Consider the following 144,179-nt stretch of genomic DNA (forward strand, 5'->3'; position numbering starts at 1 on the left):
TGGTGAGTATATCCTATTCATATTGTTATCTCATTTTGGACTTTCCATTCTTTCACAACATTATTATTTCAGTATGCAACACAAATGACTGTACTGATCTTGGACTGTCAATACACTTATCATCTTATCACATCAACAGCAACAGTAGCAATCACCTGACAATTGAGCTTGAGAATAAGGCATATAACACAGTTTGTCATAAGCAGTCATATCAAGTACAGCTTGATAATGATAGCATTTCAAGTTACTAAACTGTATATTTTTATTCTTAATTGTTTCTTGTGATCACCAATATGCACAAAGAAGGAACCTGTTATGAATTTTACATATATTCATAAAATGTCATCCTTTTGGAAGAAACAGACGATTTAATGTCCAACTGTTCTTACACAGTTCCTCCAAAAGAACAATACATAATGCTCTTTGATGCCAAAAGCTCTGAATGAATCTAATTAACAAGCCTCTCCTGAAGTGGAATAGCATATCTTGAGTTTTCACTGTCATTGTAGATTCAATTACACAGCTATAAAATTGGTTTATTTATATAAAAATTTTCATGTGAAAATGATGGTTTCATAGGAGTGCACATCAGCTTTGCACACAGACACACGAAAAATCACAAAGACAGGTCACTGTTGGGATACGCGTCATACCTTCTGCTTACACCTTTGCTAAATGTAAGGCCAGATTCTGAATAAAACAAGGAACAATTCTCAAGTATACAGGACAATTTTTAAAAGTAAATACAAAATTTGTTACCTATCTGTCATCCCCCCTTATTTACAGGTCCTTACCAGGCTCAAATTAGTGGACAATGTCCACATACTTATACGTCTGTGTGTGACGAACAGTCTTCTTAATACTCTGTTGAATCCTCAGTAGTCCAGAGCCCATTCATTTTCTTGCAAAAATCCATCAACAACTTCTTTCATGGCAAAATTTGGGATCAGCTGGTCTTGGGTCAATTTTACCCTTGTAACTGGGTCAAAATGGCCAACTCTCTGCAAAAGATATACTAACTATGAGACTGAGATCATGTGATATGAGAAACTTAAGATACCAGCAATAACACAAAAGCAGTGATGAGTCTGTCTGCTTCTACAGAGAAATGGAAATGTGTAACTGGAAGTAGAGATCAAAGCATTCGAAAAGTAAGCCTTGACAACATTACACATATAAACCTGAGAAAGTTGTAACATTAAGGAATTACCAGAAAAGCACAACCATACCCCATATATAATGGGTACTAGGAAAAAATCTGCAATACACCCTACTTTATTTAATCTCTTCAAAATAATCAGTTAAGTCAATACATCTTTTTAAAGTGATTTTTAGAACTCACTAGACTGCTAAGTAATATTCTGGATGAGATGAAAAGGGAATGGCATATGAACACAGTCTGTTAAAACCGAAGTGCAATTATAGAGTTCATTATGAAAGATACATGATAGAATGAAAAAACAACCTTTGTGTGTGGTATACTAAGTGTGTTCTCAAAAAAGAATATTGGTACTTAAAATATCAAGTTAGTAAAAGTCCGCCCGAAAACCTATGGCTGTCATACATGTAATAATATTCGAAAGGAGTACAAAGACTACCTAGTAGTAAAGGAATAATACAATATTCAGGTTTATATAATAAATTAAATATGTAAATAATGTTTTATGTGTAGCAACCACTATACATATCAATTGTCGTAGTTGCGCATGTGAACATTTGCACCATCCAGCGAAACTATTGCAGTGAAGTGCTACAATCCTCTTTCTGTATGTTCTTTTGTTGACATGTTTTAGAGTCGCCCTTAGCAGCAAAACTTGTCTAGCTTTCCAACTGATCAGTATTACAATAAAGCTGCATTCAGTGTATTTTCAGTATGCATACCTGAACATTATCTCAAGTATGGGAGCTTTAGGTACAATTATCCCATCAGTGGTGACCCCAATGTGATATACGCAAAAATACGGGTTCTGCAGAATTGTGAGATGGGCCAACCCTCAGTGTCATGACTGGCCATTCGTCTATCCCCGTTGTGGCCACATAATCCGGTACCATTGCTCAGGTGGAGGACAGTTTTTGTTACGCTGGTATCACAGCAGACGCATCAAATTTGTACTTGTAGTGAGTCAATTAGACCAACGTTACTCTATGCGTTATAAGTGCAAGAGATTATTACAGATCCAATTTTATGCATCAGGCAAGTACTGACACAGTAGGACACTGGCTACTGGAAACCATCACAGTACCTGCAGCATCTCATGGGCAAGGTGGACACCGGGACCAAGCCCAACAATCTTCTAGGCACTTTATGGAGCAGCTGGCTGTCGTTGTAAGTAAAGGAGATCATCACTTCGTGAGCAGTGATGCCCTGGAATATGGTGGACCGCATGCAAGAAGCCATCACTCCGTGCCAGATCAGCGCTGTGTCAGTGACAGCCCGTAAAGCAACCACACATTCTACAGTCTCAAGTTGTGATTTTGATGCTCTGTCAAGAAAGGTTGATATGCTGAGCACTCAGACTGGCACATTACTGTAACAAGGTGATCCCACACAGTACGAGGAAAGTAACCGCAGACGATCTAGGAGCCGTTATGATACCAGACTGTCAATATGTTGGTACCTCAGAAGATTAGGTGGGCAGGCTAAGAAATGCACTAGCCCCTGGGCACATTCAAAAGCTAATGGCGGTTGGTCACAGGTGCCTCCGATCATCCAAATGCGTTAAGAGACCTGTTTACAACTGACAGAGTATCTACCTGGAAGTATTTACCAGATTCAGGCTCTGACCTCAGTAGTCTGCCCAGGATGTCTGTGCATTGTTTTGGCCACCAACATCATTTCATCTGTCAGTGGCAAACAATTCTGACATTGTGATGTATGGCATGCAACGAGAAGAATTTAACATAGTGCAGCACTGGCAATTTTCATGGTATTTCACAGTAGCGGACATCGTCAAGGTGATCACTGGAGCAGAGTTTTGGCACATTACCAACTCTTGCCAGACATGACCAACGCTTGGTTAGTGGACACTGTTACTTGGGGCCATCAGGTACCACCATAATGCAGGAGACCACCATGTCAAGGTATTACAGGTCGGCAACGAAGAGTTTCTGATCTGGTGCACCACAACAAATCTTACATGACACTGTACACAGCATAGACACCACGATGGACCACCTGTGTTTTGTAGACCTCAAATGTTGCGAAGATGTGAGGGGGTATTGTCAGACCTTCAAATAGCGCATGGGAATCTGCCCTGCATTTAATTCCAAAGAAGGGAGGAGCCTGGCACTCACAGGCAATTATTGTGTACTGAATGCCCAATGCCCAATCTGTACCTGATCGCTACCCAGTGCTGTTATTGAGGGCCTACAACTACGCACTCCACAGGGTGAAAATGTTCAGTGTACTCGACTGTGCCAAATCCTGAACTCAGATTCCTGTAGCAGGAGGATATACCAAAGACTATAATCATCACACAATTTGGGTTATTTGACAGCAAATATGTGACATTTGGACTACACAATCCGTGCAAACCTGGCAGCAAATTATCGACTCTGTCTTGTGTGGGCTGCTGTTTTGCTTGCAGAGTTAGATGAAGTGCTTGTGTTTTCATCATGCAAAGACCACCACTGTCAACATCTCATGGAGGCTTTCCAGTGTTTAGAACGTTATGGTGTGGTGTCGAACATGGCCAAATGCATGTTTGGACAGCCAGAAGATGAATTTATAGGATACCAAATTCTTCTGCAGGCTGGTCGCCACTGAAGTGTAAAGTCAAAGCCATTTTGCAGCTGTCGGCCAGCTACAATTAAACAACAGTGAAGGTACTTAGGTATGCTGAATTTCTATTCATGGCATTTACCACAGGCAGCAGAACAACAGGAACCACTGACAGCAGCACTGGTTTGGCTGAAAGCCCAGAGCAGTTACCCAGTGCAGTGGACCGAGGTGATGATTCAGCATTTGATGCAGCAAAACACAGCTTGGCAAAAGCAGCACTGCTGGCACACCCCAAACTCAATGCTGGTGGTCATAAGTCAGTCAGCTACTGGCGTGGCTGTTTCCACAATGGGTGAACAATGCACGGCAGGCAGTCGTGAATTTTTCTCACAAATTATCACCACCACAACAGAGATGGAGTACCTATGATTGAGAGCTCTTGGCTGTTTATGAAACAATCAAACATTTCAGACCACAGATCAAAGCAAGGGAGTTCATTGTATACACCAATTAGAAACTGATAACTTACGCTTCAAGAGGAACAGTACCACCTGCTTTCCACATCTGTGCAATCACTTGGAATTTATTACCCATTTCAGCACCTACACCCATCACATTTTGGGCATTAATAACGTTGTGGTGGACTCTTTGTCTCGAGTAACCAGCATATCACAACCTGTGCACACTACAGTACTTGTCAAGGCTCAAGAGGAGGTTCTGGAGTTACACGCCCTGCTGCACGATGACACCAAAGTCTTGAAGTTGCAACTAGTTTATGCTCCTGGAGAAGGCACTCAGCTATACTGTGAAGTGGCACACAAATGATCTCACCCCTTCGTACCAGCCATGTTCCAGAGATTAGGGTTCAACAGTTTTCACAATCTCTGTCATCCCAGAGTTCTACCAACATTCCAGAGTTCTACCAACATTCCAGTTGGTGTCACAGTGTTTTCTGTGGCCAGGAATGGAATAGACTGCCTTGAATGTACATGAACATGCCAACTCTAAATTTCCAGCCAACTGCAGGCACTGGTAGGTTATTTTCCAGATGCATCCTCACATTTTGCTCACGTTCACCTCAATGTGGTGGGACTGCTTCCCATTTCAGACGGCCAGTGGTATTTGCTAACTGTGACAGACATGTACACACAGTGGCCAGAATCAGTTCTGACTGATGACATATTGGCAGAAACCATAGTCTCTGTGTTTACATCAGCATGGCTAGCAAGGTTTGGCCTCCCATTGCACATAACTGCCTATAGGGGCCAACAGTCTGAATCAGGCTCGATTCCCCAGCTCGTGAAATTCTGTAGCCACATACAATATAAAACAACAATTTACCATTCAGCCAGCAATGGCACAATTGAGCAACAGCATAAAACACTGAAGTCAGTCCTCATGTGTCACTGAAGTTCATGGACATCTGCACCTCTGCTTGTTTACGGTGATACACTGTGTCTGCTCAGAGAGTTTGTTGAGTCCGACCCCCTTACAAATGAAACACAGGATCAATCAGAGTTGCTGCATTGTTTGAGGGAGCATATCAACCTGATCAATCCTTCCAAGGCCTCCAGGCACGGTTCTTTGTCAACTTCTGTGCACGATGATCATGAGGACTGCTCGCATGTAATCCTAAGGACAGACTGAGTCAAACTGCCACTCCCACCTCCGTATACTGTACCATATTGAGTTCTATGCACACAGATTCTGGACACAGCAGGTGAACAGGAAACCAACCACTGAGCCACTTTACCATGTGCAACCTGCTTGTGGCTTCCAAGAGATGTCACCTATCATGATGCCATTAAGAGTAGTCTGTTGTTGTTTTTGTCCATGAAAATTTTACTAACACTACAGCCTTTGGTAGTGCACTCTTCTGTGGGCAGAATAATATGTCGGTTTTACTATCTTGACCTGTTCTTTCGTATTTTTCCATTAGTCTTTTATTGTATTTGTCAGTTACCTTCAAATTTAATCTTGCATCCCAGGAAACCCCGCTGGGCGACAAAATCTACAAGAGCAGCACTCATCTTGCACAAAGCCTTCTCGTTGGAAGTAAAATAAGCCATATTCTTTCTATGGTGCGAATGACTTCAAACAAACAATACTGTATATTTTACTGAGCTTTTCAATTATTGCTGCAGTTTTGTTATTTTCCTCAGATGGATCAATTTTCAGAGAAGTTCAGCAGCATCTCCAGCTACCATAGGTTTCTTAACTGTTAATAATACAGAAGTACACTCCTAACAAGCTTTTGATGAATTTCTGTTGGTAATCAATCCTCACAAACAAAGAATATTATGATATTTCAGGTTCATCACAGACCAAATTGAAACTTGAACCATTTCACTGCAAGTGTACCATCAAAAGAAAATGCTGATGATTTCAGCATCTCTGTGCCAGGCTGAGAACTTTTCACCTTACCCTTACAAACACCCACTCTGTGAACAAAGGGAACATAATATTCGTCAGGCTTATTTCTAAAATTTTATTGGGCCATTTGTAAGGTGCCTCTTACGTGAGGAAGACATTTTTACCACTTTTAATAAACTACTGTGTCTTATTCATGTATTAACGATAGTTAGGAAGTGCTGTAGTCCGTAGCCGACCACGAATCGGTGAACATTTCCCACGCTGGCTGGCTAGATGATGAAGCGACCATACGTCGCGCGTAGTGGGGTGGGGCTCGGCGCTGGACCGTAGCAACAAGCGTTAGCCTGGGAAATATACATGATGGGAAGTACCGCCATCTTGGCGCCAAAGTCACCGATTTTGTTTATTTATATTTAATAATTAAAGTCAATTATGACAACATGAATACTAGGAGGAACCTCTGGATGTTTAAAACTATTTATTATAATTCTGCCTCGTTAAAATTCACACCCATTCATTAACAAATGCATATCTTAGTAAGTACAAACTTGATTGGAAATCCACGAACTATTACGAAACTAGTAAGAGATACGGACTGTGTGCCAAAGTCGGCAGTCGGCATTAAGATCTCTTCCTGTCTTGTTCGATGGTAGCCATGCTCTCGGTTACGCGTAGTTTGTGACATGGGCGTTTCATTATTGATGTAATAAGAATAAAAGTGATATTACGGCATTCTGAATGTTAATTTCGAGTAAATAGATACCCCAAAGTTGATCGACGGCAATTTCAGATAATTAGCTTCCACCAACAGAGACAGCCAATGCGCCAATGATGAATCTCCATGGGACGACATTTATGAGAGCTGCACCGCGCACAGGTAGGAGGAAATCCGACGACACGACTCACCAAGGCGGATCAAGGAAGGTCCGACTCACACTCACAAATTCCAGGTGGAAATGCTGACCAGTTATACTGTATGTCACATATACCACCCTCTACGGACTCGTGGCTAAGCTGAGTAATAACAGTATCAGTTTAGAAGCAAGGGGATCTTGCACATTCCACACCAAGTGGTTTAATTTCAGAGAAGATTCCTTCCTGCATGACCACCAAGGATATTGTTGAAATTTTGTTTGAACATTCACACATTCCCAATGAACACAGCGAAAGTTTTACTTTCACCAATATAATTCTTTCAGAGATTTAAGCATTTGTTTAACCTTGTTATGTAGCTATCGACAGTGCACTAGTGAGTTTTTGGCAACTTTGAAACGTAGTATATTCAAAAATATTTTCTCGCAAGAAACAAAACTTTGTCACTTGTACAACTTTTTGGGCTCTGTCTTAAGCGAATTAATAAAAAACATGGATTCCTGTGTGATTTGCATGTGGGTAATTAGAAGCAAAGACAACTGACAAAATAGACGCATGAAATAAATGTGAAGTTTAGCTTTTTATATCTCTGAAAGTAACTGTGGGATAAACCTGAAACAAAATTCTTTTTATAAAAAAAAAATTAATGGAACAAAGAATCCAATAAAAATCATTATCTCTCTCTCTTTTGCGGCTCTAATAATTTGAGGAAATCACTTTTGAATGTGTAATTTGTTGGGTTCTGTCCCATCAAAATTCCTTTCCAAACAATCCCATCAGTGACAACATCTAGATGGTAGTATAGTTTTCCTCAGGAAAGTTACAGCATATTAATAAACGTCTAAAAACTTCAAGTAGCTTGAATTAGACATAAGCTTAGGGCTCTGAAAGAGATCTTTTCTACCTGTGGCCTCTGATGCTTGTAGAAATGTAACACCTGCTTGGGATCCTGAGTAAAGAAACCCTTAGGTTGTTGCACAGCAATTGGGTGTAGCCCCTATGGTGATGGGGATGCTAATTTTCTCACTTTAAAAGGAACCAACAGTGGTTAAGCCACCATGAACCATAGCAACACATTTATACAATTTTTTGTGTGTATACTTATGTTCCACATTAATTGTAAACTATGCTAATGAAAAGTACGGTATTCCATAAACCAGAATTAAAGTAGCGCTTCAGTCACATTACACAGTAAAAAGACATACTAGTAATTCTCTATAACACAAAAAGGGTCAGGAACACTGCTGTGAACTTCACCATACGGGCTATTTATACAATGTGTGCCACAAGTGTTATGTAATAATTGTACTGTCATCATCTCCATAGCCTTGGTAATGCACAGCTGAACTGTGGGTTTTACAACCAGTTTGATTCTGTAGCTACAACAGAAAAAGACAATGTCACGATGAGCAGTGGCAAAAGTTTTGAAGTTTTCTTAAATTATTAGGATTTTATCTCATTTCCTACTCATCAAGGCTTTTGATATTGTCTTCCCAAGAGAGTACAAAACAACTGTACAACATAATGATAAATGTCAGATATAATGTGAGTACCAGTCAAATATGGGCTCATTTTCAGTGCACCTCCATCTTGTCGTTTTTTACGGCCTTATATGGTTGCATTGCAAAACCAAATCTAGTTTTTCAGGTGGTTAAGAACATGGTCTTTCTAATGAAAATACACTACTGGCCATCAAAAATGCTACACCACGAAGATGACGTGCTACAGACGTGAAATTTAACCGACAGGAAGAAGATGCTGTGATGTGCATATGATTAGCTTTTCAGAGTATTCACACAAGGTTGGCGCCGGTGGCGACACCTACAACGTGCTGACATGAGGAAAGTCTCCAATCGATTTCTCATACACAAACAGCAGTTCACCATTGTTGTGATGCCTTGTGTAAGGAGGAGAAATGCGTACCATCATGTTTCCGACTTTGATTAAGGTCGGATTGTAGCCTATCGCGGCTGCGGGTTATCGTATCGTGACATTGCTGCTCGTGTTGGCCGAGATCTAATGCCTCGTAAGAATAATATGGAATCGGTGGGTTCAGGAGGGTAATACGGAACTCCGTGCTGGATCCCAACAGCCTCGTATCACTAGCAGTCGAGATGACAGGCATCTTATCCACATGGCTGTAACGGATCGTGCAGCCAGGTCTCGATCCCTGAGTCAACAGATGGGGACGTTTGCAACACAACAACCATCTGCACGAACGGTTCGACGACGTTTGCAGCAGCATGGGCTATCGACTCGGAGACCGTGGCTGCGGTTACCCTTGGCGCTGCATCACAGACAGAAGCGCCTGCGATGGTGTACTCAACGACGATCCTGGGTGCACGAATGACTAAACGTCATTTTTCCGGATGAATCCAGATTCTGTTTACAGCATCATGATGGTTGCATTCGTGTTTCGCGACATCGCGGTGAACGCACATTGGAAGCGTGTATTCGTCATCGCCATACTGGCGTATCACCCGGCGCGATGGTATGGGGTGCCATTGGTTACTCATCTCGGTCACCTCTTGTTCGCATTGACGGCGCTTTGAACAGTGGACGCTACATTTCAGATGTGTTGCGACCCGTGGCTCTACCCTTCATTCAATCCCTGCGAAACCCTACACTTCAGCAGGATAATGCACGACCGCATATTGCAGGTCCTGTACGGCCTTTCTGGATACAGAAAATGTTCGACTGCTGCCCCAGCCAGCACATTCTCCAGATCTCTCACCAATTGAAAACATCTGGTCAATGGTGGCCGAGCAACTGGCTCGTCTCAATACGCCAGTCACTACTCTTGATGAACTGTGGTATCATGTTGAAGCTGCATAGGCAGCTGTACCTGTACACGGCATCCAAGCTGTGTTTGACTCAATGCCCAGGCGTATCAAGGCCGTTATTGCAGCCAGAGGTGGTTGCTCTGGGTACTTATTTCTCAGGATCTATGCACCCAAATTATGTGAAAATGTAATCACATTTCAGTTCTAGTATAACATATTTGTCCAATGAATACCTGTTTATCATCTGCATTTCTTCTTGGTGTAGCAATTTTAATGGCCAGTAGTGTAGTTTAAAAGAGTTTGTAGAAAACTCTTTTTGTAGAAGTGGGCCAAAAACAGCCTTTTGGCATTTTTACAAAAATCATTATCTTTGCCCTCAATTTTTCAATTATTGAAAAGCGGTAGGAGAATGAAATATTATTTTCTAAGACTTTGTATTTACAAGTTATCACAAGAAAAGTTTCAGCAATTACTTCCACTGCTCACAAAAACTCATGGTTGCATTGTTGTCGGTAGCGGTACAGGGTCACACAAGTGACTATACCTCTGAAGTACTGAATTCATGATCGTGAAACTTTACCACAGTCCCCCGGCATCATGGGCAATCATTCATAGGAAATTTCATCAAAATCTGTGATGGTGATGTGGGCACCTCTAGACCAATTGGCATGGAATGACCCTACTGTGTTCCTCTTACACACTTGCTACAGGTTGTGTACAAATCTCCATTATTTTTAATTTGCTACTTCTCTTTTGCAATGAAGGATTCCTTCCACATTCACTTACAACTAGCATATATGTAGAGGAAATGGATGACTGTTCTTTCATAAATTCGTGTTGCAACAGTTTGCTGAGTGGGATATAATGTAACGGATCTAACATTACTGTATCTCAAATCCAGTTCACACATCTGGATTCTCAGAGTGCATGCTGCAACTATAAAACTAATATTTTGATTTGCTCTTAATTACTAATTTAAGAGCAATTACCAGACAGCTAAAAACAGATTGTAACATCAGCAAGTTACAATGTCGTAAATAGCAGGCCTACGAATAAAAGAGAATTGTAAAATTTGTTAAGCAATGGGATAAATTGCATCAGTCACAGGAAGATTAACTGATAAAAATAGTAATTTTTATTACTTTTTAATAAAACTCATTTTCCTAGTATCATACAGAAAAAATAATACACAAATTGTGTAGGGAAAGAAAAGCTGTTTGGCAATAAATCATGGATGTGTCACAGTGAGAGACAAAACTGAACAAAAAATTAACCAAAAAGTAGTCGCGTTAATAACCAGAGTATCATATGACCTATTGTATTACACTGTGAACACATATTTCATTTGTGGACTAGGTTGTAGGTTGGATTAAACATATTGTAACATGAAATGAGTTCGTAACTTGAGCTTTTTACACACACACACACACACACACACACACACACACACACACACACAGAGAGAGAGAGAGAGAGAGAGAGAGAGAGAGAGAGAGAGAGACGGGGGGGGGGGGGGGGGGGGGGGGGGGCAGACGGGGGCGAGGGGGATGGGGGCGAATCGAATCAATCACACATCATCTTTCAGTAGAGTCCACGCAGGATATGGTGGCCAATGTGCAGTGACCAACTTTTGTACAAAAGTGCTGGGTGAGTTCATTTGTTTGTTCAGAAGAGGTGGTCACCTTTCAGCTGGTCAGTGATGACAGAATTGACACCTTTTTGCAAGTACACAAATTATTGTTTTGTTTTATCACCTAAACATGTTTCACCACAGCTGTTGCTTCCTCAGTCAGTTTATCACTGTTTTCCTGAAATATATACTCACAGGTTATTTTTAGGTTAAGGAATATGATAAACAAGATTTTGCTGTCATTTAAATTGTAAGTGGACATTTCCTTTTATTTTACATTGGGTGTGTCCTGGACCTGCCAACCAAACTCAGCCACGGGTCTAAAATAGTATACCATGTCATGTGTAAATGTACAGATGACATTGTGTACTAATTTAGACCTGTGGCTGATTTTGGTTGGCAGCCACAGGTCACATACAATGTAAAATAAATGGACAAGTGCACTTACAATTTAAATTACAACAAAATCTGATGGATCATATTCCTTAACCTAAAAGTAACCTGTATGTATGTACACTATGTGATCAAAAGTATCGAGACACCTCCAAAAGCATACATTTTTCATATTAGATACATGGTGCTGCCACCTACTGCCAGGTACTCCATATCAGGCAACCTCAGTAGTCATTAGACATCGTGAGAGAACAGAATGGGGCGCTCCGCGGAACTCACAGACTTCGAATGTGGTCAGGCGATTGGGTGTCACTTGTGTCATACGTCTGTACGCGAGATTGGTCCACACTCCTAAACATCCCTAGGTCCACTGTTTCCCATGTGAAAGTGAAGTGGAAACATGAAGGGACACGTATAGCACAAAAGCATACAGGCCGACCTCGTCTGTTGACTGACAGACCGCCGACAGATGAAGAGGGTCGTAATGTGTGATAGGCAGACATCTATCCGGACCATCACACAGAAATTCCAAACTGTATCAGGATCCACTGCAAATACTATGATAGGTGGGAGGTGAAAAAACTTTTCTTTTTCTGATTCCTTACTTCGCCGAGTGTTTGGCTCTGTTACACTTCTAATACAATTTGTGGAGTACCCATTGCTCCTGTAGAAATACAAAAATACGCGAACACCTTCAACAAGAAAGAGGAAAGACTTAAGGTAAACAGATCCTGGCTTCCCATACTGCATCGAACAACCGTCACAGGTAGCAAGAGGAGAACTGCACCAGAAACGACCGCGGAGAAGCCCTCGGACGTTGGCGCGCCAGGTACATATAGTCTGTGGCCGCGAGCTCGGCTCCGGTTCACCACCGGCAATGGACGGTGAAGCTTCGACTATGCCAGCCACTCGTCAGTAAAATCATTAGATGAACATCGGCCGAAGAACCCGAGATAGACGCCAATAGGCAGTTTGTCAACAAGTGGCCACGAAAGCCTTAACAATTTTGAAATGCCACAGTAGAGTAACTTCAGAACAATGCACTAATTCTAAACAAAGGGATGGATTATAGTGATGTTACCTCACAGCAGTACAGACAGATACAAGCATTAGCTTTTGCTCACCACCTGATACAACAGACACCAGACAGAAACAGCCAAACAAGTCTTTCAAGCTGTAACAGGATGCAAATTATCAATTGGAACAGTCTGTAAATGTTTTGTAAAGATGTTCTCTAAGCAAGGAAGCACATCATGCTTCCATTAACAACATAACCTGACAGTGAATGAAGACATGGCCATAGGAACCCTGTTGATGACAACACAGTGAAAAATCTTTTTATCTGAGGAGTTGTTATTTAGTACTTAACCTGAGAATCAATATATCTCAGATGGTAATATACACTCTGTTTTCAGAGATCATCCAAACTGATTTAAGGAAATTATGATTAACATAAATTGAAATGCCCGGTCTCAGATAATGCAAATCCCATGTGCTAATCAGTGTGTTAGTTTGCACAGTAGATTATCCTGAGTGAGGAAATATTCTTAAGAAACTCTTTAATAATCTCTGTGTAGTTGTGGAACAGAAATGCCGGACAGTAATGATGACATAGTGTATTCAGGAGCAGCAATGGTAACTGCTTCATTTATTCCATGAATGCAGACATTATCCTCTCATCTTGTGGGTAATGTAACAATAACAGCAGAGCACTTACACCAGTAGTAAATCCACAAGAGAGGTGACTAAGGAAAAATAATTGGTAATTTCTATTTATCCATCCTTTCTCAGGCTGTACTTGAAATAACTTTCATCACTTGCCCACCAGTTTAAAATATTTCATCTTTGGTTTTTCTCAGACTTCCAGAAAGGCAATTCTGGTACTGCAAACATTATGAGCTCTTTTGCAATTTGTATGAATACTAACATAATCAATTTACAGTACATAGCTAATGCTGGCAACGTCTCACAAGTACCATTCTGATATCTTATGCTCCACTGCACAATTTATCTTTTTATCAGAAAGATCCTTCATCACGAAAAGTTATCAAGCTCTGTATTAACTTGTATTTACCGAATAATTATTTATATCATTCCCTGTTTATTAATGGTATAATACTGTGGTCTGATATTTCTGGCATTTTTGTTTGCACTAACAGCCTTCATTTTCTTTCTCCGTCTTCCTCCACCTTTCCAGTTTTATATTGCTCAAAAGAATTAATTAATAAAATACATTTTAGTAATATAGAACTAGCTTACCTGCAAATGTTCTTCTATATCTTTCCTCTCATAAGTTATACCACTAGGAGTAATTACTGGTTCACGAAGGATCTCAAAGCTTATTTTTCCACACAGATAATCTGGAACATCCCGCTTCTGTAAAATTAAACTATTAGACATAATACTCAGGTTTCACATATAACATATGTGGCATAAACTTCACAAGAATAATAAAAGTGGAAAAAACAGCATCGCTTATAAATGAACAAATTTATAGTTTTAGAATCTGGATAGATAATTTGTTTATATGAATTAAGAGTGTGGTTATCCAAACATAATCTAAAATGTTACATTTGGTTCTAAATGAATTAAAGATCTTACACTAATGCATAATGATAGGCTTCTACAGTTGAAGTCAATTTGGCTGGATTTCACAAGCACCATAGAAGACAGTGATCTACTGAGGCAACATTCTACGAATTAAATACAGAATGATACAGGCCAGAAATTGTTATTCTTCAGAGTACTCTACTCATCTTTTAAACATACCACAACAGATATTCCAGTGATGAAAACATGAATCCATCCACTGTAAGTTTGACTAGGCATCCAGGTCAGTACTACAGTCTGAAAAATGCCTAGAAAGGTCTGTGCAGGGTGTTGCATAAGGTTACAAAAATGTAAGGACTACGAAGAAGAGTAATGGTAACTTTCTTCAAGGATTCCATGTCGAACATCAGCATTCAAAATTTGCACAATGATTGTATTTATAGGACACTGGCCTCAGATTAAAGAGGATGGAGGCCCATGCTGTGTCTGGCCATCCCGATTTCTTTTATCACTTAAGGCAAATACTGAGATGGTTCCTTCAACAAGGCCACAACTGACCAACTGTCCTGTCCTAACAATTGTAGGTGAATATTCGAGTTATGTTTGCAAACAATGGAAAACATATGGTGGAATAACAATATGGCTCCTCCTGAAATTCAGTCCTGCTGGGTTTCTTGTAGACCACCTCTCCTCCTCCCAGTCCTAGCAGTGGAAACCTATTTTTGCCACCAACACTACCAATCACACTCAACTCAAAATGAATACTGAACTCTGTCTTACTTTACTCCCTTTAACCATAATCCACCACTACTTGCACTGAATCATCCCCTGATACCAAAATTTCATAATCTCAAAAACCTCCCCTCACTATCAGCCCCAAACCCCTCTACTACGTGAAAACCAATGTCAAATCCTCAGAAAGAACTGCAAACCACCACCTAAAAACTGATCCAGACTTTATAACACTACCTGCCAAAAAAGGCTCCACCACTGTGGTTACAAGCCACAGGGGTTACCAGGTTGATGGGCTCCTACAGCTGTCAAGTCATGCCCACCTATAAGCTCCATAGTTATCCTATTTCAGAAATTCAACACAATCACCAGTCCCTCCTCAAATCCCTTGACCTTTTCCAGAAACACTTCCCTAAGTCCAATACACTCCTCACCCTTGCAATCCCTGGACTCCTATCTACTACATACTTCCTACAATATATATTTTTTATTTACACATCAAGTTCCATAGGACCAAATTGAGGAGCAAGTCTCCAAGGTCATGGAACATGTCAGTACATGAAATTACAACATAAAAGTAATAACAAATAAAAATAAAATGTTTATGAGCCCGAAAAAAGTCAATCCATAAGTTTAAGTAAACGCAATCAACAATACAAGAATGAGCTTAATTTTTTCAAGGACAGAACAGAAGAAGTGATCCATGAGGAAACTCTTCAGTTTCAATTTTGAAAGCGTGTGGATTACTGCTACGATTTTTGAATTCGAGTGGTAGCTTACTGAAAATGGCTGCAGCAGTATACTGTACACCTTTCTGCATAAGAGTTAAGGAAGTCCAACCAAAATGCAGGTTTGATTTCTGCCGAGTATTAACTGAGTGAAACTGCTTATTCTTGGAAATAAGCTAATATTGTTAACAAGAAATGACAGTAAGGATTATATATATTGAGAGGCCAATGTCAAAATACACAGACTTGTGAACAAGGGTCAACAAGAGGTTCGTGAACTTACACTACTAATTGCCCGAACCCCCCTTTTGTGAGCCAATTTCCTTTTAGAATGGGAAGAGTTACGCCAAAATATAATACCATATGAGATAAGCAAATGAAAATAAGCAAAGTAGACCAATTTTCATGTCGAGCGATCACTCACTTCAGATACTGTTCGAATAGTAAAAATGGCAGTCTTTGAGCAAGATCCTGAACATGGGCTTACCACGACATTTTACTATCTATCTGAACACCTACAAATGTTTCGCTAATCATATGCCTATTCTGTGAAATTAAAATGTCACATTTTGTTGAATTGTGTGTTAGAAACTAAAAATTGAGTCTTACTGTCATTTAGTGGTAGTTTATTTTCTACAAGCCATGAACTTACGTCACGAACTGCGCTATTAGAAACCGAGTCAATGTTGCACACAACATCCTTTACTACCAAGCTCATGTCATCAGCAAACAGAAATATTTTGGAGTTACCTGTAATACTAAAGGGCATATCATTTATATAAATAAGGAACAGGAGGTGGCCCCTGATCCCTGGGGCACCCACCACTTGACTGTACCCAACTCAGACCCCACATCACAGCCATTCTCAACACTGTAAATAATGACCTTTTGCTGCCTGTTGCTAAAGTAAGAGGTGAACCAATTGTGAGCTACTCCCCATATTTCGTAATGGTCCAACTTTGGACCAATATTCTCTGATCAACAAAATCAGACACCTTAGTTAAATCAAAAAATATGCCTAGCGTTCGAAACCTTTTATTTAACCCACCCAGTACCTCACAGAGAAGAGAGAAAATAGCATTTTCAGTTGTTAAACGACTTCTAAAGCAGAACTGTACATCTGATAGCAAATCATGTGATATAAAATGATCAATTATCCTTACATTCACAGCCTTTTCAATAACTTCTGCAAACACAGATGGCAAATGTTTCAAAATAAATTTAGTTCTAGTGGTACCTGCCGAACCTTTGGGTAACATTTTCTTAAATTGCTCCAAAAATGTCACTGAGCATATAGAAACATCTAGTTTGAACTTTATAAATTCCTTCTGGTGTACTGCAATATTGTCCATATAGTTGGTGGCTGTGCTAGTAACCTCAAGTCTCTCTCACCTTTGGTTCATCTAGTTCCAGTAGGTGTTTGTTCAAACTAGCCACAGTATTTGGGGCACTACTTTATCGAAATCTCTATTTTGTTCTAATGTCTCCACACACACACACACACACACACACACACACACACACACACGTGTGTCTGAGATTTGATTATACAGCAACTTGGGGTTTTCATGTACCTCTTTGAATGGCATATTCACTTTGTTTCTACTGCGTTACTAGTTTGGCATGTAACATCTTAATTAAATATAAGATTATTGTTCCTACATCAAAGTTTTTTCTACTTTTTAGATATCCTTTCCGCTTTTGTTTTTAAACCTTTAATACTATTACATAATTCCTGTTTGGTGACTTCCCCTCGAGTCTGACACACACTGAAAGATAGAGATAGAGATAGAGATAGAGAGAGAGAGAGAGAGAGAGAGAGAGAGAGAGAGAGTAGTGGCAACTTCTGCCACTGAATGTATCAGGATGACCAAATGTAGCGGGAAGAGGTAGAAGGCACCGTATTAAGACTTGTCCGAGCTTTCCAAATGATTTATTGTTTCCAACCACAGTGCCCCTGTACATCCCGTCTACGTTCAATGCAAAGCTGTGTCGAGCCGGCCTTCGCACGCCGCAGAGTTCCAATGGCGTCAGGGTGCGCCGGCTGCCATCTCAGCTGCCCCTGCCATTGTTGCCTCAGCGCCGTTTGGAGGAGCCGCCGAGCGGCCCGCTGAGAACTGCAAGATGGTCCGCGCCGTGTTCCCTCGCCGGCGTGGTTTAGGACGGGGCGACAACAAATGCCTGTAATCTGCAGCCGAATCTACAACCCTCGCCCTGGATGTCACCAGTGTGTGTTGGAGCACGGAAGACTGCCTGTGGTAGTGAGTAGAAGAGTGGCTCGCTGCTGGCTGGCTGCCTATAGACCCCGCATCGGCCTCAGACTGTCGAACCAGCGACCTGCCGTGGACTGGAACACTGGTGCCCCGTCTGCTGCTGCGTGTAGCTGATGGTGTGTAATGCCCCGCCGTCCAGGAGAGCTGCCACACTCGAATGAATCTCGTTAGAAACCCGCACCTGTTTATACACTGCCATGTGCCTCTGTTTTGCCACATGCGCCGTTTCACATCACGTACTCGTAACATGCTATGTTGAGCAGTGAGCCCCTTCTGCCTGTGGTTTGCAACATGCAAAACAGCTACGTATACTCTTTCAGCAATCTTTCGGCCCTGTGACCTCTATTCTACATCGCACTGTCAGTACACGTAAGTCACTGCAATCCGGCCGGCACCTGGCTGTAACTTGTGCTCAGAATATTGCGCAAAACTGACTTTCCTTATCCTAAACGGTGGTGTCGCTACATTATTCCCCTCTTCAGAAAGACCCGGTCCCAGGGTTGACCCTTAACTAACTCTTAACTTGCTTGGGTTGACACCTATGGCATATTTCCTTAATATTAGAAAACTTAAATGTAGTCTAGTGCCCCTTAAAACCATGACATGAAACAAAACATAAAAATTCCTTACTCGACTACCACTGGTCGATCGACCCCTTACCTACTCGTCTCACGTCCTCGGTATCCAATCCACTGGGACTTGGACTACCCTCGGTTCTCTACTGGAATTAGCTCTCCGCCTGATCAGAAAGAAAACAAAACATAAGGCTGCGATGACACTTGGCACAGACTTGCTCAAAATGATCGTTATTTGCCGTTGCCTTTACCTATAACAGAGCGACATGTTGCACAAGCTGTTTGGCTGCAATGCGGCCCTCTTGCTCTAAAATGATCTGGTTTACGGATCTCAACAGACCTGGCTCCAAAGTTTGATTTAACAAGGTCAGGTTCTGCCTTGGCAAAAACTCTCAAGTGGCTTCTGGCCAGTACAGCTGTGGCTGTGTAACACTCAATTGTGAAACTCCTGAAATTGACGCTGGCAGATGGAAAGTTGGACCTATTATGTTACACTTAGGTCCATAGATTAAAATTCCACTCCCCTTTGGCTCTATACATTTTGCTCCTGCAAATACTCCCCGCGCAAAACAACTTGCTACTCCTACCACATTCTCGTAGGTGGAGAAGGTCCAATGCATCCCGACCTGTTGCAAGCTCAATTTTTTCTCTCCATGATGTCCCTTGGACAGTCTATTCCATTCCTCCCTCTACAAAAAGACTGCTGTCCCTAGCAGGCTCACAATACTTGAAAATACATATGACATATGAAAATTCAATGCCTAATTACTCTACGCAAACCCAATGATACATGACAAGAAAAAAAAAGTACAAATACTCTACTACTTTCTGCATCACAGAGCATACGGTACTTCATGCTGTACTCTATCTTCCAGGTTTTCTCTGTGCTTAGCACCCCTCTTCATTCTCTCTTTCTTCCTCTTTCCTTCCTGTGACACGCCTGGAATCACATCCGGGCAACCCTTCAATGGCCGTACATTTCAGATTATGCTGATACAATAGCTCCCTACTTAGCAATTATATACAACCGCTTGCTCATCGATAGATCTGTACCTACAAATTGGAAAATTGCGCAGGTCGCACCAGTGTTTAAGAAGGGTAGTAGGAGTAATCCATTGAACTACAGACCTATATCATTGACGTCGGTTTGCAGTAGGGTTTTGGAGCATATACTGTATTCAAACACTATGAATCACCTCGAAGGGAACGATCTATTGCTACGTAATCAGCATGGTTTCAGAAAACATCATTCTTCTGCAACGCAGCTAGCTCTTTATTCGCACGAAGTAATGGCCGCTATCGACAGGGGATCTCAGGTTGATTCCGTATTTCTGGATTTTCGGAAAGCTTTTGACACCGTTCCTCACAAGCGACTTCTAACCAAGCTGCGGGCCTATGGGGTATCGTCTCAGTTGTGCGACTGGATTCGTGATTTCCTGTCAGGAAGGTCGCAGTTCGTAGTTATAGACGGCAAATCATAGAGTAAAACTGAAGTGATATCAGGTGTTCCCCAGGGAAGCGTCCTGGGACTTCTGCTGTTCCTGATCTATATAAATGACCTGGGTGACAATCTGAGCAGTTCTCTTAGATGATGCTGTAATTTACCGTCCAGTAAGGTCATCCGAAGACCAGTATCAGTTGCAAAGCGATTTAGAAAACATTGCTGTATGGTGTGGCAGGTGGCAGTTGATGCTAAATAATGAAAAGCGTGAGGTGATCCAGACGAGTTCCAAAAGAAATCCGTTGGAATTCGATTACTTGATAAATAGTACAAGTCTCAAGGCTGTCAATTCAACTAAGTGCCTGGGTGTTAAAATTACGAATAACTTCAGTAGGAAAGACCACATAGATAATATTGTGGGGAAGGCGAGTCAAAGGTTGCGTTTCATTGGCAGGACACTTAGAAGATGCAACAAGTCCACTAAAGAGACAGCTTACACTACACTCGTTCGTCCTCTGTTAGAATATTGCTGCGCGGTGTGGGATCATTACCAGGTGGGATTGACGGAGGACATCAAAAGAGTGCAAAAAAGGGCAGCTCGTTTTGTATTATCACGTAATAGGGGAGAGAGCGTGGCATATATGATACGTGAGTTGGGATGGAAGACATTAAAGCAAAGACGTTTTTCGTCGCGGCGAGATCTATTTACGAAATTTCAGTCACCAACTTTCTCTTCCGAATGCGAAAATATTTTGTTGAGCCCAACCTACATAGGTAGGAATGATCATCAAAATAAAATAAGAGAAGTCAGAGCTCGAACAGAAAGGTTTAGATGTTCGTTTTTCCCACGCGCTGTTTGGGAGTGGAATGGTAGAGAGAGAGTGTGATTGTGGTTCGATGAACCCTCTGCCAAGCACTTAAATGTGAATTGCAGAGTAGTCATGTAGATGTAGATGTAGAACTGCCCAATGTGTACTATTGTTGTTATAGTTGGCAGCTGAAGCTTAACATTAATGGGGAATGTGGTTTCAACAACTTGGTATGGCCCTTAATACCTCTTGAGGAACTTCTTCGTTTTTTCCTTTTTGCATACAGGTGCTGGACAGCATTACCCATTGCCTTACTCTATACTGCGGTAAAATTCCTTTCCACTTTACTGCATCTTCCTGCCTTTCCAAAGCCTTTGTATTCATTCACCTTTTGTACCCGTTTACAAACATCCCGAATTGTGCTTGTGAATTGATGTACAGATTCACCGGTCCTTCCTTTCTGTAGCCTCACCAAATCAAACGTTGATGGCATTTTTCGCCCGTACAGTATCTCATATGGAGACAAACGAGTATTTGTATGGACTTTTGCATTGTACGCACATACAATATGCTGCAAATACTCATCCCACTGATGGTGGTGATAATCCACATAAAAACTCAGCATCTTCCCGATTGTTCTGTGTACCCATTCTGCCCTTCCGTTGGCCTGTGGATGCAACGCACTCATCCTCAACTTCTTTATGTTCAACAATTTATACAGTTCCTTCATTAAATCCGACATGAAGTTGGTCCCTTGGTCAGTAATTGTCTCCGGTACATTAAACTTCAAAACCCAGTTGTTTACTAATGCTTGCACGACCATTGCTGCCTGTTGATTTGGCATAGCCACCATCTCCACATACCTCGAAAAACTGTTTATTGTCAGAACGAATCTGTTCCAAGATGGTGTTCGCCTGAAAGGTCCTAAGACATCAATCCCCAGCAAGGAAAATGGACATTTCGCTTCCGGTTATCGTTGTAGCTGTATCTGTTTCCGACTCAAATCTGCTCTCCGCGCACATGGTATACAATTCTTGACATACTGATCTACATCTACTTTCCTTCCTCTCCACCAATATCTCTCCATCACTCTCCTATTTATTGCTCTACACCCTCCATGACCAGATAACACATGATCATGTGCTTCCTTTACAACCTCATCCCTCAACTTTACTGGCACTACTACCCTTGACCCTAACTTCGTTTCTTCCCTGCACAGAAGACCATTGTACATACTAAATTGTGGCTGTGTCCGATACATTTTACAAACGTTGTCTGCATCCTGTAATTCTTGCCATACTGCTAGGTCATAACCTATGACTTCTACTTTTGCCACCTTCCTACTGTGCATCCGCATGACCGTGCTTCTTCCCAGGCTTGTGCACCACCTCGTAGTCGAATTCACTAAGGCTCACAGCCCATCTAGCGAGTCTAGTGGACAGATCCTCCAACTCCAACAACCACTTCAATGCAGCATGATCTGTCACTACCTGAAATCTTCTCCCATATAAATAACATGTAAAATATTTCATTCCATGGATTACGCTGAGCATCTCCCTCCCTGTTGTTGAGTAATTCCTCTCTGTTGCATTCAACTGCCTAGACGCACAGGCTACAGGATGTTCTTTCCCATCAATTTCCTGACTAAGAACACACCTTAATGCTCGATTCGATGCATCACATGCTAGTATAAACTGCTTTTCAAAATCTGGAAACACACAAACCGGACCTGATGTTAACACTTTTGTCAAACGCTTTCTCACACTCTTCTGTCCACTCAAATTTCACACCCTTCCGTAACAATCGTATTAACGGCTGTGCTAAATCTGCAAAACCATTCACGAACTTTCAATAGAAATTGCAAATTCCGATGAATGACTGCACTTCCTTAATTGTTTTCGGTTCCCAAAAATCCCTTACAGCATGTGCGAACCTCGGATCTGTTCGCACTCCGTCCTTACTGATAATATGACTTCTTCTAAAGCAAAATGACACTTCTCCCGGCTCAACGTCAAACGAGCTGCTCTTTACCTCATAAAGACTTCCCTTAACCGCTGTCTATATTGCTCCATACTACTTGATAACACTATAATGTAATCCAAATACACCAGACACTCCGTGGTTTCAAACCCCACAAGACACTGTTTAGCAATCTCTGAAACATTGCCAGAGCGTTTTTCAAAGCGAATGGCATTCTAATGTACAGGTAATGGCCTCCAGGAGTACAGAAAGCAATTTTCGGACAATCCTCTGGAGCCACCTCTAACTGATGATAACCATTTGTCAAATCCATCATAGAAAAGTACTGGCACTGTCCTAAGTGATCCAAAGTCTCTGATATGTTTGGAATGGGGTATGCATCTATTACTGTCTTATTATTGAGGTATCAGTAATCACAACAGAACCTGTATTTCTTAGTTCCATCCATAGATTTTTTTAGGCACAACGACAATGCCCACTTCCCAGCAACTATTATTAGGCTTTATAATACCATCCGCAAGCTGCTGATCAATGAAATCCTCCACAATCGGCTGCAAATACCTCGGTATTCTGTATGGTTTATGGTAAACAGGTGCTTCATTCCCTGTTTGTATCCTATGTTGAACTAATGGAGTTGCTGGTAACAGCCCGTGTGGAAATAACAAATCCTTAAATTCCCACAATAATTCTTCCATATGCTCTCTCTGTCACGCAATGCAGTTCTATCGGCAGTTAGTGGTTGATCACTTCGCCTACCTCTCAAACACCAGTCTTCGTCATCTGGCACATCCAAATTTGCTACTAAAACTCCTTTCCTCAAATTCGCATCTACAGAACTAAACTTATCCACGTTCATGGGAACTACTCATCGTTGCCCTCCTGTACGCGTACAACACTACGTTCCACAAAACAACCAAATGGACCCAAAACTTCATTATCCTGCAATGGTTCAATAACACATACTGTACCCACTGTTATATTTGACTTCACACTTACCCAAAGCGACTTCCAGGTGCTACTAGACACACACTGATGCGAATTAAGCCTTAACGCTAATGTACGCGGTTCAATTGGTTTGTTCATTACGTTTAACGCCACTCGCGACAGCTCTGCATTGACAACAGTTTCCCCTAGCTGAAATAACAATCCACCAAGTTCCACAGTTCTTTGTCCAAGGTCAATTTTGGTATGATATTCATGTTAGAAATCTACTGCTGGGATCATGTCGTAGCCCTCGCTTACCCGTGGTACTACTTCCATGCATGCATTAAATCGGACTTTCTCTATTCGCAAGTCAACTGTCACCGACCCCAAAGGCGCGACCTACCTATCCCCTACTCCACACAACCTATAAAGTGGTGGGTCTAGCTTCCTTCGTCCCATTATATTCCTAGTAGCCACTGACACTTGCACCTCCATGTCCAACAAAATCTTAAACTTTTAGTTCCTACGGATCCTACCACTGCACATTCCAACTCTGCATACATATTCGTAGCATTGAAATTAAACAGGAGCTCCCTTAGGTGAGTCTTGGGCCCCCTCTCCTGCTTAACGCTTGTCCACCTCTCCTATCTCCACTTCTCCAATCTCCCCACTGACGATTTCCACCGCTTTCTTTATTCCTTGGTGACTGGGTACATTGCCTCAGCACATGCCCCGTGCGACCACACTCAAAACATTTTATACCCACTGTAAACACTGTTTGTCTATCACGTACCCCTGTTGCCATGTCTGTTTCCTCGCATTGGATTGCCAGTTGAATGGCTGAATACAAATCTTTCGGAGTCCCTTCACGCACTTTCTGTGACATATGCGCCGGTAACCCTGTCAAAAATACATCAAGTGCCCTTTGCTCGGCCTCCTACAACAGAACACTATTTGCGTCATCGCTCTGACCCAACTCATAAGTATACTCATTAATTTCCCTTATCCTGTCTGCAAATTTCTCCACCATCTCCCCCTGTCTCTTTGACATGTACCAAGTTTTATTCTGTTTTTCGTACCTTTGTAAAAGCCATTCATTTAACTGCTTAAACTGTCCTGCCTTCCTTAAGGCCTCAGAACACCTTACATATGTTTCCCTTCACCCATTAATCTAATCTTGGCTATATGTAACAACTGCTCATCAGACCAACCATTCATCACCGCTGAAGTCTCCAAGTCCTCCACAAATGCATGCACATCCTCAGATCAAACTCGCGGCAGCTGGATCAATCTCCTGCACCCAAGGCAACAATGATTGATCAGATTTGGTTTCCCACGCACTTCTAGATGTTAATTCATTTCTCAACTGTGTACTGTCTGCTGTCGATTGTGCTCCTTTTTCCAACAAAATCCGTACCGCTTCTGGTTCCGACACACCTCGCGTCCCTGACTCTGCCATTGTGTTGCTTTCGTTTCCAGTTATTCCTGAAACAAAATATTTAAGTACAAGAATAACCCGACTCCCTACACCTCAGTATCATCATACTCGGTAACATCATACTCAGAACAACACAAAAGTAATTAAATGCCAAGGAAAAAAAAAATAAAAAATCTCACTGCCCGGAATACACTTATTCTGACAATAAATAAATAAATAATAAGCCTACACAAAACATCAAAAATGGGGCCCCTGGCAGGCCATACTCGAAGCACAAACAAGAAAGAAAACGCCCAACACTCAAAACAAAACTGGTCAAAACTAACCACATCTTGTGACTGTAATGCAGGCAGTGGGCTCGAATGTCGTACTGGACAGATGACATCCGCTATTCTGACACCAAATATTGTGACTACTTCTGCCACCGAATATATCAGCGGGAAGAGGTAGAAGGCACCATATTAAGAGACTCGTCCGAGCTTTCCAAATGATTTATTGTTTCCAACAACAGTGCCCTCGTACACCTCATATGCGTCACAGGGCCCCACAATGCTGAGGAAGCACCCCAGCGGCCTGTGCAATGCAAAGCTATGTCGAGCCGGCCTTGGCCAGCCGCGGAGTTCCGATGGCATCAGGGTGCGCCGGCTGCTGACTCAGCTGTCCCTGTCCTTGTTGCCTCAGCGCCGTTCCGAGGAACCGCCAAGCAGCCCGCTGAGAACTGCAAGATGGTCCACGCCGTGTTCCCCCGCCAGCGTGGCTTAGGACGGGGCAACAACAAATGACCGCAATCCGCAGCTGAATCTACAACCCTCGCCCTGGATGTCACTGGTGCGTATTGGAGCCCAGAAGACTGTCCGTGGCAGTGAGCTGAAGAGTGGCCCACCACTGGCTGACTGCCTACAGACCACACTTCGGCCTCAGAGGGTCGAACCAGCGACCCGCTGTGGACTGGAACTCTGGTGCCCCGTCTGCTGCTGCGTGTAGCTGGCGGTGTGACATGTCCCACCGTCCGGGAGAGCTGCCACACTTGAATGAATCCCATTATAAACCCGCGCCTATTTATGTGCGGCTGTGCGCCTCTGTTTTGCCATACATGTCACTTCGCGTCACATACTCTTAACATGCTAGGTTGGCCAGTGAGCCCGTTCTGCCTGTGATTCGTGACATGCAAAACCCTTACGTAGACTCTTTCAGCAATCTGACAGCCCTGTGGCCTCCATTCTACTTCGCAACTGTTGGTATGCGTAACTCACTGCAATCCGGCCCGCACCTGGCTGTAACTTGTGCTCAGAATAATGCACAAAACTGACTTTCCCTACCCTACAGAGAGAGAGAGAGAGAGAGAGAGAGAGAGAGAGAGAGCAGTTACTGCATAATTAGTTAACCTGCTGCTGTCCAGTGAAGTGAAGTAGTGATGCGGTTGGGTCAGTCGGTTTCTACAGAATGATTCTCAAAGACTGCTGCTGCAACTGCAGCCTCGGAGTCAGTACACTAAAACCTTCTGTTTCACCGACATATTTCCAGACTCACATGCAAACTGTTGTTTCAACACGTACATATTTCTGGTCATTGAGTTGGTTGCTATGGTCAACTAATCTTGTTTATCTTTTCTGTTGTGATAATTCCCATTCATCTTGTTTTTACCAAATCACGTGATTACTTTCCCTTAAATTTTGTAGTTACATTAGGCAAAATTGCACTGTGTGCTCATCTAAATCACCTCCAGTTTTTACTTTAAGTTGCTCTAGGCAACAATTTCTTTAAGATTCTTTTTACTGTCACAAAAGTTCTTTTATTTTAGTGTTTCTTATCCGCATGCTGTCAGAGACACCAGAATGAAGTGTTTTTCACTTTAATCGTGGGTTTTAAGTGAACCAACAACTTCACTAATGATATTTCACCCTGATATTATCCTTGAGCATTTTACCACTCATTATTTTCCTACAGCAACCTTCTCATTGTTGTGAACATGCTATGAAGTGACACTCCTCGTATCGTATGACTTTGTCTCCACGTACAAAGGGTTGACGGATGTAAGAGAGCTTACACGCCAACTCTCTATGAAATTATGCAACTGCCTTATTAGAGAACCTTTCTGTATTCGTTTGTTCTCGTATTTAACATTTGCAATGTTAGGTGATAAACCTTTTATTACTGAGAATTGACTGAATCTCAGGACAAAACATACGAGAATGATATTTTTCCTCCACTTCTTTCAGCCGTTCTTCCAACATTTACATTGTTAACGGAATTGCTTGCTCTGTGCTTTCCAAAACATTGCTAACAATATTTCATCTGATAGGAACAACCTGCTAAACCACATTATGAAGCTAAAAAACCCCTTCAAGTTATCAACCAACTGTGAATGTTGTAAGATGTGATTTTTTTCATCTAAGAAATGAAAATTCAAACCTGCAGTAAGTGTGTTGTGTTCCAAACAATGGAGCACGTCAAATGGGAAAAACCAGAGTTATGAGAAACACAAAGGAAGTGCTAAACAGGTTTCATATTTAGCACATGAAAAAATGGTCCTAGATACGAGCAGGTACAGCGTACTGTAGTACCAGCAATGAGTGTGAGAAAGACGACATAGTTTCATGAAGAACATGTGGATACAAAAACAAACTAATCTTTGAAACAAGAATACAACAGAAATCTATCTCCAGTGACAAAAGAGTAGTGAACTTGTACAACCAGATGGAAAATAGTCAACTAATGGAGTTAATAAACCCTGTGAACAGTGTGAAGGAGGTGGCAACTACCACTGCATCAAAAATCTTCAGTGACGTCCAATGTATTTTTGCTTACTGATAACCATGCAAGAAAGTTAGCTGATACTCTACAAAAAATAAATAATAATATGCCAGTCTGCAGTGTGGTGTAGCCAGGAATGAGAACAAGAAATACAGTAGATGATGTAGATTTTGAAGGTAAAATGTTGCATGACAGTGGTTCTGTTGTCAGTGTATCAGTTACAAATAATGTGCTTGCAATGAAGCTGATATTTGTATTCTTCACTGGTAAGACCTGGTATATACCTCATCTGTTAACAGAGATATAAGCAAAATAAATACAAGAACTGAATTGATATGCTCAAATTATGAAAGATGTTTGCCTCTAGACACAGGTAAATTAGATGAAAGCCTGCACACGAAACACACGTTTGAACTTCAAGGATAAGCATTTTTTTGTGTGAAAAATTGAGCAAAATAATTATGGAAGAGCTCAAACTGAACTGTCTAACGTATGAAAACCATTCACCTGCTAGTAAACTTTAATAAAAACGGCGTGGAATATAGTCCATAATGAATGGGAAGGGAAGGATATCCCAGCTGTGCCATACTGAAGACATGGCGAGAGTTTCACCCAGGAAGGGCACAAGCACCGAGAGGGCACTGAGGAAAGAACGAAAGAAGAAAATGTGTAAGTATTAATCAGAGAGATACACAAATTTTCCTACCATTCGTGGTCCTATCTCCTGTCGGCAAGAAAAAATCTCACACACACACACACACACACACACACACACACACACACACACACTGTTGTCATAGTGTCATATTGTCCACGTAGCATACTAAAGAAGTGACTACTGTCCAACAGCCGTCCATGGCTAACGTAGTTTATGTGACAACAGTGTGCTTTGTTCACACAACTGCCACCTACCAGCTTGATCATATTCAATGGTGGAGTTCTTGCTGATACTTTGCCACGGTTTTGCAGGATGTCAACAGTCGGCAAGCTGGTTTTGAAGCAAATATACTGTTCAACTAAACGCTTCCAATTTTTCGCAATATCTGCTGATTTCTGATGACTAAAGCGAGGCGCAACGATGGAGGAAACGAGCAAAATAGGTGTAGGGCATAAGGTATGTAACTCACTTGTCCCCTTGGGCACTACGTTTGCTACTCAAAGTTTTGGTTAGTATTATCTGCTGTGTAAATAAAGACAAATTCAAGAATAAACTTTCTGTGGCTGATTAATAATATTACAGGAGCTACCAGTCATTGGGCCTAGCCTATTCATCTAAGCTCAACACTCACGTAAACAAACATTCTTTGTCATTGGTCACGCATCTGGTGTCTGGAGACTACTGGATGTAGGTCTTACTTATGAACTAGGTATTTTGCTGTTACTTTGGTGTGAACGAAACTCATGACACAATCTAAAGCAAATCAAATCTTAAGTTTCTTTGTTAATCACTAGGCTAAATGATTAGCCCATGTATTTCTTGCACCAAATCTCACTGTACAGCCAGTTGCACTATGCCTGCCAGTCATGCCAATACAGATGTGTCATTCTAATGCACATATGCATGCAAAGTGCATCAAGAAGGTAGCGTTGGGTTTGTTTCATGACCGCCGGACTGTTACAGCAGCAGGGACGCAACATAAAATTCCACAATCATATGCAAAGAGGAAAGTCCAATGATGTAACAGCACACACGGAGAGGAGTACATAGTGCATTGCTGGGAACCACTGAACAGTGTATAGTGACTGCAAGGTACTGTGCAAGTTTTTCAACAGTGCACTACTGTGAAGCTGTGCACCTCATTGTCATTATTTGTGCTCTTTGGTTATTAGAAGTATCACTCTCTCTGTACCTATGAAAAATTAGCTGTTAATTGTTTACCATGTGATAATATTTTTATTTCTGAAGTGAATGAGAGTCACTGTTTTCTATTTTTTATTTTACAGGTGATGTTTCCAATCATGAAATATTGAAGTAATCTCAATTTCAGGTTTTTTAATCAAAATACAGGGTTCATTCGTTTCCAAAGCTCCGCATTTTACAAAGTAGTACATGAGCAAATGAGAGTGATGCATGAACACAACTGTAAGCTCACAAAGTTTACATTTTGCACTCTACTAATGTTGTTCCACGAGGGCCCCTGTGGTCACCCAATCACATATGTCCAAGTAGTAGTTGACTTCGTTCCATACTTCATGTAGCAAAATCTTGTCACTGGTCATCACAGCAGCATGGTCAGGAAAGAGCCCCGAAGCGAAAGGTTAGGCAACCTGGGAGTGATTGACGGGGCATGTTTCAAGGGAACAGAGCCAATTTTTCTTCACCAGTATGCCCAGGGCAGCAAGCGATATGGAAGTTTAGGTAGTGACAAACATCAATGCTCCAATGAGGGAGTGCCTCGTCTTGCGAAAGATGAAATTATCAGATTCAGCAGTTAGCTACGGTAACAATCACAATTGCAACATAATATGGCAAGACGTACCTATCACAGTCTTCTGTCACAGAAGACATGCCCGTGATGGGTGTACAGAAAATGTTACCTTCCAGAAAATCATGTTCATGTGCCACAGTTTTATGAGGATTTTCAGTGCCACACACACTCATAGTGTGGAGATTAACCTCCACAGATAAATGGAAGGTTGCTTCATTGCCAAATATCAGCTTGGAGGCGAAATGTTCATTTCCAAGTGCTTCCAGGATGGTGATACAAAACTGAAGGCACCGGCTATAATCTGGTTTTAATTTTTGCACAAGCTGCAGGTGGTGGGGTTTTGTAATGCGACTGCCATCGCAAAATCTTCCGTGCAGTTTGTTGCAGTATTCAAGGTTCATGTCTTAAAGAGGACCATTGCTTTTCTGTGGACTGCATATATATATATATATATATATATATATAAAAAGAAAGATGATGAAACTTACCAAACAAAAGCGCTGGCAGGTCGATAGACACACAAACAAACACAAACATACACACAAAATTCTAGCTTTCGCAACCAATGGTTGCCTCGTCAGGAAAGAGGGAAGGAGAAGGAAAGACAAAAGGATATGGGATTTAAGGGAGAGGGTAAGGAGTCATTCCAATCCCGGGAGCGGAAAGACTTACCTTAGGGGGAAAAAGGACAGGTATACACTCGCACACACACACATATCCATCCACACATACACAGACACAAGCAGACATTTGTAAAGGCAAAGCCAGCGCTTTTGTTTGGTAAGTTTCATCATCTTTCTTTTTAGATATATTTTTCCCACGTGGAATGTTTCCCTCTACTATATTCATATCATTAATTTGAAGCCAACAATCACGTTTGTTATTGTTATCGTTATTGTTATTGTCACTGTTACATTTCGAAGTCTTTTCTGTCGTCTTATTTCCTCCTTCTGTTTTTGCCAGCAGTTTCACTTTCTATTCACCTTCTCCTTTTTTACCGTAATCCAGTATACAATTTTATCCCGTCGATATACACTCGATAATACGTAATAATACGTAAATCACTTCGAAACCATAACCAAAAAAAATTTTTTTTTTCCGCTTTGGAAACTCTTTGCCTTTACAAATGTCTGCTTGTGTCTGTGTATGTGTGGATGGATATGTGTGTGTGTGCGAGTGTATACCTGTCCTTTTTCCCCCTAAGGTAAGTCTTTCCGCTCCCGGGATTGGAATGACTCCTTACCCTCTCCCTTAAAACCCATATCCTTTTGTCTTTCCTTCTCCTTCCCTCTTTCCTGACGAGGCAACCATTGGTTGCGAAAGCTAGAATTTTGTGTGTATGTTTGTGTTTGTTTGTGTGTCTATCGACCTGCCAGCGCTTTTGTTTGGTAAGTTTCATCATCTTTCTTTTTAGATATATTTTTCCCACGTGGAATGTTTCCCTCTATTATATATATATATATATATTTATTTATTATTATTCACGTTTGGGCCCTACTGGACCACGCGAAGTACAATCACGGGGCATTCAGTTATTTTCTTTTAGACTTTCTCTCTGCCCAAATTGTTCTCATTCTCTCGGAATGAGCTCTTTTCCTTTCATCAGACCATGTGGTTCCAGTTTTCTTTGGTTTTTCAGCTTGACCAACTACCCAGTCATGAATTTTTTGCCTAAATAATTTTCTGTCTTGAATTTCATCTTGTTTTATATCTGCCTCTTTCATGTCCTCTTTTATAGCAGCAATCCATTTTATTGTCTCAAATTTAGCTTTACTTCGATTTTCGTAGAATTCCACTACTTGTTTAGTTAGTCTGGTAGCATCCATTCTTTTAATATGCCCATAAAATTTTAATCTGCGTTTTTTCATATCCGAATATATGCTGGTGTATTGTTGAATTTCACTATTTGCTCTTAGCCTGTATGTTCCTTCTTCAGTATATTTTGGACCTAGAATTTTTCTGATTACTTTTCTTTCTCTTTTTTGGATTTCTTGAATGTCCTTTTTTCTGTTTAAAATTAGCGTTTCAGCCCCATAAAGGCACTCTGGTTTTATGACCGTGTTGTAATGTCTCAATTTAGAGTACCTCGAGAGACATTTTTTGTTGTAGATGTCTTTTGTAAGTCTAAAAGCTGTCTCCATCTTTTGACAACGAATTTCATTTCCAATTTTTTCTAGATCAGTCTCTGAGATTGTTTCACCTAAATATTTGAATTGCGAAACTCTTTTGATTTTTCCATACTTAGTTTCCAAAAGTTTGGGTGCCAGTTTGTTGCTAGTCATATACTGTGTTTTTTCAAATGAGATTTGGAGACCTACTCTTTCTGCTGTTTCTTTAAGAATTTCTATTTGTTTCTGAGCAATTTGGATGTCCTGCGTTGGAATAACCAAGTCGTCTGCAAAGGCCAAACAGTCTATTCGAATATTTGTTCGTCCTAATTTCACTGGTTGGTCAATTTTGAACTCCAATTTTTGTTCGCGCCACTCTTGTATTACTTTTTCTAGAACGCAGTTAAATAGCAACGGAGAGAGTCCATCACCTTGCCTCACGCCTGTTTTTATTTCCAAGGATTCTGAAATTTCTCCTCTGAACTTTACTTTTGATTTTGTACCAGTTAGCGTGTCTCTGATAATTGCCGTGGTTTTAGGATCCAGGCCTTGTTCTTTCACAATTTGGAAAAGAGATTCACGATCCACTGAGTCATACGCCTTTCTAAAATCTACAAAGGTACAAACTAGTTTTTTATTGTAAATTTTTTGATGTCTGAGAATTAGTTTGAGGACTAAAATCTGTTCTGGGCAAGATCTATTTGGCCTGAAACCTGCTTGATATTCGCCAATTTTCCATTCAAGTTGTTGTTGTGCTCGGTTCAGAAGACATTGAGAGAGGATTTTGTATGTGACTGGAAGAAGAGAAATTCCTCTGTAATTATTAACATCAGTTTTGTCTCCCTTCTTATGAAGTGGGTGAATCAAGGCGGTTTTCCATTCATCAGGAATTTTTTCAGTTTGCCAAATGTTTTGCATGATTGAAGTAATTTCTTTAACGGTTTTTGGACCAGCTGCCTTTAAAAGTTCTGCAACAATTCCATCTTCACCAGATGCTTTGTTGTTTTTCAACCTATGAATTTCTTTAATGATTTCCTCTTCATTTGGTGCAAGTGGAACTGGATTGCATTGTTGGGGAATTTTTGGTGGAAATCTTTCTGTGGGCTCGGGGCAATTTAGAAGATTCTTAAAATATTTAGAAAGTTCTTTGCAATTTTCTTGGTTGTTAAGAGCCAATTGTCCATTTTCCTTCTTGAAGCAAAGATTCTGGGGTTGGTACCCCTTTATTTTGGTTTTAAAAGTTTTATAAAAATTTCTGGTATTGTATTTCTGAAAATCTTCTTCAATTTCTAAGAGTTGACTATTCTCATATTGTCTTTTTGTTTGTCTAATTAGTTTTGAAGTGTCTTTTCTAGTTGTCAGGAATGTATCATATGTGTCTTCTGTCTTGTTGCTATTCCATGCTTTAAATGTCTCTTGTCTGGCTTTGATTGCATGATCACAGTTTTCATTCCACCAAGCATGTTTCTTGTGTTTTCGTAAAGGAATTTGATCTTGAGCTGTTTTGATAATCTTGTGTTTGAGTTGTTCCCAATTTTGTGCACTTGTTTTGTCAAATTCGTCTGCTAATATATATATATATATATATATATATATATATATATATATATATATATATCCCTCTACGCAGCTGATATTGCCACACTTGTCGACTGGTACCGCGGTGGTCGATGACGTCACCCGGCAGCAAACCCGTAAGTTATTTGAACATTCAAATGGCTCTGAGCACTATGCGACTTAACTTCGGAGGTCATCAGTCGCCTAGAACTTAGAACTAATTAAACCTAACTAACCTAAGGACATCACACACATCCATGCCCGAGGTAGGATTCGAACCTGCGACCGTAGCGGTCGCTCGGTTCCAGACTGCAGCGCCTAGAACCGCACAGCCAATCCAGCCGGCCTATTTGAACATTCAATTCGCCGCGAAAATTTAAGGTCTCACATGGTACTTTCCTGCTGACAATAACAACCAGTATTCATAAATCATTGATACAAATTCACAAAGCTCTGTATATGTGAGGTTATTTTGAATGTACACTGTGCTGTTGTAACACCCACAAATCTCACATTTCCAACAAGCAAAAACTCTTTTCTCTTCACATCAACTGTTGGGCACGGTGTAAACTCTTTGAGTTTACTATTTGGAACATAGTGAAAAGCGAGGCACGAAAATGGAAACAGGAAACTGAGGACATTTTTACAACTAATTAAGAACAGGTCTAAGATAGTTCTGTAAGTAGCATTTAATTTATGTGAACCACGATCTATGTGGGGAGGCTACAGGTTCCAATCAAAAATATTCTAAAACAAGTGCAACACATTTCAACCCACATTTTTGTGAGTATCAGTCAACATACCCAGTTTTGGTGAATGTAGCAGATAATTTTCAACAACAGAATTTCCTGACAGTGGTGTTCAAAATATTGGTTAAAACTGCTCGGTAAATTGCTCGCTTGTGACCCCATTGCAGATGATAATTGCTTGGAACATTGACAGCAACATATATATATTGCGTGTGGGGCACTCAACGTGCTTACCATCGACAGAACTATTATCTGCATCAGCTAGCCGTGTACACAGCGGCGTGAAAAAATATTCAAATGTGTGTGAATTCTTATGGGACTTAACTGCTAAGGTCATCAGACCCTAAGCTTACATACTACTTAAGGTGCTGCAGTCATAGACTGTGCGGTTGGTCTCGGCGGAGGTTCGAGTCCTCCCTTGGGCACGGGTGTGTGTGTTTGTCCTTAGGATAATTTAGGTTATGTAGTGCAGCGCCTTGGTCAATTGGAATATGCATACTATGTCAAAGTATGACTCACAAATGAGCCCTCAAACTTTCCTCAAGATTACACGGTTTGCAACAATTACTTGCTTCAATCACTGCACATAAAAATGATCTCCCAGTCTCATATCCATTCACCTAAACTCACATAATCTCAACAAACTGTGTAAGTTGTTGACCAGATGAATGCATACGACACAATCTGCTGCTGGAGGGAAGAAGTATTTCCGTGTTGCCCCGTGAGGAGAAGCGTTTACTCACCACCCATAGCCACAGTAGTGATTCCTCATCTATCCACATAAGCCTCGCTTCTGAGCCTACACAAATTTCTACACACCAGTGAATGACTTTACAATATTCCATCTAATTGTATCCTCGTAAATAATCCAACAAATTCCCAAGTTGGCAATAGTTTTGCAGTATTAACCTATAAAAGGATGTAGCTTTTAAAAACTCTGTCAAATGTCATCTCTATCCAGTACAGTTTTTCTCACCAGCCAATGCTCTAGGCTCCACATTTGGATTTTATGAAACTAGCATCCAACTTCTCCTCTCTGCTAAATGACTGCTGTTAACCAAAATGCTCTGCTGCAAATTTTCAGCAAGTGACCTCCCTGCCACTAGTGGAGTCACCATACCACAAAGTGACTGCTGTCTCGCCCCGCTCTCTTCTGGGAAGGACTTTCCATCAGGAAAACAGACTCCTTTTCAATAGTTACAGTCAGCTGCTCAGCTTGTTAAATCTGTTGGTCATCACAAATTCAGGCTGTCATTCAATACGTTATCTGCTTTTCTTGAGAAGGCACTGGGCAGCTGCTACACAGCCAGCAGCAGGACTGATGCAAAGCCTACATAATGCCACGGCTTGGCCAGCACAGTTGCACCAGATCACGCCACCTCCTGCCTCCTAAGCTAGACGGGTGCTTGTCCCTGTGGACCTTATGGGATCTCGATGTAGCTGTAGACAGACAGAGTTCCCATCTGGGATTCAGCAACTCCAAGAAATTTACAGAAAGAACTGCATGCAACAGATGTAAGATGATAATTGGCATCCTAATCTCCACGAGCACAGAGGTCTCTTGCTATAAACATGAGCATGACCACGTTTTTAATTCATTTAAATTCAAACCAAATAAATAAAATATGGAAATGAAACATCTGATTTGTCAGTACAGCAATGGACTGTCATGTAACAATTTGTGTGTGTCCCTTCATTCAAGTTACATTATTAAGAATCTACTACTAAAGTCTATAGCTAACAAAGGTTAATGTGTCAACAATGCTCTCAATACATTCAGCTGCCGCCTAGACAGCTCACTCGTGTTCAGCAATGCAGTTCTTGCTACTGCCTTGCTTTTGGTATTGTAGGATCTCATAGGTAAGTGAGTGAGTGCCGACAAATATGCTAGAGGTTCCCAACATTTGCGTATTTCTGAAAGACTGGACAGAGACACGATGGTGAAGGAAGCAAGCAAAAACAGCTAGAGAATACGTAATTTACGTGTCCCTCTAGACAGTAATTTTGCTGCTCTTAAGTTTTGGGTGGTATGATCTGTTGTATAATTATACAATTCAAGAACAAGACTTCCGCAGTTAATTAATAGCAGTATAAGAGTTCTTAGCCCTTGTGCCCATAGACAGGTGTGTTCTGTTCATCCACACTGAACTGTCGTGTAGACAAACAAAGGCTCTGTCGCTAGTTGTCTGCTGCTTGCTGAAGCATCTGGTGTTGAAAGATTTCTGAAAGCAGGTCTTACTCATGTATTTTGTATACGTAATTAGAACAACAGTGGCATTCAAAACTGTTGCATATATACTGTAACTCACATGTAAATCAATTTCCTCCTCCTTAAGAGGACGTACCACTTTGCTTTGACTGTTTTTTTTATGTTGACTGTGGAATGCTGTCCATGAACTGATTTTATTATGATACATGCTAAAACATGTAAAATGTTAAGTTTCTTTGCTGTCACCCGCGTTAAATGTTTAATCCGTGTAGTTCTTGTATTAAATATTACAGGGCAGTCAATTCCTTCGTGCTTCATTTTTATTAACTATACTTACAAATTTACTAAACCTACGTAGAAAAAATTGTGGGAAGTTAGTTTTATTGGGGAGGGAGGGGGGCACCTTTGGCAGTTTCTGCCAAGGAAACAGGATTGACTTTGCATGGCTCTGTACCAAGGCTGCAGTAATGTAGCACTAGGAAAAAATGGAATGTTGATGAGTGAACCAAAGACAGTATGCGAGAGCTTCTTACAATATTTTAGTAAAGCATGTACAAAAGAAATACATGAACAGACATTAGCAATAAATTCAGATGAAATGATGAATTCATCTCTCCTAAAAAATATAACAGAACATGAGGCACCGAAAACACTTCTAAGCTCAAAATAAAAACTTTTGGTCGCTGAGATTACGAATCACCTAGACTGTTTAACGAAAGGAGAAATGCATTAATAAAACCACTAACACAGTTCTTAAACAATTCATTTTGCCAGGCAACTTATCCTGGTCTTATTTTTAAGAATCACTGATGTATGACAAGATGGAGAATTTACTGACAAGTAACTATTGGCTAGTTTGACTTCAGTGTTTGGCTAGTTACTTGAAAGTGTAATTCTAGACCAAATGAAACTTTATTCTGTAAACCCAATCTGTTACACACCTCACAGCACAGATTCTGAAAGAAGTTATTCGCAATACCAGCAAAAGCAATTTCCCCCCCCCTCCCCCCCCCCCCCCCATAAACCGCTAAACAAAGTGAACGAGGGAAACACAATCATTGGGAATTTACTAGATTTGTCTACAGCCTTCAATACTGTGAATCATTTGGTACTCTCATGGGATGTAGTGGCACTACATTGCCTAAGTTCTTATCTTCATGATAAAAGACATTGTGCTAAACTTTATAATAAAAAGGAGGGCAAGAACCTAACAATAAACTCAACATACAATACTCTTAACTGTGAAATTCCACAGTGAAGCATTCTTGGGCCATGCTTGTTTCTTGTGTATATATTAATGACATAACACAGACACAAAACTCAAAGTTAGTGAACTAAGCTGATCATATACTATGTCAAAAAATGAGAAGAGTGACATACATTGAAACGTAACGACAAGCTCACTCAGCTGGAAATGTGAGTGCATTATATCCAATCAGCTTGCTGAGAAAGGCAATGAGATCGTATCCAGTACCTCTAAAATGAGTAAATAGTCTTCAGTGGCACATTGCAGCAGAAGCCGTGTATCAGAAAAATTAAGCCTCTTAGTGTCCTGACCATTCTAGAACAGTTTTGAGACATGGAAATCTTTCATCAATTTACACATCTGCAGCATCTTGTATGACAAAAAGGCAGATTTTATGCTGCAGAGACATGGTCATTGTCAGGGAGCACATACATTACACGTGCTGAACAAGACTGCACGTATACCACTTCGAGTCACTTGTGTCTTGCCACAGAACTTGACAAATACACGGGGAAGTGGTTAAACACCACTTCATACAAAACAAGGATGACAAGACTGGCAGGGGTGCGGATGCACAAACCGTGGTAAGTGTTGTATCCGCCCAGTAGTCGCTTCCTCCACACAATGGGCGTATCGTGTGGGCAGCTGCCCCACTAGGATGCCAGCTCTCACCCAAACAGATACATTTCCCTCGTATGGTCTTGGCTGTTTACCCTGGGGTCACACGATGCCTCTACAACATCTGGGGTTGACAACCTCATCGACACGCAGTGTGCCTGTCACAGCAAAGGGCACTGTCGGCAGGACACTATTTTGCTACACCAGGTCACGTGCCATCACAACACCACACGAATATCCATCTGCACCAACTATTTAGGCCATCAGCAGACCGTGCAAAGTCAGTTACGGCCTATACTTCAAGGCAGCAGTACCGGCAGTTCTGTCCACCCACATCAGCAGTTCAGTCCTAGTCCCACAAGTTAGCACTACTAACAATTTCATATGTGAATGCAGGCTTTCCTGCGTGTACTGTTGATGAAATCTTCCATCTGGGTCGCTACATTCAAATTCCACAATGTTTTGATGAGTGTCATTCTTATCTTCTTCTGAAACTTCACCAGAAGGCGATGAGAATGACACTTGTGGAGATGTCACAGAATCTGAATGCAGTCACCCGGATTTCATTCATGAACAGTTTTGTCGCAGCACTCCATGCCTGCAGAACTGGTCCAATTCACAGTGGTGTTCACCAGCAGTACAACAGCAGTCATATGCCGGCGGACCGGCCCAGTATCGTCCCGGTTCTTCACCCCTCTGCCTACCACAGCTCTGGCATTTGTCGTGTAGGCACATCACAGACAACATCAAAGGAGAGACATTTCTGTTGCATTAAGTTGTACGGATATTCACCCAAGGACATAGCTGAGTTTTGGTTTTGTTAGTGAACAGTTATTCTTTTGAAGTATCTTTGATCACTCCTTGGTACGAAGTTACCTAAGTAAACCTCCAAGACAAAGAACTAAATGCAGCGACAAAACCAGTGTCATCCAAAGGCCTTAATTTCACACTAGCTCTGAGAGCTGTGCCACATAACTGGCGTGGAACAGGTCATTCAGGGTCTGCCCCTGAAAGCAGCAAAATGAGATAAAGCAAAAAACCTGCAGGACTGTTAGTAAATCAAAACTGCCAAATACAGACAAAACAGCTGCAGAATGTAAAGCGCTTCACACCATGCACGAGGATAGAGGCACTACTGTGCTGTTTGTGGGTAAAGGCAATGTAATGGTTTTTTGCTCCATATTGTTGCAAGACCAGGCATACCAGGAACTCACGAAGGATGTGACATCAGCTGTGATAAGAAGACCATTGCCCTTCTGAAGAACTCTTGACTTGCCACCAGAAAGGGTAAATCAGCTACAACTTGAGGCACCAGCACCTCCTCGCTTATGTGGCTTTTGAAAGTACATAAGGAAGAAATGCCCTTATGGCTGATAGTAACATCAGCAAACTGCAGTACAAGCTGGTGAAATACCTAGCAGAATTATTGAAGCATTTATTGGGACACTATGACCATCACATGCAGGGCGCCTAAGAGTTTGTGAAACTACTGAAGGACATGCAGTTCAAAAAGGACGACCTGCTGGTGACCTAATGATGTAATGTCATAATTCCCCAAGTGCCCCTGACGGATTCGTTTGCACTCCTGACGCAACATTTTGAGCGACAGATGGTGAAACTTTTCCAACTTGCTCTCAATACCATTTACTTTCAGTGTGGCAGGCATTTTAAGGAGCAGATGAAGGCTGTGTCTATGGGGTCCCAACTGGCACCAGTAGTAGCCAATATACAAGCTGTGATCAAAAAGCATTGGGAATTTTTGTTTTTCTTGAATGGAAATTTTTGTTTTTCTTAAAGACACTATTTATTCATCAACACCAAATTTGTCCCCTTCAAAGTAATCCCCCTCAGATAAAATGCACTTGTCCCAGTACTTTCTCCTATCTTGGGAGCTCTTCTGGAACTCACTTTTCATTATGGTGTTCAGCTCCGTCAGCAGTTCTGTTTTTATCTTATCAATGACGGCAAAACAATGACGTTTCACGGTTCTCTTCGGACTATGGAACAGAAAGAAATTTCAGAGGCCACGTCCAGCGAATACGGTGACTGAGGCAACATAATGTTTTTGTTTTTTGGCAAAAAATCACAAACAAGCACTGAGATATGAGCGGGGGCATTATTGTGATGCAATTTCCATGAGTGGTTTTTGCCACCATTCTGGCTGCTTTCATCGGATTGCTTCATGCAAATGGTGCATAGCTCCCAGGTAGTATTCCTTATTAACTGTACAACCACAAGCCAGGAACTCATGATGCACTATCCCACTGTAATCTTAGAAAATAGTGAGAAGAACCTTCTGAATGAATTCAACAACTAACTTCGCTGCTACACATGTCGCGCCATGACTGGAAGCACAAAAAATAAATATTTAGGACAATGGGATAAACCTTATGGGAAAAACCTTATGGAAGTTATATTACAAACAATTTGTATTTAGTGAAGTATAAATTCTGATATTTGACATCACTGTTAATATTTCACCAAAATGTATTTTAAAAAGCAAGATTTGATATTGAGCCCAGACTCCCATAAAACTTAACATTTCACTAAGGCTGAATGTGCCGTGCTACTCGGCCAAGGAAATGCTGATGTCCACTCACATTCTTACACTGATATAAATTACACAAAGATTCACAAAATGCTCATAGCAAATAGGTCCCCCTTTTTCTCTTCACTTAATTTGTTTCAAAGTGGTAGTCAGTGCACATTTCCTAACGACAGCGGATCACTTAAGTTCTGTCCCTTTTTGAACACATATGACTCGGTCCAGTCTGCTTCATCAAAATGAGTTTTCATTAGAAGCTTGCATTTCTTGTATGAAGTAGAATGTATTGCTGAAGTTCTGGTTATCTTTAGCTTGATGATAAGATACGTATTAGCTAAGCCAGATCCAAGGATTCACTTTCGCCCATGTTGATCATCATTAAAGGATTTTTTTTACACAATTTGTGGTCATTGTATTTTCCAGTTCTTCAGGCTCCATGCATTTAACATTCTTTTCTCTATAATAAAGTCTTTAATGAAAGCATGTAACTATGACCAGACACTAAAAACTTGATTTCCACACTTTCAAAGATATCTTCTGAAACAAGCAACATTAATGTCATCAACATCATATGATTTTTGTTCTGCCAGACATGGTGATCACACTGCAAAATGAGTTTCTTTTTGTGTATAAATCCCAAAGCCATAACCTTTAATATACAGGATACCACTTCATTATCTCTTCAACCAGCTACACCCTCATGCCACATGTACATGAATGAATTGCCTAAATCAGCATATATGCCCAAAGTTACAATTTGAGAGCTGTTACGAGTAAAACATGCTGTCAGCATGGGTTTAAACATAACATTTTGCATACCTATGGATATAGTGCATGTCTCAATGTCATCTGTGAATTTGTACAGTCAATTTTCATCAATTCCTGAGTTTCCTGTCATTTTCATGAGTCTGCATTGCTGACTCAGCAGATTCATCATGGCAAATTTTAGCCTGCAAACTCAGCTTATCACATGGTTCACATGTGTAATTTTTTGGCTTGCCAAAAGATATATTGCTGAAGAATTCCTTGAAGGCTGTAGAATAAAATTTGTAGTAAGTCACATGTTTTTCTTTAAAAGAAGCACACATGTAGCTTATATTCAAGTCCGGGCTGAAATGTTCTTCACTCGACTTTCCTTCTGTCATTGTGACTTTCTCCTCTGGGAAAACTGTTGATGTGTGCTTTAATTTGATTCACACCCCCATCCATGAACTTTTTTGAGCTTGAGAACTTTCAGTGTGTCCTCTACAGTCCTTGTAAATTGTTTCCCCCTGTTTAAGTTTCTCTTGAAGAGTCTGTAGCTGTCAGGAAGAAATTCTAAAAATATCTGGGAACATTTTACTACATAACTTGCTGTTCTTCACAGAGTGGGTAAAAATGCAGAAATGGATGTTCTCTGTGTTTATACGGTAATGATTAGCAGGAATAGCTACATTTACACACAGAACCTGAAAACAAACTTATATAATAGCAATGAGAATACTATTAATGAAACTAAAATAGGTATATTCCTTATAGGTATTTTATTATGTAAAACACATTGTAATACCTATGGTTCGAACTTATATCAAATGTTGGTGGCTGCTCAATAGCAACAGCTGTCCTTTTGTTCTTGAATATGGACTTCCAAGAATTCTTAGCTCCGAGTTTCTTTTTAAGTCAGCAACCTTTCTTTTCCTTTCTCTTATAGCAATAAACAGTACCAAAACAAATACAGAATATTCAAAGTACAACAATGATAGGAGCTCACACCAGAGAGGTTACAGCAATCACTGCCTTTAGGTGAATGACACATTAAGCGTTCACCATGCGGCTGCCGATGGAACACCCATTCTCCAACATATATTGGATGTTTTGTGAACTAAAAGAAAACCTTTGTGGTACTGCCAACTTTTCCCATGTTATTCGCCTTGGCACGTACAATGGTTTCCACCAAAAATCTGACACTGCACAGTTTTGGCGCTTCGGGGCATTTCTTATTTCCTGTCCAACTGATGTGCTAGGGCATGCAGGGCAGTCGTCGTCCTCAACGTCTTCTAGACACTCTTTGAAATGTTTCTACCATATGTAAACTGCTGTCTTACTCATAGTAGATTTGCCAAAAGCCACAGTCAATATTAAAAATGTGGTGCTGCACTTTATTCCATTTTTCAAGCAAAATTTAATGCAAATTCTTTAAGCCATCTTTGTCGAACGTAAAAATTTGCCGAGCAGTCAAAAACACATATAACCCTTCCTACTGTCAACAATAAACTAAACATTCCAAACCACTGAAAATGCAAACATACATCAGGAATATGCGTAACAGGATAAAAAAAAAGTTTGAAAATCGTATGTATAAAGCACGCAAAATTAAAAAAAATTCCAGTACTTTTTGATCACGCCTCATATACGGAATATTATGAGGAAATTGCTACGGAGTCTGCACACCTCAAACTCCTTCACTTCTATGGATATGTGGATGACACTTATCGTGTGTCAACATGACAGGGAAGCTCTCTACAAATTTCTTGGAAATATCAATACCATCCACAAGAAAATACACCATGGAGGAGGACAATAATGGCTGTCTCCCAATTCTAGACATCTGGGTGTTCAAGTAGCAAAATAGCTTATTAGGCTACTCTTTGTAAAAGAAATTGACACTCGCTTGCCTGTATTTGCATGCATTTAGCTGCCAACATCCAACACAGCCCTGGTTTGAGAACTTTGTGTACTGGGCTCTGATACACATTTTATAAAGGCAATGCATATCCTGTGTAGCTCCAAAATAACACAGGAAAAGGGCAAGTGACTTGCAATGCAATTCTTCCACACAGCAAAAATTGCAAGGATATGACAATAAAACAATACTTCAACCACCACAAAATATTCACGACGTAACTGGCTTGGCCAAGGATCCAGTGGGGCTGCATATGCCTGGCAGCAACATAATTCAATTTAGTGTTTCACGTCCCATTGACAATGAGGGCATTAGAAATAGAGGGCAAGCTTAGAAAAGGGGAGGAGGGATGGGGAAAGAAATCAGCCATACCCTTTCAAAGGAACTATCCCAGCATTTGCCTGAAGTGGTTTAGGGAAATCATGGAAAAGAATTCAATTTGTTGGAACTGCAGTGAATCAGGCACACACAGCACTGCATTCCACAGTGCTTCACAGAGCATGTCAGGTACATCTACCTGGGGCAGAAACAAATAGTGATGGTCACTGAGCATAGTTTGGAAAGCAGACACGGGGTTGATTTTAAGTGGGCAAGCCAGGGCACTGAATTTTGGGAAAAGTGTAAAACAGAAAGCCATTGAAATTACAACTAATAATGGCCACATAAACATCAGAGGTGGTGGCTACCACCTAAGGTCTCCTTGGGACCTGTTTGTGGACACAATACACTGCACACACTAACTGTCAATATGGCATGGAAAGTGGAGACTAACTCAACTTGCCAGTTTTGAGAAACAACATTTCAACACTTCACCAGAAGACAATAGGATTGACACTCATTGAAACATTGCATCATATTGATGAACTCACTCAGCCACACATCCGAGAGCTTCAATTTGCTGAGGAAGACATTGATGTATATTGTTTATTAGCTGGGGTCATACTGAACAGCTTAAATTGCTAGACAATATCCATAAATTTATCTTTTCACAGAATATCTACTCACGAATATCCTTCATCAAATAAGCGATGAAGTTCTTGTTAAATTATAACCAATTCAAGTGGGCATAATAATGAATCGCTATCTAAAGCCAAAACATATGATAGGTATAAATCTCTAATCATTGTGATGGTTGAACATCCTACACAGATACAGTACATACATCAGTTAAAACTGCAAAAATATTATCTGTGCCTTTCACTTTTTTTTTAACCTTACACATGTAATAACTTCTCCAGTCTTCCTAAAACAAATACACTGTGATTAATCCACTCACATTTGCAATGCAGTACTGAAATTTGAGGTGGGGCACCCACAGTCTACATGTATTGGGTACTCAGGTGGTGTGTGTGTGTGTGTGTGTGTGTGTGTGTGTGTGTGTGGTTAAGCATACATTTGTTCCCTTTTTTGTAACAGGCTCAAGCATACACTTGTTCCCTTTTTTGTAACAGACTCATGCCTTAATAGAACTACAAATGGTATATGTAAATAACGATAAGTGGATCCTGGTTGCGAAGGTATTATTGTTGGGATATATTGACTGTAGCTGAAGCTAGTGGTTTACATACCAGATAGTGATTGTTTTAAAATAAAATACATCTAGGAAATAGCTGATGTAATACACGGAACAATATAAACACTTGGATATACTCTTAAGCAGGCTGAGGTTGACTTGGTTGGTATGTCAGTGGATCTGTTGGGTTTTGTAAGGCCAGCCAACTGCTTAAATAAACTACCATGGAAACATGCAAATCACTAACTAACTATCAGTAAAAAAACAAATTCAAAATACTTAATACAACAAAAAAATTCAACCATCCATAGGTCCCATTAAGGAGAAGAAACTTCCATGATGTGCAATGAGACAAGGAATACATTAACATGAGAGACAGACATCACAGAAACTTAAAATGATCACTACATTATATAATGTTTTTCATACTCATTCAATCTAAATAATTAGTAAGAAACCTGCTAATCTGGAAAGAGCTGTTGTTTCCCCAGTCTTACTGTGCAGCTGCTGCTTATCTATTATTAGATGCTTCATTCAGGATATTTCAAAATGAATATGCACATTTTAAGGTTTTGTAGTACTTATTACATTCAAATTCCAATTATAAATCAAACAATAGAAACCATACGTTGGAATATCAACCATACAAGGAAAAGGATTGATTGCTACTAACCATAAATATGATGATGAATTGCAGACAGGCACAACAAAAAGACTCATTTAGCTTTCAGCCAAAGCCTTCTTCAGATATGGAAACACACACATTCATTTACACATGTGAGCACACCTCACACACACCCATCTGCCATCTCCATCAGTTTGGACTGGAATGCAACTGTCGTGTGAGCAAAAGCAGAAATCTGGAAGAGGCAGGGAAGGGATAGCAGGGTACGGGTGGGGAGAGAAGAGCACTGCCTGACGGAGCATGCACGGAGGCATGAAGAGACTCCCACTAGGTGCAGCGTCGAGAGGCTCTGTGCGACAGAGGTGTGAGGCAGAGGAGAGGGGAGTGGAAAAGAAGACAAATGCGGAATGGGAAAGACTGGTAGGTGCATCGGCAGAGGGCAGCACACAATGAGAGTGAGGAAGTGAGAATAGGGAGCAAGTGACAGGACAGGAAGGTGGAAACTGTTGGGTGCAAAGTGTAGGAACAGTAGGTTACCATAGGTTGAGGCTGTGATATTTTCAGGAAAGGAGAATATACAGGGTGAGTCACCTAACATTACCACTGGATATATTTCGTAAACTACATCAAATACTGACGAAACGATTCCACAGACCGAACGTGAGGAGAGGGGCTAGTGTAATTGTTTAATACAAACCATACAAAAATGCACGGAAGTATGTTTTTTAACACAAACCTACGTTTTTTTCAAATGGAACCACCTTAGTTTTGTTAGCACATCTGAACATATAAACAAATACGTAATCAGTGCCATTTGTTGCATTGTAAAATGTTAATTACATCCGGAGATATTGTAACCTAAAGTTGACGCTTGAAACCTCCGACGTTCAGTTGCGTGTTGTAACCAACACGGGCCACGGCCGGCGAGCAGCATCTGCAGGGACATGTTTACAATGATGACTGTGTTTGCGAGTGTGGCTGTAGTGCACTGTTGTGGTTTGGTCTAGCTGTCGTAGTGTCAGCATGTAGCGCTTGCTGCTATTGTTATTCTGCATTCGTCTCTGCACGCAGACCAACTGTAGTACATTGTGTTACTAGACGTCTGTGATAGTGTAGTGTTGTAGGAACTGTGACCATGGTGTATTCGAACTCTGAAAAGGTGGAGATGATACTCATCTATGGCGAGTGTTGACGAAATGCAGCTGAAGCCTGTAGGGTGTATGCAGAACGGTACCCGGACAGAGAGCATCCAATGTGCCGCACATTGCAAAACATCTACCGCCAACTGTATGCAACAGGTATGGTCGTAGCACGCAAACGGTTCCGTAACAGGCCCGTCACAGGAGAAGCGGGTGCAGTTAGTGTGTTAGCTGCTGTTGCCATGAACCCACACATGAGTACATGGGACATTGCGAGAGCCGGTGGACTGAGTCAAAGAAGTGTCATGCACATACTGCATCGTCACCGCTTTCACCCGTTTCATGTATCGTTACATCAGCAATTACATGGTGATGACTTTAATCATCGAGTGCAATTCTGTCAATGGGCATTAACAGAGAATGCGTTGCAGTTCTACCTGTTTACCGATGAAGCGGGTTTCACAAACCACGGGGCAGTGAATCTACGAAACATGCATTACTGGTCTGTGGACAATCCTCGCTGGCTCAGACAGGTAGAGCGACAGCAACCGTGGACTGTAAATGTATGGTGCGGAATCATTGGCGACCACCTCATTGGTCCTCACTTCATTGCAGGGGCGCAAACAGCTGCAACATACATCGTGTTTCTACAGAATGATCTGCCAACGTTGCTCGAAAATGTCCCACTGGAAACGCGTCACGTATGTGGTATCAGCATGATGGTGCACCTGCACATTCCGCAATTAACACTAGGTTGACCCTTAACAGGATTTTCGACAGGTGTTTCATAGGACGTGGAGGGCGCATAAATTGGCCAGCCCGTTCTCCTGATCTTACACCTCTGTACTTCTTTCTGTGGGGTACGTTAAAGGAGAATGTGTTCCGTCATGTGCCTACAACCCCAGAGGATATGAAAAAACGTATTGTGGCAGCCTGCGGCGACATTACACCAGATGTACTGCGCCGTGTACGACATTCATTACGCCAGAGATTGCAATTATGTGCAGCAAAGCCAGAGATCGCAATTGTGTGCAGCAAATGATGGCCACCAAATTGAACATCTATTGGCCTGACATGTCGGGACACACTCTACTCCACTCCGTAATTGAAAACAGAAACCACGTGCGTACGTGTACCTCACCCCTCATGGTAATGTACATGTGCGTCAGTGAAAAAGACCAATAAAAAGGTGTTAGCATGTGGACGTAATGTGCTGTTCCAGTCTCTTCTGTACCTAAGGTCCATCACCGTTCGCTTTGGATCCCTACGTAATTCGGTGCTCTCCAATACACACGATCGAACAGCGGAGGAGTTGTACTCAAGCGTCAACTTTAGGTTACAATATCTCCGGATGTAATTAACATTTTACAATGCAACAAACGGCACTGATTACGTATTTGTTTATATGTTCAGATGTGCTAACAAAACTAACGGGGTTCCATTTAAAAAAAACGTAGGTTTGTGTTAAAAAACATACTTCCGTGCATTTTTTTTATGGTTTGCATTAACCAATTACACTAGCCCCTCTCCTCACGTTCGGTCTGTGGAATCGATTCGTCAGTATTTGATGTGGTTTACGAAATATATCCAGCGGTAATGTTAGGTGACTCACCCTGTATAGTAAGGGCGAATCCTATATGCGCAAGGACACGATCCCTGCGGCAATGGGCTGGGGATGAGGAGAGGCATAAAGCTGTAGTAGGATGTTGCGGGAGTCAGTAGGAGATGTGGGATGGATCTCAGATAAGATGCCCCTCATTTCATTCACGTGACAGTTGCATTCCTGTCTGAGCTGCAAAGATGGCAGCCTTGCATGCACGAGGTGCGCTTGCTGGTGAGACTGAATGTGTGCACATTTCCTTTTCCGAATCATGCTTTGGCTGAAAGCTAAATGTGTGAGTCTATTCACTGAGCCTGTCTGCAGCTCAAAATGTCATCTTTATCTACCCTTTCCCTTATATTGTTACAATTGTAAATAATACCTCCAATTAAAGAGCAACACAAACAGTATTTCTTACAAGTGTTCAATGCTCATTTAAACACACAAGAGGTCCTGGTGGAGAATGTGATTCAGTTGCTACAGTGCTGGGATGCACCGAATCGAGAGGGAAATGCTCCTCTGCGGCCAGACTGTGGGACTATGGGAGGTAGTGGGTAATTGGAGATAATGCACGGGAGAGCTCTCCACTCACCCACCACTTTCCACCATCTGGCCATAGATGAGCATTCCCCTCTTGACTCAGTGTCTCCCAGAATTGGAGCAACTAAATCACATTCTCCACCAAGGTATCGACTACCTCTCATCATGGCCTGAAATGAGCAATGTCCTACCCACCATCCTTCTCACTCCTCCCACAGTGGTATTCCACTGCTCACTGAACCTACACGATACCTTCGTCTATACCTACACAACCCCACCTCCCGAGCCCTTGTCTGTTGGTTCATATATGAACTGACAAGCTGTCTGTCCACACAAATGGCCACCAACAAACTGTGACGAAGAAAACCTGGACCACCCAGTCGCTGAGCACACTACCCAATACAACATTATTCATTTTAATGACTGCTTCACAGTCTGTGCCATCTGGATCCTTCCTACCAACACTAGCTTTCATGAATTGCACAGGTGGGAACTCTCCCTCAATGTATCCTATGTTACCATAACCCACCAGGTTCCCACAAGAGACAATATTTCCAGTTGGTGTACTGAAGGGCAGCCAGCTCTAAATGAGGAAAAATGGAAGTTAATGCAGTTGAGTACGAAGAACAAACATGTAATGTTCGGATACAGTATTACTAGTGTCTTGCTTGATACAATGTTGTCATTTAAATATCTGAGCATAATGTTGCAAAGTGATATTAGGTGGAATGAGCATGTGAAAACTGCAGTAGGGAAGGCAAATGGTCAATTTCGGTATACTGGGAGAATTTCAGGAAAGAGTGGTTCACCTGTAGAGGAGACCATATATAGGGCACTGGTGCGACCTATTGAGTATTGCTCAAGTGTTTGGGATTTGTACACTCTCAGACTGAAGGAAGACATCAAAGCAATTCAGAGGCGGAATGCTATATTTATTACCGGTAGGTTTGAACAACACGATGCTTCGGGAACTCAAAAGGGAAACACTGGAGGGAAGGCGATGTTCTTTCCAAGAAACACTATTAAGAGAATTTTAGACAGCTGACATTTGAAGCTGACTGTCAAACAATTCTACTGCTACCAACATAAATTGCACATAAGGACCAGAAAGATAAGATACAGGAAATTAGGGATCATACGGAGGCATATCGACAGTCATTTTCCCCTCACTCTATTTGTGAGTGAAACATGAAAGGAAATAATTAGTAGTGGTACGGCATACCGTCCGTCACGCACCGTACAGTGGCTTGTAAAGTATCCATGTTGATGTAAATGTAGATCTAGATGTAGATGATAGAACATGAGAGGAATGACTGTTTAAAATATTCTGTTTGTGCATGATGTAATTAATCTAGTCTTGTCCTCACGATCTCTATAGCAGTGATATGTAGGGAGTACTAGTATATTTGACAAATCTGTTGTTGCCAAACACAGCCTTATGGACAAACATATGACAGTGTTTGATGAAACAGATGTGTTATTCCATGCATCTACCTACTGTGTAAAAACAACTTTAATCAGAAAGATCTTACTGGTGCATGAAAACACACTTGATGCTGGAAGGTAACGGAGAAATATGCTGTCATCCACCATCTACCAAAACCTGCATCACTATCAATGTTCTTCCATCCATCAGACAATTGGCATGATTTCTGGCAGCATGTGGTAGTTCTGCAACTTTGGGACATTTCCAAGACATAACTTGGCCACCTAAATAAAATACATAATAGCCTACTGAAATCTCCTGACAATGGCAACAGATAAAAGTCAATAAAACCGCAAGATCGAATACAAATATGACGTGGCAAGAACTTTTGTGAGGCATTTATTTGAAAACGTCGCAGCAAAACACTACGTCGTCATACTGACATACTTCCCCCCCCCCCCCCCCTTCCTTCTTCTTCTTTCATTTCCTTCCTTATAAAGAACATCTGTTGTTCTCTGAAACTCATACCAATACCAGATGATTCAAAAAGGAAGTGCCGATTTCAGCTGTTTATTACAGATGAATTACAAATGCCAGAAACACATTGCAAGTCACTAGAGAGACAAAGGTTCAAAGTTTTGACGCAGCTGCGCTGTAATATGTTGGCAGCAACATGGTACCAACATCACTATAGAAATCACTGTGTGTGTTGGGATTTGCAAGAAGTCATCCATAGTTCAAGTGCAATAGGCATTCCCGTGCCAACTCAGCAAGAAGCTGCCTCTGCACACGCAGGTTTACGATTGGCACAAAAAATTCTTGGAAGTTGGTTGCATATGCGAAGGGACTGGACAGCCACCCACATCTGAGGAAAGTGTCAAGTGTATCCGGGATGCGTTCACATGGAGCCTTCACAAGATAAGCAGGCCAGAAACTTCAATTTCCTTGAACTCCTCCAGAATATGACAAAGGACTCTCTGCGAGCGACTCATCTTTTTGGACGAAATGACATTTTGTGTATTGGGTAAAGTAAAGCACCATAATGTATGAATCTGGGGGTCACAAAATCCTGGCATCATCATAGAATAAGAAAGACACTCACAGAACCTGAATGAGTTTTGTATTGTTTCCATTCATTAAGTTTACGAACCTTTCTCTTTAACAGAGAAAGCTGTGACAGGATTGTCATGCTTGGACATACCGCAAAGTAGTTGTTTCTTCAACTTCACAAAGATTCCAATGATTACTTTTTGATGCACGATGGTGCGCCACCCCACTTTCAACTTGAGGTGCAGCATTACCTCAATCCCACAACATTGGATTGGAAGAGGTGGACATCAAGATCCTGTTCATCGCCTTCGGCCTCCCAGGTCACCAGACCTCACACCTTGTGATTTTGTTCTGCAGCAGTACATAAAAGACAGAATCTTTGTCCCACCTGCTACTCTTCAAGAGCTGAGAAATTGAACTGCTGAAGCTGTCAATTCAATAAATAGGGACTAGAGTAACATGTTAGTTCATGAAATATTCCATACATAAAATTTGTGTTTCTAGAAATTTCTTGGAGTACTTTGCTAGAAAACAGGCCTTGGTGCTATTCTGCTATTTGAGAGGAGTGAACTGTGTACCACTATCTGGTTTCTTCCCCTTCATCCATAACACAACCACCCCAAAACTATACTGTCCAGGTATTGATCACAATAATCTGCATATTGCAGAGACATACTTCACACCATACAAAAGGTCGGAGAGAGAGAGAGAGAGAGAGAGAGAGAGAGAGAGAGAGAGAGAGAGAATGCAAATCATCTCCAACGAGATTCCTACATCTGCTACCACACGCTTATTCCCCAAATATCGAATTGCTCTGACTTTTGATGTGTTTATTTAAGTTGGGTTCCCTGAAGTCTCCATGCATTACTGATTTGTGACAATTATGAGTCTCATTATCTGCAACTGTACCATCAATGTGACCAGTAACAATATCCGAGCAGTGTTCGAAAATTAAGTTTGATGTATCGATTCATAAAGAATTGTTTAAAGCGCCAAGCAGTCACCTACTGGACACTGACTGAAGATGATGTATGATGCCGCAAAAAGTCCGTCCTGTAACAGGGTCCAGCACAGTTAGTTGCTTTCAGCAGCATGAAACTACATCACCTGTCCAAAGTACTGCCACTCAGGCCCATTAGGGTGCCTGGTCATGTGTATGAAAGTGCACTCTCACACTAGAAAGAATGTGGTAGCTCAAATGGTAGTGGAGCTACTATCCTGTTACGTGCATGTATGTGCTGTGCATCAATCAGCTACATCTGAGACTGATGACCATAGATGTTAAGTCCCATACTGCTCAGAGCCAGAGCTACATCTGAGTGATTGGCTACCCGGGAGGTTTGTTTGTAACTTTCATTATTGTAAGATTATTAATGTTGTTCATATGAAAATATTAACACCTGACAAATCTGAAAGTAACTTAAGTTCAAAATGCCATGGGAGAAAGGAAGGAGGATTACTGTTTGACGTGCTGATACTGTCAAGATCATTAGACATATGGGAGCACATGCTTGGATTGGGAGAGAAAATCAGTTGTGTTTTTTTCAAATTAACTATTTGCCTTAAGCAATTAAGGATAATGATGGAATACCAGATTCTGGATGGATGGACAGTGATTTGAATCACAACCATTCCGAACTTCGAGTTCAGTGCCTTAACTCTGTGCCACCTAGCTTGTGTTAATTGTGTTTAACACTAGAACTGCCAGACCTAAAACCACCGATGCGGTCATTTTCGCCGCTATATTGGAATTCTTATTTTCGATTTCATAATAATCATTTCAAATATGTATTACAAAGTTCAGAAAACATTAACTATGGGATGTAACACTAAAATGAGGAAAATTTATATAATTTTATTGCAAACTAAATATTTTCCCCATTTATTATAAAAATGAATGTGTTCCCTTTTTTTGGGAGTTCTTTTATCTAAAAAATAAGCACAGATTTTATTTCAAATTCTTGTAGTACAGAAAGCGACATAGTTATTACATACTCATTATCATAAAATACTGCAGTGCTCTATTTAGTGCAATTAAAGTCACGAAACAGGTTTGCCAAATACACGTACCACCACATATTTGTAAAACACTGTCTTATTTTTTCTTCAGTGTATTTGCACATGCTGATGTGAATCGTTTATCTTTAGTAGCGGGAACTACATACCATGTCCTTAGTTATGTCCTTTGAGAAAGAACTACACACGTATAATTTCACTTTTTGAAGATATAGCTTGTCTTATCCCCCCCCCCCCCCTCCCATTTCTTCATTTATATTGACTCCTCATTTTATTCCCTTCCACAAGCTCTCCAAATTCTGGTTCTGTTTCCACTGGCTTAGGTTTCGAACCAAAGTACCCTGCACAAAGCTCCTCAGCTAGCTTCAGGATGTAATTAAGTGATCCTCTTCCCTGCTACTTTCTTGAAAATGAGCCATGAGTTGATAGCTGCCAACGCAAAAATATTATTCAGTACATGAACTGGCCATTTATGTGTACCGGCTCAAGCAGTACATTTTCTTCCCACTTCATCCACCATGTTTTGTATTGTCGGAGAAGTCTACGGCTTCCAGAATTCTTTTGGGACAAGCTTGACATTCAACTTCCGAGACAAGGAGAACAAGGATGTTCATTTCTTTCCTCCCCTCCCCACAAACCTTGAAACATTGTGAGAGTGCCATTGAAATGTTTCAAGAGAGCTGTGTCATAAAGATGAGCTTTCATTCCCTTTCAATCATTAGGAATGCCTCTCCTTGATTGCGTAGTTGTTCCAAAAAGCTGTTCCATTATGTTTCAACTTCTTGCCATGTTTCGCTTATTTTAGTTGTCTGTGGTCATGTTTTGCCTCTTCTTTTGAAATGGCTCACGAACTTCATTAATACAATTTTCGGAAGAGTCTCATCACATGGTCCGAGATAGTCTTTTCTTAGGTACAGAAACCCACTACACAGAAGCTTTGAGTCCACGTCCACATGAAGATAAAATATTATGTCAAATTTATCTCATTCATTGGGCATATACTGTAAGAATGGCCACCTTGTTTTGCTTGGGAAAAGCTGCTCATCAGCACTCAGATTTTCATCTGGAATATCTATAAAATGACAGTTTTTTAATGAATTTGTTCCAAGTTTTTGAAGGTAATGCAAATTTATCTGTATTCATGCATTCTGGTCTTATGTTTAAAATGTCAAAATGCAAAAATCTTAAAGAGTTTCTTGGAACCATTTACTCGTCATTATTTCACTGAAGAAAAGTAGCTCAAAAACATCACAAGCTTTCAATACAGCAATGAAGGCCTCAAATTTTTCCAAACTTACACTCCACAATTAATTTTTTTAGAGCATGTTTTTCCTTCCATTTCTGTAAAGTGTTTTGTGTGTTTCACTATTGACTCATCAACAAAAAGATGCCATGCACTCGCTACAATATCATTAGAAACTGCCACTTTGAATATGGAGTAGATCCTGAATTTCCTTTCGAGATGTTATGACACGCCAATCTGTCAGATATAGTCTTTCCAAACACAGCTACAGTCCGCTACGCAAAGCCATCTGTACTTAGTAACACATTACGAGGTCCTGGGAGACACATATTTATATGTCCCCTCTGATACCTAGTTTTGTGTGTTACACTTTCTGCTGCTGTAATAGAACAATAGGAAACTTCAAATTATAAGCATATGCCCAGAACAACAGCAATCTAAATAGTGAAGTTTATGCATTAGTTGAATGAAAATAACAATATCAATAACCAACCTGGCTGAACTTCACCTCAATAATCAGAATCATCTGAATCACTGCTTTCAGAATGGTCATTTGGTTGGCAGTAATCTTCATCTGCTGCTTCTTCTCCTAAGTCCTCTACATCTAGGTCACATTCTGCTCAGACATATGATCTGGAATATCATGCAATAGAAGCGAACAATTCTGCACCGGTAAGGGACAGCTCTTTAAGAGCCACGATTACTGTGCTGTGACAAGCTGAAGAATAACAACACTACTGGAGACGAAGGGGAAAACAACTGATGTGAATAAACAATAACAGTTTCATTGTCAATCATATTACTGCAGTTTAGAGAATAATTATAACAGATTTAATCTCAACCATAGTAAGGAAGGAGGACATGTTGTAGCATGTTTTATTATAATAATCAATACAGTAGTCGAAATGACTGCTCCGGCAGTTTTAAGTATTCTCATTAACATCATCCTGTCCAATTATATTTTGTATGGATGAGTCTGATTGGTAATTTGAAAAAGTCACTGAAGCCCATAGCACTACGAAAAAATTGCAGTCAAAAAATGTTTTCAAAGTAATATGCAAAAGTCACTGAAGCCCATAGCAATACGAAAAAATTGCAGTCAAAAAATGTTTTCAAAATGTGTAGCAGTCATTCTGACAGCTATGGCTGTTCTAGTGTTAACTAATTGCCCCTCCCCATTCTCCCCCTACGCACGCGCACGCGCACGCACACGCACACACATACACACACACAAAGAGGATACTTTCTGAAAGGTTGTGTCTAGTAAGAGAGGGGGGGGGGGGGGGGGGAGAAAGAGAGAGAGAGAGAGAGAACAGAGACTTATTCTTTATGGAAATCCGACGTACAATAAAGTCAACATGGAAGTGCGTGATGGGCACATTTCTAATGCTGTGAACCTTCTAAAACAAAAACAAAAAAACACTCTGGTAGCATGGCTATGCCTCAAATTTTAGAAAAAAAAATATCTAACAGAATCTCTCAGCAAATAGGTCTCCTACACCTTTCCACCTGGGGTTTGTCTATAACTGAATGCTCCTATACAACACCACTGCACTGACCTGGTGGGAATCAGAATTTATCTTTGATGCATTAGCTACAGCATTCGAAACAGTTGTTATTTATTTATTTATTGTATTCTGCTTTATTTTTCAGTGTGTGGGGGTACCTTCCTCCATCACCACAATGGCTGCAAGTAGTTGTAACATTCTTCATGAAATGGAACTATCAGAAAAGAAATTGTGACACACAAATAAATGTGTTATTTTTTTAGGAACCTGTCCTATTATCCAAAGAGGTTCAGATACAACATTTGTAAAGCCTACGCGAATCTTACCAAGTTCTGCTATTGTTATAGCTTCAAAGTAACTTACATCGTGTTAAAAAGAAACAATGCTGCACTACAGAACAACTAATCTCATAAGTTCCAATAATGACAAATCCAAGATAGAAGATAAAAAGGCATAAGAAAGTCTATACCACTACTCAGTAAATAGTGGAGGCACTGAGCAATGGACACGCATGGAAAATCAAGGAGAAAATGCTTAACCTTATCCAAAAGTTAAAATTTTCCATTCTCTCTCCCCTTTTTTACAGTTAAGTCTACCGCTCAGTGCCTCTATTTAGTGGGTAGGGACTCATCAACTTGCACCCAAGTTCTCATAATTTATTTTTCTTATTACTTACTCTTCTCCTTTCATCTACTTTGGCAAATATAGCATTTAGTTCACTTGTATTGTTGTCCTGAAAAAAAAAAAGAAGAAAAATACTTAATTTCAAAACAAGGCACTGTACTGATGATTCTTTCTTTTCTTTTTTTTATTTTACAAAACAGATAACACACAGATACATACACACTGTTGCTCCAGCTCCATCACTTTGTCCTGGACAAGTTCTTCATTTCCACCACTTTCTTCACGCAGTTTTTCTATCTGCCGCTCGGTGTCCTCCCTTATCAATCTGTTCAAGTAAGACTGAAATGTAAAACAGTATGCCTTGAGATAAGGGGTAATTATATCCTAACCGTTACTTAGACTTATATTCAGAGGAGATGTAATAATGTGTATTCAGTTTTTTTATAACATATCACAGTGAAACGTTACTAATTAGCAAATACTGTCATGCAATCACCAACACAAAAAAGGTAAAAACTTTACTGAACACTGGAAAGCATTAACAGCACAGCAGATAAGGTGACAAAGCATACTAATTCACATCACAAACTTTCAAGAGAAATCGGAATAGACCCAAGAAAGACGATCAAGAAAGTTAATTGCAGTTATTTCTGTTCACGAAAAGAATACAGCAGTTAAATAATTCCTCAATGCAACTCACAACTAGTAAGTACATGTTACTTTGCAAAATATGTATACTGATTTACAAAACACAATATAAGGAAAAGGTAGATTGCCACTCACCATGAAGATGGCACATGAAGTTGCAGAAAGGGACAATGAAAAGACACTTGCACGTTAGGCTCCAGATAAGGCCTTCTCCTGAAAAAGGAACAAGCATGCAAGCCCCCCCCCCCCCCCCAACACACACACACACACACACACACACACACACACACACACACACACACACACTATCACCATCTCTGGCAGCTCTGCATTCTGGCCCAAGCTGCTGATGATGGCGGTCTTGTCTAAATGAGGTGTGCTCACTTGTTTAAATCTCTCTCTCTCTCTCTCTCTCTCTCTCTCTCTCACACACACACACACACACACACCGTGTGTGTGTGTGTGTGTGTGTGTGTGTGTGTGTGTGTGTGTGTGTGTGTGGAGAGGGGAAGGGGCGGGTGGGTGGATCTGCAAGTTTCCTTTTCTAATGAAGGATTTGGCCAAAAGTTAATGTGTCAGTGTCATTTTGTTGTGCCTGTCTGCAAGTCAACATGTCTTCTATATGGTGAGTAGCAATGTATATTTTTCTTATATTTCAACCTGGAGTTTCCACTATGTAATTTACAAAATAAAAAATTTAGGAAACACAAAATTGAACTAGTAATAAGTATAACTTCTTTTTATGCCTCGATCTTCAATGACCCTTCTTACACTAGTAACAGGTTCCCTTCTTACACTAGTTACAGATTCTGTTACAGAACAGCAATAATTTGATTTTGTTTAATATGTGTACAACAAAAGTTCTGTGCAACTGAGAAATTGCACACTGTATGTATACAAACAGTGACCTGCCAGGCTTTCATTCTACAGATCCTAAATGGTATGCACTGGGTGCAATCAAATGAAAACTAGCCATCAAGATCAGAAATTCAGAAAATTACAGCCTACTATCGCTAGGGGCAGAGGATAAGGTAACAACAGATGCCAAGGATGCACACAGGAGTGCTCAGCTACCAGCAGCTAGGTATGTGGCCAGGTGTCAGGGACACAAAATTCCCTTCTACCATGATATGTTAAGCCTGCATGCACAGAACGAAACAGGTGTCACGGCGAGAACAGTTGTTGAAATAAAACATATCAACTCAAAAATCTTGGATATTTAGTGTCACACAATCCAGTAATGCTACATAATTTCAAAGCTACTGTACTGGGTGTGCCCACAAGACAAGCCCATTGCTACTTATAATGTTTTCTACTTCAGAAACTATGCGAGTTACAGCTACATTAATTGTCATTTACACTAATTTCCTTCACAAATTTAATTATGCAAAAATGTGATGAGCTACGGAGTCAAATGTGGTAGCAACTGAAATTTTTACTATGACCTCTGAGACATATGCTCTAATACACTAAATAAACTACAACCAATAAATAATTCTGAACTTAAAAAAAATTCAAGTTAGACTATGCAATTTTCCACAACAATACATTTTATGAAACCATCAAGAGTGCAGGCATATCCATTAGCTGTTCTTTGTCTAAGTGAGTCTACCATATTCAGTGATTTAACAGTAATATTAAAATTGTTGTAATCAGCTACTAAGACAGGCGTTTGCTATATCTGAAAACTGATAAACGTCTTTTCTTTGCATAAGGCAATGGTCTAAATTGTCTCACCGTCTTTTATCAATAGTAGAAGAGAACCAATGGACTTTAAACATACTTTGCTGGCAGGAAATGGCCACAACAAAGGGGGGTACCTTGGCTCTGAGCACTATGAGACTTAACTTCTGAGGTCATCAGTCGGGGGTATCTTCGTACAGGAATAGTTTCAATGTTTTGTTTATGAAATCCGAATGGTGGTCATAAGTGTAATGTTCATCATAACACACACGACAGTGAGCTCAATGACGTTCTGTAAATGCAACATGCGAGTGACAGGGCTTTGGGATTTGTGGTAAGCCACTAGTCTCGGTGGTCAGTTTTGTCAGAGTTCAGCAGTAGGAAGCATTTTGTTTCACTATTGGCATGTGCTAAAGTAGGTTGCAATTGCGAGAACTTAAAACTTTCAAATGAGTTAAGGCTTTGGAGTGAGCTGAAATATTACTTTTTGCAGTGTCGCAATGTGTTGCAGTGAACTAAAGACCGTTCAAAAATTTTCTCCTGAACTATTATTACCACGCAGAATCTAAATAGATACTGTAAGCGTAGACTTCGACGTCAGCTGTCACGTCACTAAAATTCTTTAGTGGATTTGACTGCATTGTCAATACATTAAATTCTTCTACGTTTCAGCCACTGCTGCAAGTGGCCTTCCTCTGGATGTTCTGCTTACTGCTGAATGAGAAAACTTTAATCTTACACAGTAGTGGTAGAAGCTGTTTTCATAATACGACAGTGTACTGGGGATGAGGAGGAGGGGTGTTACAGACGTCCTTTACTCGCATCTGCTTTATTTCTTGTTATCAGCGGAAATAAGACGTGGAGACATTTGAAGGAACAGCTCTTCATTCTGCCCCATTATGCCCAGAACGCTTATTCCAGTATGCCGATGATACCGTATCTGGCCACGTGAAAAACAACAGCTACAGAATTTCCATCAACACCTCAACCAACAGCACAGTAAAATCCAGTTTACCATAGATATAGAAAAGAAGGGTCACTGCCTTTTCTCACATGAAAGTTTACCAAAACCCTGATGGTAAACTTGCCCGCAGAGTATATAGAAAATCCACCAACATCGGGAAGTACCTACATCCCTTCTCCCACCATAAGTCTAGGCAGAAGAAATCCACCCTGCTCACATTAACAACGAGGGCCCACAGGATCAGCGATAAAGAACACCTGAATGCAGAACTGAAAAATCTCAGGTCCACCTTTGGACCCTATGGTTAAGGGATGAAGATGATGAAGGCAACACGGAAGAGCAAAGGAACCCATGTTTTCTATTTAAGAGGTTTAATCTCCTGTATTGTAGCCGGAAGTGTACATTCATTCGGTTTGCAGCATAGTAGTTGCTAATTTCTTTTGTTTTCAAGAAATCCGTTCATTTAGTAAGGCATCCGTTCATTTAGTAAGCCAGCCAGGCCCTCCCTCAGCTGTTGCCTCGTCACATCTCCACAGCAGCCAGTTACGTAGCTAGCTTTTCCTGTGTTTTCCTAGTACTATACTTCTTAAATCTCATGCATATTTTTCTATTCACAAGGTTTCATCTCGTGTTCCTAAAGGTGAGTGTAAATTCAGGCAGCCCATAACACAGGTTCCATTTCTTTTGAACAGCCAATCATACAGTTCATGGAGGTATCAAGTGTCCCTTGGTGACACGTCAGGAGTATAGCGAGTTGCACATCTAGGTTTTTGTCTGTTTTTATAGTTTATTTGTTCAGTTAAATTTACTAGGATGGGCAGGATGTGTTCCTGCCGTACAAGGATGCTGGAAGAGCAGGCCACAGTTCGTGAATTGTTGAACGCACTTTTGGCTATGATCAGCTGAGTTCAGGCTGCAGCCTAGGAGTGAGTTTGTTTTGTTTTATGGTGCAAAAACAACTAGGGTAATATGCACCAATGCCAAAACTGTGAAATACAAAGACAAAGAGAGGAGTTAAAAACAACTATACGTCACTGCCAATCGACGGAAGATAAGCCAGCTAAAAACAGGTACGTGGAGAAAGGTCTATAAAGTACACCCTAGAGAAACGGAGGTCCAGAACTAATATTGCTATGACAGATAAAAAAACATGGTTGGCAACCCATGCATCGTTCGCTAAAACAGCCGATAACTCAGATGGCAAACCCAAACAGGAATGTAAACAGTTTTCTTCTTTAAAAAAGAGGAATTCAGTCAAGAAACGACAGACAGTTAAAAGTTGGGTGCAATGTGCACGAAGTGATGGGGAAGCACCACTTAACATATGGAGATGGCTAAAAGGGCGTGCCCAATATGCAACCTAGTTAAAATGATCACCTTGTGGCAGGAGGGCCAAGAGGAGGTTGTCCAAGCTGCTGTGAGAGGCTTAATGACCTGGAGCTTATCCCCACGAAGGGAGGAACAGTGGTGATGCCAAAGCAACACAACCTCCTGACAGACGACAACACACAGATCGACAGAGTGAATATAAGAACAAGTAGGCTGAGGTACGAGGACTGTAGCCTTGGCAGCAGCCTCATTTCCCATCAGATTGGCATGACCACGAACCCACACAAACATCACAGCGGCTCCATCAAGAGTGAGTAAGTAACACTTTTCCTGGACGCGTTGCATTAATGGATGGACGGTGTACAGTGCACAGAGAATTTGAAGGGCACTGATAGAGTCTGAGCAGATGATACAATTGAAAAGCCTGTGTCGCCAAATGCACTCCATGGCCTGATACAGGGCGAAGAGGTCTGCTGTAAATACTGAGCAGTGTGTCAGAAGCCAATACTGAAAAATGTTGACGCCAATGACGAAAGCACACCCGACAATGCAGTCAGTCCTAGAGCCATCAATTTACACAAAGGTACTATTACGAAGTTCCGTGTGAAGGTCGGGAAACTGATGGCGATAAAGAGAGGCTGGAGTAGTGTCCTTAGGATAGGAATGAGGCCAAAGTGAACACGGGCCACTGCACGAAGCCAAGGTTAGAGCTGGGTTCACACCCACCGGGAAAGTTGCAGGGAGCGAGAAGTTAATCTGCTAGAGCAAGAGCTGAAAGCGAACTCCAGGAGGTACGATAGAAGAGGGATGCACCCCATACTGGCGATCAAAGGAGTCATCGAAGAAAGAGACACGGGACGGGTGGCCACACGTGGCACACTAACAGCACGCGTATCGGCTGAGGAGAAAGTCACGGCAGTAGAACAGCGGTGGTTCGGCAGCTTCTGCATGCAGACTTTCAACCGGGCTAGTGTAAAAGGCGCCAGTGGCAAAACGGGTGCCACAATGGGGGACAGTACTGAGACGGTGTAAGAGGGATGCACAAACAAAGCACCCCCAGTCTAGTTTTGAACAGACAAGGTATCATTACAAATGTATAAGGGTGTACGATCTGAATCCCAGGAAGTACCATTATGGACACACAGGACATTGAGGGACTGCATACAGCAGGCTGCCAAGTAAAACACGGGGGACGACAAAGAAAGTTGCCTGTCGAGCAGGAGCCCCAGGAATTTTGTAGGTTCAACAAACGGAAGAGCAACAGGCCCGAGATGTAAATATAGAGGGAGAAACCAACAGCGCTGCCAGAAATTCGTACAAATGGTTTTGTCAGTGAAAAAATGAAAGCCAGTGTCAATGCTCCATGAGTAAAGATGATCTATACTCACTGAAGACCTCGCTCAATGAGACAGGTTCGTGCAGAACTGCAATAGATGCAAAATTGTCAACAAAAAGGGAGCCCGAGATGATCGGGCAGGGGACAGGCCATTATAAGATTAATGGCGAGAGCAAAGATGACAACGCTCAAGATGGAACCATGAGGCACACAGTTTTCCTGGCTAAAGGTATCTTGAAAACTTGGTCTTTTAAAATTTCCTCAAGGAAATGGGGCTGGAGCTCACGGTAGCCACATGTGTACAGTGTATAGGGGATACCAGTCCTCCAGCAGGTGTTGCAGGCTTTCGGGTCATTCCATATCAAATCACCCAATAAAAAATAAATTTTACACCCACCTCCTTAGATTTTCATGAAATTTGGCTCAAATGGTTCTAATACCATCCTGACAACAACTGCAAAATTTTTTTGCTGTATCTCTTATAGTTTTTTTTTATAAATTTTTAAAGTTTTTGTTTTGCGTTTTCCGAACCTTTGGAAATGGTAAATTTAATTTGTATTCAAAACTTTAAAATTGCTTATCTTAAAAACTCTTTTAGATAACATCATGAATTTTTGCAGCAAGTTTATTTATTATACATATTTGAAGATAAAAATGATACTATTAAAATATATTAATATTTTCTATGAAAAAAAATATATATATGTTTTTTTTTTTTTTTTTTTTTTTTTTTTTTTTTTTTTACGGATGTTTTGTTTTATAAGAATTGCAATATCTAGAGTCTCAGACCTGATAGAATGCTCAAATTTGTTTTAATTTACTCTTAAACATATAGGCTACTTGATAAAACAAAAATAATGATGGCTTTTTAACATGTTTATTAATTATAGTAGATTACATTAGAATTATGTACAAAGATAGTGTTCTTACAACACTTATGTATAACCCAACTGATTGCTTGAAACATTGAATTTTTTGAGTAATTTTGTCTTTTTAATAAACATTAATGCTGATTCAAACTGTTTTTCCACTTCATCCAAGAGCTTTCAGGTCTTTTGATACAGTCTTTTTTGAAGTAATACATTCTTCCAGTGCCGCTTGATTGAGGTGCGTCTACTACACAGACTATGTGCTCCAAAGGCACTATGCAAGAATCTTCTCTTTCAGGCCAATAAAATGATGCAGCTGGTCCTGAAGGATGTAGAAATAGAATTTCTGCATCTTCTTTATCATTGAATATTGTTTTTACCTGTCCAAAGTACCAGTTACCATCATGATTTGCATGGTTCAACACGAATCCAATCAGAAGAAGAATGGAAGGAAAAGACTAAGGAGGGTCTTACACTATCTGTAGTCCTTCTTATTTCAAGGTTGTTTGTTGGAAGTGGTTTGAAGTTATGAAAACTTCTTGTTCCAGGTATGGTTCGGGTTGCTGAAAAAACGTTTTTCTAGTTTTAACCGTAGCAAATTAGCTTCTTTTTTGTCAATAAAGTGAAAATGAATGTTTTCAATATTTTTTTCACAAAACTTGTACACATCGACTGCTGTCATTATTTGTTCTTCATCTGAAAGCTGTAGACTGGCATTCCTTAAAATTCTTTTAATAGTTCCTACTAGGCCATCACAAATTAACTTCCCATGACTTGTTGCAAAAAAAGAGTGTTGGGCCTTCAAATTAAAGTCTCTCAAGTGTTCAGTCAAATTTTTAAAACTGTTTCTATTTTTGTACTGCCCAGCACAACCATCTGTAAAGTAGTGAACTGAGTCAGTGTCAGTATGATGTAATGACAGCCACTTTGTAATTTCTTTTTGTACAAAGTTAACAAAACCAGTGTCATGTTCTTGGTCATCACTACTAAAACAGTGGTTGGAAACAAAAACATTGTTTTCTTCATTTCCTAGGAAAACTCCAACTGGGTGTAGAGTAGAACCACCTCTATTCCAGTGGTAACTTTGGATCTCATTTGTATAACAAAGGAATAATTTTCACTGAAATCCATCACAATAATTGCTGTTTTGGGTGGTGGGTCTTCTTTCAATCTTTTAAAGGCTGCTGATTGGGATTTTGCTATAAACGAGTGCGAGGTGAGCTTTTCCAATGCCCTAACCAATAAAGAAATGTAGTCTTCAACACTGATAGACTGTTTGATCATTTCTGCCCTGTCTGTGTTAACCCAATGACTGATTACAATTTCTTCTTCTAAATCATAATCTTCGCTTAGTTTTTCAATTAAGTACTCAGTTAGTGCAGCATTTGCAGGACAGCTGTCGCAATGATGTAGCATGCAGTTTTGGTTTTCCGTGTTGCACACAAGCATCTTAATTAGGTCTTTATAAGATTCTTCAATTTTCACAGCATCCAATAATAGTTTAACATTCTGGTGGATACTGCATACACATACAGTGTGTGTGCCTGCAGCACCAGCAAGGATACACCATTTAGGTCTTAAGAAACAAAATTTTGAAAATCCTACTTCTACCTTGGGATTATCCCATTTGAAAGAATAATAGAGTTCTCTCAAGTTACACAAAATGAGTCTTTTTTGCATGTACACATTTTTTTGAACACTTACTTTGTCTTTTGTTCCAGGTAGCACTCTGGAACTTTCATCCTTTTCATGAAAATCTGTTACAAGTCTTACTGTATTTTCAGAAAGTGTTTTACCTTTTTTTTGGACCAGGAGTTTCCAAAATACCCTTTTCAGATTTTAACTTTCTAGCTTGTCGCACCATGTACTCACTTACATTAAATTCTTTCATCACTTTATTTCGACTCCAAGAATCTGGAGCCAAGGTCAGAATCTGGATTTTTCTAGACCTCCAACAGATGACATCTTCTCTTTCATAAGAGAAATCATTACATCAAAATCCTTTGCTTTCTCAACCACACTTGTATCTTCTTCGTCATCATCAGAACTTGGTGCATCATATTTTAATGCTTTTGAAACCGCCTTTTTTGCAGTCTTTTCAATACTACTAACCTTCCTTTTAAAATAAGACCCTTTACTTTGTTCTGACAAGCCATGAAGCTTTATCGGTGTTAAACCTAAATTATCAAGAGCAATGTTTGTTTGTACAAGGGATTCATTTCTGGATTCCCATGATTCTAATTCAACCATGACTTCATCATCTGTTTCACTTTCATTGACTTCAACTCTTAATTTTTCCTCACAAAAGTTACGGCATGTTGAGCAAAGCTTTTGTCCAGGTTTTATGCTACTATTTTTTGTCAGTAATTGTTTAGAAAGATCCAAGCCTACACTTCTCAACGACTTTTGATGGGCTTTTTGTGTTGTTTTTTTTTTAGTGGGTCTACACATGTTGTTTGATACTTTTCAAAAACGTTTAAAAAGTAGTAGCTGTGGTGTGAACATATATTCTTAAATTCACACAGATTAATTCCAGATCGTAAGTGGATCGAATTTTTTTCTTCCTCACTCAATCCAGGTACAGGTTGTAACTTTTTTGAAGGTGTGTAGGTTGTTTGGAAACAGTCAGATTTTTTAAATAACCCTACGCTACGGGTCTGAATATCTGACATACTGATTTCACTTTTGGTCTGATTACTGTTCTGGTTACTTTTATAGGATATTGGAAAAGAATCTCTGTAAACTAAGTAACAATACTTACTGAAAGTTCGAATAAACTTAATAAAATACTATCCAAGCACTATTTAACACTGTAATAATTTTTTACTTCAAAACACAGGAATAACAAAACAAAATCCAAGCATACATTGTTACTCCAAGAAGACAAAAACATATTTTTGGTGTCAAAGTCACTTGGTAGTTTTTATTTTTAAAATATAATTAATATTATTTAAAAAATTAGATAACTATTGAACAGGTTAAAAAGCCAACATAATTTTTCTTTGATCTAATAGCCTATACAATTAAGAGTATTTTAAAACAAATTTGAGCTTTCTATCAGGTCTGAGACTCTAGATATTGCAGTTTTTGTAAAACTAAACAAAACAAAAAACCAAGAACTACTTGTAATTTTTTTTCATTTGGAAGATTTTAATATATCTTTATGGTAATTTTTTTAACATTTAGATACAATACACAAACTTATTCCAAAATTTCATACTGATATCTTGAGTATTCTTTAACATACAAATTTTTTTAGTTGTGAGGACACGTTTAAGTTACGATTTCCGACTGCTGAAACAACGCCAAATCTAAAAACTTTAAAAATTTATAAAAAAAAACTATAAGAGATAGAGCAAAAAAATTTTACAAGTGCTTTCAGGATGATAAAAGAAGTAATTGTACCAAGTTTCATCAAAATCTGACATGGTTGGTGTCAAGGCTTGGGTGACTTGACATGGAATGACCCTTTCTCCAAATCAAAAAACATGGCCACAATCTGGTATTTCTGCAGAAAACCATTCATGACATGGGTTGACAAGGTAACAAGATGGTCAACTGCAGAACGGAGCACCTGAAATCAAAATCCACACTGTGTAGTGGTCAGGAAATTGTGAGACTTGAGCTACCATATCAGCTGGGCATGAATCATACATTCCATCACCTTGCAAAACCAGCTGGTGAGAAAAATGGAGCGATAACTAGAAGGAAGGTGTTTGTCCTTACCACGCATAGGTATGGGTACGACAGTGGCTTCACGCCAGCATCTGAGAAACATGCCCTCTGCCCAGACACAACTGTACGTGTGAAGGAGAAGGTGCTTGCCCGTAAAAAAGAGGTTCTGCAACTTCTGAATGTGAAAATTTTACAGCCCCCGGGGTGGAGGATTGGGAAAAAATGAGAGCATGGTCTACCTTCCTCATAGTAAATGTGACATTGTAGCACTCATGATTCTGAGAAAAGAAGAGTATTGCCCAAACCTCTTCCACTCATTTCCAATGGAGGAAGGCAGGGTGATAGCGAGCAGCAGCTCAAAATCTCCACAAAATGGCAGCCCAACGTGTTGGAGATAGCAATAGGGTCCATTATAACACCGTCTGCTACTGCCAGGCCCGAAACTCTGGAACGGACCGTGGTCCCAGACAGCCATCAGAGGCTGGACCACACAACAAAAGAGGGAGTGGAACTGTTAAAAGAACTAGCATATGAAATCCAGCTAGCTTTTCTTTGCATCCAGAAGAACACGACAAAACTGTACACACAACTGTTTATAACGAATGAACTTTGTCATTGTAGGATGATGGTTAAAAATGGAGAGAGCATGTCTCCGCGCATGAATGGCATCATGGCATGCCTAAGTCCACCAAGGGACCTGGACACAGCAAGGTAAAGAGGAAATGTGAGGAACGGAAGATTCTGCAGTGGTGGGGAGAACACTTGTAAGATATGCTACCTGGTCACCACAACTGGGTAAATGTTAGGTGTCGAAGATCACCAGGGAGGAGTAAAGCCTCCAGTCAGCCTTAGAAAGCTGCCTAGGTGTGGACGTATGTAGAGTACGAGTCAGCAAACTGATAGCACACGGGAAATGGTCGCTTGAGTATGTGTCAGAGAGAAGAGACCACTCGGGTCAATGGGCAAGCTGGGCAGTGCAGAAGGATAGTTCCAAATGAGAATAGGTGTGGGTGGAATCTGAAAGGAACGTGGACGCTCCCATGTTAAGGCACATATGGTTAAGTCGATTACGATCAGCAAAGAGGGCACCTCTCTAACAGCTTCTGGGAGAACTCCAAAGAGGATGGTGCACATTAAAGTCACTGAGCAGCAGAAATGGGTGAGGTAGCTGCCCAATACGTTGGAGGAAGTCTGACAGAATTATGGAGGGATGCAAACGGTACAAAGGGAAAAGCTCAAGGGAGGAAGGAAGAGGTGAACTGCAACAGCTTGAAGACGGGTAGTCAGGGGATGGGTTGACAATGAACATCATCCCGTATGAGCAGCATGGCTCCCCCATGAGATGGAATGCCGACCTCGAGGCGAATGCCAAAATGGACTGGGAAGAAGCGCGAAAGCTCAAAGCGGATGTGAGGGCACAATTTTATTTCCTGAAGTAAGACTACAAGTGGGCGTTGCAATTCCAAAACAGGGTGTATATGCGGACAAGGAAAAAAATTCCCAGATTTCCTGGTTAAAAATACATTTTCTCCCGGGTGAAAACATACTTTTTCCCTGTTAACTGACAGTATATTTTCTCTCGGAACTGTATAACTTACAGTCCTTTGAATGGTTATGGTTTTATACACGGGCGTAGAATTTCCTGGCACTTTAGAAAATGAAACACAGGTAAAAAAACACTTTTAGGAAAGATCTTGGATGTGTAGCAACTTGTAGGCTGCACATTTTTGTATTACGAAAGTATAAATTCAAATTCCATCAAACACTGCATGTTACTTTCCGAAGCATTGAAATCGAGTTGCTATGCACTTTTGTAAGCCAGTCATAGTTCATGTCATGTGATCTCGCCAGCCGATGACAGCGGGTATTCAGGGCTTAGGACACGTGATGTAGTCAGCCAATAGCAACATCACTGTTCAGTAGCGCGAACACACAAACAGAAAAAGTTAATGGTTTACCTTATACATAGTGTTGCTACACAAAAAGTAAAGTTTTCACATATAACATTGGTCTATAAGATTAATACAGTGGAAGAGAGGCTAAGCTTTCACATATAATGTTGGTATTTTATGCGCGTACTACAATTTAAGATACATCACACAAATGTGCTGCTAAAATTTTTAATAACGACATAAATGTCTGATCTTCTGGGCTCGAAATTCATCTAAATGGCTCGCCACCAAAGAGTTTATTTTTAAATGAGAGTCAAACTGTCTGTGATTTAAGAAATTCATCGTACATTCTCGCACGTAGTTCAACTTGTGTAAAAGGAAATTTACTTCGATAGTAACGTTTTTCAAACCACCATTCGAAATATTTTCCTGCAACCTGTTAGAAATAGGTTTGTTTTTGCAGTTGCCAGAGAGCGCCAGATGACAGGCGTAACCGCACGTGTGCAGCTACGATGTTGTAGGGAGCCCTTGTGTTCATACGTGTAAAATATTAAAAGATCTTACATTATGTCATTAAAGAAACAAAACATAACATCAGAGGATACTCCACGAGCATTGGAATTTCGTTACCCATACTAAAATGCGCACATTCGTTTGTCCAGATTCCTAGTGAAGTAGGCCATGACCTGATATTAAGCTTTTCAATGTGGTTTTCAGAATGTAAATTTTCTTGGAGTAGCAGTACTGTGTTACCTCATGTTTGGTTCTTTTTTTTGGCACAATGCCATACGTGCTAGAAGTTGAAAATGTGCACTTGAAATGCAGCAAACAGTGTGTGAAATTAAACACTTTGTTTCAAATATATTGTTTGCCCCAGCAGAAAATATTAATAAAAAAAAATTTCTTTAGCAAACCGACAAAAAGAACTTCATAGTTCTGCAAGGCAATTAATGCTTGACTGTCAGAAAGGTGGAAATAAAATAAAATCTGAAACTAATAACACATTTTAGCCTTCTGTAATTATGTAATTAGAGGTCTGCTTGTGTCTGTATGTGTGGATGGATATGTGCGTGTGTGCGAGTGTATACCTGTCCTTTTTTCCCCCTAAGGTAAGTCTTTCCGCTCCCGGGATTGGAATGACTCCTTACCCTCTCCCTTAAAACCCACTTCCTTTCGTCTTCCCCTCTCCTTCCCTCTTTCCTGATGAGGCAACAGTTTGTTGCGAAAGCTTGAATTTTGTGTGTATGTTTGTGTTTGTTTGTGTGTCTGTCGACCTGCCAGCGCTTTTGTTCGGTAAGTCACCTCATCTTTGTTTTTTTATATATATGCCTTGGTGCACAGCCAGCATATCTTGGCACAGTGTTACACCGTCCGGGTTATCTGGATACTTCCCACCAACACCAACCTATCCGAACTCCGGAGATGGGAACTTGCCCTTCAGTATATCCTCTCTTCTCGTTATCCGCCAGGCCTCAATCGCCGCTAATTTCAAGTTGCCGCCACTCATACCTCACCTGTCTTTCAACAACTTCTTTGCCTCTACACTTCTGCCTCGACTGACATCTCTGCCCAAACTGTTTGTCTTTAAATATGTCTGCTTGTGTCTGTATGTGTGGATGGATATGTGCGTGTGTGCGAGTGTATACCTGTCCTTTTTTCCCCCAAAGGTAAGTCTTTCCGCTCCCGGGATTGGAATGACTCCTTACCCTCTCCCTTAAAACCCACTTCCTTTCGTCTTCCCCTCTCCTTCCCTCTTTCCTGATGAGGCAACAGTGTGTTGCGAAAGCTTGAATTTTGTGTGTATGTTTGTGTTTGTTTGTGTGTCTATCAACCTGCCAGCGCTTTCGTTCGGTAAGTCACCTCATCTTTGTTTTTTTTTATATATATATATATATATATATACACACACACACAGCACATATACAGACACAAGCAGACAATATATATATATTGTCTGCTTGTGTCTGTATATGTGTGGATGGATGTATTTGTGTGTGTGCGAGTGTATACCTGTCCTTTTTTCCCCTAAGGTAAGTCTTTCCGCTCCCGGGATTGGAATGACGCCTCACCCTCTCCCTTAAAAGCCACATCCTTTCGTCTTTCCCTCTCCTTCCCTCTTTCCTGATGAAGCAACCATGGGTTGCAAAAGCTAGAATTTTGTGTGTATGTTTGTCTTTGTTATTGTTTCTATCAACGTACCAATGCTTTCGTTTGGTAAGTTACAGAATCTTATGTGATTTACCAAACGAAAGCGCTGGCAGGTCGATAGACACACAAACAAACACAAACATACACACAAAATTCTAGCTTTCGCAATCTCCCATTTCATCTTTTGGAGCCAACGGTTGTGTCTATCAACGTTGGTTGCGAAAGCTAGAATGTTGTGTGTATGTTTGTGTGTCTATCGACCTGCCAGCGCTTTCGTTTGGAAAGAACATCATCGCTTTTGATATACAATCGAGGACACACAGCTTCACTTTTCAACAAAGTTCTTTTATCTTCTTTTCGGATAGAGGTAGATGACTTAATCAAATTATTTGTTTTCTTAAGTACACTGGCTGTAGGATCCCTCGCAAAAGAAACTTGCGGATATGTACACCTGAACATTTGGACGCTGAAGTGAAACATCTGAAGCAGGCTTTTGAAAAAAACGGCTACCCAAGAAAAGAGATAAATAGAATTTTGCATCCAAGGAACAGAAGACCAAAAGATAAGAATGAACCACAACGACAGAGAAATACAGTAGTTCTCCCTTTTATTAAAAAAGTAACAGATCGGATCGGTAAGATTTTACGAAAACATGACATAAAACCGGTCTTTAAACCAACAAAGAAAATAAGTCAAGTACTACGATCTGTGAAGGATAAACGCCCTCCCCTGTTGACATGTGGTGTGTATAAAATTCCATGTACCTGTGGTAAAGTTTATATTGGTACTACAAAAAGAAGCGTAAACACGCAACTGAAAGAGCATAAAAGTCTTTGTCGACTTGGAAAAATAGAAAAATCAACTGTAGCGGAACATGCTCTTCAACCAGGCAACCACCAAGTGAAGTTTTCGGATACCGAAGTTTTATCTACTACGTTAAATTACTATCCACGGCTATATAGAGAAGCTATTGAAATTTATAAACATCACGATAATTTTAATAGGAAAGAGGAGGCTATGAAACTTAGCGATACATGGACAGTGGCTCTACAAAATTGCTAACAATTTTTATCTTTGACAAGGTGGTAATCGATAGTCAACCTTATCTTTGCTACGGATTATCACTGCTCATCACGTGTTACCTGAACCACGCCCTCTTTCTCACAATATATAAGTCGCTCTCAGACACCCAACCAGTCAGTCGGCAAGACTCAGCAGAGCAGCGCCTCTGAGGAAGTCCAGCGCAGCCCTGGACGAAACGTAAGGAGCAGAAAAGTGCTTGGACCACGACCTCACATCCCGGAAAGTATATCAACAGCCATGTCACCCGGTCGTGAAAGCCTTCATCCTACAGTCACATCATCTTTGTGTGGTTTTTTTTTTTTTTTTTTTTTTTTTTCCCAGAAAATTTACACTCTTTATTCCTTATCAGCTAACAACTTGCTACTTTGTGTGACATAACATTAAATATGTTGTTGTTGTGGTCTTCAGTCCTGAGACTGGTTTGATGCAGCTCTCCATGCTACTCTATCCTGTGCAAGTGTCTTCATCTCCCAGTACTTACTGCAACCTACATCCTTCTCAATCCGCTTAGTGTATTCATCTCTTGGTCTCCCTATACGATTTTTACCCCCCACACTGCCCTCCAATACTAAATTTGTGATCCCATGATGCCTCAGACCATGTCCTACCAACTGGTCGCTTCTTTTTGTCAAGTTGTGCCACAAACCCCTCTTCTCCCCTATTCTATTTAATACCTCCTCATTAGTTACGTGATCCACCCATCTAATCTTCAGCATTCTTCTGTTGCACCACATTTCAAAAGCTTCTATTCTCTTCCTGTCCAAACTATTTATCGTCCATGTTTCACTCCCATACATGGCTACACTCCATACAAATACTTTCAGAAATGACTTCCTGACACTTAAATCTATACTCGATGTTAACAAATTCCTCTTCTTCACAAACACTTTCCTTGCCATTGCCAGTCTACATTTTATATCCTCTCTACTTCGACCATCATCAGTTATTTTGCTCCCCAAATAGCAAAACTCATTTACTACTTTAAGCGTCTCATTTCCTAATCTAATTCCCTCAGCATCACCCGACTTAATTCGACTACATTCCATGATCCTCGTTTTGCTTTTGTTGATATTCATCTTACATCCTCCTTTCAAGACACTGTCCATTCCGTTCAACTGCTCTTCCAAGTCCTTTGCTGTCTCTGACAGAATTACAACCTCAAAGTTTTTATTTCTTTTCCATGGATTTTAATACCTATTCCGAATTTCTTTTGTTTCCTTTACTGCTTGCTCAATATACAGATTGAACAACATCGGGGAGAGGCTACAACCCTGTCTCACTCCTTTCCCAACCACTGCTTCCCTTTCATGCCCTTCAACTCTTATAAATGCCATCTGGTTTCTGTACAAATTGTAAATAGCCTTTCGCTCCCTGTATTTTATCCCTGCCACCGTTAGAATTTGAAAGAGAGTATTCCAGTCAACATTGCCACAAGCTTTCTCTAAGTCTACAAATGCTAGAAACATAGGTTTGCCTTTCCTTAATATTTCTTCAAAGATAAGTCGTAGGGTCAGTATTGCCTCACGTGTTCCAACATTTCTACGGAATCCAAACTGATCTTCCCCGAGGTCGACTTCTACCAGTTTTTCCATTCATCTACAAAGAATTTGCATTAGTATTTTGCAGCTGTGACTTATTAAACTGATAGTTCGGTAATTTTCACATCTGTCAACACCTGCTTTCTTTGGGATTGGAATTATTATGTTCTTCTTGAAGTCTGAAGGCATTTCGCCTGTCTCATACATCTTGCTCACCAGATGGTAGAGTTTTGTCATGACTGGCTCTCCCAAGGCCGTCAGTAGTTCTAATGGAATGTTGTCTACTCCTGGGGCCTTGTTTCGACTCAGGTCTTTCAGCACTCTGTCAAACTCTTCACGCAGTATCGTATCTCCCATTTCATCTTCATCTACATCCTCTTCCATTTCCATAATACTGTCCTCAAGTACATCGCCCTTGTATAGACCGTCTATATACACCTTCCGCCTTTCTACTTTGCTTAGAACTGGGTCTTCATCTGAGCTCTTGACATTCATGCAAGATTAAATATAGATTACATAAAACCAGTGAAGACACGAGACAAGCAAGAGAATACACATTTCTTCAATTCTTAGCTCCTAGAATTTTTTTCTCTGATCTTGCTAAAGCTTTACATGGCATGCTTTCCTTTCTGCGAAAGAATCTATTACCTCATCAAAGTAAAATCGAAATGTCATCGTTTAATACTGGAAAAGCTGTTAATACAAATAGGACCCAAGACTGGTGTGATTTCCTGATCTGATTACACCTATTTTGTCACTGTCTGCTAGCTAAAACAAAATAGGCCTTTCTAATACTGCGACAATTGTAACACACCAAATAAACGGGACTGTTTTGGCACAAACGGTCATTTTTATAATGACAGAATATAATTCACAAAGTACCAATATCAAATGTTTGTTAGGTCTACTAAAAGCAAAAAGCTTTACGTTAGGAAATAGTTTCACACTTCATTCATACGCTCCAGTTTCTCAGGCATGATATCGAAAAGTAGTACGAAATTTTTATACAAAATGGGAATCTTCATATTCTTCCATAATTTGTGTGATGTCCCCGTTTCTTCTCCTTCCTCATTCTAACAAACAGTCTTGTTACCACTAAGTCCGTAACTATTCCTGCTAACGTCAAAGCTTATTCGCCGGTTAAGTTCACTAACTCTGCCAGAATCACTGGGACCACGCGATTATGCCTCCGTTACGCGTTATTACGTGTTCGTACAATGCGTTTTCCGCCCTACTTCCAGAATACAATTTAAAGCGGCTGTTAGCCGTGGACTGTACAATTGACCCTTACTAGTATTGTGATCTGGCCAAAAATTTTGTGTCAAAATTTCATTTTCTTGGATACACCGAGAAGGTAATACGTAATCTTTCTTACCTGTTATTCGTTTATTTCCACTCCGGTAGTCTGAATCAATGGATTTTGCTAGTAATTATAACGACACTCATCATTCGCAAACCCAGTGAACTACACAATCAGACAACGGTTGGCATTCATCCGTTCGGCCTTACTCCGCTCAGCTCGTATAGCCCCTTTTGTCTGTAGAAAAGTTTGCACACATTCACAAATCAACTTACAATCCATTCAGAAATCAACTTAGAATGTGTTCAAAAATTTTCAAAAACCGTTTCAAAGTCATATGAAAATTCGATAGAATAACGTGCGCTAGATGCTAGGCGCTTTGTGAAACGAGGTTGTTTCCCTCAAGAATATGGATTTGCCCCCACCCTCCCTCCTCCCAGATCTGGGCCTGCTGCGCATGTATGAATCTGGCAGCTTGGGTGCTCCAGTAAAATTTTTCCTGGTAGCATCTAGCTGCTTGCAGCGTCTGCTTACACATTTCTGTAGCCAGAATCGGGAGAAGGTACTACTCAACTGTGCATGCGCATGATCCCGCTCGTGACTGCTAAAACGAATCTAATGTAAACAGTTGTGACGTCACGCTCATCGGAGGCAATTTGTTGTTACGAAGCATTGCATATTCTTCCTAAAGCCTTTGACATGTTTTGGTGTTGGCAGACGCTTGTATGAGCACTGTGTTTTGTTGCTGTATATGGTACATTTCCTTTTGCAGTTTAAGTTTTATTTTCCTTTTTTTCTCTCGTTCATGTTTTATTGCGGCAGTATTATTCTGCAGTAGCGGGACGCAGTAGTACCCTTTGTTAGAGTATCGGTTCTTACAAGTTAAAATTAGAAAAATTTAACTCAAAACAAAAGCAATGAAAAATTCCCGGAATTCTAAAAAACTCCCGGGTTTTTCCCGGTTTTCTCCCGGATGAAAAAATTCTCGGGTTTTTCCCGGATCTCCCAGTTGTCCCGGGTCGTATGCACCCTGACATATAACTGTTTGTACAGAGGAGAACATGCTCGCCATCGGAAGATAGGATCCACAACATCTGGAGCATCATGGAGCAGGTTCATGATGATGAAAGGGCACATTCTATCTCCATCACAGTAAACACAGCACTGTAGCATTTGTGAGATAGGTAGGCGGAATAGTAAAGAGCAGAACTTAAGATCTCTGCAGAGTGCCTGTCCGAGGAGTTCGAGATAGCGACACAACACACTATTCCCGTGTTTGCAATGGTCAGATGGGACATTGTAAGAGGGATCTTTCAGTCAGTAACGTGACAAAGATTATACCAAAAAGCAGAAGGAGTTAAATATTTAAAAGAATCAACAAAAAAGAACCAAGATGCCTTTTTGCTATCTTTATAAGTTTGACATCTAGTCACACGAATTTGTTTACAAGGCTCACAGTTATCCTCTTTGGAAATGGGTTGAAAGACACGGCACCTCTTCGCACAAAACTGTGTCTGGGATTCGTCATGGAACATTCACTGACAGTGAGAGTGGTTTTTGTAAGATACTCTATCTGATTGTCACTGCTGTGAAATTGTTTGTCCAAAGTCACCAATAAGGAGCAGTGCCTACAGTCAGCTTTAGAAAGTTGCCAAGTCTATCGTGTTGACACAAAGTTTAAAAACATGTTCCTGTTTGTAACATTGTTTATGACTGAGACAACATGTTTGCAACTTAAGTGTTCACTGTTCACATCCATGTCTATACTAGTCCAAACATTTAGGTTTCTGTATTCGTATCATACTAAACAGTGAAGCTGGTCACAAACATTTCACGATATGTTTTCACATTGTGTACTGCACTACATCCAGCAGAGGATGAATTATATGTTGTGCTGCATTATTAATAGTTAATAATATAAGCTTACTAATGCAAAGCCATAGTCACTGGTATGTCACATTCTGATTTTAAAAATCTAACAAATTTTATGGCGGAGCAATTCCTATGAATCAGAAAATCCGTGTTAGTCTTTGGCTTTCGGCAATAAAAGATTCCTTTCAAAGCTTTGAAAGTTTATTCAGTATTTCAAAGCCAGGTACATTTTTCAGTCACGGCATAGCATCGACAGTGCTGTAACTGAAAGACAGTGATAGAGACAAGTTTATATGAAAGGTTGCCAGTCCACATCCTGCTTTCTGCATACATTATATATAAAAACAAAGATAATGAGACTTACCAAACAAAAGCGCTGGCAGGTCGATAGACACGCAAACAAACACAAACATACAACACACAAAATTCTAGCTTTCGCAACCAACGGTTGCTTCATCAGGAAAGAGGGAAGGAGAGGGAAAGACGAAAGGATGTGGGTTTTAAGGCAGAGGGTCAGGAGTCATTCCAATCCCGGGAGCGGAAGGACTTACCTTAGGGGGAAAAAAGGACAGGTATACACTCGCATACACACACATATCCATCCGCACATACACAGACACAAGCAGACATTTGTAAAGGCAAAGAGTATGGGCAGAGATGTCAGTCGAGGTGGAAGCAAAGAGGCAAAGATGTTGTTGAAAGACAGGTGAGGTAGGTGTACACGATCAAAAGGCAGAGCCACGTGTGAAAGCACCCACGTGATTTACCAAGTGACCTGCCTACACTGTGAAGCTTTCTAAGTGGGAATGACCAGCAACAAACTGTCCATTCGCATGAGTGGACACAGGCAGACAGTGTTTGTTGGTAATGAGGATCACGCTGTGGCTAAACATGCCTTGGTGCACGGCCAGCACATCTTGGCACAGTGTTACACCATCTGGGTTATCTGGATACTTCCCACTGACACCAACCTGTCAGAACTCCGGAGATGGGAACTTGCCCTTCAGTATATCCTCTCTTCTCGTTATCCGCCAGGCCTCAACCTCCGCTAATTTCAAGTTGCCGCCATTCATACCTCACCTGTCTTTCAATAACATCTTTGCCTCTTTGCTTCCGCCTCGACTGACATCTCTGCCCATACTCTTTGCCTTTACAAATGTCTGCTTGTGTCTGTGTATGTGCGGATGGGTATGTGTGTGTATGCGAGTGTATACCTGTCCTTTTTTCCACCTAAGGTAAGTCTTTCCGCTCCCGGGATTGGAATGAGTCCTTACCCTCTCCCTTAAAACCCACATCCTTTCGTCTTTCCCTCTCCTTCCCTCTTTCCTGACGAAGCAACCGTTGGTTGCGAAAGCTTGAATTTTGTGTGTATGTTTGTGTTTGTTTGTGTGTCTATCGACCTGCCAGCACTTTTGTTTGGTAAGTCTCATTATCTTTGTTTTTCGATATATTTTTCCGACGTGGAATGTTTCCCTCTATTTTATATATATATATATAAAAACAAAAATGAGGTGACTTACCGAACAAAAGCGCTGGCAGGTCGATAGACACACAAATAAACACAAACATACACACAAAATTCAAGCTTTCGCAACAAACTGTTGCCTCATCAGGAAAGAGGGAAGGAGAGGGGAAGACGAAAGGAAGTGGGTTTTAAGGGAGAGGGTAAGGAGTCATTCCAATCCCGGGAGCGGAAAGACTTACCTTAGGGGGAAAAAAGGACAGGTATACACTCGCTCACACGCACATATCCATCCACACATACAGACACAAGCAGACATATTTAAATATGTCTGCTTGTGTCTGTATGTGTGGATGGATATGTGCGTGTGTGCGAGTGTATACCTGTCCTTTTTTCCCCCTAAGGTAAGTCTTTCCGCTCCCGGGATTGGAATGACTCCTTACCCTCTCCCTTAAAACCCACTTCCTTTCGTCTTCCCCTCTCCTTCCCTCTTTCCTGATGAGGCAACAGTTTGTTGCGAAAGCTTGAATTTTGTGTGTATGTTTGTGTTTGTTTGTGTGTCTATCGACCTGCCAGCGCTTTTGTTCGGTAAGTCACCTCATCTTTGTTTTTTATATATAATTTTTCCCACGTGGAATGTTTCCTTCCATTATATATATATATATATATATATATATATATATATACACACACACACACACACACGAGTGCTCTCCATTCAGGAGTGAGCTTGTCTGACAGATGATGTAAAAGCATTTAAGCAGTAATATTGCAGTAAATAAATGATTTTTTGACTTTGTCTCTAAGAGAGACTGTACCCTTTAGCCTTTTATGGTCTTCACTGATACTGAAGTTTCCATTTGCGTGTGCTACAGACAGAATGCCGAAGCTAGTATTTGGACATGGATTTCAATAGAGCTTACCTAGCAATTTTACACATATCCATTTTCGTAAACAAACTTTTTGTGCCCCAGTTATAGTTAACAACTACTGCTGGAGAGTGATGAGAAGTATTTTACACTGTCATTGCACCTCATTTCTGAGCATTCCTCAAGCACGACGAAAACAATGAGAAACACATTCTGTTACAAAATACTTCTCTATTCTTAAATTAAATGATATTCCTGTAAGTGGCTGGTATATTGTACAGTATGAAGCAATGCTCACTCGATTGTGCAGGTAACGGTTGTTGTTGTTGTTGTGGTCTTCAGTCCTGAGACTGGTTTGATGCAGTTCTCCATGCTACTCTATCCTGTGCAAGCTTCTTCATCTCCCAGTACCTACTGCAACCTACATCCTTCTGAATCTGCTTAGTGTACTCATCTCTTGGTCTCCCTCTACGATTTTTACCCTCCACGCTGCCCTCCAATGCTAAATTTGTGATCCCATGATGCCTCAAAACATGTCCTACCAACCGATCCCTTCTTCTAGTCAAGTTGTGCCACAAACTTCTCTTCTCACCAATCCTATTCGATACCTCCTCATTAGTTACCTGATCTACCCACCTTATCTTCAGCATTCTTCTGTAGCACCACATTTCGAAAGCTTCTATTCTCTTCTTGTCCAAACTAGTTATCGTCCACGTTTCACTTCCATACATGGCTACACTCCATACAAATACTTTCAGAAACGACTTCCTGACACTTAAATCTATACTCGATGTTAACAAATTTCTCTTTTTCAGAAACGATTTCCTTGCCATTGCCAGTCTACATTTTATATCCTCTCTACTTCGACCATCATCAGTTATTTTACTCCCTAAATAGCAAAACTCCTTTACTACTTTAAGTGTCTCATTTCCTAATCTAATTCCCTCAGCATCACCCGATTTAATTTGACTACATTCCATTATCCTTGTTTTGCTTTTGTTGATGTTCATCTTATATCCTCCTTTCAAGACACTGTTCATTCCGTTCAACTGCTCTTCCAAGTCCTTTGCTGTCTCTGACAGAATTACAATGTCATCGGCGAACCTCAAAGTTTTTACTTCTTCTCCATGAATTTTAATACCTACTCCAAATTTTTGTTTTGTTTGCTTCACTGCTTGCTCAATATAAAGATTGAATAACATCGGGGAGAGGCTACAACCCTGTCTCACTCCCTTCCCAACCACTGCTTCCCTTTCATGCCCCTCGACTCTTATAACTGCCATCTGGTTTCTGTACAAACTGTAAATAGCCTTTCGCTTCCTGTATTTTACCCCTGCCACCTTCAGAATTTGAAAGAGAGTATTAACATTGTCAAAAGCTTTCTCTAAGTGTACAAACGCTAGAAACGTAGGTTTGCCTTTTCTTAATCTTTCTTCTAAGATAAGTCGTAAGGTTAGTATTGCCTCACGTGTTCCAACATTTCTACGGAATCCAAACTGATCTTCCCCAAGGTCCGCTTCTACCAGTTTTTCCATTCGTCTGTAAAGAATTCGCATTAGGATTTTGCAGCTGTGACCTATTAAACTGATAGTTCGGTAACGGTTGGCACAGATAAAATTTTGAAATAGTTTGTAGGAAAAAGGCAATTAAACTTGCCACCGACAGTGACTATCAATATTGCCACACAGTTAGCTGCAAATACAAGCTGTGCCACACAGATTTTTTTATTGTGAAATGAAAAACAGTTAATCTTCCAATCTGAAAATAACTATGCTGACACTGTAGTACAGGGTTAAGTCTCACCATAAGCCAGTGTAGACATTTCTTTGTATCTTCAATTGTAATCCAGAAATCAAAATGTAAGTTCTGAATAATAACTATAGTAATCTCTCAGTCCAATTCGACACACCTACAATATTTATCGTGAGCGATACAATGTCTCAATATTTCATTTGTTTGCAAGAGAATTGATAATGAATGAAAGACTGGCAGCAGCAAGCATAATATGCATTGGGCACAAATGATCACTACTACAGAGACAATAAAAATTCTTGTGAATAGGAAAATCTTATCTCGTAATACAACACGATATGCTGTACTGCGTAATGTGTGAGGACGCCTCTGTGTCACATCTCCCGAACTCCAGACGGAAGAGTCAATTAGTGATTGGGAAGATACCAACAGCTCAGGCAATTACACCTCCCTGAGCCTGGACTTTATCGGTGGTACGCACCAGCCCTACCTGCCAACCTACACGCTGGGAGCTACACGTTACTCACCCACCGTGCATGAAACCTGTGAGCTGTCCCTCGGGAACCCGCAGTAGTCAAGAAGAGAGGCAAAAAAGAAGACCTCGATTGCCAAAATGGAGGAAAAACTTCAGAAGTCCGAACAAGAAAAGAAAGAAAAGACATTCTCGCACAAAGAGAGTCAAAAGAGTCTGTTGCAACATCAGAAATGAATAAGCTGTAACTAGCAGAGAAGATGAGGATAGAAGAGAGGACCTGGCATGAGGAAGGGTAAACAACAACAGCAGTACCAGCTGGGGACCCAGTGAGTACCAACCACTAGCTCACCCCATGTGAGGTCTCTGGTGGACCAAACGTAGCATTAGGTGCTGTAGCCACAAACATTGTGGATCCGTGTTCTTACAAAGAGACAGCTGCTAAGTTCAGCCACACATTCTCTATAGCCACCTCCTGCCATAGAAAAATTAGATTCTTCTTTACCAAAGATCCTCTCGAGCTACTCCCATATTGTGGAATGATCGACGAAATGATGTTTTCATTCTGTGATACACTGACCAATCAACTTATCACTGGAAAAAGAAAAAATTGAAAAAGAACTAGATCTTCTCTGAATCCTGACTACAAATACCAAGTTAACCTAAAAGCTTAGAGGACACATTATGCAAAAAGAAAACCAATCAAAAACACGTCAATCTCGTAGATAAAATAACTTTAATCAGAGACACAAAAGAATAACAACCAAAAACAGTTTTTAATGTTTGAAGGATACAAAATTATACACTAGCAACAGAAATACTAACAATCTGTACGATTATTGAGACATAAAAACAATTATATAATATCACAATGAAGATGGAGTACGTGAGCTGTTATATTTGTATCTGCTCATAGATAAGTCCCCGAGGTTTTTAAAATGATGAATTATTGGATTTTATTCCACCACACAATTAATTATACTCAACTGATAAGCCAAAAAGTGACCATTCACGAACTTCACGTAAATAAAAATGCTGCTGTTTTAATAGGAATGCCCATTACATACCACTATTCTAGGACTGTTGATATTTTTTAAAAATATCGCGAACCCGATATGTCGGTATTTAAAGAAATATCTTTATCGGCCATCAGTATACCGAAAAAAGTATCGATATATCACCGGCAAAGGTACTGAAGTACTGATTTATAAAAATATCAGCTTCACACTGTAAATATACTGCCCATTTTCGTGCTGTATATTTAAAAATTGATTTATTATTATATATTCTGTACATCAACAAGCTAGCAACCTGCTTGTCCGCCTTAGAGCAAGTACTGAAAGGAAAACGAGGCATGCTCACACTCTGTGATAAGCACTTTGCTAACAATGACAACTGCATGTAAGTGGCACATTAAAAGGTGTCCAATGGCTCCATCACTCGGTTTTGTCACATATCGGAACTGTCTGGAACACTTTATGTGACTTCCCAGTTTTTTTTAATTTTTCCCTAGCAGTTGTAGTGTCAAAATTGCGTGATGATGTTAAACATTATGGTTTCTGTTAGTAACATGGAGCGGCGATTACGTCAGCATTCCCTCTCACACGTCTCCACCCAACACAATAATCAATCATGTCATTTAGATATTTGTTCATAATTTACAGCAATTGTTTCTGAAGAATGTCAATGTGAGGAAATAGCACACTACTTGCGTTAAAAAATTGCATCTGGTATGTTATTTCTTCACATCGGAAACCTTGTTATTCCATTCACACCATCAGCCTCCCAGTGCAATCTGACTACTCCTTTGCGCCACCGATGCTTGCTTCACACAGTCAAAGGGAAAGACTGGATTTGTGAATGTAGTAAGGCTCCTTCGTGCATTGAGAGTAAAACTATGTTCTACTACAATTTTAAATATTTACCGAAAATTGTTTATATCAACATCCGTATACTATGCAACTGATAATACTTCAACAAAATTGAAATATCAAATCTGTGGTAAGCTTACCTGTAGTTCTATCTCTTGTGCAATTCGTTTTTCTTCTTGTACATTCCACCTCTTTTTCCGGGCTGCCCTTAGCTGACTTGCAATGTCATCACCAAAATTTAATTTCTGTTCCTTAGCTAGATCATTTGCTGAAAGAGAGGATTACCAAATATCAAATAGAAGTTGAAGATGTAGTGGAGCGTATAATTAAAAACTAACACAACTGCAACCCAACCTCTCTGTAAATGTTTTATTGCTTCATCATAATTATCCATTTCTAATAAAGCTTGCCCCAGAAAAAAATGTCCTTTGACTAAATTTGGATCCATGTCAAGCGCTCTTCGGCAGTCCTGGCACGCTTCCTCCCACCTTTTTGTCTTCAGGTGGCATAGTGCTCTGTTTGTGAAGTAAGTTGGCACATTTGGATTTTTTATCTGAAATATATTTAAACAACAAAAATTTAGAAGATAAAAATATAGGCTGCTCTCCTTCAAAAAAGTACTAACTGTTAGAAAATACTGGCTTATTTGTAAGTTTACTTCGAGAAACAGCATAAGTCACTGAATAAAAAATCATTACAGAGAAATGCTAATTCTACTTTTTAATGGAAACTCCAGACAGGAATATCAATGACGTAGGGAAAGAAAGATTGCTACTTACCATAAAGAAGACATGTCAAGTAAAAGAGGCGCACACGCACATATACATGACTGCCAACTCCAGCATCTCTGCCCTAGATGCTGAAGTTGGTGTTCGTGCGTGTGGTGTGTGCTGTGACCGAAAACTATATGTGAATGTCTTAATTGTGCTTGTCTGCAACTTGGAAGTGTCTTCTTTACAGTAAGTAGCAATCCGTCTTTTCCTAATTCGACTTTTCAATACGTATATTTCACGAAACAATGAAAAGATTCATTATAAGGAAAGAATATAAATACATCAGGTGTATGGACTGAGTAGGATCCTTTAAAACGTAAACCACTGACAAAAACAGAACTGAGTTCACTCATCAGCAATCCTTTCATTGTGGTCCTGCCAGCTGACGAGGGCAACAAATCCATAACTTTGGTTCCAGCTGGCTATTGAGTGCAAACATTTGGATGACGGTAGGAATTTGAAGAATAGTAAATGAAGCAGATGCATAAACTCCCTTAACCTATTAAAATGGCATTATGCTGACATAAAACATGGATAACCTGCCATGTGTAACACATCTAAAACTACAAAAATTATATTCAAGGAATATGCTAAATAGTGTTCTAATATAAGAAACTTCATATTTTACTGATATTAATGTTTCAGCAGAGTGTTACAAGTTATGAGTGAAGAAATGTGTTACATGTGATTGTCAATTTGCCATCCAAACAGTGTGAACAATACATTTGGTAAAATTAGTTATACAGCTCCTAACATCAAAACATTGCAAGCACCAGAGAAAATTAAGTCCTCTTTGTATTCTTGGAAGAATATGGTGCTCATTCCAGAAATAATTTATTCTTCTACTTGTTGACAGGGTCTCATTTGCAATGATACTGGACTACACTGGTTTCACATTTGATCACCTGCCTATGTGCAGTGCACTGAAGTCTGCCACGGTCAGTTTTTTGTACAGCAGCTGCATTTCAGTTTCAGTGAACGAGTTTAGAGCATCACAATTCCAGTGACTAACACTAGGACTGCCCGATTTTTCCAATCCCTGAAAGCACTACTGGGAGAAAAATATGCCCTTTTCTTGTTGATGCATTTATGGCTTGTTTTTACTCTTTATTTTAGGGGATGAGTTTTTTTGTAACAGTCACTCTAATGGTCTGTTATTTTATTTTAATTTTAAACATTAAGTACAGTCATGTTAGATACTTACAAATTCTTTTGAAATATTTCACTGTAACTAAATAAAAATTGAATATTTTTATTCTTGTCCAAGTAACTTTAAATATGCAAATCTTTGAAATTTGTCCCAATTGTCATGAAGAAACCTTGTACTCTTTACAGAAATACATCTGAATCAAAATGTTTTTGGTATAAAATGATATTTTCCACAAGTAGCAATAAATCAAATCAATAAACGGAAACCAGCAATAAATCAAATCAATAAACGGAAACCAATGTTACCATAGTCTAATACAGGTCTAATTTTGACACAAATTGCCTGATCGCAAACATTTCAGTCTACATGAATATGTTCCTTTAAAATACCTACAGATCATTATCATCAAATAGTCTGAGATTTACAATTGGCACAGAACAGGAAAATATTATACAGATCTTGCAAATTAATTTGCCACGCAACACTATCAACAACGCAGGAAAAGCTAAATTGCTACTCACCATAGAGAATACTTGTTAAGTTGCAGACAGGCACAATCAAAAGACACTTACACAAAGCTTTCAGCCACAGCCTTCAGCAAAAGAGAAACACACACCATTCATACACACAAGCAAGCACACTTCACCTCACAAACTCACGACTGCCACCCATGGCAAGTCAGGCCTAGCCCGAGCTGCAGGGGTTGGCGGTCATGTGTGCGAGAGATGTAGGCCTGAGCTGCTGGAGATGGCGATTTCACGTGTGTGTGTGTGTGTGTGTGTGTGTGTGTGTGTGTGTGTGTGTGTGTGTGTGTGAGAGAGAGAGAGAGAGAGAGAGAGAGAGAGAGTGTGCTTGCTGTTTTTATGAATGGTGTGTGTTTCTCTTTTGCTGACAAAAGCTGTGGCCAAAACCTTTGTGTGTCTTAACTGTGCCTGTCTGCAGCTTCTCATTTATATTGGTATGCATATGACAGCACGCGTACCTTGTATGTTCCAAAATGCCGCACATTAAAATGGGATTTTCTGGTGCTCGTAACTCAGATCTTATTGGTGATGATACGTGTTTTGGATAGCCCTTGCACTAAAGAACATTTGAATATCCATCAAAAGAATTGAGTTACTGTCATGATCCTCTATTACAGGGATAAAGTATGATATTAAACACTACCTCTTTCCTAGGCAAGTGGAGCAAATTAATTGATTCTTCTTGTATTTGATGTGGTCTACGGTGGGCTTGATCAGAATTACGGAGGCACTATTAGTTCACGGATGGTTTCTTGTAAAACACCACAAAAAGATTTTTTTTTACTGTATTTTTGCCATTACCCACAGACCAAAATTCAGGCGAGGATTCCGAGACAGTCACGCACAGCAGTGGCTGTAATTTTTACATTACATTCCTAAGATCCTGATCTCGAACAATCTTGAAAATTTTCTTGATATCTTTATCCATTTCCAAGATATACGAGGTTCAGAGTTACCCTACTTCTACACACAAAAGCTAGTATGAGGCGAAATCTAAACAATAAATAACTGCAGCAAATTGCTTGAATTTTAACAATACATTCTTCAAGCATTGTCTAGAAGAGCCATCTTCCCACTTTCAAAAGTCTTTACCCATTATCAAGAAATGTCTCAAAAACTAGTGTTTTAGTACCAAAACCTGCTGTGGATTCTGAGATGGCTATGCACAGCAAATGGTTGTAATTTTTACAATGTATTCCTCAGATCCTGATCTCAAACAAACTTGAAAATTTTCTCGATATCTTTATCTCTTTCCAAGATGCAGATATTAAAAGTTACACTACTTGCACATGTAAAATACACACATAAAATCTGATGCGAGGCAAAAACACGGTTTATAAAGTGACGTAGCATGGAGAAATACGCTGTGAAGTGTCTCCATTAACATCTGGGAACCCCATGTACCGAGGCACATGTAAAATTTTTTTGCACATGTAGTCTTGTTTGAAGTATAAAATTAGTTTTGTGTTATTTCAATTTGCCATAATTAGAAACTATCTAAATTTTACTGACTACTACATTTTCTTTCATATGAGAAACTTGCCCTGCTGCAGCCACGAGAAGAAGAGAACCAGCGGAAAAAGGCTCCTATCAGAGGGGTACCAGCTGCCTCGTTCTACCTTCTGCAAAACCTTTAAAAATTTTCCCAAAAACTTATGGCATGTGAACATATTCACAATTATTTTTGCTTGGAGAGAAGAAGACAGTGGCAGTAGCAAAGAGACGAAACAGAAACTGAAAGATGGCAGACAGTGACTGTGTTTCGCCTCCGGTGACTGGAGGGCTCAGTCTCAGACACTAGCGCAGTCGCTCTGTCACTGACGCACTAATTCACACTCCAGTTTGGTGTCTGTCATTCATCACGTAGCAGGTCTTCTACTTCACCAGCAGTGAGGCTAACGTGGACTATTACAGAAGAGCTTGTAGATTAACACGTGGGCACTGTTAAAGATAAGTTGCTTCCTGTTCATCTAAATAAAGAACCCTGGTTAATACATGTGTGCAGTTGTGTTGTGGAAAGAGGACACCAGCCACCAAACATTAACCTCTCCCTCAATTCCTACAGTACAAGATTCTACACAGACAATACCAGTGTTAGACAAAGAGAGGGTCAGGTGGCAGTGGAACATAGCTGACAGTGATAGAATAGCGATAGGCTAAGAGTTAAGTAGGCAGAGCTGGGGGTGGAGAGGAATACCGAGGAAGTTGGAGTGGGTGGGAGCCAGTGGTAATGAGAGACAGAGTGTATGATAATGACAACAAGGAAGAGAGAGACAGTGACAGTGAGAAGAGGGAGCAGCAGTAGGAAGGGATGAGGTATTAGTGGTAATAGAGAGCAAGAGGGAGACAGTGACAGTGAGAGGTAACTCTTGTTGTAGGACATAACACACAGGATTGTGGCTGTGACACAAGTGACAATGACAGAGACACACAAAAGGGATAATGGCAATGAGCTGCACTGAATGAGTGAGTGAGGTAGGAAACTGGAGGTGGATGGGTATGAGAAACTTACAGTGATGGACCAATGGGTGTGGGTGAGTTAAGGCTAAGGGAGCTTGGGAGTTCAAGGTGAGTTGCACGTACAAAATGGTGAGAGTATGCTTGCATGCCAAATTTATTGGGAAAAATTTTACTGGTGCTGTGGAAGGTAGCAGTAGTGACTTCTAGGTACATCTGATGGTTCAACATGAACAACTAATGCTCTGACGAGGTTCCTATATAATGTTTGGCAAGTTAGCCCACCAGCTTGAAAAGAAAATCTCACCTTGTTGTTTTCATGTTTATTACTTTTCTGTAATTACCTAGGCACTGATGCCTGTTAAAACTAGTATATTCTAAGAAGGATGAACAGACCATCTTCTTGCATCAGCTTCATAGAGTGCTTGCAAGTCATCTAGTCAACATTCATTCTGCACTTAGTTTCATCGAAACACGTCAGTGTCAGGCTTTTATTTTGTGTTAGTCCCACTTTGTACATTTGAATGCAAAGAATTGAGAATTATTAAATTCTTTTCTAACTTTCCTCGAAACACTGACGAACATACCAATTCTGAAAGCTACATTCCTGTCTACGTCCTCAGGAGCTTTCTTCTTGGACTTTTTATTTTTTTTATTTTACTTTAAATTTTGGTTATTGTACCAAGCACACTTATTTGGTGTTCTTTCAGTTGCCACGTTAGCAAAAGGGAGGAGAAAAAGTTGTTACGTGTGACATTCCTTCATTTAGGTATGGTCCTACAAGTTTTTCTGTACAAGGACACTAAGACGTTTACCACAATGACGAGTTTCATCCTTATCACGATTGTAAAAGTATTTAGCATGTATCTGGAATCTTTCAACAACCATGCTCTATATGAAATGACTGAAAGCTACACAGACAGGAAACACTGCTCATCGTCCTAAAAACTAGATTTGATTTTGCAACGCCCTAGAAAAACAACAACAATGTGTAGGTGCATTGAAAGTCAGGCCATATACTGATGGTACTGAGATTAAATCTGACTTCTTCCATTATGTTCTACAATTGTTTAGAACTCTCTGCTGAGACAACAAAAGTCTTGATGGTTGGGAAATGAGCTTGAGTCAGAAAAACTACAAATAAGTAGTCTTTTCTGTTTCTTTAAGACATAATTCAGCTCTAAAAAATTCTGTTCATAAAAAATGAATTGGGATACGGAATCTAAAGAGAAGAAAAGTTTTCTCTCTTTTTGTGGCTCTACCAATTTGAGGAGTGTACTGGAAAGTGTAATTTTTCGGTTGTCTCAGGAAAATTTCCTCCCAAACGATCCAATCAGTGATACCATCTGGCAGGCAGTACAGTTTCCTCCATGACATTCCACAGCAGATTGATGAAACACCTAAAAAATTCAAGTAGCTTGAATTAAACATAAGCTTAGGACCCTAAAAAAGACCTCTTCTAACTTTGGGCTCTCACACTTACAGAAACATATCATCAGCTTGGGATTTTGTGTAAAGAAACAGTTATGCATGGGAACCTGTGGTAAAAAAAAACACTCATAGCTGTCATTGCACAGATATCTGGTGTGGCCCCTGTGGCGATGGGAATGCTGGCTTTCTCACTTTATATGGAATCAGCAGTGGTTACGCCACCATGAAACATGTCAACGCATTTATACAATTGTGGTTAGTCTTCACGGGTTTGCTGCTGGATCACATTGTGCAAATTCCAAAATAATTCCTCAGAGCAACTGTCCGACATCTTCAGGTGGTTCAGTCTTGCTGGTGGCTAGGTTCGTAGCAAGGTTGAACCACTTGAAGATGTTGGACAGTTGCTCTGAGGAAAAATTGTGGAATTTGCACAACTTGATCCGGCGGCAAACCTGTGAAGACTATTTTTTACATTTATACAATTGTCCGTGCGAACACTTATGTTCCACATTAACCACATACTATGCTAACACAAAGTGTGGTATATCTTAAACCAGAATTAAACTAGCACATCAAAGACATTATACAATAAAGAGACATACTAGTGATATTCTACGGCTTGAATCCATTCCAATGTCAGGAAGACTGCAATGAACTTCACCGAAATTTACACAATGTGACAATGGTATAAAACCTGCAAACTATTTATAAGATGTATTCTGCAGCTGTTGGCAACAATTTTACAACCTCCATTTCCACTACCATGGTAATGCAGAGTTACACTGTGAAGTTTATAACCACTTCGATTCTGTACTCATAGCGAAAAACAGACTCAAATTGTCACAATGAGTAGTGACAGAAGGCACTCCTTTTCTGATATTTTTTGAGTTATTTGAACTTTATCTCATGTTCCACTCATCAAGACTTTTGATATTTGCCTTCCCCAAAGAGTATTAAACAATTGCAGAACATAATGATAGATGTCAGATTTAATCTGAGAACCAACTGAACATGGGCCCATTTTCAATGCACCTCTACCTTGTTGCATCATTTTTAAGGCCTTATATACTTCCATTGCAACATCAAATCTAGATTTTTAGATGGTTTAGAATATGGTCTTTGTAACAAAAATGGTTTAAAAGAGTTTGTAGAGAATACTTTTTTCAAAAAAGTGGGCCAAAAATAGCCATTTTGGTATTTTTAGAAATATCATCAGCTGTTTCCTCAGTTTTTAAATTATTGGAAAGCAGAAGGGGGATGAAATTCTATATTCTAAGTCCTCGTATTGGTTATTATATGCAAAGTATCAGGTGAACCCCGCAATTACTTCGGAAATATAAATAGCTAAACTTCACATTTTTCCGTGCGTGTGTTTTTCAGCCAAGTTTACTTAAAATTACTCATACGAAAATTGCTCGGAAAATCTTCACTATTGTTTTGCTTAAGAGCACACAAAAAGTTGTACAAGACGGTCTAGTTTTGTTTCTTTCAAGAAAATATTGTCGGAGATATTACGTCTCAAAGTTGCGAAAAGTCACGGGTGCACACTCAATAGCTGCACTGTGGAGTCAAACTATTGAAGACATCTCCGGATGTACTGAATTATTAGTCACGAACCTCCTAAAAGGACTAGAAGTGGGGAAAGGATTAAAATTTTGTTACGGGACAAAAATGTCCCACTGGCAGTTCTAGTCTAGAGAGAGAACACGATTTGTTTTTATTGTCTTGTCATTCTTTGTATATCGTAATTTTAGCAATATGGTTTTGGCCCCCTGTAACGTAAGTCGTGATGTAGTTTCATTTCTTTTTGTTGTGGCTTTTTTGTTCCTCCCTTGCCCTCACCACAGGCATCTGGCAGGAATTGTTACCCAACAAAGGGGAGTCAGTGCGTAGCTTCTTTAAGTTTTGGAAACAGATGAAAATCAGATGGAAGCGGTATCAGGGCTGTATGGAAAATGATCGATGAACCCGGGGCATCAGATTGCTGTAGATATCGCGGCGCTCGTGTGGTCTGGCATTGTCGTGCTGAAGGAGAGGGTGCTCCACGTGTGGATGAACTGTTCAACTTTGTGCTTTCCGTTTTCTCAATTACAGCAGGTCGGTTCTCACGCACTGACATAGTTATGTTACACATCACCCTGTCGCATGCTACAATTCAGAGCCCTCTAGTGGCAGAGGTTTGCCATCTGCGTCAGCAAAGTTGAAGAGAGGATCGAGTAATATGCATGGCATGAAATATCTCAAACACTATTGAGATAAGAATAAAAAATTCAGAAGTATTAATTTTCAGCATGCCCTAATATTTTCACTTAGGAAGTGTGACAGGAAACAGAATGCACCAAAATTAATCTCTAGGTCAAAAATGTGAAATATCAGTGGATAAAATCCAAAAGTATTACGCTCTACGGTTCGGTTTGGACAGTATGTGCCGAGCGAGGTTGTGAGGGATGGGAAACACCCACTGTGGTTCGACAACTGTGTTAAAAAGTTGCTACAAAAACAAACTCGGCTTCATAACAAACTCGGCTTCATCACAAACTAGCCCGAGTTATTTCAAGCAGACCAATTTGTTCGCAACGTGAAACTTCCTGGCAGATTAAAACTGTGTGCCAGACTGAGTCCTGAACTCAGGGCCTTTGCCTTTTGTGGGCGAGGGCTCTACCAATTGAGCTCAGTCGGTGGAGCAGTTTCCGATGAAACGCGATGGTCCTAAGTTTGAGTCTCGGTCAGGCACACAGTTTTAATCTGCCGGGAAGTTTTCTATCAGTGCACACTCCGCTGCAGAGTGATTCGCAAAGCACTTTTCCTGGATTAACTCGAACACGTTACTTTCTTTTTGTATCTTGCAATCTACCGAGCATTATTTCAGCTGCAGTTCATCTCAGTTGCACAATTTGCACGTAAATATCATTTGCATCAGTTTCTGCACAATTTCGCGAGTCCCCGTTTCACGTATTCTCGACAGACCTTTGCTGACACTACCACTACTTTCTTTCTGAAGGGGTAGGAAATACACTAGCAATGCAAGTATCTGACTGTCGAAGAAATACGCCCGGGATATTCTCTGCCGCAAGTGTTAGGCTCGATCACGGTTACTGTTCTGCCGTATGCATTTAAGATACGGGCAGTGAAGTAAGTTTCGACTGGGACAGTGACTCTAACATCTCTTTTTCTCAGTCTCATAATTATTCATCAATATACAGCAAAATGATTCCAAGAATGATAACTTCCAGTTCAATCCATGAAATCATTCTGATTAGAAACTGAATAAATTATGTTGAACTGACCAGTATCTAGAAGAAAATTTAAAAATTGTCCTATGCCCAACAGACATATAACTACTACTTTACAAGGGGGCAGATTGGTTGAGTGCACTAATTTATGCCATTAGAAATGGCACAATTTACTATAAAACTATGATCAGAAACTGCTTGAAAAGCTTTTAAGAGTTTTGCAGGGTAGGCTGTGCTGAGAAATAATTTTCAAGAAAAAAATTTGATACGTGCACCATTTCACAGTTAATTAGCACTGAAGTTAGCAAATCAAGCCATTGTCCATGCACATTCAGGTGGCCTGCCATAGACAGTGTCACCAAACACGTTCTTCACTTTGTTTCCTAAAATCAAACAAGATGATACAAAAATTGGACATGGGACAGTAGTTAGGATCAAACTCAAGCCAAAGGCTGAGCAGTCTCATGTGCTACCATCTGTGCTTTGAGAACAACTTACACTAACTGTATGTGGCAGGCCGCTTGAATCTGAAGGTGCAATGGCCTGATTGGCAGATTTCAATGCTATGTAATTCGGAAATGGCAGAAAAAATCTTTTTTTGGTTACAAGTTTTCCAAACAGTTTCTGACCACCATGTATATGCTCTGTGAATCAAATAATGGTGTCTCTGATTATTTATAATCTATACAGGAAATGGAAGAATGTGGATTGAGAATTTGACAACTTTCCGCCATTTTTTCACTTATAGTTCTAATAAAACAACAAATCTCAGTACAAGAAATCGGTTGACAATGACCAAGTTCCATACATCTCCTCAGCTCAGCTCACAGATCTTCTAACCAAAAAATCAATGGATATTGACAAGAAAGTACATGCCACCAGCTCTCAAAAACAAATCTCAGCACAGGAGAAACCACTGAATGCAAAATTGGAAAAATGCTTGCAATACAATGGAAGGACAACGAAAATGTTAAGTTTATCCCCATTATCCACAATTTCATAAAAAAGAGGGTAATTTTAGATTACTACCAAACACTGAAAGAAGAACATCAAACAGACCGGCAGATGTCAACATCAGACACTCTGCAATCCTTTCAGTTTACAGCAGGGAAGCCATTCCAACAGTATATAAGAATTCCAACCCAACCAGACAATGCCTGCTCCCATGCAAGACCTGATGGGAAATGTGTAAGAAGAGATACACATTATTATCGTAAGGAATATGATGCTTGTGAGTGTGTAATGCCTACCTTCATGAACTACCACTCAGTAAATGACCTACAAACAATGCATACACGTAAATAATATAAATAAAATTGATGAAAATTTCTAAGCTTGATAGGTTTTCAAACAGTCCAAGGTATCTCGTGTTAGCGAAAGGGTGACTCAATAAATAATGCAACACTATTTTTTCAAAGCAGGGTGGTTTTATTTTGTTATTTTTTGTTACTTGTTTAAATTTAATCCTTTGAATTAACGAAAAAGGAATTAAACTGTAAAACTTTACCTATGAAATTCTAATGAAAAGTTCTTTGCTGTATGAGCAGACGCATTGAGAGTTACAGAGAATATGAAGTTGGAGGCCACTAAACTAGATGTGATCAGATGGTCCTTGGGAATATACAGAGAAGAGAAAATACTTAATAAAGAGGCTCAATTATCAATGGGTGTAGAAAGGTTATTGACAACTGATGTCAAATGGAAACAATTAATATGGTATGGTCATGTCCAATGGATGGACAAATCCAAGTTACCTAAGAAGCCTATACTGTGGATACAACCAAACTCACGGAAAACATGGCAGGCTGAGGAAAACTTAAAATGAGGACATTGTAAAAGCAATGAGACCCAGAAAGTTAAGAAAAGATCACTGAGATGACAGAGAATAATGGAAATTGGACACACACTGTCGTGTTCTAAAACCAATATTTAAAAATAAAAGAATAGTTTTATTCGTGATTTATTAACACCATACTTTCTCCCAATTCTCTGGCAATAAAATCCTGTTTTGGAACGTAATCTTCATTGAGATCCACAGCCTTAGGCCAACTTAATTTGGGAGCCTCTATGCCGTAATGCACTCTACTTGTCTACATCTCAGCCAAGTTCTTGTTGCATCAGTAACTTCCCCATCAGTGCTGTAGTGCTTCCCACAGAGTCAACCCTTGAGTTGGCCAAAGAGTTGGAAATCAGAAGATGCGAGATCCACGGTCTTGTGTGGATGAGGAAGAACAGCCCATGTAAGTTCTGTGATCTCCTCTCGTACATGCAGACTTGTGTGTGGCCTTGCATTATCGTGGAGAAGGAGAAGTGGATTCACATTTTTGTGGTCAAAAATATGCTGTTATCATTTCTTTAGTTGCCTAAGACTCTGACAATAGACTTCAGAGTCAATCATTTGACCAGAAGGAAGGACATTGAACAGAACAAACCCTTCAGAGTCCGAGGGGACTGTAACCTTGAATCTACAAGCTGAAGGTATTGTTCTGGACTACTATTTCGAAGGAGACTCCATGGACTGGCATTTTATTTCAGGCTCAAAGTGGTGAATTCAAGTTTCACCATCTGTGACAATGGTTGACAACAAAATGTCACCATCAGTCTCATAAGACACAAGAAATTCAGCACAGATGTTCCCTCTTTCCTTTTTAGGTAGGCTTCAAGGAACCCAATGGTCACAAACCTTGGAATATGGTAGGCTTCAAGGAACCCAATGGTCACAAACCTTGGAATATGGTGGGCTTCAAGGAACCCAACAGTCACAAACCTTGGAATATGCTAACTGCTGGACAAGTGTGACAGCACTAAAACAATGGAAATGTCCAGCTGAGCAATGAAATACTCAATTGTTATTCATTGAGCACCTCGAATATGACTTCTGCCCGTTGCAATATTGCACTTATCACAGCTATGTGTGACCAGCTTACTCTGAGATCAGGCAGATTTCCTTCCCCTTGTTCTGCTGATAATAGATACTTTGCCCAGTGATTTATTGCACTTTTATCAACTGCCTGGTGTCTGTAGACATTCTGTAAATGCCTATGAATATTTATGATGGTTTGGTCTTCTGCCTGAAGAAATTCAAAACTGCTCTTTGCTCACAATGTACCTCACATGCAGATGCAAAGTTTGAAGACTGATAACAGCACTGCCATCCACCACAATTTACTGGAAACAGAGGAGATGGTGTGTGAATGTATACGTATTTCAGAACAAAGTTACATATTTTTTAACTAATTAGGTCGAGAGTAAAAAATGCATCACATTACTTATTGAACAACCTTCATATCATACCAACAGTTCATTGCGATATATTCTGAAAAATCACAACATATAAATCATAATCTGAACAGAAGTCTAAATACATTTAAGAAAAGTATGCATAAAATCATTAAAAAACTGCAAGTTTCTAATCAGGTCATTAAAATAAGCATAAGGCGAACAATGTGAGACATGTTCAGTGAAGTCAAAGGTAAGATTTTGGTCATCTAGCTGATGAAAAATCCTCAGGAGTTTTGGTCTTGAGCTTTGTCACCAAAATGTATCTAAATCATCATCTGTACACACACTGATTTTTCTGTCAACAGAAGGTAAAATAACAGAGATAAGATCACAATACGGAATTCATTCTTCTAAATTTATTTAACTGCAGATGACCATTATACCGTGCTTCCTCTCAATCCTTGCACATATGTTGAAGGAATAGAAAAGGAACTGAAATTGCTTAACTGAGAAAATGCAACTGGACCTGACAAAACACCTGTACAGCTCTACACAGGTTACATGAAAAGAACTCAATCTCCCTCAAGCAGCATCTCATTGAAGGCTTCTGAAACAATGAAGGGTTCCAACTAAATGAGGCAGGACATTCCTTCTTTCAAAATTTTTGGACAGATTACCATTATTAAAGGAATGTACACATGATATCAATCCACTGTAGAATTGTGGAACAAACTGTTTGCTTGCACATTATGGCCTTTATGAAGAAGAAAACCTCCTTCGGCAGGAATTAACATGAACTCCACACACTGTTATCTTTTAAAACTCAATTCTTTCTGTTTCTCGATGAGATACAGAGGGCAACTGATGTCATGTTTCTTGATTTCTGGAAGGGATTCAATATCATTTTGTACTATAACCTAATGTACAAAATAAGAAGTAACATAATAACATCCAGTGTTGCGACTGGATTTAGGACTTTCAAACAGAGGGGATTCAACATTCATTTACAGTCAAGAACATATAGTACAAAATTTTGTGTGTTTTCTTTATATTTTCTTTACATACAATACATAAAATACAAATCAAATAAATGCATTCCAATTTTAAAACTTCATTTGTTAACATGTTCTAAAGGTGAAGGCATTTCCATCAACAAATTCCAGCACCTTCCACAGCAGTGAACAAAGCGCATTAAAGAATGGAATCAAACACAACTTAATAAACACATACTGAATAGAGAAAAGAATTGCTGTGGGATAAGCCCCCCCCCCCCCCCCAAATCCCCTACCCCTCAACACAGAGAATACCTCAGCACTGAAGTAGATAGAGAGGACGACTGAAGAAGAAATTACACCATATGACTTCCGAACAACTTACTTTCTGATAACAGAAATAGTGTTAAACAATATCTTCATATTAGTTCATCAAATGTTCAAAACACGAAAAACAAAATATGAAACTGTAAAAAATTCTCTGTCAACTGGGAACTAAACTCCTGGCTGACATTCTCCACTTTTTAAAAACATTGCATTTTCACTGGTTAAATGATGCAGTTTCACTTTATGCTCTCGACATAAGTATGTGTCATCTGACCCAATACCTGTAGAATTATATCTAACTATGCATCATACAAAGTAAATTCATTTGGTAAATGAATCTTGAAGCCACTGTCAGTGATGGTTGGTTGGCTGGATTAAAAAAAAGGGGGGGGGGATAAGGGACGAAACTAAGAGGGCATCAGTCCCTTGTTCCGAATAAAGCAATGCCACAAGAGTGAGAATAAAACAAATGAGACTGACAACATAAAATGGAATGAAAGGAAAAATCACAAGAACGACGAAGGGCAACAAACATGTATATGGAGCAAAGGGTGAAGAGAAAACCACAGAAACACAAAAAACGGGATGAAGAGAGTAAAACAACAAAGCAGTGACCATGGCTGGCTGACCATGAGAATAAAAAGGAAAAGCCAGCCACTCTGCAACACATTAAAACCTCCACCTAGAGTGGAGGACACAGAGGGACAAAGGACATGTGCTAAAACTTAGATCAAATGCTAAAACCCAGCCTCACAAATAAAACTTAACACTAAATCAGCCAATGAGGCATTGTCAGATAAAATTAGCGGCAACAAGTCCAGTAACCCAAGATTCCATTGCTGGGCAGTCAAAGTGGGACAGTGCATGAGAAGATGGGCCACTGTCAACTGGGTGCCGCACCGACACTGAGACTGGTCTTCACAGCGCAGGAGGTAACTGTCGGTCGCCCAACTGTGGCCAATGTGGGGGCGGCAGAAGACAATTGATTCCCTGCGAGAGGCCTGCATGGAAGACTTCCACACATTCATAGTCTCCTTAATAATACACAGTTTGTTGTGCGTACTGTATGCCATTCCCTCTCCCAAAGCCAAAAAACCCTGCGGCGTTAAGTCAGTACGCAGGTCAGGTTCAGAGATGTCCATTTCCAGAGGCAGTTTCTGCGTAGCCTGTTTAGTCAGCCTGTCGGCAAGTTCGTTGCCTGGGGTTCGGACGTGACCTGGGGTCTAGACAAACACTACTGAACGACTGGACCATTCCAGGGCATAGATGGACCCCTGGATGATGAGGGTAGCACTGGTTGACAGCTTGTAGCCTGCTCAAGGAGTCAGTACACAGGAGAAATGACTCACCTGGGCATGAGCGGATGTGCTCAAGAGCACGAAATATGGCCGCCAGCTCTGCAGTGAAAACACTGCAGCCATCAGGCAAGGAGTGCTGCTCTATATGTCCTCCACAAACATAGGCAAAGCCAACATGACTATCGGCCATTAAGCCATCAGTGTAAACCACTTCATGGCCCCGGTACATGTCGAAAATCAAAAGGAAGTGACAGCGGACAGTCGCAGGGTTAATGGAGTTCTTAAGGCCACATGAATGGTCCAGACGAAGCTGCGGCTCAGGTGTACACCATGGAGGCGTACGTGAACGGACTGCAAGTAGAGGTGGTAAAGGGAAGGACTCCAGTTCAGACAGAAGGGACCGCACGCGAACCACAATCGTTAGCCCTGACCTGGGCCGCCAATACGGGAGATGGACTGCCACGGGCAGGAAAAGGAGACAGTAATTCGGATACTCAGGGGAACTACGAATGTGTGCTGCATAACCGGCGAGCAGTTGCGCACGTGTGACCTGCAATGGAGGGACACGAGCCTCCACCAGTACACTGGTCACCGGACTCGTCCTAAAAGCTCCTGTCGCTAGTCGAACCCCACAGTGGTGCACAGGGTCGAGTAAATGCAACGCTGAAGGCACTGTCGAACCATAAACCACACTCCCATAGTCAATTCGGGATTGGAAAAGGGCTCTGTAGAGCTGCAGCAGCGTAGAGCGATCTGCACCCCAATTGGTGTTGCTCAGGCTAAGGAGGGCATTAAGGTGCTGCCAGCACTTCTGCTTAAGCTGACGAAGATGACGGAACCAAGTCAATCGAGCATCAAAAACCAGTCCTAGGAACCGATATGTCTCCACTACAGTGAATGGGTCATCATTAATGTAAAGTGCTGGTTCCGGAAGAATGGTACAATGCCAACAGAAGTGCATGACACACGACTTTGCGGCTGAAAACTGGAAGCCGTGGGCTAGAGCCCATGACTGCGCCTTGTGGATAGCTCCCTGTAGGCGCCACTCAGCAACACCAGTACTGGAGCAGCAGTATGAAATGCAGAAGTTGTCTGCATACAGAGAAGATTATACGGAGGGCCCGACAGCTGCTGCTAGACCGTCAATGGCCACTACAAATAGAGAGACACTTAATACAGTGCCCTGAGGGATTCCATTCTCCTGGATATCGATGGAACTATGGGGGGCACTAACTTGGACACTGAAAGTATGGAGCGACAGGACGTTTTTTATAAAAATCTGGAGTGGGCCCAGAAACCCCAGTTATACAATGTGGCAAGGATATGATGCCGATGTTGCCATCAGGAAAAGGCTGTTTGGCTGGCAGACTCGATGGACACAAGATTATCAGCAGTAGAGCGACCCTGGCGGAAGCCTCCCTGACTTGGAGCCAGCAGGCCACGTGACTCCAGGACCCAACCCCACCAACAACATACCACACATTTCAGCAGTTTACAAAGAACGCTGGTGAGGCTGATGGTCTGATAGCTATCCACATAAAGCGGGTTTTTACTGGGTTTGAGCACCCGAATGATGGTGCTCTCCTCTCATTGCGATGGAAAGACGCTATCGCACCAGATGTGGTTGAAGATCACGAGGAGATGTCACTTGTAATCAGATGAGAGATGTTTAATCATCTGACTGTGGATCCTATCTGGCCCAGGAACTATGTCAAAGCAATGTACCAGGGCACTGAGGAGCTGCCACTCTGTAAATGGGGCGTTATAGGATTCACTGAGGGGTATAGTGAACGAATCACTTTCCCTTCCAGCCGCCGTATGAGAGTGCGAAGGCTGGGGGGTAATTCTCCGATGCAGAGGCTCAAACAAACTGCTCAGCAAAGTGCTCGGCAATCGCGTTTGCGTCGGTAGATAACACGCCATTTATGGTAACGCCGGGAACACACCTGTTGGGGTCCGCTACCCAAAAAGACGTTTGATCTTTGACTAGACTTGAGAAACTGACATATGGCACCCACTTGTTGAGACATATCTCTCCCAACACTCCTGCTTCCATTGTTTGATAAGGTAGCGAACACGGGCATGGTGCCATGTAAAAGCTATGAGGTGCTCCACGGAAAGGTGCTGCTTATGCCACTGTAGAGCTCGCCAGCACTCCTTAACTGCTTCAGCAACTTCCGGCAACCACCAAGGGACTACCTAACGCCTCCAGAACCTTAAAGAGCAAGGGATCGCGTTTTCTGCTGCAGAAACAACTGTTGCAGTAATCTGATCAACCATCACATCGATGTTACTGTGTGGGGGAGAGTCAATGGTGACAGCAGAGGTGAAAGTTTCCCAGTCCGCCTTGTTTAAAGCCCATCTGGGCATGTGTCCATGGGCCTGATGCTGGAACAGTGATATGAAGATGGGGAAGTGGTCACTACCACACAGGTAGTCATGTGCTCTCCAGTGTACAGATGGGAGAAGTCCTGGGCTGCAAACTGATAAATCAATGGCCGAGTAACTATCATGAGCCACACTGAAATGTGTGGCAGTCCCAGTGTTTGAGAGGCAGAGGTCGAACTGTGATAGTAAAGTTTCGACATCTCTGCCTCGGCCAGTAAGTATGGTACCACCTCACAAAGGGTTATGGGCATTAAAATCTCCCAAAAGTAGGAAAAGAGTAGGGAGTTGATCAATCAGTGCAGCTAATACATTCAAGGGTACTGCACCATCTGGAGGAAGATTTACATTGCAGATAGTTATTTCCTGCATCATCCTAATTCTGATGGCCACAGATTCAAGAGGGATTTGAAGGGGCACAGTGTCACTACAGATTGAGTTTAGGACATAAACGCAAACTCCACCTGACACTCAATTATAGTCGCTACAGTTCCTGTAATATCCCTTATAGTCATGGAGGGCTGGGGTCTGCATTGCCGGGAATCAGGTTTCCTGGAGGGCAATGCAGAGGGCAGGTGTAAAGCTTAACAGTTGCCGTAGCACAGCCAGACGGTGGAAAAAAACCTCCACAATTCCACTGGAGGATGACATCATCATGAGACTGTGAAGGCATGGAATATTCAATGAGGCAGTTTACACCTCAGTCACCTGCTGCCACTGACTTATCGCCTGAGCAGTCTATATCCACTGTGTCTGAGGGTCTGGCGAGATCTAGGTCCTAGCAGACGCCAAAATCACCACCCCATCCTCAGACACGGAGCTTGTAGGTAGTGGTAGTGTGGGTGTGGGTACCACCGCAATTTCCTTGGTCTTAGGTGTTTTCTTTTTGGATTTCTCTCACTGCTTCTTGGGTTTCCCTGGCTGGGAGGACTTCACTGACTCAGTCTCCGTTACTGAGGATGAGTGTGAAGCCCTACGACCAGCTGCTTTTGGGCTCTTCAGCCACTGGCGGGTGTCGTCTTTCCCACTAGCAGAAACCTGGGAAGGGAGTGACCCAAGGGGCCCCTTCATAGCAAGAGAAGCCGAAGAAGACTTATGGTTCTCCGGCCTTAGAAGTGGGGATGGATGTCCCTGATGGGGTTGGGGGGGGGGGGGGGGGGGGGGAGTTGCTCCCAAAGCAGGTGGTGCAGGAGCAACAGGGAGGGAAATGCCCCCACCATCAAGGGGCCAGGTGTAGTCTTCCGGCTCTGAGAGGTGACTTGGGTTGGCGGTGCTGATAGTGCCAGAACAGTTGCAGCGGCGGCGTAAGACGATGTCATACGCACAGGATGCAGGCGTTTAAATTTTCTCTTAGCCTCAAGAGTAGGTCAGTCGGTCCAGGGCCTTGTACTGCATGATTTTTCTCTCTTTCTGGAGAATCCTGCAGTCTGGCAAGCAAGGCGAATGGTGCTCTCCGCAGTTGACACAGATGGGAGGCGGTGCACACGGAGTATTGGGATGTGATGGGCGTCCGCAATCTCAGCACGTGATGCTGGAAGTACAATGGGAAGACATATGGCCGAACTTTCAGAACTTAAAGCACTGCACAGGGGGAGGGATATATGGCTTTACATCACAGCGGTAGACCATCATCTTGACCTTCTCGGGCAATGTATCACCCTCAAAGGCGAAGATGAAAGCACTGGTGGCAACCTGATTATCCCTCGGACGAAATGTACACCTCGCCGCTCTAAATTGCCGCGCAGCTCATTGTCGGACTGCAAAGGAAGGTCCCTGTGGAATATAATACCCTGGACCATCTTTAATGTCTTATGGGGCGTGATGGTTACAGAAACATCCCACAGCCTGTCACAAGCGAGTAATCGTCTGTGACAGGGCAGAGGATGCTGTTTTGATCAAGACTGACCCAGATCTCATTTCGGACAAGCTCTCCACCTCCCCAAACTTGTCCTCTAAATAGTCTAAAAAAACTGTGGCTTCATCGAAATAAAGGAGCCTATTCAGTTCTCGTACATATGAGATACCGGGGTGAATAAGGTTCGCTGCAATCCTTAGCCGGCGTTCCTCCCATGGGCACAGCCAGGAGGGGAATGATTTTGGGTTGTACTTCTGTGCGTTGAATTGAGCTCATGAACTCTTAGAGACTGCTGGTGTTTGACCACCAGCAAGATGACAAACTATGCTTCATCACGCGTCACCTGCCCCGATGCCACCCTCTCCCGGACCAGGGGCCCTCCCCACGAGTGCCATCAGCCGCAGCAATGGCCACCTGGCAAGATGGCCATTGCCGGGAATTCCAATGCCACAGGGGGATGGGCATCTACCCCTTGGCATACACGGGGAGCTAACAGGGCAGGCATCAGCAGAGCAATCCCTGTGTGGTCAGGAGGCTACAACCACCAGGGTACATGGCGGCTCCACCACAACAGACTGGCTACCGTGCTGGATATCAGGTGCAAAGAAGTCCACGGTCATTGTCGATGCAAATTGTGACACTGCATAGTGCATGGTGGAAAATGCACCCAGGAAGGTATCCCCGCCCAAGAGATGAAGAATGAGTGGGACTGAAATGCGATGACGAGAAAGTGGGCTAAAGATCTCAATGCACAATGGACACACTGGACCATGTAAGGTGCCCTTCCCCAACTGGCTCGCTCTTTGGGAAAATTTTGAAGAATGGAGGTCAAACCCTACAGGGGACCATCACATAATGGCCGAAAAATGAGAGACACCTTTTAGTCCCCTCTGACGACAGGAAGGAATATCTCAGGCCTATTCTTACCCCCAGAACCACAGGCGGGGGGGGGGGGGGGGGGGGGGGGGGGGGGAGGTGGGGGGGAGGTCCCAGAGCAACCACAAGAGTCTCTCCACTGGACACATCTCTGAATTCTGTCAGTGTTAATATAGTATGGGAAGTTGTCATATAATGTAAATATTTTAGGAGTAAAGCAGATCACTGACCAAACAGCATAAACGCAGAGTCGTCAACAGGCACACACAAAAGCGAATGAAAGCTTTGCTATCTTTCAGAAGAAACACACACACAGGTGCTCCCATACCGTGCCGTGGGGACAAGCAATGCCGGGATTGCCGTTCAGCAGACGAATTGGACTGTTGTGGTGTGTGAGTGCAGGGGAGAAGGGGTAGGTGCAGGGGGAAGGGGAAGGGCAGTGGCATTGGGAAAGGGAAGAGGAAGGGTGTCGGATGCGGTAGACCCAGAAAGAGGCAGGCAGTAGGAGGAGGTGCAGCAGGGGTGGGGGGGGGGGGGGGGAGGGGAGCGGGGTGGTACGACAGGTGGATGGGTTACATATGTAACTCTGGAATGAATGATCACTGGCAAAATCTGCGGTCAAGAACAAAGTTGACCACCCAATGGCAAAACATGCTCTATTTCAATGGCTGCTTCTCAATCCGAGCCTCCTGGGGTCAATCTCTGTTAATGCACTTTCCCCACACCCTCTTACCAATAGTCTCTCCTTCCTCTGTCTTGTCGCCCCTCTCAATCAACACACCCACATCATCATCATCATCATTATCTGCCACTCTTCACCAGCTGCAGTGCTGCTATGTCAGATGCCTAACCTATGCAACTGCTGCCCTGACGGCCCCCCCCCCTCCCCCAACCCCCCAAACCATGCTTCATAAAGTTATAAATCTATCCAGCCAACCCTTTACATCAGTAGGTCTAAAACAATAGTGAGTTTCTGCAACAACCAGTTTCAGTGCTACCACCCTAATTTAGAGCTGGAAGTTAGACTACAACATACTTTACAAAGAGCCAATATAACCTCATGATTCACTGATGATTTAAAACAATCACTTTTGTAGCTGGAAAAGTCAGTAGCCTATAGTTCAAAAGAGATGAAATGGAATCAAAGATTTCATAACAAGTATAACGAGATTCTGGAAATAATGTCACAGATGAATAAAACACTTCAAGGTATGAAGAAATTAAGGGAACCTGCAAACAACTGTTTCAAAAGAAATGGTAAAGAAGAAAACAAGGTAATGAAAAAAGTAACTGCACGAGTGCTTAATTTATAAATAGTTATTTTCAAAGAAAACATTACCAGTCCTAAGTCTTTGCCAACTTACATAAATTATAGTAGGAAAGTTCTGGTAGACTGTAAATTCTTTAGGAATAAAGGACATCATTCATGCAAATGCAGGGAGCCATTGACAGGTACACGAAAAAGCAAGAAAACCTGCTAACGTTCAGAATAAATCCTTTCTCAAGTTAAGAGTACAAATACACACATGCCGTTAGTATACAAATAGACACACATGTGCCTGTGCTCTTACATAGTGCTGGCTGGAAACAGTGTAAGGCTTGCAGTTCTGCAGCTGGACTAGAATGGGGTGAGGGTGTTTCCGATGGAGTGGGTAGAGGAAGTGAGAGGTAGAAGGCAGGAAGAGGGGTTGAGGTTGGGGTTGGGTAGCTGGCAGCTCAGTGTGAGGCAGCTGGTTTGCTGACTAGGAATGCAGGAGGGTGTTGGAGCCAGAGGGAAGCAGTACACGATGAATGTGACATGGCAACATGGATTGGGAGGCAGTGATAGGACAGAGGAAGGGACAACAGTCGCATTGAGTGGGGGACAAGGATAACTCGTATCTGGTAGAGGAGATCAGATGCCCCAGGTTGTGAAGCAGCCACTGGCATCAAGCAAATTGTGCTTAGCTGCACGGTGAGCCAGCAGGCATTCAACTTTGTTCTTGGCCGAAGTTTTCAGTGGCCATTCATTATAGTGGCCAGCCGGGTGGCTGAAACTTCCTGACATATCAAGTGTGCTGGACCAAGACTGATTGTTCATCATACTGGCATAAAAAACTTCGCAATGGCTGCAGCAGGGTTGGTATATGACATAGCTGCTTTCACTTGTAACCTTACTTCTGATGGGATACGGAAAGCATGTGACAACTGGAGTAGTAAGTGCTGTGTGAGTGGATTAGGCAGGTCTTGCACCTGGGTCTTTCGCAGTATGGCAAGGGGTTGGGAGTGGGACTGGCACATGGAGGGCTAGGATGTTGTGAAGGTTGGGTGGCAAAGGAACACCACATTACGAGGAGTGAGGATGATGTTGGGTGGCTGATTCACAACTTGAGCCATCTAGATCCTTCCCTGCACTACTAGAGTCTCAGTACTGCGCACACGGGAACTACTCTTGCAACACATCCTTCACTCCTGCCATCCTCTCAGTCTTAATCAGAGTTAACCCACGGTCCCCACATCTTCCACTCGGAAGGTTCCACTTCCTTTGTCCTACCACCGAATCCCAATTCACGTCTCCTTGTCACCTTCATTGTGTGCCACCTCTCTCTCCCGCATTGCTAACCAGCAAACCAGCTGCTTCCCTCTGAGCCACTAGAAGATTGGAAAAACAGTGCATTTTACCACACTGATTAACAATGCAGGTTTACTTCTACCTCCACTACACAATTCTTTGACTGTACATAGCGAGCTCCTGTGGGCAAAAGAGTGTCTACGAAAAATAAAAACAGAAACTATGGAAGTTTTGAGTGTGGTGCAAAACTTTTTTTGAGAACAGCTTATTGCAGTGCCTGTGTTATTCTGAATTATAATGCAAAATTCTTTTGGACATGTGCAGGAACAGGCACTGTGGCGACTACAGCCATTAAGAAATACATGAAATGTATTCGCAACTGCGACAACCACCAGCAGTATAATGGAGTGACGACAATGAAAATTTGTGCCGGACAATTTCCGTCGTCATCATTCCATTCTACAGATGTTGGTTGTCCATATTCGTAACTGCGGATACATTTAATATAATTCATAACAGCTGTAGTCGCCACTGTGCCTGTTCCTTTGGACACGTGTGCCTATGTTATTCCGAATTGCATTCTAATTTAGAATAACATAGGAACTGCAACATCGTATTTATCTGCGACTTTCAAGTAAATGTCTCACCTGTAAGGAACATACATAATAGATGTACAAGTCAGGTCGTAGATTCATGATTGATGGCATATGGAAGTTTGGGTCTGGCCATGAGTCGTGCACAAATAGCCAAACGGTAAGGCGACCTTCGCAACGGGGTTAATGGAGAACAGTGAGATACAAAGACACCAATATAATGTTATATCATTACAAGGACATGCAAGGCATGAGGTGGACAAAAGAATTTCACGGTTCAGAAAAGTAGAGGACATAATAGTGTGTGTTATCAAAAGTTTAGGAAATACGGAAGCGTCCGATCCTGCCCATCTGCTTTGACCCATGACGTCACAAATATGGCGGAAACAAAAACAAACACACACACTTTCCACAAGAAGCCTAATGACACTAACGGGACAAGCGCGGGAAATGGGGTGTTTTGGGTGGGGGGCAAACTAAATATAAACAAATTTAGACGCCTTGCGTAGCTACAACTTGTCAGTGAAGACAGCCATGCATGAATACCCACCCACCTCCCCAGCGGCCGTAACCCCTGCAACCCATAGAAGATAAAGATGCTTCAGTAGCTGATTAGTGTTTTTTGTCTTTAAAAAAAAAAAAATCTCATGGGATAGAACGAACAGATCAGAAAGATAAATATAATAAACTAAAACAGAAATTGGAGGAAACAGATAATTAAAATAAGTAATAAGTGTTTTTAAATTAAAAAAAAAAAAAAATCTCATGAGATAGAACGAACAGATCAGAAAAGTAAATAAAATAAGATAAAATAAGATAAAACAGAACTGGAGACAGCCACACTCAAACCAAACTCCGCGCCGTCATGACGTCACACACGACAACACCCTTACATCACGTGTCAAAGCCGACGCGTTGGATCGGACGCTTCTGTCGACCCAAAGTTTAATGTAATTCGCACAGAAGACATACAGTTAGTTTTCAATATAAAGGCAAGCAATGAGAGGCTGTTAATCTAGCTTTATCCGTAATTTGCAGTGCTAGAAATGACGGCATTCAGTATGCAGGAAATCTGCCTCCAGTCAGAATTTTTTTCATGTTTCACCAACACATAAAAAAAGGAAAAAAAAACATAACTCACTGAAAACAAATCAAACACTTCCAAACCCACGTTACAGCACTGACTAACCAGACTCAAATAAATCCACATTACCACAGTTATAACCAATACTCAAATGAACACAATAGCACAATTTAAACTCAACACATCACATCCGATAGATGGCACCTTGAAATGCAACAACATGACAACTACAAACACGAACCAACTCAAAAACACCGAACCTTAGTGACGTCACACACAACGCCATTACATCAAGGGCCAAAGCGGAAGGATGGAACCGAACACTTCCAATGAAACAATTCAAGTCATAAGCTTTGATTGGCTTCGCCAACTTACAACAGAATGTCAGCTTCCAATCGAACCTACATGTCAGGTCAAGCTACAGATCAGTATGTCACAAGGACCATTCTTTTTTTCCAAATTCATTGGCTTTGTCAATTAACAACAAATGTATGAATACATGCACCAAAAGGTGATGTGACAATAACCACAACATTAACGCTGCTGGCCAAAGCCGCCAACTAGTAGTGAACATTCCTCTTGCTCCTACAATTTCATAACAAATTAAATGGCATTCCAGAAACAGCCACATAAAAATCACAACATTATTAAAACTTACAAAACAGGCTGGTTAAGTAGCAGTGAATAAAAGAGAAGAAATTCAGAATTTGAAAGCACAGTTCTGCAACAAAGCACCACACCTATTTTGCTGACTCCCACCAAGACGCGGCCACGACCTCTGTAAACAGGAACTCAAACAAAAACTCCTCAGATTTTTAATTATAAGTTTTAAAACAAACAGCCAGGGAATACATAAGGCAGCCGTACAAGTTGGAACACGTTCTTAGAATTTTTTAGGCTCTATATTGAACAAGTCAGATATGGATGATGGTTCTTTTAAATAAGGATAATCCAGATATTCAACTTATATTAATAGAGGTTTCAAATCTAACCTGGAAAAGCCATATCCTAACAGTAAAAAAAGCAAGCGCCACAACAGTATTATGTCAATCTAGATTCAGTAGGTTCAATTGACCAAATGGGTCAACTGAACCTACTGCTAGCAGATCTCTGCTTCATCCCACAATACAACGATTGTGTGACATGTGACGTCATACGTATGCAAACAGAAAGAGCAAAGAACACTGACAATATATCTTATTGAAGCATGCATAATGATAACAGACTGATCCATTGTGCAGCCCTAAGTCTATATGGCATTACAGAAGTGTCTGATTCCACCTGTCTGCTTTGAAAAATGATGTCAAGATGGCAGACACCCTTCCTTCCAGCATACACTGCACGGTGACCATAAACTCACGATATACACATGCGAACAAAAATAGAAACAACACAAGAATGTGATGTTTAAACCTTTCCCGGCGTACTGATTGTTCCATAAAAACACGGGAGAACTGCCGGATATCAGTAACGTCCTGCCACGATATTTCGGCGCAGAGTCTTCTGGCCATCTTCAGGTGAGTACCACTGTAGTAGTATTGGCGAGTACGCGCTGAGCTCTGCTATTTAAAGCCATACTGAGGTGACATTGCGCATGCGCTGCTCAGCGTGCGCATTCATAACAACTCCGTGCGCTGCGCCTCGCACCTTCCGCGGTGAAAGCTTGGCGAATCGATATCAGGTCGATTTTCATCTTTATGCAGATAACTACGTTGACTCTGAAGTTTCTCTATAACAGGATTCCAAGCAGAGTTTAGCTGATAACCACTATCTCGATTGATGAGAGTCTCGTCGTCAGACAATCTTATTTCCACAGATTCATTGATAATCGAGCTCCAAAAGTTTGATGTATGGGCCGAAATTTTTGTGTCATTGTAATTCATGGAATGGTCTGTGGAAATACAATGTTCGGCGATTGCGGACTTGGTGGATTGGAGAAGGCGAGTATGCCATTGGTGTTCCACAATGCGTTCCTGCACAGTTCGTGTTGTTTGCCCTATATATGATTTGCCACATTCACACAGAATTTTGTAAACACCTAATTTATGCAGGCCCAGGATCCCACCAGTGGTGAAATTTTGGAAGGAGAGCGAAAGATGCTAGCTGGATGGTGTGACATGGGCTAAAGCAAACTGGAGCCATGATAAAGCTGTGACGAGACAAACTGCCAAGATTGACAGACTTTCTACACAGATGCAGCAGGAAGTTCCAACTCTACGATCTGTTGTTAATTTGACGGAGAAAACTTTAGATGATGCGACTGTGTCTGTGCTAGCAAAAGGACTGAATTTTGCTCCCACACCTGTGTCACCGCCACTAGTGGATTTCATCAGTGCCCTCGAAGAAGCTGTACGCTGTCTTGATACAGATGAAGCGGAGGAAGTTCGTCGAGAGTCTTGCCGTGTGTTGACCAGAGGTGCACCAATGAAGATTAACATCTCGCCCATGGAGAGGATAGCCCTCCGTAACTTACGAGCAGATGTGGATACAGTAGTCTTAAAATCTGACAAAGGAAATGCTACTGTCCTCATACCAAGGGATGATTATATTAATAAGATCAATGTTTTATTATGTGACTCAAAGTATAGCAAAAACGATAAGGATCCCACAAGCCGAGTGGTGCGAAAAACAGCAGAACTTTTATCAAATAGTTCTCTACTGAAAGAGGTCATCAAGAGACTGAAACCAAACATTTCAGTTCCACCTAGGCTATATGGACTGCCTAAGATCCACAGGGAAAATTTGCCATTACGTCCAACTGAGAGTAACATTGGAGCAGCCACCTACGACCTAGCAAAATTCTTGGCATCTTTGCTCAAGCCAATGATAGGCAAGTGTCCACATCACATAAAGAATTCTAGTGATTTTATCAGCCGACTTCAGTCACTACAACTGGAAAGTAACGACTTATTGGTCAGTCTTGATGTGGTTTCACTTTTCACAAAGGACTCACTACACCTCATTGGCAATATGCTGGGTGTAGACATTACAGCATTGTTTGAGCACACTCTCTCCTCTACATATTTTATATTTAACATTGAATTTTACAAACAATCTGATGGTGTCGCCATGGGGAGTCCTTTGTCTCCCCTGGTGGCCAATCTTTTTATGGAAGATTTTGAGGAGAGAGCACTCGACTCTGTCACTTTCAAACCGATAGTATTTTGGCGATACGTTGCCAACACTTTCATAGTGAGGCCTCATGATCTGGACTGTCTCCAAGAATTTTTACGTCACATGAACTCCATACATGAAAACATACAGTTTACCATGGAGATAGAGAAAGATGGTTGCCTGCCATTTTTAGACGTCTTGGTGCGACGTAAGAGTGATGGCACACTTTGTCACTCAGTGTACAGAAAGCCCACTCATACACACCTGTATCTACAAGCTACTAGTTGCCACCATCCAGCACAAACAATGGGCATTCTCAAAACCTTGATCCACCATGCCCATACCATCTCTGACGCCTACAGTCTTCAAGCGGAACTGGAACACCTGCAAAAAGTATTTCTGAAGAATGGCTTTTCAACTAGGCAAGTGAACAGAGTGATGCAGACCTACAAACGATGGAACAAAGAAAAGGAAGAGGCCTTAAGGTCGACTGCTTATCTACCATTTACTGGGAATATTTCTTTACAGATAGGCATTATATTGAGAAAGTATCAAGTGAGAGTTATCTATCGCCCTCCTTCCAAAATTTCATCACTGGTGGGATCCATTAAAGACGACCTGGGCCTGCATAAATCAGGTGTTTACAAAATCCCGTGTAAATGTGGCAAATCATATATAGGGCAAAAAACACGAACTGTGCAGGAACGCATTGTGGAACACCAATGGCATACTCGCCTTCTCCAATCCACCAAGTCCGCAATCACCGAACATTGTATTTCCACAGACAATTCCATGAATTACGACGACACAAAAATGTTGTCCCATACATCAAACTTTTGGAGCTCAATTATCAACGAATCTGTGGAAATACGATTGTCTGACAACGAGACTCTCATCAATCGAGATAGTGGTTATCAGCTAAACTCTGCTTGGAATCCTGTTATAGAGAAACTTCGTAGTCGACGCAGTTATCTGCATAAGGATGGAAATCGACCTGACACCGATACGCCAGGCTTTCACAGTGGAAGGTGCGAGGCACAGCGCACGAAGTTGTTATGAATGCGCACGCTGAGCAGCGCATGCGCAATGTCACCTCAGTATGGCTTTAAATAGCAGAGCTCAGCGCGCACTCCCCAGTACTACTGTAGAGTGGTACTCACCTGAAGATGGCCAAAAGACTCTGCGCCGAAATATCGTGGCAGGACGTTACTGATATCCAGCAGTTCTCCCATGTTTTTATGGAACGACACAAGAATATTTCACTCCAGCAATAAAATGAAACTAATGGAACAACTGCAATCAGTATGGGGTTTAGGACGGGGACACCCTAAATACAGAACAATACGAGGAACAGCACCACCCCGAAACAAATATTATCCACAAAATCCAACAAAAGAATTCTCAACATATGCTGGACCTGATGGGATACCAGTTCGATTTTACACAGAGTACACTAAGGAACTTGCCCCCCCTTCTTGCAGTGGTGTACCGTAGGTCTCTAGAAGAGCGTAGCGTTCCAAAGGATTGGAAAAGGGCACAGGTCATCCCCGTTTTCAAGAAGGGACGTCGAACAGATGTGCAGAACTATAGACCTATATCTCTAACGTCGATCAGTTGTAGAATTTTGGAACACGTATTATGTTCGAGTATAATGACTTTTCTGGAGACTAGAAATCTACTCTGTAGGAATCAGCATGGGTTTCAAAAAAGATGGTCGTGTGAAACCCAGCCCGCGCTATTCGTTCGTGAGACTCAGAGGGCCATAGACACGGGTTCTCAGGTAGATGCCGTGTTTCTCGACTTCCGCAAGGCGTTCGATACAGTTCCCCACAGTCGTTTAATGAACAAAGTAAGAGCATATGGACTATCAGACCAATTGTGTGAGTGGACTGAAGAGTTCCTAGATAACAGAAAGCAGCATGTCATTCTCAATGGAGAGAAGTCTTCCGAAGTAAGAGTGATTTCAGGTGTGCCGCATGGGAGTGTCGTAGGACCGTTTCTATTCGCAATATACATAAATGACCTTGTGGATGACATCGGAAATTCACTGAGGCTTTTTGCGGATGATGCTGTGGTATATCGAGAGGTTGTAACAATGGAAAATTGTACTGAAATGCAGGAGGATCTGCAACGAATTGACGCAAGGTGCAGGGAATGGCAATTGAATCTCAATGAAGTCAACGATACCAAAACCCCACAAACAAATCAAAAACCCAAAACCAGCGCCCTCATTCATTTAAGCAATTAAAATAAACTATACACCAAAACAAAAAACCGTAAATAATCCATTAAAAATGAAATAAAACAAAACACTTGCTAACAGCCAAATCCATCAACAAAACAATTAAGTTGGCCATGACAACCCCCCTCCCCTCCAAACACACACACAATAAAAACAAAACAAAATCATCCAAACGACCCCAACATCGTCCCTCCCCCTTTCACCAATGTTAAGTCCCATAGTGCTCAGAGCCATTTGAACCTTTCACCAACTCTAAGCCACCCAATACCACTCCTAAACCCAACATCCAAAAGAAATGGAACGAACAAAAACTGCAACCATTCACACACATTTAAAAAAGAAAGAAAGAAATAAAAAAGCACAGTCCACAGAAAACAACAAAATAATTCCTCGAAGACATACAAATGAACGATAACAATAGTAGTATGTAAGTAAAACAATCTCCCTGACGGCTATGCTAAGAAATCTCAAAGCACGTCCCTCATTGGACAGATCACCAAATATTGTCATGGTTGCATGGCCACATACAGAGGTCCATGGTCCAAGAAACTGGGACTCTAGTGAACTTTGCACACTCAGTACACACAACACATCACATAGGCACCAATTAAGCTGAACCTCTGCAGAAAACTTATTGTTCCCATCATACCAATGCCCAGGGCAACATGGAGTGAATAATTATTAATGTTTTCTGCCAACACTACAACAGTTCAATCCACAAAAAAACACATAAATCTAATCATACACACCACAAATACAAACCAATAAATACCCGAAACAATAAATCAACATAACTCACCGACGATACAGCACACACTTCCAACAACTTCACCGAATGATTACACAATGCCACATTACTGAATACCACGCATAACACAAACATCTTCAAACATGAACATATACTCCACAAGGGGAGCCCTATATACCACAAAACACCATCTACAAAGCTGACCCAACTCAAGAGCACTGTGTCACAAGAATGTCACACACAATAAACTTATGTCATGGGTCGTGTAGATGGGTGGAATTGGGCGCTTTCCTTGACAAGTCTAAGTTACGTTGTAAGGTGGCAGTCTGGTTGCGAGTTGGGAAAGCGAACATGTGTGAACTGAAACCATAGATGAAGTGAAATATTGATCTCCATCTCAGCCCGAGGTCAACGTTATGTTAGAAATTGACAGTCTGGTTATGATTTGGAGAACTGGTATTAAAACATTTTAGTTAATTCAACCAATTTATGCCTTTACTCCATTTAACTTATTGTCCAACTGTATGCCATGGAATTTTAACCCCTAGCTACTACAGACTGTCTCTCAGACCGCCACAATTTTTTGTCTGGTGATATTTCACACACCCCTGCAAAATGAAATGGAAACTTCTGTTTACCTTCCCATTGGTTGACAAGCTACATGTGCCAGAACTCTTGGATTGTTGCTGCTCTTTGTTTCTTATTTACGGGTCTTGAGAGGTCTCACAGCCATACCCTAAACATCTCAGTGAATCCTAAGACAAAGACTTTGATAAGAGTGATAATGACTCTAATTTCAAGATCTTGAGTGATCACGACACTAATTCAGAACAGGAAACAGAAAGTGGTGAAGATGACAGCTGATGATGATGTAGACGATTACTTCTTCACTAAGAACAGATGTTTCCACTGGAGAAAAAAACAGCTACCAGCTAACATAAGAACATGACAACACAATATTGTCTTGCAGCTTCCTGGACTGTACAGATGGTGAAAAGACTCAAAGAAAACCCTGCTCTTTTGGAGGTATGGAAACTGTTCTTTACCTAAGATATGTTAGATGAAATCATACTATGGACGAACCCGAAAATATTTAAGATCAGAATACCATACACAAATGATCGCTTATGTTATCTACAAGATGTTGAAGTCACTAACTGTTCTACTGGTGTATTCAGCTATTTTCAAATCGGGAAATGAATCACTTTACAGCTCACCTGTATCCAATGGGACAGGCAGAGGTGTTTCCAGATCCACTGCCAGTAAAGAAAGATTCCTATTTTTATTAACTGCTTTCCAATTTGACTATCCATATGATCAACAGGAAGGAAAGAGTAGACAAGTCAGCAGCAATTTCACAAATTTTTCTGCATTTCATCAAAAACCATCAACTTTGCTACATTTTAAGTGCAACAGTGTGTGCCAATGAAATACTTGTACCTTTCAATGGAAGGTGTGGGTTTAGAATGTATATGCCAAACAAACTGGCAAAATATGACTAGAAAATTCAGTGCTTGACTGATGCTTGGACAAATTAGTTGTATAATGCGTACATTTATTCCAGAAAAGGCAGCGATGTTCGTACCCTTTGAAATTATAAGAAAGGTCACATTGTTCCCACACGCACTGTCCTGTTATTGTTGAAGCCTATTGAAAAGACCTGGAGAAATATTACAGGTGACTACTGGTACATATCAGTAGAACTAGTCAATGTACTTTTGAAAACAGTCTCATTTGTTGGCAGACTGGAGAGAAATAAAAATGATTTATCACAGCAGTTTCTACTTAATAAGAAGTGAGATATGAAGACAACTGTTTATTGTTTTACAGAAGACATGACACTGGTTTCTTTTGTGCCCAAGAAGTTGAATTCTTATGTGGTACATCAATCTTATCCAAAGGCAGATGTAATGAGATTGATCTTCATGAAGACTCTAGCAAAAGATCTTGCCAAGCATCATATGAAGTGTATGCTTTCTATAGGACGTTTGCCTCCATAGATGAGTGACATCATGAGAGTACTTCACATACAAGATGAGCCACAGACACAGTAAGAACAGTTCTAAACTTGCGTGCCTTTTGTTCTCCTCATTTCCCTGCCAACAGTGTGGCATTCCAATCTGTTTAGAGTGTTCTAGTAAGGTCTGTATCAAGTGCACGCAAGTTGAAACTGACTGAAATATGATTCAGGTCCTCATATGACTATGTAATTAGCTTTTACTTGTTCTTTTATAGGTAAAATGTGGCAAAATTTTTCCCTTTATTGAATTATGGAATGCAATAGCCACTCTACTTTGAAACAATGAGCTGTAAACTCAAAGCTGATTTTGATTCCAATTTCTCATAAATGAAGCGTGTTTTTCCAACTACTTATTTTGCAACTCTGTAATATCTCTCTGGTGATAATCAGTGAGTGAGTACAGAGCCAACTATCTACTGTTATTTTCGTGACATGCATATTAAAATAAAAGCGCAAATTCTGCTGTTTTATTTGTCTGAATGTTTAAAATTCTGCGTTGTCGAAAAAAATCCAGGTTCCCACAAAATCTACTTATAAGAAGTGTAATGAATAACAAGAAGACACGAAAATATGTATTCAGCAAAACAATGGTCTTATATGTAAAAAATAAAAAGATGGTCTGAGACACCCCTCCATTGTAACAGAGTTCCTGTCAACGTCCATAGCACTTAACAGTTAAACAGTCACGTGACAGGACTAGTCATCATAAACCGTATCTGACTGTAACAAAACATTTAACAATATTAATAATATCTATCATGTCATTATTATGACGAGGAAAATGTGTGATGCTCGAGAATATGGCAAACACCTAGTGATACAAGCTGCACAACTTTCTTAAGTTTTCCAATCTCAGTAAGCTAATGGTCACTGATAATGCCTCTGCAACAGCAAAGTAATATGCATTGCTCAAAAATGAGTTCTTATTGCATGTTACTCCACCTCTAGAGCTTTCTGTGCAGGTCTGCAGAATCTTCTGTGCAGTTAATGAGATATATGAAAACATTAAACAAAGTTAACTCAAGATATCTCACAGCGGAACGCATTTAACATTTCCTTGAAACACAGAATTATATCTTGAATACCAATACCAATAACACAATTCCCATAAATTCAGGTAGGCATAGAAGTAAATACTGCCACAGCAAACAGATGGCACTTAGATATTTTTAAGTACCAAAAACAAGCAACACGAGACAAGTTTGATCCCGTAAATGCATAATGTAGGCTGACTATGTTGTGCAACAATCAGCAGCAACGTATAAAAAAACTTGTTATACTGAGAAAGCACCCGCAATTGAAAACAAATCACAACAGAACAAAAATAACTTCATATACTAGTGAAATCGACGCAAGAAACGTCCTTAAATTATTGAACTAAAGAGGTAAAAAATTTCAACATAGTCATGACATGTAAAGCAGATATTCAAAAGAGGTTTCTCACAGTATCAAGCAGCTGAGCTGAGGTAATACTGTGGGATACACCCAACAACATTCTGCAGAAGACAAAAACCACGTATCAAACTTGGTATACTCATCAACATAACTAGTTCCAGAAAATAACTGTAGTATCTACTTCAAATAAAAGACGAAAAAAATCTCACATGTGCTGTCACTTGCAGGAATTTATCGTGGAATGAGTGCATAGAAAATGATTAAACACACTTTTAGATCCTCCCCCCCCCCCCCCCCCCAAAGCACTGTTTAGGGTAAAAAACCTGACCAGGATAAAGAAGTTCCTGTTTCCAGGTGAAAGTCTACAACTAGAATTATATTAGGCCTACTTATTTTTGTGCAACACACTGACATTACTGTATGTGTACTTCTCCAACTTCCACACCAAAATAAAATAACTTACTCGTCTATGAATTGTGGTGAAAAATACATACAACGTGTTTCTCACGATATTAAGTTTCAGATGGCAAAGAACGAATCTCGCCCACACCTAGCTTGTAAGGGTAAAAACAGTGATCACAGCAATAACTGTTCTACAATCACACAACAAATACGATTTCCTATGAAAATGGGCTGATAAGCTATGGTTATGAGACAGAACTTATTACAAAAAGAACGCAGAATTGTGACTAGTATGGAATTAACACATACGATGGCTTTCGTGTAACAATTTACTGCATCCTCGTATTTCCTTAACGTGAAAAGTCTGTTTCCCTGGTCCTTTAACTCCTTGTCTGTTAAGTTCGCAGTGGAGTACATATATTTACTCATTTTATCCTAAAGTGTCTCCACAATTTTTTCTTTTTTTTGGAACGTGTTATTTCGATAATTTTAAAAATCTACCACAACACTCAAACAACACTATTCCCCAAAAGCCATTTTTTTTCACAGCTTCCGAAAACTACGCAGGCGTGCACTGCATTGAGCATTAACCAATTGGGTTGATGCGCTATCGAACATAAGACAATCGCTGGTTAATAGTGGCGTAAAATACTGCAGCGTTTATTTCGCAAAGCAGAAATATCATTATAGTATTATTGCTTGCTGTAGTTCAGCAAGCACACAAATTCTATGACGGGAAGCAAATAGTTATCGGCGATCATTCATGTGCGAAGATTAATACTTATTCTTCTTACGCAAGTTTCACGCTCTCAGAAAACCTTTCAAGAATGGCTACAAGACTCTCGGTAATTACTGTTGGTTTTTTTAACGGTATTTTTATTTCTTTATTTGGCTTCAGCGTGAGTACATTAATTAGCCATTAAACAGTAATGATGAGATACTCAGGCATGAACGTATTTCGTTAAAAGAACTAAACATTTTTTTAGCTGTTAGGGAAATGAAGATAAGCTTTATTTCTAAACTCTGAACTAAAAACCAGTTTGTAAATATACGATTTCTTAAGTAAAATGGTGATTGCACTTTGTTTATAGTTCTGTGGCCAGATTCTAAAATTGCTCACAAGAATAAGTCTGTGTCAGACAATGAAGCACTGCTGTATCATTTTTGTTAGAAGACCAGTTATGATTGTTGTGAATGGAACCGTAAGAATTCTAAGATGACCGTGATCGTACTTCGGCCAGGCGAAGATTGAATTACTAATGTTGCAATCTCAGGTATCAAAATTCCTAAGATTTAGACGAAATAAATGGGAAGATGCCGTGATCAAATCCCATTCTGATTGTAGAAATAGCTCTGCTGTGCTGTATACAGACATGTGAAACCACTGTAATCTGGGTATTTAGGGTTGTATCCAGCTATAATACGAGAGTTGTTCAATAAAGAATGATCATAATTTTTTTTATATATTATGCCTTTACTCACCCTCATTATTTTGATGGGCCTTCTCAAAGTAGTCTTCCATAAATGAGATGCACTTGCCCCAGCGTTTCTGCCAGTCTTCAGATACATGCTGGAAACCATTTTTGAGCGGTCTTTCAAAATCGCCTCCGCAGCCTTCACCACTGCTTCTGATGATTGATAATGCCTCCCACGAAGGCGTTTCTTCATGTTACGGAACAGAAAAAAGTCACATGGGTCTAAATCCGGACTATAGGGAGTGTGAAGGATGCACTTCACGTTGATTTTTACAAGATACTCAACAACAACATTGGCAATATGCGGCGACACATTATCGTGGAGCAGCCTCCATCCTGCTTCACGAAAACTTGGTCTTTTGCGCCTGATATGGACTTACAATGTTTTCAGGACATCCCTGTAGTACTGTCCAGTTACTGATGTGTGTGCAGGTACAACATATTGATGAACCATTCCATGGATATCAAAGAATGAGATGATCGTAACTTTACCAGCAGAAGCAACCACTTTTGCTATTTTGGGGGTTGGTAATGAAGGAAATTTACACACTTGAGCTTTGCTGTTTGCTGTCAGGATCAAAATGATACAGCCAAGTTTTATCAGCAGTGATTACATGTGAAAGAAATCCGGACCTTCCTCTAACATCAACTTTAATTGCATGCAGACCTGCACACTAACGTCCTTTTGTTCTGGGACCAAGTCTTGGAATCCATCGCGCACAAACATGTGTCATGTGTATTTTTTCTGTCACCAACGTGTGGGTGTCACCCAATGAAAGGTCCAGCATTCCAGAAAATGATCTTACGGTAATTCGTCGATCCTCTCTCACAATGACAGCAGCAGTGTAGATGGTTTCTTCCGTAACAGCAGTAACTGGAGCACCGGGTCCACTTTCCTTTGAAATTGATTGTCTCCCCTCTTAAAAATTTTAAACCGCCTTGAGGAGCTGTGTTGTGAGGAAGAATATTGTATAGGCCTCAGCTGAAGATTTGTTGAGATGAAAGCAGAATTTCAAAGTCGCATATTGTTCCCCACTTCTTACCTCCATTCTAGCGGTAGACGATACTGAACAGGTCTGACCTTGCCTGACTCTCACAGGCGGGAATCAGGAGTCCCAACAATGAAACTACTGCAGTGTGACTGTTGCACATAACATAAGATTAAATTTCAGAGCGAAAAATTATGACCATAAAAAATTACGATCATTCTTTATTGAACAGCCCTCATATTTTCCTTTATTTATAGTCGATGCATCCTATTCCTTTACCAGTTACAATATGACTTCCATTTTTACTTGATGAAGGAAGTTTGTGAAAGTTATTGGATATCGAAAAAGATTCCAGATAGAGCAGCTTCCTTGGCCAACTGGTCTACAGTTTCGTTACACAAAATGTCTGCATGAGCATTAATCCGAAGTTAATGGATATATTTTTTCTAGAGCATTCAGTTATCTGATGAGCTATTTCGATAAAAAGCTTATTGCTGTGTTTACCCCAATTACTACTCTTTATGGTACTAAGAATACTTCTCACGTAAGAAATCATCAAAAACCTTTCGTCATTTTAGAGTTACAGAGTGCTTAATGGCCTATATGATTGCCATTGCTACCGCCATATAAGAAGACGCTGACAAAGGAGGTTTACCGTATGCTGTTCTTGGACATAGGATAGCACACCCAACGTTACCTTGTGATTCGATTCTTGAACCGTTAGTGAGTGTATAGAGCGCTTCGCGCCATTTTCACGAAGATTCGTGTTGGCTATCACATTATAATGGCTGCTGCCAGTGTATACGCCACATTCCAAGTAAAGCACTGGAGCAGAAAATGTGCAGAGGCTTTAGTTTAGTTATGTCATGTTCCATAGATCATTTTCACGATTATTTTATCCATATGATGTGGAACAAGTCAGATTACAAGATATACACTCCTGGAAATTGAAATAAGAACACCGTGAATTCATTGTCCCAGGAAGGGGAAACTTTATTGACACATTCCTGGGGTCAGATACATCACATGATCACACTGACAGAACCACAGGCACATAGACACAGGCAACAGAGCATACACAATGTCGGCACTAGTACAGCGTATATCCACCTTTCGCAGCAATGCAGGCTGCTATTCTCCCATGGAGACGATCGTAGAGATGCTGGAGGTAGTCCTGTGGAACGGCTTGCCATGCCATTTCCACCTGGCGCCTCAGTTGGACCAGCGCTCGTGCTGGACGTGCAGACCGCGTGAGACGACGCTTCATCCAGTCCCAAACATGCTCAATGGGGGACAGATCCGGAGATCTTGCTGGCCAGGGTAGTTGACTTACACCTTCTAGAGCACGTTGGGTGGCACGGGATACATGCGAACGTGCATTGTCCTGTTGGAACAGCAAGTTCCCTTGCCGGTCTAGGAATGGTAGAACGATGGGTTCGATGACGGTTTGGATGTACCGTGCACTATTCAGTGTCCCCTCGACGATCACCAGTGGTGTACGGCCAGTGTAGGAGATCGCTCCCCACACCATGATACCGGGTGTTGGCCCTGTGTGCCTCGGTCGTATGCAGTCCTGATTGTGGCGCTCACCTGCACGGCGCCAAACACGCATACGACCATCATTGGCACCAAGGCAGAAGCGACTCTCATCGCTGAAGACGACTCGTCTCAATTCGTCCCTCCATTCACGCCTGTCGCGACACCACTGGAGGTGGGCTGCACAATGTTGGGGCGTGAGCGGAAGACGGCCTAACGGTGTGCGGGACCGTAGCCCAGCTTCATGGAGACGGTTGCGAATGGTCCTCGCCGATACCCCAGGAGCAACAGTGTCCCTAATTTGCTGGGAAGTGGCGGTGCGGTCCCCTACGGCACTGCGTAGGATCCTACGGTCTTGGCGTGCATCCGTGCGTCGCTGCGGTCCGGTCCCAGGTCGACGGGCACGTGCACCTTCCGCCGACCACTGGCGACAACATCTATGTACTGTGGAGACCTCACGCCCCATGTGTTGAGCAATTCGGCGGTACGTCCACCCGGCCTCCCGCATGCCCACTATACGCCCTCGCTCAAAGTCCGTCAACTGCACATACGGTTCACGTCCACGCTGTCGCGGCATGCTACCAGTGTTAAAGACTGCGATGGAGCTCCGTATGCCACGGCAAACTGGCTGACACTGACGGCGGCGGTGCACAAATGCTGCGCAGCTAGCGCCATTCGACGGCCAACACCGCGGTTCCTGGTGTGTCCGCTGTGCCGTGCGTGTGATCATTGCTTGTACAGCCTTCTCGCAGTGTCCGGAGCAAGTATGGTGGGTCTGACACACCGGTGTCAATGTGTTCTTTTTTCCATTTCCAGGAGTGTATATACGCACATGAATATTGCTAATATTAATATTACTGAAATTTTTAGTTCTACACATGCAACTACATTTAGAGGTACAAATTATTAGCCGACTGCTGTAACCGAGCGCTACTAGACGCTTCTGTCCGGAACCGCGCTGCTGCTAAGGTCGCAGATTCGAATCTTGTCTCGGGCATGGATGTGTGTGATGTCCTTAGGTTAGTTAGGTTTAAGTAGTTCTAAGTCTAGGGGACTGATGACCTCATATGTTAAGTCCCATAGTGCTTAGAGCCATTTGAACCACAAATTATTATTATTATTATTTATTTTACCAGTTCTGAAACAGAAATTTGTCCATGGAATAGAAGGAGTTGTCCAAAAGAAATGATTTTAAGCTAGATTTAGAACTTGACCTGCTACCTGCCAGACACTTTATGTTGTTGGGCAAATGATCAAAAATTTTTGTTGCAGAATAATGTTCGCCTTTTTGAGCAATTAACAGCTTCAATAACGGATAGGAAAGGTTATTTTTCCTTCTAGTGTTGTTTGTATGAACATCACTGTTCGCAAATTGAGATGGATTATTTATAACGAATTTCATTAGCGAATATATGTACTCTGATGGTGCATTTAAAATACCTAACTCCTTGAATAGATGCCTACATGACGTCCTTGGATGAACACCACTAATTATTCTCACTGCCCTCTTTTGTGCAATCAATACTTTATGTCTAAGTGAGTAGTTACCCCAGAAAACTATTCCATAAGGCATTATTGAGCGGAAATATGCAAAGTACGTTAGGAGGCTGATCTGTTTATAGCCAAGACTAGAGATTATATGAAGAGCAAAAGAAACTGAACTTAATTGTCTGAGAAGCTCAGTAATATGCTTCTTCCAGTTCCAGTTGTCATCATGCGAACACCCAAAAATTTGGAAAAATCTACCCTGTTAATGGAGCCCTGTTCATATGCTTCATCAATTGTCGGTATGGCTCTATTTGGTGTGCAGAACTGGATATAGTGAGTTTTTTCGAAATTAAGGGAGAGTCCATTTTCTGAGAACCACTTAATAATTCTTTGAAAGACATACTTAATAATATCTTCAGCTGCTTTTTCTGGAATGGTATTTATTATAACACTCGTGTCATCTGCAAAAACTACCGGTTCTGCTTGCTGAACGTTAAGTGAGACATCATTCACATGAATGAGGAACAGCAGAGGACCCAAAATTTAACCCTGTTGGACTCCCTTTGTGATAACTCGCCATTCACTAGAATTTACCCCCCTCCCAACATTATTTGTGTTATTCAGCTCAAGTTGTTGCTTTCTGGTCATTAAGTGTGATTCAGACAAGCTGTGTGTATAGCCTTCAATTCCTTAAAACCTGAGTTTTTCTAAGAGTGACATGATCCACAAAGTCAAATACCTTGGAAAGACCCCAAAAAACACAAACTGGTGATAATTTGTTATTTATGGCTTGTACTATTTGATGGGTAAATGTGTAGATAGCATTCTCAGTCGAGTAACCGTTCCGGAATCCGAACTGTGACATGCTGAGTAAATTATTTTCACTTAAATGTGAGATTACCTTTAAATGCATAATTTATTAGAAAATTTTAGAAAATGAAGTCAGCAATGAGATTGGTCTATAATTATTTAAGTCACTTCTGTCCCCTTTCTAATGAAGAGGTTTGACAATTGCATATTTCAATCTGTCTGGAAAAATTCCCTGTGCCATCGAAGCATTACATACATCGCTGAGGACTCCACTTATTAAGTTAGAAAAACGCTTCAAAATTCTGTTAGAGACTCCATCAACACCACATGAGCTCTTGTTCTTAAGTATATTTGTAATTCCCTTAATTTCAGTGGGGGATGTTGGTGCTATTTCTAAAGGCCTAAAGTCCTGGGGAATGACATTTTTAGCATATTTTTTTGCTTCTTAAACTGACCCCTTTAACACTATTTTTGCTGCTACATTCAGAAAATGATTGTTAAAAATTCTTGCAACTTGCGAATTATCACTCACATCATCATCATTTAGCTTTATTGCTATGGTATGCTGTGCACTGTCAGGCTGCCCCGTCTCCTGTTTGACAATGTTCCATATAGTCTTAATCTTATCATCCGCATTATTAATTTCTGTCAGAACACATAAGCTTCTCGACTTCTTAATGGCTTTCCTTAAAATTTTGCATTATCTTTCGTAGTAAGCAAGTAATATCGGATCCTGACTTATTCTGGCCTGTCCATATATTTCCCTCTTCCTCTTAAACAATATCTTAATTCCCTTAGTGAACCAAGGCTTACTTGACTTTGTAATGACTTTTTTGGATAACGTTTCAGGAAAGCAACTCCGAAATATTGAGACAAATTTACGGTGGAATAAATTGAATTTTGCATCAGCATTATTTTCTGTGTAAACTACCTCTTATAGGCTGCTCTTAAAACTCTGTACCCCGTTCACATCAATAAGCCTCCCTGCCTTGTACGAACCTGCCTGAAGCGTGTAGGGTCCTATATGTGTTATTTCCAATAACTGTGCATCATGATCAAATACCCATTAACGACAGGGTACACATTAATTGTGTCTACGTGAACACTATCTATGAAAATGTTATTGATAAGTGACCTACTATCCTGGTGCACATGAGTTGGAAAATTTACAACAGATACTAGATTGAAACAACAGAACAAAGATTCTAGCTCATTTTTCCTATCCATATCGTTTAAGAAATCTATATTAAAATAACCACAAACCACTAACTGCTTCTTTTTGTCTGACAGATAGCTCAATAATGCCTCTAGATTTTTCATGAATAGCTGAAAGTTACCTTGATGGGATCTGTAGATTGTTACAATTACTATAGAAGTATATTGCAGTAGCAACTCACAAGCACATACTTCAAGGATCTGATCTACACAAAAACTATTTGTTTCAATGTTTTTGACTTGTGTCCAGTTTTTATATAAGTAGCTACTCCTCCTGTTCCATGTTGATTCTACATGAATAAGATCCTAATCTGCAATCCCTTAAATTTAACTTCTCCATCCCTGCAATTACAGGGTGTTCAGAGAGACAGAAAACATCTATACCTCCAAAATTTACCCCATTTTCTACACACACAAGAAGCTCATGTATCTTATTTTTCAGTCCTCTAATGTTCTGATGAAACACACAAATTTTATTTCTTTGGATACTGCTACAGACATTATGGAACTGTTCTGTTTTAATCTCTTTCAAAACTCTCTGTCTGTAACCTGACTCTATCCTAAAAAATGTGTCCCTCTGACTCCAGTGATCACAGGTATCTTGTCTTGTGAGGATGTGGCTCCCCTTACATTTTGTGCAGGAAGATCAACTAATCTGTCCTTCCCCCTCCTATTCAGGTACAGGCCATGAATAGTGTAACCACATCTCCCAATTTCACCAATAGGCACAGCAGAGATATGAGATTTAGTTTCTGCCTACAGTAGCCCCCCACCCCCCAGCTCTCTGTTAACACAGTTGACAGCCTTATGAACCCAGGGCTGGTCATGACACTGAAAAACATCCACAAACCCCACACGAGTGTGAGCTGTTCCTGTTACAAAAGCAGTTCATTTTCTTGTTGTTACAATACTTTTGGACAGATGTTACAAGGTCTGAAAGCTTTCAATAAAAAATGTGAAGGTCGATATTATATTGTTATCCAAGATGTAGTGTGTAGTATTTCACATGTCTTAATTACTGGATGACTCATTAGCAATATTTTTTCTAATATATATTTGTTGGCGAGCTTTGGCGTCTAAAGTGAACTGTTATTTCCATTCACTCTAGTAAGAGTGCATTGGTAATAATTAATCTCATCCCCCTCCCTCCCCCCCCAAAAAGAAGCCCAGATGCAGCTATATTGTAAAGTATCTAATTTACAGATGGATGTACTTGATGCTGGCATTCCAAAAATTGTACCATGCAACCATATTCGAGCCTGCTCCAAATTAATGCCCTACAATTAGTCAACAGAACATTGAGGTTTGTACACCACCAAGCTCTAGTTAAAGAACTGATGATATTCATCATTGGGAGACAAATATTAATAATGGACTTGATGTGAGGAGACCAATTAAGTCTGGAATCGAACCACATCCACAAGAATATGAATATGATGCTCATGTTGTCTTTAAAAAATGACGACTTCAAAAAAAGAATTTCAAAGTCACTCTTCAGGCTTTCCCGGCGAGATCTTGACATGTGGAACAATCGGGTCTACTGCCGGATGTTTGTGTCGCTCTGGCACAATATTTCGGCCACGTAACTCGTTGCCCTCTTCAGGTGCTACCTGAGACTGCCGTGTTGGAGGATCTCGTCCAGTATTTATGCCCAGAGGTCGCTGGGTGCTCTCTTTGCCGTCCGCACCCGCCTGGCGGGTCCAGACAGCTGCCACGACCACAGATGATGGACGAGCCGGGCGCGGACGTCCGTGGGAGTACCAGGGAGGGGCCAAAACCTCAGGAGCAGCACCTGGCGGGCGCGGACCGCGAATGGAACGCTAGACACAGGACAGGCCTCAGAGAGTTGCCACAAATGGCGCCCAAGTCGGGCGCGGACGTCTGAGGGGGCACCGTGAAAGAGACAACACATTACAAGCAGCGCCAGGCGGGCGCCGACGGCAAAGAGAGCACCCAGCGACCTCTGGGCATAAATACTGGACGAGATCCTCCAAGACGGCAGTCTCAGGTAGCACCTGAAGAAGGCAACGAGTTACGTGGCCGAAATATTGCGCCAGAGCGACACAAACATCCGGCAGTAGACCTGATTATTCCACATGTCAATTTCAAAGTCATTTGCACATATCTATTGCAAAATACTGAAATGTTGTCTGAAATAATGCTGACTGCAGTCCAGTTGAGCGCTTTTGTTTTGAAATAGTGTGTACATTTAATCTGGTTTCTAGTGCTATACGAGATTTTTATTTATTTATTCTTTTTTTACCAGGAAATATTAGTTTGAATGTTCTCATATGTCTCGCCATTACATACGAGTTTCGTTATAAACATAAAAGGCGTTTTGTTCATGAGGCATGTAGCTCTTCTTTCAGGGCTTGCCTTCTGTATTAAGCCAGATTCACATATCCAGAGGAATGTGTTGCCACATCTAGTGGCATACTGAAGTTGCAGTCCAGTAGCATGTGTGAGCTGACAGTCTTTATTGGCGCAACGTTAAGTTATTCGACTTTTGCCATGCAACAAGAAGTTCAACTGCTCCCTCGTGGCAGTATTTCGAAACACAAGCATTCTGTGGAGATTATTATGGAGTAATTGCTACTGTACTCCATTCGATTTCAGTGTGTTTTTATTTTATTACTAAAAAAAGTGAAAACAGTGGTCGGCGTTCGTTACAAAGCCAGATCAGTCAATCATCCAGGCTGTTGCATCTGTAATTCCTGAAATGCCTGCTACCCCTCTTCAGGAACCACACGTTTGTCTGGCCTCTCAAGAGGTACCCCTCCATTGTGGTTGCACTTATGGTACGGCTATATGTATCGCTTAGGCACCTTTTGCACCTTCTGGAACTACAGGAATAGCAACCCATGTTTGATTTTCTGCAGCTGTGTGTATAAGGGTGGAGGGACAATATTTGCAAGCGAGTGACGTATCTCACAATCTTAAAAGATTTTTGGATGAATATATAAATAACCCTCCCCCCCCCCCCCCATGAACCATGGACCTTGCCATTGGAGGGGAGGCTTGCGTGCCTCAGCGATACATATAGCTGTACCGTAGGTGCAACCACAATGGAGGGGTACCTCTTGAGAGGCCAGACAAACGTGTGGTTCCTGAATAGGGGTAGCAGGCATTTCAGGAGTTACAGATGCAACAGCCTGGATGATTGACTGATCTGGCTTTGTAACATTAATCAAAACAGCTTTGCGGTGCTGGTACTGCGAATGGCTGAAAGCAAGGGGAAACTACAGCCATAATTTTTCCCACTGGCATGCAGCTCTACTTTATGATGGCATCCTCATGCTAACATATTCTGGAGATAAAATGGTCCCCCATTCGGATTTCAGGTGGAGACTACTCAGGAGGATGTCGTTATCAGGAGAAAGAAAACTGGCGTTCTAGGGATTGGAGCATGGAATGTCAGATCCCTTAATCAGGCCAGTTGGCTAGAAAATTTAAAAAGGGAAATGGATAGATTAAAGCTTGATAATGTGGTAATTAGTGAAGTTTGGTGGCAGAAGGGACAAGATTTCTAGTCAGGTGAATACAGGGTTATAAATACAAAATCAAATACGGTAATGCAGGAGTTGGCTTAATAATGAATAAAAACATAGGAACACAGATAAGCTACTGTGAAGAGCATAGTGAACACATTATTGTAGCCATGGTGGACGTGAAGCCCATGCCTACCACAGTAGAGCAAGTTTATATTCCAAGTATCTTCGCAATGTAGAGATTGAAGAAATGTATGAGGCGATAAAAGAAATTATTCAGATGGTTAAGGGAGACGAAAGTTTAGTACTTGTAGGAAAAGGAGGAGAAGGAAAGGTAGTAGGTGAACATGGACTGGGGGTAAGGAATGAAAGGTGAAGAAGTCGCCTGGTAGAAATTTGCACAGAGCATAACTTAATCATAGATAACACTTTTCGTTTAAGAATCATGAAAGAAGGTTTGTGGCGTCACAACTAATGCACAATCGCCCATTTGTCTATTAAAAGCTTTACTTCAGAATGTATGTGGGCTGCAATGTAAGCCAGTAGAGTATTATACGGTCAGTAACAGACGAGTTGTGTCCTGCAGACTGACGTTGCGACCATCTGTTGCAGCTGCGTGTGTGAAAGCAGTGGAGTAGCACTGGCAGGCCAGTTACATTATACGAAACTAAAAATATTAATAACTAATAAAGGAATAACCTGAGGAAAGTCATCATATTTGATGTACATTCTTCTGTTGTGAAAACAAACAATATGTCAAAGTCTGAGATCAAAAATAGTTGTATTTTGGAAGTTAGTAAAATTTAAAAAAAACGTAATTTTCCGACAGTCAAGAATTTAAATAAATACAGTGATGTAATAGTTCACCTTCAGTGACTATGTACGATGATCTGATAACACTTTCAGTGCTCATATATAAATTTGGAAAGTTTTTAGTTTCAGAAAACCTCTGTGACTTTTCTATAATAATAATTTCAAGAATTCTAAATAAATATGTGTGTTGTGTGTTAGGGTGCGTGTGAATGAGAATGCGTGCGTAAGAGTATGTGGGACGTTCGGCATTATTAAAAATCATTCATGTAATTCTCTGCAGGAACTGGCAAGTGTTCCAATTCTATAACGTGGGAACGAATCCAATAGTGGTTCCCCTACTAGTGGATGTCGGATGTCCAAGTATGTATGCTTATGTATAAGACAGCCAGAACATTCGCGACTACATAATAAATTTCCAGATGTAGAGTAAAGCTTATAGTTCATTTTGTTTTGTTTATTTAATTAGAGAGTTTTGTGTTACTTAATTTGGTGATGTCAATGAGCCTAGAGAAGTGGTTGGTGCTTGCTAGATTTTGGCGCGAGCCGCGCCCTAAAAGTGAGTCCTCATTGGTCGTAAGTGCTGAAGGCCAATGAGAAGCGAGACGGTTGACCGACTAGCGAGGAGATATAGTTTGGAGTGCGGGAGAGTGAGAGGAGAGTCGCGAGCTAGCTTTGATTGGAGGCGGATATACTGGATGTGACTTTTCGCATTATGTGTAAGATGAAGTCTTGGGATGACTTCCGCGTTTTGGTCCAGTGTTAATGATATCTTGTGACCAGAAACTGTTTATGAAAACTTTAGAGTGTTGCGATAATTCGTTCCGACGAAAATCGCGAGTGAACTTTGAATTATGTAGCGTGGCGGTACTGAGTATATTCTTATTGAGTATTTTATGGCGAGCATAAACTTTTACTAAAGACAACCACTGAATATCGTGTGCAGAAGTAATTGGCCGATCATTGATCTTGTTACAAGTAATTGGTTTCGGAATTTGGGAAGGTAAAATTTCTGACTGTTTTACGTATGGTGATAACTGTGAGCAGAAACTTTAGTAAATTTCGTAAATGTGGGCTGATGATCTTGCTTAACGGCAGTAAAGATTTATTGAAGGTTTAAATTTGAGCTTCATGTTTAAAGTACGAGTGACATCCCCTTTCCGAATCACTTCTTTAAAGTACATAGACAATTTTCAGCAAATTTTACTTATAGCGGCCTCCGGCGTGTAGCTATGAGGTTACAGTTTCCTCAACACTGCTTTTCTGTGACCTCGTAAGTCGCTGCAGTCAGGAGTTTACGTGCGAAGATCTACCACTGTAAAGAGGTAGGTGAATTAAAATTATAAAAGAAATTGCATTGCAGCAGCAACGTATAATCCGTCGCAGTGGTGCATCGCACGCACGTACGTAAAAATCCGTCACAGGTTGTGTACATGGAAGAGGTCTGGAGACATTGGAAGGTTCAGATAGGTTATATAATGGTAAGACAGTGGTTTAGGAACCACATTTTAAATTGTAATACATTTCCAGGGGCAGACCATAATTAATTGGTTATGAACTGTAGACTAAAACTGAAGAAACTGCAAAAAGATAGGGATTTAAGGAGTTGGGACCAGGATAAACTAAAAGAACCAGAGGTTGTACAGAGTTCCAGAGAGAGCATTAGGGAACTATTGACAAGAATAGGGGAAAGAAATACAGAAGAAGAAGACTGGGTAGCTTTGAGAGATGAAATAGTGAAAGCAGCAGAGGATCAAGTAGGTAAAAATACGAGGGCTAATAGAAATTCTTGGCTAACAGAAAAATATTGAATTTAATTGATGAAAGAAGAAAATATAAAAATGCAGTTAATGAAGCAGGCGAAAAGGAATACAAACATCTCAAAAATGAGATCGACAAGAGGTGCAAAATAGATAAGCAACGATGGCTAGAAAACAAATGTAAAAATGCGGAGCCTTATATCACTAGGGGTAAGATAGATAGTGCCTAAAGGAAAATTAAAGAGACCTTTGGAGAAAAGAGAACCTCCAGTAGGAATATCAAGAGCTCAGACGAAAAACCAGTTCTAAGCAAAGAAAGGAAAACAGAAAGGTGGAGGGAGTGTATAGAGAGTCCATAAGAGGACTACACTCCTGGAAATTGAAATAAGAACACCGTGAATTCATTGTCCCAGGAAGGGGAAACTTTATTGACACATTCCTGGGGTCAGATACATCACATGATCACACTGACAGAACCACAGGCACATAGACACAGGCAACAGAGCATGCACAATGTCGGCACTAGTACAGTGTTTATCCACCTTTCGCAGCAATGCAGGCTGCTATTCTCCCATGGAGACGATCGTAGAGATGCTGGATGTAGTCCTGTGGAACGGCTTGCCATGCCATTTCCACCTGGCGCCTCAGTTGGACCAGCGTTCGTGCTGGACGTGCAGACCGCGTGAGACGACGCTTCATCCAGTCCCAAACATGCTCAATGGGGGACAGATCCGGAGATCTTGCTGGCCAGAATAGTTGACTTACACCTTCTAGAGCACGTTGGGTGGCATGGGATACATGCGGATGTGCATTGTCCTGTTGGAACAGCAAGTTCCCTTGCCGGTCTAGGAATGGTAGAACGATGGGTTCGATGACGGTTTGGATGTACCGTGCACTATTCAGTGTCCCCTCGACGATCACCATTGGTGTACGGCCAGTGTAGGAGATCGCTCCCCACACCATGATGCCGGGTGTTGGCCCTGTGTGCCTCGGTCGTATGCAGACCTGATTGTGGCTCTCACCTGCACGTCGCCAAACACGCATACGACCATCATTGGCAACAAGGCAGAAGCGACTCTCATCGCTGAAGACGACACGTCTCCATTCGTCCCTCCATTCACGCCTGTCGCGACACCACTGGAGGCGGGCTGCACGATGTTGGGGCGTGAGCGGAAGACGGCCTAACGGTGTGCGGGACCGTAGCCCAGCTTCATGGAGACGGTTGCGAATGGTCCTCGCTGATACCCCAGGAGCAACAGTGTCCCTAATTTGCTGGGAAGTGGCGGTGCGGTCCCCTACGGCACTGCGTAGGATCCTACGGTCTTGGCGTGCATCCGTGCGTCGCTGCGGTCCGGTCCCAGGTCGACGGGCACGTGCACCTTCCGCCGACCACTGGCGACAACATCGATGTACTGTGGAGACCTCACGCCCCACGTGTCGAGCAATTCGGCGGTACGTCCACCCGGCCTCCCGCACGCCCACTATACGCCCTCGCTCAAAGTCCGTCAACTGCACATACGGTTCACGTCCACGCTGTCGCGGCATGCTACCAGTGTTAAAGACTGCGATGGAGCTCCGCATGCCACGGCAAACTGGCTGACACTGACGGCGGCGGTGCACAAATGCTGCGCAGCTAGCGCCATTCGACGGCCAACACCGCGGTTCCTGGTGTGTCCGCTGTGCCGTGCGTGTGATCATTGCTTGTACAGCCCTCTCGCAGTGTCCGGAGCAAGTATGGTGGGTCTGACACACCGGTGTCAATGTGTTCTTTTTTCCATTTCCAGGAGTGTATATACTGGAGGTCAATATTATGGAAATGAAAGAGGACATAGATGAAGATGAAATGGGAGATACACTATGTGATTAAAAGTATCCAAACAACTGGTTGAAAATGACTTACAAGTTCGTGTCGCTCTCCATCCGAAATGCTGGCATTTAATATGTATTAGTCCACTCTTAGCCTTGATGACAGCTTACACTCTTGCAAGCATACGTTCAATCAGCTGCTGGGAGGTTTCTTGGGGAATGGCAGCCCATTCTTCATGGAGTGCTGCACTGAGGAGAGGTATCAATGTCGGTCAGGAAGGCCTGGCCCAAAGTCAGCGTTCCAAAACTTCCCAAACGTGTTCTATAGGAATCAGGTCAGGACTCTGTGCAGACTAGTCCATTACAGGGATGTTATTGTCGTGTAACCACTCTGTCACAGGCCCTGCACTACGAACAGGTGTTCGATCGTGTTGAAATATGCAGTCGCCATCCCCAAATTGCTCTACAGCAGTGGGAAGCAAGAAGGTGCTTAAAACATCTGTATAGGCCTGTGTTGTGATAGTGCTACGCAAAACGACAAGCGGTACAGGCTCCTGCCATGAAAAACACGACCACGTCATAACACCACTGCCTCCGAATTTTACTGTTGGCACTACACGCACTGGCAGATGACATTCACCTGCCCTTCGCCATACCCACATCCTGTCACTGAATCGCCACAATGTGTACCATGATTCGTCACTGCACACAACGTTTTTCCACTATTCAATCTTCCAAAGTTTACACTCCTTACGCCGAGCGATGCGTCGTTTGGAATTTAGTGGCGTGATGTGTGGCTTATGAGCAGCCACTCGACAATGAAATCCAAGTTTTGACACCTCCCGCCTAACTGTCATAGTACTTGCAATGGATTCTGCTGCAGTTTGGAATTCCTGTGTGATGGGCTGGATAGATGTCTGCCTATTACACATTACGACCTTCTTCAACTGTCGGTGGTCTCTGTCAGTCAACAGACGAGATCGGCCTGTACGCTTTGGTGTTGTACATGCCCCTTCACTTTTCCACTACACTATCACATTGGAAAAAATGGACCTAGGGATGTTTAGGAGTGTGGAAATCTCGCTTACAGCCGTGTGAAACAAGTGACACCCAATCACCTGACTACATTCAAAGTCCGTGAGTTCTGCAAAGCGCCCCATTCTACTCTCTCACTATGTCTAATAACTACTGAGGTCGCTGATATGGAGTACCTACGATTTGGTGGTAGCATGTTGCGCCTAATATGAAGAACGTATGTTTTTGTGGGTGTCCAGATGCTTTTGATCACAAAGTGTATGATACTACACGAAGAGTTTGACAGAGCACTGCAAGACCTAAACCGAAACAAGGCCTTGGGAGCAGACAATATTCCATTAGAACTAGTAATAGCCTTGGGAGAGCCAGCCATGACGAAACTCTTCCATTTGGTGAGCAAAATGTATGAGACAGGTGATTTACCCTCAGAATTCAAGAAGAATATAATAATTACAATCCCAAAGAAAGCAGGTGTTGACAGGTGTGAAAATTACCGAACTATCGGTTTAATAAGTCACCACAGGAAAATACTAACACAAATTCTTCACAGACGAATGGAAAAACTGGTAGAAGATGACCTCGGAGAAGATCAGTTTGGATTCCATAGAAATATTGGAACACGTGAGACAATACTGACCTTATGACTTATCTTAGAAGATAGGTTAAGAAAGGATAACCTACGTTTCTAGCATTTGTAGACTTAGAGAAAGCGTTTGACGATGTTGACTGGAATACTCTCTTTCAAATTCTGAAGATGGCAGGTATCGAATAGAGGGAACGCAAGGCTATTTACGATTTGTACAGAAAACAGATAGCAATTGTGAGAGTCGATGGGCACGAAAGGGAAGCACTGGTTGAGAAGGGAGTGGGACAGTGTTGTAGCCTATACCTGATGTTATTCAATCTGTACATTTAGCACGCGGTAAAGGAGCCAAAAGAAAAATCAGGAGTAGGAATTTGGATCCATGGAGAGGAAATAAAGTCTCTGAGGTTTGCCGACGATGATGTGACTCTGTCGGAGACAGCAAGGGACCTGGAAGAGCAGCTGAACAGATAGGGCAGTGTCTTGAAAGGAGGATATAAGATGAACATCAACAAAAACAAAACGAGGATAATTGAATATAGTCGAGTTGAATCAGGTGATGCTGAGGGTATTAGATTAGGAAATGAAACACTTAAAGTAGTAAATGAGTTTTGCTATTTGGGGAGCAAAATAACTGATAATGGTCGAAATGGAGAGGATATAAAACGTAGACTGGCTACGCCAAGGAAAGCGTTTCTGAAAAAGAGAAATTTGTTAACATCTATTATAGATTTAAATGTCAGGATATCTTTTCTGAAAGTTTTTGTGTGGAGTGTAGCCATGTATGGAAGTGAAACACAATAAACAGTTTAGACTTGAAGAGAACAGAAGCTTTCGAAATGTGGTGCCACAGAATAATGTTGAAGATTAGATGGGTATGTCACATAACTAATGAGGAGGTACTGAATAAAATTGGGGAGAAGTGGAATTTGCGGTACATCTTGACTGGAAGAAGGGATCGGTTGGTAGGACATGCTCTGAGGCACCAAATGATCACCATTTTGGTACTGGAGGAAGTGTGGAGGGTAAACATCGTAGAGGAAGACCAAGAGATGAACACAACAAGCAGATTCAGAAGGATGCAGGTTGCAGTAGTTATTCGGAGAAGAAGAAGTTTGCACAGGATAGAGTAGCATGGAGAGCTGCATCAAACCACTCTCTGGACTGAAGACCACACAACAACATATAGATAAACGTAATATATGAAACCCAAGAGGCGAATTATAAAAACTTTGTGATTTGTGAGACCAAGCAATGTACAAATTGTGAATCATGTGCAAGAAATAACTCCTGAATTTGATTGGGCTGCTGTTAAACTAGAAGTTAGTTATTCTAAATGACAATATCCATGAATACAATCTTGGAAGATTGGCGTGTCTACAGATGATATTTACATGCCAGCTGTTGGTTAGTTTGCCATTGCAGACAGCTGTTTCGTCTCTGAGTGCTATTTCTTTATAAATGTGTTTCGGCCCTGATTTATCCCTGTGTGAAATCTATTCTCGGATCCAACATTTGGGTTTCATGTTCCCTATATTTAATTTTTGTCGCAGCTCTAATGCCATAACCTGCACTATAACAGTCATACCCATCCATATGATTTCAATTGAGGCCATACTGAAAGCTCTGCAGCTATACAGAATTTGTGGGCTCCTGTGTGAACAGCGGCTCATGTTGCCGCTACAGAAAGCCGCAAGCTGTGGCGCCACATTAGTTGCATGTGTGAACCTGGCTTTAGGAAAAGACATTCATTATCATTATTGTTATTACCATTATTATTATTATTATTATTATTTGATGTTATTCATATTAATTCTCATTTCATGATATAAGTGAAATTTAATTATATAGTCACATCACTCTTTAAATGAAAAATTTACTGTAAAGGGTTTCTGTGAATAATTAATACACTTGCTGACTATCAATCGAATTTCGCTCAGTTGAGCGACAGTGAGGAAAGAGAGGTAAAAGTTATATATCTAGTGGTTCTGCACAAAATGCAACAAAGATGAATGAAGAAAAAACTAAATAAAACAGTGTGTAAAGAGGGCATTAATGGTGTGTTGTGAGAAGAGGTGCATGCTTTAAAACAAAATCTGAAGCAACAATATAGATAACAGCAAAGTGAAAACACAGTGAGCTGCTACTAAACGCAAGGTCTCTGGAAAAACTAAACGATAAAATTGTCTAAGGAATGTGGAGAAGCGATGACAAGTGGCATTGAGTTGAGTGAAATTAAGTTGCATTCAATGTGGGAAAGTAGATCCATGACTTAAAGGATATGAAAACGCTAGGAAAAGGTTGAAATGTGATATATGCAGAAAAATACCAAATAAGGCCAATTCATGCTGGTCACAATGTCACGTCACGTCTCGTCAAAACATTCTGCAATGCTTTTCAAATGCCAGCATCCGCTTTGGCCATCCCATGACATCACATCACATCGCATCATGTCACATCATGGCAGCATCAAGGTTTCTCAGGAAGAAAGTTTTGATGGCTGATGTCTTCCATCGGTTGTTATTCATGTGACTCCCGTGGTCGTTTCCTCCTTTTACGTGGCCATGTGCCCATCCCCATATTTTGTTGCATTGTGGTTTTCTTGGCTGATATCAGATGTTTGTTGTTTTTGTTATTATAAATAGGTTTGTTTTGCCATTTCTTTTGTTAAAATTTATAATTTTATAGTGAGTGACAAAAGATTAACTGAAGCAGTGAGACTTCAGTCTGAATTGTGCAACATGAGCTTACTAAATTAGTCGCCATCTGCTACAATGATAAAATTAATTCTGATATATATTGATACGATATTTAGTATTTTACAATGAAATAGACTACAATATGGGCGCAACATGAAGTGAAAAAAAGTACTATGGGTAGAATCATATTGATTAGTAAGTGGAATTTACTTGTATATTGTCAGACATTTGTAATGGACTGAAACCTTCAGACACTGCAACAGTATCAAAATGCTTTTCTTGTGAAGTATACATTAAACATTGTATTAGAGTTGTTTGTATAAGTATGTGTTTGTGGTGGGCTTATTTATTGTTAAATACCTCGCTGGATTGCCTGTGCAACAGTTTTGCAAGCATCAGTGGTCAACATTTAACCAGTTTCACTAGCTAATCCCAGTACAAATAAGACATATGAGCTATTAAAAGGTACATACAAGATGTAAAGAAAACCAATAATTCCAGTAGGGAAAAGTACTGAGGGAGAAATGACTGTTGCACACAAGTTTGCACTGGACTGGAAGCAAAACTAATTTAAAAAGTTAATCATGATGTGTGTTGGTAGGTTCTAATACTTTGTTCCTTTTAGTAATTTGCCTTAACAAATTAAAAAAACTGGTGCTTTTACTGTTCTTGTAAAATACACGTTCCACTTTCTCGTGCTCCTCATACAGTGGGAAATTCTTGTTCTGTACCACACAGTGACATTTTTGCTTCCACTCTCTTTTTTTCCTTGTTTTGCACTTCTGTCTAATTTCACTAATATACAAGCTATCCCTGCAGCCTGCTAACCAACTGAGTCCAACAAATGACATTTTCATACAAATGTTGACTCCAGCAACTATATATATTAGCTACAGCATTGTATATGTGCACTTCACATGTAAAAACAATTGAAAATCATCTTGTGAAGCTCTCAGTTCTCGTGAAAAAATCAGCCATGTGAGTTAATTTGAATTGACTTCACATTCTATGATGTGACACAGAGTGGTAATACACCTTGGGATGACAGAGCCATGACGTGATGGAGTGTGACAGCCAGTGTGAACTGGCCTTTACAGATTTTCTTTTACTAAATAGGCAAGATTTTCTTTTACTAATTAGGCAAGCCCCCCCCCCCCATGAACCATGGACCTTGCCGTTGGTGGGGAGGCTTGCGTGCCTCAGCGATACAGATAGCTGTACTGTAGGTGCAACTACAACAGAGGGGTATCTGTTGAGAGGCCAGACAAACGTGTGGTTCCTGAAGAGGGGCAGTAGCCTTTTGAGTACTTTCAGGGGCAACAATCTCGATGATTGACTGATCTGACCTCGTAACACTAATCAAAACGGCCTTGCTGTGATGGTACTGTGAACGGCTGAAAGCAAGGGGAAACTATAGCCATAATTTTTCCCGAGGGCATGCAGTCCTCCATTTAGATCTCCAGGCAGGGACTACTCAAGAGGACGTTGTTATCAGGAGAAAGGAAACTGGCGTTCTACGGATCGGAGCGTGGAATGTCAGATCCCTTAACTGGTCAGGTAGGTTAGAAAATTTTAAAAGGGAAATGGATAGGTTAAAGTTAGATATAGTGGGAATTAGTGAAGTTCGGTGGCAGGAGGAACAAGACTTCTGGTCAGGTGAATAGAGGGTTATAAATACAAAATCAAACAGGGGTAATGCAGGAGTAGGTTTAATAACGAATAAAAAAATAGCAGTGCGGGTAAGCTACTACAAATAGCATAGTGAACGTATTATTGTGGCCAAGATAGACACGAAGCCCACGCCTACCACAGTAGTACAAGCTTATATCCCAACTAGCTCTGCAGATGACGAAGAAATTGAAGAAATGTATGATGAGATAAAAGAAATTATTCAGGTAGTGACGGGAGACGAAAATTTAATAGTCATGGGTGACTGGAATTCGAGAGTAGGAAAAGGGAGAGAAGGAAACATAGTAGGTGAATATGGATTAGGGGTAAGAAATGAAAGGGGAAGCCGTATGGTAGAATTTTGCACAGAGCATAACTTAATCATAGCTAACACTTGGTTCAAGAATCATAAAAGAAGGTTGTATACATGGAAGAATCCTGGAGATACTAAAAGATTTCAGATAGATTATATAATGGTAAGACAGAGATTTAGGAACCAGGTTTTGAATTGTAAGACATTTCCAGCGGCAGATGTGGACTCTGACCACAATCTATAGGTTATGAACTGTAGATTAAAACTGAAGAAATTGCAAAAAGGTGGAAATTTAAGGAGATGGGACCTGGATAAACTGACCACACCAGAGGTTGTACAGAGTTTCAGAGAGAGCATAAGAGAACAATTGACAGGAATGGGGGGAAGAAATACATTAGAAGAAGAATGGGTAGCTCTGAGGGATGAAGTAGTGAAGGCAGCAGAGGATCAAGTAGGTAAAAAGACGATGGCTAGTAGAAATCTTTGGGTAACAGAAGAAGTACTGAATTTAATTGATGAAAGGAGAAAATATAAAAATGCAGTAAATGAAGCAGGCAAAAAGGAATACAAAAGTCTCAAAAATGAGATCGACAGGAAGTGCAAAATGGCTAAGCAGGCACGGCTAGAGTACAAATGTAAGGATGTAGAGGTTTATATCACTAGGGGTAAGATACATACTTCCTACAGGAAAATTAAAGAGACCTTTGGAGAAAAAAGAGCCACTTGTATGAATATCAAGAGCTCAGATGGAAAACCAGTTCTAAGCAAAGAAGGGAAAACAGAAAGGTGGAAGGAGTATATAGAGGGTCTATACAAGGGCGATGTACTTGAGGACAATATTATGGATATGGAAGAGGAGGTATATGAAGATGAAATGGGAGATATGATACTGCGCGAAGAGGTTGACAGAGCACTGAAAGACCTGAGTCGAAACAATGCCCCGGAAGTAGACAACATTCCATTAGAGCTACTGACGGCCTTGGGAGAGCCAGTCCTGACAAAATTCTACCATCTGGTGAGCAAGATGTACGAGACAGGTGAAATACCCTCAGACTTCAAGAAGAATATAATAATTCCAATCCCTAAGAAAGCAGGTGTTGACAGATGTGGAAATTACAGAACTATCAGTTTAATAAGTCACAGTTGCAAAATACTAACGCTAATTCTTCACAGACGAATGGAAAAACTGGTAGAAGCCGACCTTTGGGAAGATCAGTTTGGATTCCGTAGAAATGTTAGAACACATGAGGCAATACTGACCTTACGACTTATGTTAGAAGAAAGATTAAGGAAAGGCAAACCTACGTTTCTAGCATTTGTAGACTTAGAGAAAGCTTTTGACAATGTTGACTGGAATACTCTGTTTCAAGTTCTAAAGGTGGCAGGGGTAAAATACAGGGATCGAAAGGCTATTTACAATTTGTACAGAAACCAGATGGCAGTTATAAGAGTCGAGGGGCATGAAAGGGAATCAGTGGTTGGGAAGGGAGTGAGACAGGGTTGTAGCTTCTCCCCAATGTTATTAAATCTGTATATATTGAGCAAGCAGTAAAGGAAAAAAAGAAAAATTTGGAGTAGGTATTAAAATCCAGGGAGAAGAAATAAAAACTTTGAGGTTCGCCGATGACATTGTAATTCTGTCAGAGACAGCAAAGGACTGGGATGAGCAGTTGAACGGAATGGACAGTGTCTTGAAAGGAGGATATAAGATGAATATCAACAAAAGCAAAACGAGGATCATGGAATGTAGTCGAATTAAGTCGGGTGATGCTAAGGGAATTAGATTAGGAAATGAGACGCTTAAAGTAGTAAATGAGTTTTGCTATTTGGGGAGCAAAATAACTGATGATGGTCGAAGTAGAGAGGATATAAAATGTAGACTGGCAATGGCAAGGAAAGCGTTTCTGAAGAAGAGAAATTTGTTAACATCGAGTATAGATTTAAGTGTCAGGAAGTCATTTCTGAAATTATTTGTATGGTGTGTAGCCATGTGTGGAAGTGAAACATGGATGATAAATAGTTTGGACAAGAAGAGAATAGAAGCTTTCGAAATGTGGTGCTACAGAAGAATGCTGAAGTTTAGGTGGATAGATTACGTAACTAATGAGGAGGTATTGAATAGAATTGGGGAGAAGAGGATCACCAATTTAGTATTGGAGGGCAGCATGTAGGGTAAAAATCATGGAGTGAGACCAAGAGATGAATACACTAAGCAGATTCAGAAGGATGTAGGCTGCAGTAGGTACTGGGAGATGAAGGAGCTTGCACAGGATAGAGTAGCATGGAGAGCTGCATCAAACCAGTCTCAGGACTGAAGACCACAACAACAACAACAAATAGGAAAGAAGTAGAGAATGGTGTCACATATCAAACTAATCCGTCTACAAAAAGACATTGAATCTAGAACACTCTTGCAACTCGTTCTACAAAATTGCACAAGTGTGTGGGACTCTTACCAGTTAGGACTAACAAGTGATAGTGAATGTACACGGAGAAGGGCAACACAAATAGTCATAGGTTTGTTTGATTCATGGGAGAGTGTAACAGAGATACCAGAGAAACTGAACTAGCATGTTCTTGAAGATAGATGCAAACTATCCCAAGAAATGCTATTAACAAAGTTCCAAGAAACAGTTTTGAATGATGACTCCAGGAAAATGCTGCAGTTCCTTACCTATCATTAAGATGGGAATCGTAAGGATAAGATCAGAATAATTAATGCATGCCTAGAAGCGTTCAAACAGTCATTCTTCCAGTGTTCAAATGTGAATGGAATGGGAGGAAACCCTAATAACTCTTAAAATGTGACATGTTGTGCAAATATTTATAAAAAATAATTAAAGAAATTAATTACACTATTGTCATGTTTGTTTTATATAGATTGTGCAGATTGATATATTATTTAATATTTATTTATTAATTGTTTATATATATATATATATATATATATATATATATGTGTGTGTGTGTGTGTGTGTGTGTGTGTGTGTGTGTGTGTGTGTGTGTGTGTGAGTGTGTGTGTGTGCGTGTGTAATAATAATAAAGGGTACATAAATAAAGAGATTAATAGAAATAAATTATTTTAAATTAATGCCCAAATTCTGACACACTCCTGTTAGATGCTTCTTCTTGCAACACCGTAAAACTTATTCTTGGCTGTGTAGGTAATGTAGTTTTCATTTTATCAGACTTCTTCCTTATAGACAGGCTGCTCTTGTGACATGACATTTACATATTTTTCGGAAGATAACTGAATAGTTTCTTGGTTTTGATCCAATAATTATTATTATTCAGACAACACAAATGGGTACCAAACACATCTTACAAAAAACACGTCTTCTCCACTCGAGAATTAAAGACAGAGTCTCTCTACTAATTGACAACAAAAATGAATGAGGTTTCCCTCATTTGTTACCGCCTTCCATCATTGTAAAATACATCTTTTGCTGACGCTTGCAGCGGTCGTGCAATGTTTTTTTGTCAGAGCTTTCCATGAGGGCGCTCCAAGAGCGGTTACTTGTCTATTTGGCAACATTGCTAGTCTCTGAGTGCATGCATGTTAAATATGTTTGTTGACTGCGCAACAACCGTTAAGTGTTGCGCATATTGTTGGGTACGGTCGGCCGCGCTCCCACTCACACTTTTAGTGCCATACTATCCGTCAAATAATTTTCTGAGGCATGGT

At 41.0% G+C, this 144,179-nt stretch overlaps 1 protein-coding gene across 1 annotated transcript; it reads right to left on the bottom strand.

Annotated features, from left to right (window-relative positions):
* Window positions 1–237: 237 nt before the first annotated feature.
* On the bottom strand, window positions 238–119,427 carry LOC124596507 (E3 ubiquitin-protein ligase CHIP). Its single transcript, XM_047135669.1, has 7 exons — window positions 119,129–119,427; window positions 84,502–84,700; window positions 84,288–84,415; window positions 57,604–57,723; window positions 57,437–57,493; window positions 14,033–14,149; window positions 238–1,001 (listed from the first exon to the last, which is right to left on the bottom strand). Exons 1-7 carry the CDS (start codon window positions 119,246–119,248, stop codon window positions 876–878), a joined length of 867 nt encoding a protein of 288 aa, XP_046991625.1. The 5' UTR covers window positions 119,249–119,427; the 3' UTR covers window positions 238–875.
* Between the last annotated feature and the right edge of the window lie 24,752 nt (window positions 119,428–144,179).

Source organism: Schistocerca americana, chromosome 2 (genome assembly GCF_021461395.2).
Source record: "Schistocerca americana isolate TAMUIC-IGC-003095 chromosome 2, iqSchAmer2.1, whole genome shotgun sequence".
Classification (NCBI taxonomy): Eukaryota; Metazoa; Arthropoda; class Insecta; order Orthoptera; family Acrididae; genus Schistocerca; species Schistocerca americana.

Bases quoted from the DNA above. Each gene is read 5' to 3' on its own strand.
- LOC124596507 (XM_047135669.1), bottom strand. From the start codon at position 119,248: ATGAGTAAATATATGTACTCCACTGCGAACTTAACAGACAAGGAGTTA. The intron at 84,701-119,128 runs GTATGTGTTAAT...AATATATTTCAG, and splicing joins ATTGTTACACGAAAGCCATC to ATAAAAAATCCAAATGTGCC. The intron at 84,416-84,501 runs GTTGGGTTGCAG...CCTCTCTTTCAG, and splicing joins AATAAAACATTTACAGAGAG to CAAATGATCTAGCTAAGGAA.